Source organism: Anas platyrhynchos, chromosome 3, assembly GCF_047663525.1.
Source record: "Anas platyrhynchos isolate ZD024472 breed Pekin duck chromosome 3, IASCAAS_PekinDuck_T2T, whole genome shotgun sequence".
NCBI lineage: Eukaryota > Metazoa > Chordata > Aves > Anseriformes > Anatidae > Anas > Anas platyrhynchos.
Window position 1 is genome coordinate 87,078 of NC_092589.1, and position 144,179 is coordinate 231,256.

A 144,179-nucleotide genomic window follows, 5' to 3' on the forward strand; every position below is an offset into this window, starting at 1 on the left:
TGGATACATTGCTGGACATTGCAGGACAGGTGTTTAAGTACAGGTGAACTAAAGCGTCTTAACTATCAGCAGTGAATAGTTAGAATATTTGAAAGATTCAAAAAAGGGAGAATTGGGCATATTTGTGGTTAAAATGGATGCTAAAAAAAAAAAAGAGCTAAGTGTAAACAAAAGCTTTGACATTTGTTTTCATTCACAATTCTTTCCCACACCTGACTTAACTGAGGAATGTACAAGAGGATCAATGAGAAGATCTAGGTATTTTCTGGAAAAAAAAAAAAAAAGATCCATAGGCTGTACACCATGGCTCCCATTTTCTTTATATTTCTTCTTAATATGTGGTGTGGATGTTGCTTTCTTCACTACTGGTAGTATGTGCAGATTGGACCATGAAGAATTACAAATTTGATCTTTGAAAGTTTGTCCTGTTTTTTAACACTGAAATGGAACTTAGTTGGGAATTATTTCTAAAAAGACTCTTGTTAATCACGTTTTAAAATTTGATATTTCTCTAGCAGCATGAGACAAAAATGAGCCAACTGAGAGAAACCTTGAGAAAAATGACTGATGAAAATAACGAACTGAGGTCATCGCTTAACTCTCTGAGGGAAAATAACGAATTGCTAAAAACCCAGGCAAGATTAATTATTTCCTGTTACTAGCTTTACGAGTTACAGTCAAGTAGTCAAGCAGTACAGTCAAGTTTATAAGTAGCTTTGCAAGTTACAGTCAACAATTTTAAATGTTTGAACAAGTTGTTTGCAAAATTGCTGATTTTGTTTCTTTAAGACAAGAATTGTGTGAATGGTTGTAAATACTTTCTGCTTCGTTTTCTAGTACATGAAATTTAGTCTCTCAGAGCTTTTGCAGTATTAAAGACTTTAGAGTTAGTTATTTTTGAAAGTGTTAATTAAAGGAGTATTTTCTCTGTTCTTAAAGGCACGCTGAGACAGTGGTTCACAAGAATACAACGTTAAAGTTTTCTTCTCACTTGACTTAAATCTGACCTAAATGCTGACAAGCAAATTGCTGCCTAAACTGTTTTGACCGTTGCTCCTTCAGTGAATTGCAGTTCTGATGGTCTTGAGTATGATTAAAATCATCTGCTTCCTAGTCTCAGTAAAATCTTTCTTTCTCTTTCTCTTTTGTGCAAACTGAAGTATTCATAGAGGACTTACATGATGATCAGGATGCTTGTTGTATCCATAGAGTATGCTACTTATATTTAAATGGCGGTTATAGTTTGCCCCATATTGTTTTCTCACAGGTCATGCTCAGTAACAGTGTTATTTTCTGAAAACATTTGTTTTATACTCAGCTTCAAAGCCTCAGTGTTGTTTTTTTTTTCAGAATCTGCTGGAAAATATTTAATTATATTTCAAATTTCCAGTGAAGGGGAAAAAAGACACATTCCTTGGTTTCTTTTTCAAGGCACGCAGGTTTTTGACTGTTACAAGTAATTGTCGCTTCAATTTTCCTTTGTTGCAGTTTCTTTTGTCTGTTTTTGCTTATATTTTAATGGTATGTACTGGTATTAAATTATACTGTGGACTAATAATAACAACAAATATTAAAAGATTACTATCTTGAGTTTCACAATTATTTTTTTCCAATTCGATGAAATGTAGCACGTATTGGATACATTGCTGGACATTGCAGGACAGGTGTTTAAGTACAGGTGAACTAAAGCGTCTTAACTATCAGCAGTGAATAGTTAGAATATTTGAAAGATTCAAAAAAGGGAGAATTGGGCATATTTGTGGTTAAAATGGATGCTAAAAAAAAAAAAGAGCTAAGTGTAAACAAAAGCTTTGACATTTGTTTTCATTCACAATTCTTTCCCACACCTGACTTAACTGAGGAATGTACAAGAGGATCAATGAGAAGATCTAGGTATTTTCTGGAAAAAAAAAAAAAAAGATCCATAGGCTGTACACCATGGCTCCCATTTTCTTTATATTTCTTCTTAATATGTGGTGTGGATGTTGCTTTCTTCACTACTGGTAGTATGTGCAGATTGGACCATGAAGAATTACAAATTTGATCTTTGAAAGTTTGTCCTGTTTTTTAACACTGAAATGGAACTTAGTTGGGAATTATTTCTAAAAAGACTCTCTTGTTAATCACGTTTTAAAATTTGATATTTCTCTAGCAGCATGAGACAAAAATGAGCCAACTGAGAGAAACCTTGAGAAAAATGACTGATGAAAATAAGCAGCATGAGACAAAAATGAGCCAACTGAGAGAAACCTTGAGAAAAATGACTGATGAAAATAACGAACTGAGGTCATCGCTTAACTCTCTGAGGGAAAATAACGAATTGCTAAAAACCCAGGCAAGATTAATTATTTCCTGTTACTAGCTTTACGAGTTACAGTCAAGTAGTCAAGCAGTACAGTCAAGTTTATAAGTAGCTTTGCAAGTTACAGTCAACAATTTTAAATGTTTGAACAAGTTGTTTGCAAAATTGCTGATTTTGTTTCTTTAAGACAAGAATTGTGTGAATGGTTGTAAATACTTTCTGCTTCGTTTTCTAGTACATGAAATTTAGTCTCTCAGAGCTTTTGCAGTATTAAAGACTTTAGAGTTAGTTATTTTTGAAAGTGTTAATTAAAGGAGTATTTTCTCTGTTCTTAAAGGCACGCTGAGACAGTGGTTCACAAGAATACAACGTTAAAGTTTTCTTCTCACTTGACTTAAATCTGACCTAAATGCTGACAAGCAAATTGCTGCCTAAACTGTTTTGACCGTTGCTCCTTCAGTGAATTGCAGTTCTGATGGTCTTGAGTATGATTAAAATCATCTGCTTCCTAGTCTCAGTAAAATCTTTCTTTCTCTTTCTCTTTTGTGCAAACTGAAGTATTCATAGAGGACTTACATGATGATCAGGATGCTTGTTGTATCCATAGAGTATGCTACTTATATCTAAATGGCGGTTATAGTTTGCCCCATATTGTTTTCTCACAGGTCATGCTCAGTAACAGTGTTATTTTCTGAAAACATTTGTTTTATACTCAGCTTCAAAGCCTCAGTGTTGTTTTTTTTTTCAGAATCTGCTGGAAAATATTTAATTATATTTCAAATTTCCAGTGAAGGGGAAAAAAGACACATTCCTTGGTTTCTTTTTCAAGGCACGCAGGTTTTTGACTGTTACAAGTAATTGTCGCTTCAATTTTCCTTTGTTGCAGTTTCTTTTGTCTGTTTTTGCTTATATTTTAATGGTATGTACTGGTATTAAATTATACTGTGGACTAATAATAACAACAAATATTAAAAGATTACTATCTTGAGTTTCACAATTATTTTTTTCCAATTCGATGAAATGTAGCACGTATTGGATACATTGCTGGACATTGCAGGACAGGTGTTTAAGTACAGGTGAACTAAAGCGTCTTAACTATCAGCAGTGAATAGTTAGAATATTTGAAAGATTCAAAAAAGGGAGAATTGGGCATATTTGTGGTTAAAATGGATGCTAAAAAAAAAAAAGAGCTAAGTGTAAACAAAAGCTTTGACATTTGTTTTCATTCACAATTCTTTCCCACACCTGACTTAACTGAGGAATGTACAAGAGGATCAATGAGAAGATCTAGGTATTTTCTGGAAAAAAAAAAAAAAAGATCCATAGGCTGTACACCATGGCTCCCATTTTCTTTATATTTCTTCTTAATATGTGGTGTGGATGTTGCTTTCTTCACTACTGGTAGTATGTGCAGATTGGACCATGAAGAATTACAAATTTGATCTTTGAAAGTTTGTCCTGTTTTTTAACACTGAAATGGAACTTAGTTGGGAATTATTTCTAAAAAGACTCTCTTGTTAATCACGTTTTAAAATTTGATATTTCTCTAGCAGCATGAGACAAAAATGAGCCAACTGAGAGAAACCTTGAGAAAAATGACTGATGAAAATAAGCAGCATGAGACAAAAATGAGCCAACTGAGAGAAACCTTGAGAAAAATGACTGATGAAAATAACGAACTGAGGTCATCGCTTAACTCTCTGAGGGAAAATAACGAATTGCTAAAAACCCAGGCAAGATTAATTATTTCCTGTTACTAGCTTTACGAGTTACAGTCAAGTAGTCAAGCAGTACAGTCAAGTTTATAAGTAGCTTTGCAAGTTACAGTCAACAATTTTAAATGTTTGAACAAGTTGTTTGCAAAATTGCTGATTTTGTTTCTTTAAGACAAGAATTGTGTGAATGGTTGTAAATACTTTCTGCTTCGTTTTCTAGTACATGAAATTTAGTCTCTCAGAGCTTTTGCAGTATTAAAGACTTTAGAGTTAGTTATTTTTGAAAGTGTTAATTAAAGGAGTATTTTCTCTGTTCTTAAAGGCACGCTGAGACAGTGGTTCACAAGAATACAACGTTAAAGTTTTCTTCTCACTTGACTTAAATCTGACCTAAATGCTGACAAGCAAATTGCTGCCTAAACTGTTTTGACCGTTGCTCCTTCAGTGAATTGCAGTTCTGATGGTCTTGAGTATGATTAAAATCATCTGCTTCCTAGTCTCAGTAAAATCTTTCTTTCTCTTTCTCTTTTGTGCAAACTGAAGTATTCATAGAGGACTTACATGATGATCAGGATGCTTGTTGTATCCATAGAGTATGCTACTTATATTTAAATGGCGGTTATAGTTTGCCCCATATTGTTTTCTCACAGGTCATGCTCAGTAACAGTGTTATTTTCTGAAAACATTTGTTTTATACTCAGCTTCAAAGCCTCAGTGTTGTTTTTTTTTTCAGAATCTGCTGGAAAATATTTAATTATATTTCAAATTTCCAGTGAAGGGGAAAAAAGACACATTCCTTGGTTTCTTTTTCAAGGCACGCAGGTTTTTGACTGTTACAAGTAATTGTCGCTTCAATTTTCCTTTGTTGCAGTTTCTTTTGTCTGTTTTTGCTTATATTTTAATGGTATGTACTGGTATTAAATTATATTGTGGACTAATAATAACAACAAATATTAAAAGATTACTATCTTGAGTTTCACAATTATTTTTTTCCAATTCGATGAAATGTAGCACGTATTGGATACATTGCTGGACATTGCAGGACAGGTGTTTAAGTACAGGTGAACTAAAGCGTCTTAACTATCAGCAGTGAATAGTTAGAATATTTGAAAGATTCAAAAAAGGGAGAATTGGGCATATTTGTGGTTAAAATGGATGCTAAAAAAAAAAAAGAGCTAAGTGTAAACAAAAGCTTTGACATTTGTTTTCATTCACAATTCTTTCCCACACCTGACTTAACTGAGGAATGTACAAGAGGATCAATGAGAAGATCTAGGTATTTTCTGGAAAAAAAAAAAAAAAGATCCATAGGCTGTACACCATGGCTCCCATTTTCTTTATATTTCTTCTTAATATGTGGTGTGGATGTTGCTTTCTTCACTACTGGTAGTATGTGCAGATTGGACCATGAAGAATTACAAATTTGATCTTTGAAAGTTTGTCCTGTTTTTTAACACTGAAATGGAACTTAGTTGGGAATTATTTCTAAAAAGACTCTCTTGTTAATCACGTTTTAAAATTTGATATTTCTCTAGCAGCATGAGACAAAAATGAGCCAACTGAGAGAAACCTTGAGAAAAATGACCGATGAAAATAAGCAGCATGAGACAAAAATGAGCCAACTGAGAGAAACCTTGAGAAAAATGACTGATGAAAATAACGAACTGAGGTCATCGCTTAACTCTCTGAGGGAAAATAACGAATTGCTAAAAACCCAGGCAAGATTAATTATTTCCTGTTACTAGCTTTACGAGTTACAGTCAAGTAGTCAAGCAGTACAGTCAAGTTTATAAGTAGCTTTGCAAGTTACAGTCAACAATTTTAAATGTTTGAACAAGTTGTTTGCAAAATTGCTGATTTTGTTTCTTTAAGACAAGAATTGTGTGAATGGTTGTAAATACTTTCTGCTTCGTTTTCTAGTACATGAAATTTAGTCTCTCAGAGCTTTTGCAGTATTAAAGACTTTAGAGTTAGTTATTTTTGAAAGTGTTAATTAAAGGAGTATTTTCTCTGTTCTTAAAGGCACGCTGAGACAGTGGTTCACAAGAATACAACGTTAAAGTTTTCTTCTCACTTGACTTAAATCTGACCTAAATGCTGACAAGCAAATTGCTGCCTAAACTGTTTTGACCGTTGCTCCTTCAGTGAATTGCAGTTCTGATGGTCTTGAGTATGATTAAAATCATCTGCTTCCTAGTCTCAGTAAAATCTTTCTTTCTCTTTCTCTTTTGTGCAAACTGAAGTATTCATAGAGGACTTACATGATGATCAGGATGCTTGTTGTATCCATAGAGTATGCTACTTATATTTAAATGGCGGTTATAGTTTGCCCCATATTGTTTTCTCACAGGTCATGCTCAGTAACAGTGTTATTTTCTGAAAACATTTGTTTTATACTCAGCTTCAAAGCCTCAGTGTTGTTTTTTTTTTCAGAATCTGCTGGAAAATATTTAATTATATTTCAAATTTCCAGTGAAGGGGAAAAAAGACACATTCCTTGGTTTCTTTTTCAAGGCACGCAGGTTTTTGACTGTTACAAGTAATTGTCGCTTCAATTTTCCTTTGTTGCAGTTTCTTTTGTCTGTTTTTGCTTATATTTTAATGGTATGTACTGGTATTAAATTATACTGTGGACTAATAATAACAACAAATATTAAAAGATTACTATCTTGAGTTTCACAATTATTTTTTTCCAATTCGATGAAATGTAGCACGTATTGGATACATTGCTGGACATTGCAGGACAGGTGTTTAAGTACAGGTGAACTAAAGCGTCTTAACTATCAGCAGTGAATAGTTAGAATATTTGAAAGATTCAAAAAAGGGAGAATTGGGCATATTTGTGGTTAAAATGGATGCTAAAAAAAAAAAAGAGCTAAGTGTAAACAAAAGCTTTGACATTTGTTTTCATTCACAATTCTTTCCCACACCTGACTTAACTGAGGAATGTACAAGAGGATCAATGAGAAGATCTAGGTATTTTCTGGAAAAAAAAAAAAAAAGATCCATAGGCTGTACACCATGGCTCCCATTTTCTTTATATTTCTTCTTAATATGTGGTGTGGATGTTGCTTTCTTCACTACTGGTAGTATGTGCAGATTGGACCATGAAGAATTACAAATTTGATCTTTGAAAGTTTGTCCTGTTTTTTAACACTGAAATGGAACTTAGTTGGGAATTATTTCTAAAAAGACTCTCTTGTTAATCACGTTTTAAAATTTGATATTTCTCTAGCAGCATGAGACAAAAATGAGCCAACTGAGAGAAACCTTGAGAAAAATGACCGATGAAAATAAGCAGCATGAGACAAAAATGAGCCAACTGAGAGAAACCTTGAGAAAAATGACTGATGAAAATAACGAACTGAGGTCATCGCTTAACTCTCTGAGGGAAAATAACGAATTGCTAAAAACCCAGGCAAGATTAATTATTTCCTGTTACTAGCTTTACGAGTTACAGTCAAGTAGTCAAGCAGTACAGTCAAGTTTATAAGTAGCTTTGCAAGTTACAGTCAACAATTTTAAATGTTTGAACAAGTTGTTTGCAAAATTGCTGATTTTGTTTCTTTAAGACAAGAATTGTGTGAATGGTTGTAAATACTTTCTGCTTCGTTTTCTAGTACATGAAATTTAGTCTCTCAGAGCTTTTGCAGTATTAAAGACTTTAGAGTTAGTTATTTTTGAAAGTGTTAATTAAAGGAGTATTTTCTCTGTTCTTAAAGGCACGCTGAGACAGTGGTTCACAAGAATACAACGTTAAAGTTTTCTTCTCACTTGACTTAAATCTGACCTAAATGCTGACAAGCAAATTGCTGCCTAAACTGTTTTGACCGTTGCTCCTTCAGTGAATTGCAGTTCTGATGGTCTTGAGTATGATTAAAATCATCTGCTTCCTAGTCTCAGTAAAATCTTTCTTTCTCTTTCTCTTTTGTGCAAACTGAAGTATTCATAGAGGACTTACATGATGATCAGGATGCTTGTTGTATCCATAGAGTATGCTACTTATATTTAAATGGCGGTTATAGTTTGCCCCATATTGTTTTCTCACAGGTCATGCTCAGTAACAGTGTTATTTTCTGAAAACATTTGTTTTATACTCAGCTTCAAAGCCTCAGTGTTGTTTTTTTTTTCAGAATCTGCTGGAAAATATTTAATTATATTTCAAATTTCCAGTGAAGGGGAAAAAAGACACATTCCTTGGTTTCTTTTTCAAGGCACGCAGGTTTTTGACTGTTACAAGTAATTGTCGCTTCAATTTTCCTTTGTTGCAGTTTCTTTTGTCTGTTTTTGCTTATATTTTAATGGTATGTACTGGTATTAAATTATACTGTGGACTAATAATAACAACAAATATTAAAAGATTACTATCTTGAGTTTCACAATTATTTTTTTCCAATTCGATGAAATGTAGCACGTATTGGATACATTGCTGGACATTGCAGGACAGGTGTTTAAGTACAGGTGAACTAAAGCGTCTTAACTATCAGCAGTGAATAGTTAGAATATTTGAAAGATTCAAAAAAGGGAGAATTGGGCATATTTGTGGTTAAAATGGATGCTAAAAAAAAAAAAGAGCTAAGTGTAAACAAAAGCTTTGACATTTGTTTTCATTCACAATTCTTTCCCACACCTGACTTAACTGAGGAATGTACAAGAGGATCAATGAGAAGATCTAGGTATTTTCTGGAAAAAAAAAAAAAAAGATCCATAGGCTGTACACCATGGCTCCCATTTTCTTTATATTTCTTCTTAATATGTGGTGTGGATGTTGCTTTCTTCACTACTGGTAGTATGTGCAGATTGGACCATGAAGAATTACAAATTTGATCTTTGAAAGTTTGTCCTGTTTTTTAACACTGAAATGGAACTTAGTTGGGAATTATTTCTAAAAAGACTCTCTTGTTAATCACGTTTTAAAATTTGATATTTCTCTAGCAGCATGAGACAAAAATGAGCCAACTGAGAGAAACCTTGAGAAAAATGACCGATGAAAATAAGCAGCATGAGACAAAAATGAGCCAACTGAGAGAAACCTTGAGAAAAATGACTGATGAAAATAACGAACTGAGGTCATCGCTTAACTCTCTGAGGGAAAATAACGAATTGCTAAAAACCCAGGCAAGATTAATTATTTCCTGTTACTAGCTTTACGAGTTACAGTCAAGTAGTCAAGCAGTACAGTCAAGTTTATAAGTAGCTTTGCAAGTTACAGTCAACAATTTTAAATGTTTGAACAAGTTGTTTGCAAAATTGCTGATTTTGTTTCTTTAAGACAAGAATTGTGTGAATGGTTGTAAATACTTTCTGCTTCGTTTTCTAGTACATGAAATTTAGTCTCTCAGAGCTTTTGCAGTATTAAAGACTTTAGAGTTAGTTATTTTTGAAAGTGTTAATTAAAGGAGTATTTTCTCTGTTCTTAAAGGCACGCTGAGACAGTGGTTCACAAGAATACAACGTTAAAGTTTTCTTCTCACTTGACTTAAATCTGACCTAAATGCTGACAAGCAAATTGCTGCCTAAACTGTTTTGACCGTTGCTCCTTCAGTGAATTGCAGTTCTGATGGTCTTGAGTATGATTAAAATCATCTGCTTCCTAGTCTCAGTAAAATCTTTCTTTCTCTTTCTCTTTTGTGCAAACTGAAGTATTCATAGAGGACTTACATGATGATCAGGATGCTTGTTGTATCCATAGAGTATGCTACTTATATTTAAATGGCGGTTATAGTTTGCCCCATATTGTTTTCTCACAGGTCATGCTCAGTAACAGTGTTATTTTCTGAAAACATTTGTTTTATACTCAGCTTCAAAGCCTCAGTGTTGTTTTTTTTTTCAGAATCTGCTGGAAAATATTTAATTATATTTCAAATTTCCAGTGAAGGGGAAAAAAGACACATTCCTTGGTTTCTTTTTCAAGGCACGCAGGTTTTTGACTGTTACAAGTAATTGTCGCTTCAATTTTCCTTTGTTGCAGTTTCTTTTGTCTGTTTTTGCTTATATTTTAATGGTATGTACTGGTATTAAATTATACTGTGGACTAATAATAACAACAAATATTAAAAGATTACTATCTTGAGTTTCACAATTATTTTTTTCCAATTCGATGAAATGTAGCACGTATTGGATACATTGCTGGACATTGCAGGACAGGTGTTTAAGTACAGGTGAACTAAAGCGTCTTAACTATCAGCAGTGAATAGTTAGAATATTTGAAAGATTCAAAAAAGGGAGAATTGGGCATATTTGTGGTTAAAATGGATGCTAAAAAAAAAAAAGAGCTAAGTGTAAACAAAAGCTTTGACATTTGTTTTCATTCACAATTCTTTCCCACACCTGACTTAACTGAGGAATGTACAAGAGGATCAATGAGAAGATCTAGGTATTTTCTGGAAAAAAAAAAAAAAAGATCCATAGGCTGTACACCATGGCTCCCATTTTCTTTATATTTCTTCTTAATATGTGGTGTGGATGTTGCTTTCTTCACTACTGGTAGTATGTGCAGATTGGACCATGAAGAATTACAAATTTGATCTTTGAAAGTTTGTCCTGTTTTTTAACACTGAAATGGAACTTAGTTGGGAATTATTTCTAAAAAGACTCTCTTGTTAATCACGTTTTAAAATTTGATATTTCTCTAGCAGCATGAGACAAAAATGAGCCAACTGAGAGAAACCTTGAGAAAAATGACCGATGAAAATAAGCAGCATGAGACAAAAATGAGCCAACTGAGAGAAACCTTGAGAAAAATGACTGATGAAAATAACGAACTGAGGTCATCGCTTAACTCTCTGAGGGAAAATAACGAATTGCTAAAAACCCAGGCAAGATTAATTATTTCCTGTTACTAGCTTTACGAGTTACAGTCAAGTAGTCAAGCAGTACAGTCAAGTTTATAAGTAGCTTTGCAAGTTACAGTCAACAATTTTAAATGTTTGAACAAGTTGTTTGCAAAATTGCTGATTTTGTTTCTTTAAGACAAGAATTGTGTGAATGGTTGTAAATACTTTCTGCTTCGTTTTCTAGTACATGAAATTTAGTCTCTCAGAGCTTTTGCAGTATTAAAGACTTTAGAGTTAGTTATTTTTGAAAGTGTTAATTAAAGGAGTATTTTCTCTGTTCTTAAAGGCACGCTGAGACAGTGGTTCACAAGAATACAACGTTAAAGTTTTCTTCTCACTTGACTTAAATCTGACCTAAATGCTGACAAGCAAATTGCTGCCTAAACTGTTTTGACCGTTGCTCCTTCAGTGAATTGCAGTTCTGATGGTCTTGAGTATGATTAAAATCATCTGCTTCCTAGTCTCAGTAAAATCTTTCTTTCTCTTTCTCTTTTGTGCAAACTGAAGTATTCATAGAGGACTTACATGATGATCAGGATGCTTGTTGTATCCATAGAGTATGCTACTTATATTTAAATGGCGGTTATAGTTTGCCCCATATTGTTTTCTCACAGGTCATGCTCAGTAACAGTGTTATTTTCTGAAAACATTTGTTTTATACTCAGCTTCAAAGCCTCAGTGTTGTTTTTTTTTTCAGAATCTGCTGGAAAATATTTAATTATATTTCAAATTTCCAGTGAAGGGGAAAAAAGACACATTCCTTGGTTTCTTTTTCAAGGCACGCAGGTTTTTGACTGTTACAAGTAATTGTCGCTTCAATTTTCCTTTGTTGCAGTTTCTTTTGTCTGTTTTTGCTTATATTTTAATGGTATGTACTGGTATTAAATTATACTGTGGACTAATAATAACAACAAATATTAAAAGATTACTATCTTGAGTTTCACAATTATTTTTTTCCAATTCGATGAAATGTAGCACGTATTGGATACATTGCTGGACATTGCAGGACAGGTGTTTAAGTACAGGTGAACTAAAGCGTCTTAACTATCAGCAGTGAATAGTTAGAATATTTGAAAGATTCAAAAAAGGGAGAATTGGGCATATTTGTGGTTAAAATGGATGCTAAAAAAAAAAAAGAGCTAAGTGTAAACAAAAGCTTTGACATTTGTTTTCATTCACAATTCTTTCCCACACCTGACTTAACTGAGGAATGTACAAGAGGATCAATGAGAAGATCTAGGTATTTTCTGGAAAAAAAAAAAAAAAGATCCATAGGCTGTACACCATGGCTCCCATTTTCTTTATATTTCTTCTTAATATGTGGTGTGGATGTTGCTTTCTTCACTACTGGTAGTATGTGCAGATTGGACCATGAAGAATTACAAATTTGATCTTTGAAAGTTTGTCCTGTTTTTTAACACTGAAATGGAACTTAGTTGGGAATTATTTCTAAAAAGACTCTCTTGTTAATCACGTTTTAAAATTTGATATTTCTCTAGCAGCATGAGACAAAAATGAGCCAACTGAGAGAAACCTTGAGAAAAATGACTGATTAAAATAAGCAGCATGAGACAAAAATGAGCCAACTGAGAGAAACCTTGAGAAAAATGACTGATGAAAATAACGAACTGAGGTCATCGCTTAACTCTCTGAGGGAAAATAACGAATTGCTAAAAACCCAGGCAAGATTAATTATTTCCTGTTACTAGCTTTACGAGTTACAGTCAAGTAGTCAAGCAGTACAGTCAAGTTTATAAGTAGCTTTGCAAGTTACAGTCAACAATTTTAAATGTTTGAACAAGTTGTTTGCAAAATTGCTGATTTTGTTTCTTTAAGACAAGAATTGTGTGAATGGTTATAAATACTTTCTGCTTCGTTTTCTAGTACATGAAATTTAGTCTCTCAGAGCTTTTGCAGTATTAAAGACTTTAGAGTTAGTTATTTTTGAAAGTGTTAATTAAAGGAGTATTTTCTCTGTTCTTAAAGGCACGCTGAGACAGTGGTTCACAAGAATACAAAGTTAAAGTTTTCTTCTCACTTGACTTAAATCTGACCTAAATGCTGACAAGCAAATTGCTGCCTAAACTCTTTTGACCGTTGCTCCTTCGGTGAATTGCAGTTCTGATGCTCTTGAGTATGATTAAAATCATCTGCTTCCTAGTCTCAGTAAAATCTTTCTTTCTCTTTCTCTTTTGTGCAAACTGAAGTATTCATAGAGGACTTACATGATGATCAGGATGCTTGTTGTATCCATAGAGTATGCTACTTATATCTAAATGGCGGTTATAGTTTGCCCCATATTGTTTTCTCACAGGTCATGCTCAGTAACAGTGTTATTTTCTGAAAACATTTGTTTTATACTCAGCTTCAAAGCCTCAGTGTTGTTTTTTTTTTCAGAATCTGCTGGAAAATATTTAATTATATTTCAAATTTCCAGTGAAGGGGAAAAAAGACACATTCCTTGGTTTCTTTTTCAAGGCACGCAGGTTTTTGACTGTTACAAGTAATTGTCGCTTCAATTTTCCTTTGTTGCAGTTTCTTTTGTCTGTTTTTGCTTATATTTTAATGGTATGTACTGGTATTAAATTATATTGTGGACTAATAATAACAACAAATATTAAAAGATTACTATCTTGAGTTTCACAATTATTTTTTTCCAATTCAATGAAATGTAGCACGTATTGGATACATTGCTGGACATTGCAGGACAGGTGTTTAAGTACAGGTGAACTAAAGCGTCTTAACTATCAGCAGTGAATAGTTAGAATATTTGAAAGATTCAAAAAAGGGAGAATTGGGCATATTTGTGGTTAAAATGGATGCTAAAAAAAAAAAAGAGCTAAGTGTAAACAAAAGCTTTGACATTTGTTTTCATTCACAATTCTTTCCCACACCTGACTTAACTGAGGAATGTACAAGAGGATCAATGAGAAGATCTAGGTATTTTCTGGAAAAAAAAAAAAAAAGATCCATAGGCTGTACACCATGGCTCCCATTTTCTTTATATTTCTTCTTAATATGTGGTGTGGATGTTGCTTTCTTCACTACTGGTGGTATGTGCAGATTGGACCATGAAGAATTACAAATTTGATCTTTGAAAGTTTGTCCTGTTTTTTAACACTGAAATGGAACTTAGTTGAGAATTATTTCTAAAAAGACTCTCTTGTTAATCACGTTTTAAAATTTGATATTTCTCTAGCAGCATGAGACAAAAATGAGCCAACTGAGAGAAACCTTGAGAAAAATGACTGATGAAAATAACGAACTGAGGTCATCGCTTAACTCTCTGAGGGAAAATAACGAATTGCTAAAAACCCAGGCAAGATTAATTATTTCCTGTTACTAGCTTTACGAGTTACAGTCAAGTAGTCAAGCAGTACAGTCAAGTTTATAAGTAGCTTTGCAAGTTACAGTCAACAATTTTAAATGTTTGAACAAGTTGTTTGCAAAATTGCTGATTTTGTTTCTTTAAGACAAGAATTGTGTGAATGGTTGTAAATACTTTCTGCTTCGTTTTCTAGTACATGAAATTTAGTCTCTCAGAGCTTTTGCAGTATTAAAGACTTTAGAGTTAGTTATTTTTGAAAGTGTTAATTAAAGGAGTATTTTCTCTGTTCTTAAAGGCACGCTGAGACAGTGGTTCACAAGAATACAAAGTTAAAGTTTTCTTCTCACTTGACTTAAATCTGACCTAAATGCTGACAAGCAAATTGCTGCCTAAACTCTTTTGACCATTGCTCCTTCAGTGAATTGCAGTTCTGATGCTCTTGAGTATGATTAAAATCATCTGCTTCCTAGTCTCAGTAAAATCTTTCTTTCTCTTTCTCTTTTGTGCAAACTGAAGTATTCATAGAGGACTTACATGATGATCAGGATGCTTGTTGTATCCATAGAGTATGCTACTTATATCTAAATGGCGGTTATAGTTTGCCCCATATTGTTTTCTCACAGGTCATGCTCAGTAACAGTGTTATTTTCTGAAAACATTTGTTTTATACTCAGCTTCAAAGCCTCAGTGTTGTTTTTTTTTTCAGAATCTGCTGGAAAATATTTAATTATATTTCAAATTTCCAGTGAAGGGGAAAAAAGACACATTCCTTGGTTTCTTTTTCAAGGCACGCAGGTTTTTGACTGTTACAAGTAATTGTCGCTTCAATTTTCCTTTGTTGCAGTTTCTTTTGTCTGTTTTTGCTTATATTTTAATGGTATGTACTGGTATTAAATTATATTGTGGACTAATAATAACAACAAATATTAAAAGATTACTATCTTGAGTTTCACAATTATTTTTTTCCAATTCGATGAAATGTAGCACGTATTGGATACATTGCTGGACATTGCAGGACAGGTGTTTAAGTACAGGTGAACTAAAGCGTCTTAACTATCAGCAGTGAATAGTTAGAATATTTGAAAGATTCAAAAAAGGGAGAATTGGGCATATTTGTGGTTAAAATGGATGCTAAAAAAAAAAAAGAGCTAAGTGTAAACAAAAGCTTTGACATTTGTTTTCATTCACAATTCTTTCCCACACCTGACTTAACTGAGGAATGTACAAGAGGATCAATGAGAAGATCTAGGTATTTTCTGGAAAAAAAAAAAAAAAGATCCATAGGCTGTACACCATGGCTCCCATTTTCTTTATATTTCTTCTTAATATGTGGTGTGGATGTTGCTTTCTTCACTACTGGTGGTATGTGCAGATTGGACCATGAAGAATTACAAATTTGATCTTTGAAAGTTTGTCCTGTTTTTTAACACTGAAATGGAACTTAGTTGGGAATTATTTCTAAAAAGACTCTCTTGTTAATCACGTTTTAAAATTTGATATTTCTCTAGCAGCATGGGACAAAAAGGAGCCAACTGAGACAACCCTTTAGAAAAATGACTGATGAAAATAATGAACTGAGGTCATCGCTTAACTCTCTGAGGGAAAATAACGAATTGCTAAAAACCCAGGCAAGATTAATTATTTCCTGTTACTAGCTTTACGAGTTACAGTCAAGTAGTCAAGCAGTACAGTCAAGTTTATAAGTAGCTTTGCAAGTTACAGTCAACAATTTTAAATGTTTGAACAAGTTGTTTGCAAAATTGCTGATTTTGTTTCTTTAAGACAAGAATTGTGTGAATGGTTGTAAATACTTTCTGCTTCGTTTTCTAGTACATGAAATTTAGTCTCTCAGAGCTTTTGCAGTATTAAAGACTTTAGAGTTAGTTATTTTTGAAAGTGTTAATTAAAGGAGTATTTTCTCTGTTCTTAAAGGCACGCTGAGACAGTGGTTCACAAGAATACAACGTTAAAGTTTTCTTCTCACTTGACTTAAATCTGACCTAAATGCTGACAAGCAAATTGCTGCCTAAACTCTTTTGACCGTTGCTCCTTCAGTGAATTGCAGTTCTGATGGTCTTGAGTATGATTAAAATCATCTGCTTCCTAGTCTCAGTAAAATCTTTCTTTCTCTTTCTCTTTTGTGCAAACTGAAGTATTCATAGAGGACTTACATGATGATCAGGATGCTTGTTGTATCCATAGAGTATGCTACTTATATCTAAATGGCGGTTATAGTTTGCCCCATATTGTTTTCTCACAGGTTATGCTCAGTAACAGTGTTATTTTCTGAAAACATTTGTTTTATACTCAGCTTCAAAGCCTCAGTGTTGGTTTTTTTTTCAGAATCTGCTGGAAAATATTTAATTATATTTCAAATTTCCAGTGAAGGGGAAAAAAGACACATTCCTTGGTTTCTTTTTCAAGGCACGCAGGTTTTTGACTGTTACAAGTAATTGTCGCTTCAATTTTCCTTTGTTGCAGTTTCTTTTGTCTGTTTTTGCTTATATTTTAATGGTATGTACTGGTATTAAATTATATTGTGGACTAATAATAACAACAAATATTAAAAGATTACTATCTTGAGTTTCACAATTTTTTTCCAATTCGATGAAATGTAGCACGTATTGGATACATTGCTGGACATTGCAGGACAGGTGTTTAAGTACAGGTGAACTAAAGCGTCTTAACTATCAGCAGTGAATAGTTAGAATATTTGAAAGATTCAAAAAAGGGAGAATTGGGCATATTTGTGGTTAAAATGGATGCTAAAAGAAAAAAGAGCTAAGTGTAAACAAAAGCTTTGACATTTGTTTTCATTCACAATTCTTTCACACACCTGACTTAACTGAGGAATGTACAAGAGGATCAATGAGAAGATCTAGGTATTTTCTGGAAAAAAAAAAAAAGATCCATAGGCTGTACACCATGGCTCCCATTTTCTTTATATTTCTTCTTAATATGTGGTGTGGATGTTGCTTTCTTCACTACTGGTGGTATGTGCAGATTGGACCATGAAGAATTACAAATTTGATCTTTGAAAGTTTGTCCTGTTTTTTAACACTGAAATGGAACTTAGTTGAGAATTATTTCTAAAAAGACTCTCTTGTTAATCACGTTTTAAAATTTGATATTTCTCTAGCAGCATGAGACAAAAATGAGCCAACTGAGAGAAACCTTGAGAAAAATGACTGATGAAAATAAGCAGCATGAGACAAAAATGAGCCAACTGAGAGAAACCTTGAGAAAAATGACTGATGAAAATAACGAACTGAGGTCATCGCTTAACTCTCTGAGGGAAAATAACGAATTGCTAAAAACCCAGGCAAGATTAATTATTTCCTGTTACTAGCTTTACGAGTTACAGTCAAGTAGTCAAGCAGTACAGTCAAGTTTATAAGTAGCTTTGCAAGTTGATTCAAAGATCGAAGCTGAAATTCCTTTAAGTGGTATATTCTTTATTGCAGCGCTGGATGCACGGGGGATCTCTCCACCTATCGTGCATACCCAAAGCGGAAAGCAGTCTTGAATTTATACAATCAATCTATCAATATTCTACAAGCGCCTATACATATGCATTACCTATCCCCGCCTTCCCTCGCTTCTCATGCTAATTAGCCTTTTGGCACCTTGCGCCTGCGTAGAGCCTCCCAAGAATTGTGGGCAGGGGTCTTTGGGAGGAAGACCCCGAGTCTTCCTCACAGTGTACTTTTCACCTTTGGTCAGGAATCTGCTGAATTGGCACGTTTCTTAATTGCGAGAGCTGGTTGTTGCCAATTCTTCCGTTTGTTGTATCTTTATAATGAATTCCAATGTCCAATTTTGAGATTTATAGTCCTTACATTTGTTTCTCTGTCCGTCTGCCGCTTCCTTATCATGAGTTCCAGTGTCTTGTTTTGAGATATACTGTCCATGTCTGGGGATTGTCCTTGCCTCCCCAATGCCTCCCCAATACCTCCTTAATCAATCCCCCCTTTTCTTTTCCCATGCAAATTCTTTTGCATCAGATACTTTCATTATTTACAGTAACACAATAAAGCAGGCATCTAAACAACATGCACACAAATATTCCTAACACTACTAATGTGATAAGAGCAATGAACACTTGTTCCAACCATTGGAAGTTGGGCAACCAGGAGGTTAACTTATTCCATATTTCACTAAAACTCCATGAAAGATCATCTTTACTGATCTCATGTAGGACCCTTGTCTGCTTCCATATTTCTTCCAGGTCGGTAGAGATCCTTCCACTCTGATCTACATACATACAACAACTTGTATTTATTACTGTACAGACTCCCCCTTGAGCGGCCAGTAACAAGTCTAGGGCCATCCGATTTTGTAATACTACCTGTGATAAACTAGATATCTCTTCTTGTTGAGCCTTTATAGCATCCAGAGTTTTGTTTTCTAACTTCTCTATAATTGCAGAAATATTAACTATCGCCTTTTCCAATTCATTCACTCCTAACCATGGGATAAACCATCGAACAAAACTATGAAAAGCGGTGTGTCTCTCTATCAATGGATTGTTAATTTTTCGTCTAATTCTCCAGATATGATTTCTCAAGTAACCTCGAGGCACTACATCATGTACTGTCATACTGGGGACTACTGCTCCAAGAGTGCAAGTTCCCTTCCAGTTCTCGGGCAAGACCTTACGAGCTGTATCATTGCATAGCCAATACCACCCTTTTCCTTCTGGAACTGGCCAGCTGGTTGAATTTGCCCAACTGCTAGTTGTACTAATATCAATTGTTTGATTACAAGATGTCTGATTTCCCACATAAGTAGTACCCGTATTTATACAATCCTGTTTTCCCATACCCTTAGGCGGGTTACACCTTTGTACACATACATAGTAAGATTCCAATGGCACGAAGCTACTAACTTCTAGTTCCAAAACTTCTTCATATTTTTGACCCCAAGATGTGTTTTCCCACAAATTAGTCCAAGGTAAGTTTGCAGGCAAGGGAATCCTGATTAACGATACACCCTTATTCCCATGCTGTGGCAGATGGGTGCATACCCAACAGTTCGTCTTATTAATTACTTGAGAAATTGTTTGTATCAGGGACAGGTGTAAGTTCTCATCCCAAACTGCCCACCCCGAATCTGAGAACCACACCCCTGCAATCATTAGGATCTGGAAAACCATAATTTTGTTGGTCCAATTGGGGTCATGGTCCATATCCTTGCCAGGGCCTTCTTCACCCTTGAATCGTGGATCCAAGCTGCTTGCTCCTTAATCTTAATGGCGGTGCGTGTTGTCAGTAATACCTGGTATGGTCCCGTCCACTTTCCTTCCGTTTTTCCTCTAGGGGTTGTCCTGAAAAAGTCTTTATATATATAATCCCTGAGCTTAAAAGGGTGGATTGGTTGATCCAACCATCTAGCCCAGGTCCTGAGAACAAATTTATGTACTTTATTTAATTATTTCTGAAGTTCAGTTATATATGCATATAAATATTCTAATCCTAGCTGCATTAGATCCTCTCCACTAAATATAAATTGATATGGCCTTCCATATAAAATTTCAAAGGGACTCAAATTCCCTTATATTCTAGGTTTAACTCAAATTCTAAGTAATGCTAAAGGGAGGGATTGAGGTCATGACAAATTAGATTCTTGTCCAATTTTAGCTATTTGTTGTTTAATTAAATGTTTCATTTTTTCTACCTGTCCACTTGCCTGCGGTCTATAAAGAGTATGCAGTTGTCTTTAGAATATCTTTAGAATCTTATTTATCTGTTGTACCACTTGCACACAAAAATGTGAAACTCTATCAGAAGACATTGCTACTAGAATCCCAAAGCATGGTATTATTTCATTTAACAAGACTTTAACCACTTCTTCTTGCTTTGTTTGTTTGACAGGGAAAGGCTTCAGGCCTTCCTGAAATCATGTCAGTCAGAACCAGTAAATAACAATACCCCCCTTTTCTAGGGAGTTCTGAAAAATCAATTTGCCACAGTTGCCCCGAATAATTCCCTTTATCAATGACACCAAATGTCACCCTATTTCCTGTATTGGGATTATGACGCATACAGGTGTCACATTGTTGGGTTACCTGCCTTATTGTGGTATACAGATTTCTTGCTACCAAGACTCGATTTAATAGTTTATACAGGGCATCGGCTCCCCAGTGGGTTTTGTTGTGTTCCCCCAAAACCATAGGCCACACCAAATTAGAGGGCATAACAACCCTGTTGTCCTTCAAATGAGCCCACCCATCAACATTCAGCTTCCCTTTTAGATCCTCGATCAACTTTAAATCTTCTTTTGAATATTTAGGAGCCTGTCCTTTCTCTAATGTCTGAATTTTACCGTCTGGTATTAAAGCAAGCACTTCCACTTGACCTCTTTCCGGCTCCCTTCTTGCCTCTTTATCAGCCAATCTGTTCCCAATCTCGAAGTCAGTGGATCCTCTTTGATGCCCTCGGCAATGCATAATAGCCACTTTTTCTGGTTGTTTTACAGCCTCTAACAATTTTAAAATTTCTTCAGCATGTTTTATCTGTTTTCCCTGAGCAGTCAGTAATCCACGTTCTTTCCAAATCGCTCCATGAGCATGTACCATGCCGAATGCATATTTAGAATCTGTCCAAATATTTACCCTTCTTTTTCCAGCTGCCAGTTCCAATGCTCTCGTGAGAGCAACTATCTCCGCCTTTTGAGCTGATGTTCCAGGGGGTAAAGGCTTAGACTCAATTACCTGCTGAGTAGTTGTTATAGCATATCCAGCTTTACGTTGTCCTTGTGTAACAAAACTGCTCCCATCCGTGAACCAAGTTTCTTCTGCATCTTCCATGGGCTCCTCCTTAAGGTCTGGTTGGCTGGAATACACAGTCTCCATAGTTTCTAAACAATCGTGAATCACAGGTTCCGCCGGAGCATCACTAAGAAAAGAGGCTGGATTCACAATATTAGTTATCACAATTTCCACATCGTCCTGTTCTACCAATATTGCTTGATATTTCAAAAATCTCTGAGGAGATAACCAATGAGCCCCCTTTTGTTCTAAAACTGCTGACACAGTGTGTGAGACAAACACTGTTATCTTCTGCCCCATTGTAAATTTCCGGGCTTCTTGTATATTCATAATTACGGCTGCCACTGCTCGCAGGCAGCCTGGCCATCCTTTACTTACTTCATCCAATTGTTTAGAGAAATAAGCCACTGCCCTTTCGTAAGGTCCCAACTTTTGTGCTAGTACCCCTAAGGCCATACCCTGTCTTTCATAGGAGTATAACCAAAAGGGTTTAGACAAATCTGGTAAACCAAGAGCTGGGGCTCGCATCAACTCCATCTTAAACTTCTTAAAGGCTGCTCGGGCTTCTCCTGTCCATATTAGTCTTATGCAGTTATCTTTAATTAAATCATACAAAGGCCTTACAATTAATCCATAATTGTTGATCCATAATCTGCACCAACCTGTCATTCCTAGGAAAGTTCGTAATTCTTTAACAGTCTGTGGTTCTGGGGTACGACAGATTGCTTCCTTGCGTTCCGTCCCCAGTTCACGTTGTCCTCCTGAGATCTCAAATCCTAGGTATGTCACGTGGGTTTGAACCAATTGTGCCTTCTGTTGTGAAACCCGGTATCCATTCATTCCTAGGAAATTAAGGAGGCTCACCGTCCACTGTATGCAGCTTCCCCTGTCTTCGGTAGCAATCAAGAGATCATCAACATATTGCAGCAGGACCCCTGCAGAATTGGGGGCTTCCCAGGATTCAAGTTCCTTTGCAAGTTGATTACCAAAAATCGTAGGGCTATTTTTAAACCCCTGAGGAAGCACTGTCCATGTCAACTGGACTTTTCGTCCTGAGTCAGGATTTTCCCATTCAAAGGCAAAGAGGTTTCGGCTTTCTGGGGCCAAGGTTAAACAAAAGAAGGCATCCTTTAAATCCAGTACGGTAAACCAGACCAACTTGTCCCTTAACTTGGTCAATAGCGTATAAGGGTTTGCTACCACAGGGTGTATGTCTTCAGTGATCCTGTTTATTGCTCTCAAGTCCTGTACTAACCTATAACTCTTCCCATCCGGTTTCTTAATTGGTAAGATGGGAGTATTATATTCTGATTCACACTCGACCAGTAACCCATATTTCAAAAACTTATCTATTGTATCTTTTATTCCTCTTCTATCTTCTATTCTAAGGGGGTACTGCTTAACCTTTACTGGCTTCTCTCCTGGTTTTAATTTTACCATTATTGGTGCAGCATTCTTTGCTTTCCCAGGGACATCAGATTCCCACACCCCTGGATAAACCTGATCCTGGATTTCCGGAAGGGTTTCATTAAAAGAATCAGTTTGGATCAATACCAAACTTAGTGCACTTATAAGTCGGTCTTCTTTTACTCTTAACTCTACCCTTCCCTTTTCAAAAACAATTTCAGCTTCTAATTGCTCTAATAAATCCCGTCCCAATAAAGATCTAGGAGATCCCGGCAAATACAAAAACCTATGTATTCCCATTTGCTTCCCCAATTCATATTCTAATGGCTTTAAAAAGAAAGCTTTTTCGTGTCTACCCATTGCCCCCACCACTGTCACAAAATCTTTATCTTCTGGCATCAACTTCTGATTTAACACTGAATATGTAGCTCCTGTATCTACTAAAAATTCTACTTCCCGACCCAATTTCCCTGGCTTAATTTTAACCAGTGGATCTGCTAGGGTAGAGTCCCCCGGTCTCCTTCATTGTTTTGTAGCCATTAATAGCTTATTTTCCTCTTGCCGCTTCGGGCATTCCCTTTTCCAGTGTCCTATCTCTTTACAATAGGCACACTGTTCAGCCCGCAAGGGGAGTCGAATTACCTTCCCCCCCCCTTCTCCTGCCTCGAAAAGATTCTTCCTGCTTTCGCAGGGCTGCCACAGTGGCTGCTGCAATCGTCTCACCTAACTTTTGCCTTTCATTCCCCTCACGATTTCTAAACACTCTCCAGGCTTCTTCTACTAATCTTTCCAAATCCCTTACGTCTGGTTCTTTCATTTTCTGAAGTTTTCGTCTAATATCTTCCGCCGATTGACCCAAAAATAGAGATACTAATTGAAGTCTACCCCCCCTCAGAGGAAGGGTCTATAGTGGTAAACTTCTGCATTGCTGCCCTCAGCCTTTCAAGAAATTCGGATGGGGTTTCTTTTAGACCTTGTTGGAAGCATATTCTCAATTCCCAATTCATCCAGATTTTAGTATTTACTTAGCCGTTCATAATTTTAGGGATGATTAGGGTCTCAGTGGGGTCGGTCAGGGGAATGCAGTTGTCCACAGTTCCCTGAGCGGTCCCATCGGTAATCTGAGCTCGCACATGAACTCAGGTTGTTTTAAGAGTTAACTGTTTTTCTGTTTCCATAACAACTCTCTCTCGGACCCATCATGATCCATTTGCCCCAAAGGGCTAACACCCATGATTTTAAGATCTCTGCCTAGAGCAGAGACAGAACTATTAACATTCCTACATCCTCTTTCCCTGCTCATTCAACTTCAAACACCTTTAACACTTTCAACAACCCTTTTAACACTTCCTTTATCTTTCTCCAGCCTGTACTTCTCTAATGCCAACATCAAAGGCTCAGTCAGGGGCCAACTTAATTCCGTACCTTTTCCCACCAAGATGCTGAAACAACATCAGTATACAACATTTCATCCTATTCTCCTTCTCAAAACCAACATTAACTGTAGCAAAACATTAGAGTTTAAAGTTCCATTTAGGGGCCACTTTTCTCCACATTCCAGCTTACAAAGCGGCCACCATTGATTACAATATTTTATCAATGTTTTCCTGTTCACACTTCCACCGGCAGATCCTCCAATATCCTTCCAGTGACTCAAAACACATCCTAACGCACTTTTCTTAGGAATTTCACTGCTTACTCGCCCCCCCATTTTCCAGTTTACACTTTCAGAATACACGTGTTACTTACAAAAGCGTATCACAAAAACGTATCACTCACAAAATTACAGGCACGCAATATCTTTCAGTAGCGATGTCACAAAGCTACTATTACCAGCAATATTGCTAAAATCACAATAACAATAGTCAGAGTCAAATTCTACATGCGATAAGTCAGAAAACCGAACTGTGTAACACCATAACGATATCTTTCTTATAACAATGCCACGAACCTACTATTACCACCAGAAAAATAGCCAAAATCACAGTAACAATAACCAGAGTTAAATACCGTACTCCATGAGTCAGAAAACCGAAATAAACAACACAATTCCAGATGGACCTTAAAGCGAGCTCTTTCCTTAAGGTCCCCAAATATACTTATGGTGCTTACCACAAAGTATGTACCAAACACTGCCTCGCAGAAGATCACCTTCTGACTTACAGACAGTTCCAGATACAGATGGACCTCAAGGTCCCCAGATATACTTGTGGTACTAACCACAAAGTATATACCAAATACTGTCCTGCAGAAGTCACCTTCCGACTTACTGGACAGTCCCAGATGACCGGTCTACCAGAAAACCAAACCAGAATAAAGAATATACTCACTCACAATGATGGGGTCCTTGTCTGCCTCCGCAGTGATCCGGTGAGTCGAGGAGTCCCTCCGGGAAATCCCGGGGGTACCCTAGGGAGTCCTGTCCCCAGCGGGTCCTGCGGACCGGCAGAGAGGTAGTCCCATCTGGGGTGCCAGATTGATTCAAAGATCGAAGCCGAAATTCCTTTAAGTGGTATATTCTTTATTGCAGCGCTGGATGCACGGGGGATCTCTCCACCTATCGTGCATACCCAAAGCGGAAAGCAGTCTTGAATTTATACAATCAATCTATCAATATTCTACAAGCGCCTATACATATGCATTACCTATCCCCGCCTTCCCTCGCTTCTCATGCTAATTAGCCTTTTGGCACCTTGCGCCTGCGTAGAGCCTCCCAAGAATTGTGGGCAGGGGTCTTTGGGACGTGGGCAGGGGTCTTTGGGAGGAAGACCCCGAGTCTTCCTCACAGTGTACTTTTCACCTTTGGTCAGGAATCTGCTGAATTGGCACGTTTCTTAATTGCGAGAGCTGGTTGTTGCCAATTCTTCCGTTTGTTGTATCTTTATAATGAATTCCAATGTCCAATTTTGAGATTTATAGTCCTTACATTTGTTTCTCTGTCCATCTGCCGCTTCCTTATCATGAGTTCCAGTGTCTTGTTTTGAGATATACTGTCCATGTCTGGGGATTGTCCTTGCCTCCCCAATACCTCCCCAATACCTCCTTAATCAAAGTTACAGTCAACAATTTTAAATGTTTGAACAAATTGTTTGCAAAATTGCTGATTTTGTTTCTTTAAGACAAGAATTGTGTGAATGGTTGTAAATACTTTCTGCTTCGTTTTCTAGTACATGAAATTTAGTCTCTCAGAGCTTTTGCAGTATTAAAGACTTTAGAGTTAGTTATTTTTGAAAGTGTTAATTAAAGGAGTTTTTTCTCTGTTCTTAAAGGCACGCTGAGACAGTGGTTCACAAGAATACAAAGTTAAAGTTTTCTTCTCACTTGACTTAAATCTGACCTAAATGCTGACAAGCAAATTGCTGCCTAAACTCTTTTGACCGTTGCTCCTTCAGTGAATTGCAGTTCTGATGCTCTTGAGTATGATTAAAATCATCTGCTTCCTAGTCTCAGTAAAATCTTTCTTTCTCTTTCTCTTTTGTGCAAACTGAAGTATTCATAGAGGACTTACATGATGATCAGGATGCTTGTTGTATCCATAGAGTATGCTACTTATATTTAAATGGCGGTTATAGTTTGCCCCATATTGTTTTCTCACAGGTCATGCTCAGTAACAGTGTTATTTTCTGAAAACATTTGTTTTATGCTCAGCTTCAAAGCCTCAGTGTTGGTTTTTTTTTCAGAATCTGCTGGAAAATATTTAATTATATTACAAATTTCCAGTGAAGGGGAAAAAAGACACATTCCTTTGGTTCTTTTTCAAGGCAGAGAGGTTTTTGACTGTTACAAGTAATTGTCGCTTCAATTTTCCTTTGTTGCAGTTTCTTTTGTCTGTTTTTGCTTATATTTTAATGGTATGTACTGGTATTAAATTATATTATGGACTAATAATAACAACAAATATTAAAAGATTACTATCTTGAGTTTCACAATTATTTTTTTCCAATTCAATGAAATGTAGCACGTATTGGATACATTGCTGGACATTGCAGGACAGGTGTTTAAGTACAGGTGAACTAAAGCGTCTTAACTATCAGCAGTGAATAGTTAGAATATTTGAAAGATTCAAAAAAGGGAGAATTGGGCATATTTGTGGTTAAAATGGATGCTAAAAAAAAAAAGAGCTAAGTGTAAACAAAAGCTTTGACATTTGTTTTCATTCACAATTCTTTCCCACACCTGACTTAACTGAGGAATGTACAAGAGGATCAATGAGAAGATCTAGGTATTTTCTGGAAAAAAAAAAAAGATCCATAGGCTGTACACCATGGCTCCCATTTTCTTTATATTTCTTCTTAATATGTGGTGTGGATGTTGCTTTCTTCACTACTGGTGGTATGTGCAGATTGGACCATGAAGAATTACAAATTTGATCTTTGAAAGTTTGTCCTATTTTTTAACACTGAAATGGAACTTAGTTGAGAATTATTTCTAAAAAGACTCTCTTGTTAATCACGTTTTAAAATTTGATATTTCTCTAGCAGCATGAGACAAAAATGAGCCAACTGAGAGAAACCTTGAGAAAAATGACTGATGAAACTAACGAACTGAGGTCATCGCTTAACTCTCTGAGGGAAAATATCGAATTGCTAAAAACCCAGGCAAGATTAATTATTTCCTGTTACTAGCTTTACGAGTTACAGTCAAGTAGTCAAGCAGTACAGTCAAGTTTATAAGTAGCTTTGCAAGTTACAGTCAACAATTTTAAATGTTTGAACAAGTTGTTTGCAAAATTGCTGATTTTGTTTCCTTAAGACAAGAATTGTGTGAATGGTTGTAAATACTTTCTGCTTCGTTTTCTAGTACATGAAATTTAGTCTCTCAGAGCTTTTGCAGTATTAAAGACTTTAGAGTTAGTTATTTTTGAAAGTGTTAATTAAAGGAGTATTTTCTCTGTTCTTAAAGGCACGCTGAGACAGTGGTTCACAAGAATACAAAGTTAAAGTTTTCTTCTCACTTGACTTAAATCTGACCTAAATGCTGACAAGCAAATTGCTGCCTAAACTCTTTTGACCATTGCTCCTTCAGTGAATTGCAGTTCTGATGCTCTTGAGTATGATTAAAATCATCTGCTTCCTAGTCTCAGTAAAATCCTTCTTTCTCTTTTGTGCAAACTGAAGTATTCATAGAGGACTTACATGATGATCAGGATGCTTGTTGTATCCATAGAGTATGCTACTTATATTTAAATGGCGGTTATAGTTTGCCCCATATTGTTTTCTCACAGATCATGCTCAGTAACAGTGTTATTTTCTGAAAACATTTGTTTTATGCTCAGCTTCAAAGCCTCAGTGTTGGCTTTTTTTTTCAGAATCTGCTGGAAAATATTTAATTATATTACAAATTTCCAGTGAAGGGGAAAAAAGACACATTCCTTTGGTTCTTTTTCAAGGCACGCAGGTTTTTGACTGTTACAAGTAATTGTCGCTTCAATTTTCCTTTGTTGCAGTTTCTTTTGTCCGTTTTTGCTTATATTTCAATGGTATGTACTGGTATTAAATTATATTGTGGACTAATAATAATAACAAATATTAAAAGATTACTATCTTGAGTTTCACAATTATTTTTTTCCAATTCAATGAAATGTAGCACGTATTGGATACATTGCTGGACATTGCAGGACAGGTGTTTAAGTACAGGTGAACTAAAGCGTCTTAACTATCAGCAGTGAATAGTTAGAATATTTGAAAGATTCAAAAAAGGGAGAATTGGGCATATTTGTGGTTAAAATGGATGCTAAAAAAAAAAAAAGAGCTAAGTGTAAACAAAAGCTTTGACATTTGTTTTCATTCACAATTCTTTCCCACACCTGACTTAACTGAGGAATGTACAAGAGGATCAATGAGAAGATCTAGGTATTTTCTGGAAAAAAAAAAAAAGATCCATAGGCTGTACACCATGGCTCCCATTTTCTTTATATTTCTTCTTAATATGTGGTGTGGATGTTGCTTTCTTCACTACTGGTGGTATGTGCAGATTGGACCATGAAGAATTACAAATTTGATCTTTGAAAGTTTGTCCTGTTTTTTAACACTGAAATGGAACTTAGTTGAGAATTATTTCTAAAAAGACTCTCTTGTTAATCACGTTTTAAAATTTGATATTTCTCTAGCAGCATGAGACAAAAATGAGCCAACTGAGAGAAACCTTGAGAAAAATGACTGATGAAACTAACGAACTGAGGTCATCGCTTAACTCTCTGAGGGAAAATATCGAATTGCTAAAAACCCAGGCAAGATTAATTATTTCCTGTTACTAGCTTTACGAGTTACAGTCAAGTAGTCAAGCAGTACAGTCAAGTTTATAAGTAGCTTTGCAAGTTACAGTCAACAATTTTAAATGTTTGAACAAGTTGTTTGCAAAATTGCTGATTTTGTTTCCTTAAGACAAGAATTGTGTGAATGGTTGTAAATACTTTCTGCTTCGTTTTCTAGTACATGAAATTTAGTCTCTCAGAGCTTTTGCAGTATTAAAGACTTTAGAGTTAGTTATTTTTGAAAGTGTTAATTAAAGGAGTATTTTCTCTGTTCTTAAAGGCACGCTGAGACAGTGGTTCACAAGAATACAAAGTTAAAGTTTTCTTCTCACTTGACTTAAATCTGACCTAAATGCTGACAAGCAAATTGCTGCCTAAACTCTTTTGACCATTGCTCCTTCAGTGAATTGCAGTTCTGATGCTCTTGAGTATGATTAAAATCATCTGCTTCCTAGTCTCAGTAAAATCCTTCTTTCTCTTTTGTGCAAACTGAAGTATTCATAGAGGACTTACATGATGATCAGGATGCTTGTTGTATCCATAGAGTATGCTACTTATATTTAAATGGCGGTTATAGTTTGCCCCATATTGTTTTCTCACAGATCATGCTCAGTAACAGTGTTATTTTCTGAAAACATTTGTTTTATGCTCAGCTTCAAAGCCTCAGTGTTGGCTTTTTTTTTCAGAATCTGCTGGAAAATATTTAATTATATTACAAATTTCCAGTGAAGGGGAAAAAAGACACATTCCTTTGGTTCTTTTTCAAGGCACGCAGGTTTTTGACTGTTACAAGTAATTGTCGCTTCAATTTTCCTTTGTTGCAGTTTCTTTTGTCCGTTTTTGCTTATATTTCAATGGTATGTACTGGTATTAAATTATATTGTGGACTAATAATAATAACAAATATTAAAAGATTACTATCTTGAGTTTCACAATTATTTTTTTCCAATTCAATGAAATGTAGCACGTATTGGATACATTGCTGGACATTGCAGGACAGGTGTTTAAGTACAGGTGAACTAAAGCGTCTTAACTATCAGCAGTGAATAGTTAGAATATTTGAAAGATTCAAAAAAGGGAGAATTGGGCATATTTGTGGTTAAAATGGATGCTAAAAAAAAAAAAAGAGCTAAGTGTAAACAAAAGCTTTGACATTTGTTTTCATTCACAATTCTTTCCCACACCTGACTTAACTGAGGAATGTACAAGAGGATCAATGAGAAGATCTAGGTATTTTCTGGAAAAAAAAAAAAAGATCCATAGGCTGTACACCATGGCTCCCATTTTCTTTATATTTCTTCTTAATATGTGGTGTGGATGTTGCTTTCTTCACTACTGGTGGTATGTGCAGATTGGACCATGAAGAATTACAAATTTGATCTTTGAAAGTTTGTCCTGTTTTTTAACACTGAAATGGAACTTAGTTGAGAATTATTTCTAAAAAGACTCTCTTGTTAATCACGTTTTAAAATTTGATATTTCTCTAGCAGCATGAGACAAAAATGAGCCAACTGAGAGAAACCTTGAGAAAAATGACTGATGAAAATAAGCAGCATGAGACAAAAATGAGCCAACTGAGAGAAACCTTGAGAAAAATGACTGATGAAAATAACGAACTGAGGTCATCGCTTAACTCTCTGAGGGAAAATAACGAATTGCTAAAAACCCAGGCAAGATTAATTATTTCCTGTTACTAGCTTTACGAGTTACAGTCAAGTAGTCAAGCAGTACAGTCAAGTTTATAAGTAGCTTTGCAAGTTACAGTCAACAATTTTAAATGTTTGAACAAGTTGTTTTTAAAATTGCTGATTTTGTTTCTTTAAGACAAGAATTGTGTGAATGGTTGTAAATACTTTCTGCTTCGTTTTCTAGTACATGAAATTTAGTCTCTCAGAGCTTTTGCAGTATTAAAGACTTTAGAGTTAGTTATTTTTGAAAGTGTTAATTAAAGGAGTATTTTCTCTGTTCTTAAAGGCACGCTGAGACAGTGGTTCACACGAATACAAAGTTAAAGTTTTCTTCTCACTTGACTTAAATCTGACCTAAATGCTGACAAGCAAATTGCTGCCTAAACTCTTTTGACCGTTGCTCCTTCAGTGAATTGCAGTTCTGATGCTCTTGAGTATGATTAAAATCATCTGCTTCCTAGTCTCAGTAAAATCTTTCTTTCTCTTTCTCTTTTGTGCAAACTGAAGTATTCATAGAGGACTTACATGATGATCAGGATGCTTGTTGTATCCATAGAGTATGCTACTTATATTTAAATGGCGGTTATAGTTTGCCCCATATTCTTTTCTCACAGTCGCAAGTGATATATGAGCAGTATCAGTAGTTAGAATTCTGAGTGAAGAGAAGAACAGTTGTCTGAAGGTAGATACAAGAAAACTTGTGAAGGTTTTAGAGAGATGTTCGTGTAGTTTGTCTTCAGGAACGTCTGGATACCTTTCACAGAGCTTTTCTGTACAGTTGTAGCAGAGGGACAGAATGACAATTTCACAAAATCTTTATTCTTCCAACAATGCTAGTTACACAGTTAAAATTTAGCCTAAGTAGATTGTATGAAATAAAGCAAAGGAGTGTATTAAATGTATTAAAATGAGGATCATGCACAGATCATTAAATATTTTCTTTCTCCTATGATCCATTTAGTTAGAATTATAAAATAGAGTGATTTTGTATGTGAAAATCTCTTCCCAAGGCTTTCATAAACATTTGTTTAAGCACAAAATAAAGCATGTGCGTATTACTAATGTACTCGTATATTTTAGTCTATTGGTATTGTGGTTTAGAAAATCATAGACTTGAAAACTGAAATAACTGATGTTGTGGATGTGTTACAGTTACTACGGATTTCAAAAGTTTACGACCCCTTAACTATTCTTATGGACTGGATCTCAGACCAACACCTTAGCAAAATAGAAATACAAGAAGAGAGAGAGGGCAGTGAGAAAGCTCAGTGTGCTAAAGAAAACTACACTCTAGAAAATTGTATGAAGGTAAAGGCATTTGAATTTGTTTAGGTTGAAATGTTAAGATTCTTTGTATTATTTCTGAGTGTAACAGGTCTGCCTGTTTTACACACGCTTTGAATACATGAATTAAAAGAAAACAGCAGTTAATCCTTCAGTATTAATTCCAACAGTGAGATGTAATAGATAATTTTTCATACAGATATTTATACAGATCATTTTTAAGGAAATGTGTAGTGTGCAGTCTGACCTTGAGATTCCACCTGTCTTTCTATTTTAAGTCACTTTTCTCAGCTGATAATTTATCTCGTGTTTTATCTGTAATACTGTATGTAATTCCTTTTTCCTAAGGAGATACACACGTCTAATTTAAAGTATTTTAGTGCTGATACTAGGTATTAAAAGTTCAAGTTATGTCTTATAAAAGATGATACCGTGCTATACTTGTAACGCTTTTTTGGGATACCGAGGCTTGGAAATCAGTGAAGCGTTCAGGAAATCTGCTTTTTCTGTTTGTTTGTTTGTTTGTTTAATTATTATTCTATCTAAAATTTGTAGCCCTTGGTATTAGACTTCAGAGCTTGAGCTCACACAATGTCTTTCCACTTTTTGTGTAAACCTGTGTAAAATGTAAATTCAGTATATAATTCTGTTACCTGTACCAGATCTGCCCAGTGAGTATTTGTACATGTAGTCTGTTAAACTCCGGGAATACGTTGATTTTAGTTTGGTTTAGTTTTGCTTAGTTTGCTTTTTACTTGTGGTTAGCTTGTACTGTAAGTTCGTATACTGCACGTAACTTTGCCATTCTGTATTTTTACAGCTTTTGCCTATGGTCACTGGACAGCTCCAGTGGATGCCATTTGTGGATCCTAAACTACATATGTCTGTGATTCAATTTATCTACTGGTCTCTAAGGCAGATAGACACTGGTAGTCAGGTAAATTCCCAAGAGATATTTTGTATTATAAATGAGTATGAAAAGTAGATATTTTCAGGGAGTATATATAAAAGAAACTTTGCTGTCTTTGCAAAGCATACATGCCTACCACAGATACATAGCAAATGAAAAACTAATTCTCACCAAATTAACTTTCTCACATTCGTTGTAATATTTTGCACCGTGTCTGTAAACATATTTTTGCACACATATGTGATCTTTGTTGCAGTAGTGTGTAGCATCTCAGAAATGGTATTTTCCATATGTGCTTACAAAACGTGTGAACTAGGAAAAGAAATATATTTTTGTTCGCTTTATGCATGAGATTTGTTGAAATTGATGGCAACGTGTGGCAAAGTAGCAAAGGTATTTTGATTTCTTTGTTCTCTACTCAGTGTCTAACTGAATAGAACTAAGCTGGTGGTTCCAGTGCTAATGAGAAGGTATTTTAAATGAGCTTGTTATTAAGTTTGATTCTGAAGTAATATTTCTGCACCGGTTTTTGAAAAGTCCAATACATCTTACCTGTACAGTATTCTTAAGGGTCATGTTTAGACCTTAGTTCTGTAAACGCTTTTGTAGGACCTAGCTTCAGGCATCTTCACAAAAGAGGGTAGTGTAGTAGGCAGCACTGATTAAAGCTGAGTTTGAACTGACTTTATTCTGGAACCAGAGGCAAATTAAATAACGTCAGCATATCAGGGGCCCTGACTACCTTGTTTCTTTGTGAAGTGTGTGTTGACTAGGCCCTGTGCTAATGTTGTTCAACTGCTTGTGGAACGCAAAGTAGTATCCCATGTACAGACTATATTGCAATACACGGTCACGACATCTGCTATTTAATATTTAATCCTTAGGGGAACATACGTACTTAGCAGACAGGATTTTCATGTATTTTAATGTTTACGCTAAATGTGCACGTTGTTTGAAACAGGATGCAAGCATGACAGCAACAATGGAGAGACTTGCAGAAGTTATTCTCAAAGGCGCAGTACAAAAGGGAAGCATGCAAAAATGGACTAAAAAGTCTACACGGAGTAAACCAAAAGCTGCACATTTCTTTAAAAGCTCCTCTATGCCTTTGAGGTTTCTGTCAACTTTAGTTGTGCTTAGAACAGCAAAACGAAGTAAGTTCTGGTTTTTATTATGTCTTTTTTAAATTATCTTTTTCTTTTTCTTTTTTTTTTTTTTTTTAAATCTTATTTTCAGGTATGTGCCCAGACAAAAAAACAAATGTACAAAATGCAGCAGTTCAATGATACTGTAGCATCTGTAATGCTTTTGTAGTAAAGGATGTTTTATTTGAATTTTACCACCTGATGAAGCATAATATAGGGAAGCAAGTATGAACCTTGCTATTATTCATGTCATAATTTGTGTGGTCATTTTAATATGCTTTATTTATGTCAGTGAGATCAACATATTTTGTGACAAAGGGGAAAAGAGATGTTGGTAATTCTCTCAAGCAATCACCGTAGCAGTGATTTGTTTGTCAAGATCTGCACTGCATATAATGGTACAGCTAATTGCTCCTCAGTAAACTGAAATCAGTAGCAAATTCAGAACAGTTCTAGAATTTCATTGCTTTGTCAAAGTTTAATGTAAAGCTCATACTCTATCTAGCTCTTACCTCTCTGCTGTCTCCCCTTTTCTCCTACCAAGTCTGTCACTGCAAGTGGCTACCCATAAACATTATCAGCATTGAAGAATGCTACCATATGCTGATGCAGTATAGTAATGTATTTTGTTAACAGGCAAAAGCAAATGAGGTCGTACTTGTCTGGAGATATCGCAGTTCTTAGTGACTTTTGCTTCAGTTCATGAGAGTTACTCCGCTTGTGCAATTTCCAGGATGCCGTAGTATCTCTTCTCAGCAGCAGTTTCTTTAAAAACAAACAGGGCCTGAAAAGACAAAAAACGTTTTCTTTGAAGTGATGACAAAAATACTGACCTGTGCAGTATTTATACTGGTAGTACTTAGAATAAGTAGGATTTAAACATTCTGGAAGACCACCCTGTCACCATTAATAAACAAATACAGTATTTCAGCTGTTGGAGGGAAGAATCAGTGTATTTTCAATTTCAGTATCATATAGTTTCAGTCAGAATATTTTGGTGAAGCATGATTACCCTGAAATTGAAACTCACATTTCTAGAAATGTTTGATGAAAATGATGCAAATGAATTACAATACAAAAAAAGTACTTATTGCAGAGATTAACTATAAGCAGATGAAAGCTGTTGATCAGAATGAATCAGTTTAGCTTCTCATGGTCGGTTTTTACTGCGAGCCTATAGAACATGGAAAAAAATTACCTGTTAAATTTATGTTGAAACTTACCGTGTATGAATTTTCATCACTGACCACATGTCTAATGATCTAGCGATGACAAAGCAGCACATTCAGTTTAAACATATATATCCTGTTCCCTTCAAGATGCTAATATCCAGCAGATGGCACTGTAATTAAACTTTTGCTATGTGATAAATTTTTCCCTTACTCTTAATTTTCTGTGCTCCAGATGATCAATGCTATTCCAAGATATTGAGGAAGATTTGACATCATGAAATTAAGAAAACTGAATTGATTCACTTAATCTAAATTCTCTGAATAATTTAGTGTTCTCCAAAATGGATGCATATATAACGTGGATGCATATATAACTTAAACTACAGCTTTTTATGGAAAGGAATGTGAATAGTTGCTGTCATGGCAGTAATTGCAGTTATTCAGATGAATGAGCCTTTTACTCCTTTATTAGAGGCTTCCCAGATGTTGAAACCAATATAGTCCCAAACTATGCAGCTTGTGATTTCTTTTCTCTCTTAAGGAAGAGATTAGAAAGGTGTTATATTTGCAAATATATTTTGCTCAATTTGTGAGTTGTAACTTGTCTTTTTTTCCACTCACAACAATTTTTGTAAGGAATAAAAATAGGCAGAAGATGCATTTAAACAAATAAGTAAATTAATATTTTCAGCCATTTAATTTTTTTTTTTAATTAGTATATATCTGCAACAGTAACTCTTAGGATAAATATTCATGTATTTGTGATCATCTAATGGAACTGTGATTACATAATTTTTATTCCCTGTTTTCTGTTATCTTTCAGTGGATTACCTGACTCAGGCATTTCATTCCCTTTGCGTGGACTTGAAGACAGATGAAGGAAAGATCTTATTTTTGCAATACCGATGTGTGCCTATCATACTAAGCCACTTAACTATATCCAAAAAATGTCTCCTTTTTATTGCACTTAATACATTAGTTGAGATGGCCATGAACAACGATAAAAGTGAGTAATTGAAAAAAATACATACAAAGTTATGATGAAAGTAGGTGAGGTAAGCATAAATACCAAATCAAAAATAACGTGCTGCTTCTCTATAAATAACCTGATCTAGCATTAGCATTCATTTGTGTCATTTAAATTCATTAGAGATATAAAGTATGTTTCTGAATTGTCCGTCTCTTCTCACTGTCAGCATCCAAGCTTTACATCTTGTCCTGGTTGCTTTCTTAGTGGTGTGATTTTTTTTGATGTTTAGTTTAGCTTTTCTGTTTATTCCACTGGTTTACCTTGCTGATGTTTTGCCAATGAGTAATTTTCTTTTGAAGTAAGGCTGTGCCAGGGCAGCCATTTCATGAAATCCTGTTAGCAGGTGGAGATAAAATAAATAAATAAATAAATAAATAAACTTTTATCTTTTTTTACCCCCCTAATGTGAACAGCTCACCCCTAGCCATTTTTCACTTTAAAGTAATTGGAAATGGCACATCTGTAAGGGATGGTTATGTTTCAATGAGTTGTACTGTGGTGTGGTCCTATAAAAGGGTTAATAGTCTCCTTCACAGTGGTTTTCCAGGTGACACAGGCAAAGAATCAGTTGATAACAATCTGGATGAACACACAAGTAGTGAGCCATTCCAGTGTCATGTGGAACAATCCTTGTTAATTTTCTTAAAATAAAAAGTATTCATTGTTTTTTGGAACAGAAAAGGGAAGGAGAAGGGACTGCTGCTATTTGTGAAATGTATATTGTTGGCTTGGGGTATTTTGTTACCATGTACTATAGGGGCAAAAACAGAAAGCGTGTTTGACTTGGGATGGAACAACGTTGAGTTAGAAGGCATTTTGTAGTGAGATAAGTGGCAGAAAGATTTACCTGATGTTGTTTTCATCCTTTTTAAGACCGTGTGGTTAGTTTATCTATTTATTTTTTTTACACTAAAGTATTTCTAATCATCATAATTTTGATCGGTATAGTAACTGGGAAAGAAAAACCTAAGCAGGGTTGATGGTATCTGACATTACTTTGAAGAAAAATTCCACTAACAGTACATGTTCTGTTATCTAGTAGTAGTCATTTCGATCTGCTGGATGCCTAGATTTGGAAGAATAATGGAGATAAATTGTGACAAGTTCACATTTTGCCATGTTGCTTGTAACCTTGTTGCATGTCAAATGTAACCGTTCAGGTATTGGTACCATCTGTTTCCTATCTATACGTAGTATCTTAATGACAAATTAGAATTAATAGTCTTATTGCTGTTCATCTTTACTGGCACGCAGCTTTTCATGTACCACATCCCTGTTTGGTTCAGGTGTTTCACATCCAGAATCCTGTCAATCTGTCTTGTTATAAAGGTAGTTCCTGGCTTCCAAGGTGTAGGTTTTTGTTCTGGTCTTTTCTGATCTTTGTAAACTTCTGTTCAGTCCAACTTACTTCTGTGACATAAGGAATCCTGTTCTGTTTTTAACCTTTTTTATTGCTTTTTTTTGTGTGTGTATGTTTGTGATGGTCATTTAAGAATGATGGTGGCCTCCCGTACATCCTGTGTCATAGCTGCGTGAAGGTCTTGCACATCTAGGAAGCTGAAGAACAATTGATACCATCCTGAGGTCAACATGTACTGGGTGATGGGCTGGACCTGTCCTTGGGCTCTCTTAACTCGGGGTCACCCACGAAGGCATCCACACTCGAGGGGCCTTGCACTGACTGTTACCTCGCCTGCCCTCCGTTGTGCTATAACCACTGGCTCTTAGCAGGCCCAGCTGTTGACGACGAGAATCAGTTAAACTCAGCAAATGGTTCCAATCTTGCCAGTGACTGTGTAAGAGACAGCAGCTCATCAGCAAGCTGTTCAGTGTAGTTACTGGTTCTTTTTCTGTGGTCCTTATGTAACTTTTCCACGAGCTAACTCTCTATCACTCTGTTGGGTTGGTCCGGTCTCCTGGCAGATCCACATGCAATTAGAAACGAGGCAAAACCGTAATGGTTAATTTGTTAAAACATGAACTTCAAGCTGGTGTTCCTGACAGTCTTCATTTTCTGAGGTGACAGAGCTTTAGCTATAAAACAGAAATTTCTGAATGACAATAGCTGGTGAGACTTGATGCTGTGAGTGACTGATCACTTTGAGGGTAAATTTCAGATGAGTTCTGTCAACAGTGATAAATTGCTCATTGTTCATTACAGTCTACCAATGAAGTTAAGTTAATGTAACTACCAAATGCTGCAATTTTTTATGGCTCCTATGGGAGGCTTTTGCAGATTATTTAAAATTGTGTCAAATCCTAACCGGATAGATTCCAAGTTAGTTTTTCTACAGTAGTTAATAAAAACAAAATCTGTGCAGAGATGATGCAGAAAAATATGTAAAAATACACAGTTTTTATTCTTCTAGTTCATCAGATAGACAGGCATTTAAATTATATGCTTATTTTGTACATTTGTGATGATTTAAAATCTATTCTGCAAAAGCTTATTTGAAATGAATATATAAAATGAATAGATAAACAATGTAGGAAAAATCTCTTTAAATGCATGTCTTTATCAGTTTGCTTTCATGTGATTGAACTTTGTGAAACTTGAGGTATTATTTCCACTTTGGCTCTTCTGCTTTATGGTAAAATTCCCTCAGCGTATTTTTTATATTGTTTTATAAACCTCACAGTTAAAACATTTTACAGTGTATCTGTATGTATATGTGTGTGTATATATATTAATAAAGTTTTCTTCAGATACCTTAAGACCGGTATTTTTAATAATAAAATAATACAGTATTATTGAGACCAGTAAGAACAAGCCAGCAAAGAAATGCCCAAGTAAGCAGAATATGGTATTTGTTTACACCTACAAAAAGGAATTTAAGGCATTTTTAGATATTTATAGGAATAAATTGTAGGACCTCCTTCTTCTACAGTAAAAGTAGAATAATATTACAATAACTATTAATTTAATGGCATATTCTAAGTAACTATATCCTGGGGCATACCAAGTGTGTTTATACGCTAAGGGCAGAGTGCAGTGAATAGTGACTTGTTTTGTTGGATTCCTAACAAATGTGTTCAGTTCTGTGACCTATTAAATCGGTACTTATGTTCTTTATGGTGTTGCTCTAAATCAGTCTGTACTATTAGAATCAAGAGTGAAATAACACAAGGGAACAGATTTTACTTTATTCTGAATTGACTAAGTTTTGGGGAGCAGGATAAATAGAAAAGATTATACTATATGGCCATGTTTAAAAATTATCCAGCATTTTACAGGAATTGTTTTGATATTCAGGTGTTCTTATCCAACTCTGACCTCTCAATTACGATTCTGCCTGTCTTGAAACGGTACGGTGACAGTTTTGATAATGAAAAGCTGTCTAGTCATCAGTGTCTACATGTACTATTTCCGTACGTCATTTTGCAGCAGCTTAAAATATTTCCTTGTCAGTTTTTTTAGCATAGCTTAGTGTTCTCCTCATGTCATCATAAGAAAAGGAGCATTGAATAAACATGTTGAAGATGAGATTTTTTTATCTGAGTTTAAAATTGCTCAGTGTCCTGTTTTCCTTTGTTCTCAAGGGAATAGGCCTTGTTTTAATACCACAAGTGCTGGTAATATCAGAATTCTTAGGAACTTGGGTGAGTTTTGTTCGCGGTTTTACCTGATTTTTGCATCACATGCCTAGAATATACCCAGTTAGTACATTGTTCTCATGGTTGCACAGCATGAGGCGCATATAAAACCCTCAAAAGCTATAAATCAATGATTTAGTTTTCCATGAGCCAAGTGCTGTGATTAAACTTTTTAACTATTTTCTTTTACAGTTTACTTAAAGATTTTCCTGGAAGACTGCAGTAATGAACGCTTTTTCCATACTTTGGCTGCATTGCTTCAGAATCGCGACCTAGACATTTCGATTTTGGAAAGGATTTGTTTTATATTACAGAAAGTCTCTGAAATAAAGTAATCCTTTACTACCGTTTTTCTGTTAATTGCCATTAGATCACTGAACTTGGGGACCTTTCTCTTTTTTTAAAAGCGCATCTCTGTTTTGACGTTCATTTGCTCCAATACAAATAATGCTGGACTTTCATTGTTAGCAATTATGTTTAAAATGTTTGTCACAGATATGTAAGATGAATCTCTCAATTTGCCTATATATCTGTGTAGTTCAGAATATGAACTAAAAAATAACTAGCCTAAAGAACATATATTCCTCATTTATTTAGATGACGAGAATGCTTAGAAGAAAACCCTTCTTTTCTTCCCCCGACCTTCGGTTTTACTGAGTTACTTGGTAAAAATGTCCTCTGAAAATTGTTTTGTATGTGACTTAAATTTCAGTTTTGTCAATTTTCATCTCTATCAAAACAAACAAACAAAACAAACAAAAAAACAACACACGGTTTAAAGTCTTGAGCCATTTAAGACTTTGGGGGAATGTTAACCTTTACAGAATAGGTTTCTGTTGCTTACTGGTTACTAATTTATTATAACAAAGACCTTCAGCATGTCAGTGGTAGAATGCTGCTGAGTTCCGTTGATGTGCATTATTTAATGGGATTGTTTCATTTATAAAAGCAGGTATTTACACTAAACTGTTGCTTACATTAGAGTTAGTTATTTACAAAACTGAGGGTTTTGTTTGATTTTTCTTAGGAACAAAATTGAACTCTGGGGGAAAAAAAAAAAAAACTTCCTGTAAAATACTCTAATTTAAATCATATTTTTCATCGGAAATAAACTAAAAGTGTACTCAGAAATCCAGATTTTTTAATTTGTTTAATTAAAAGACAACCTCACAGGTGGTGCCATAAATCTTAAGAAATGAACCTTGAAATATTCTTTAATTTTTTTATCCTTGGTTTTGTAGTAGTTCATTACTGTATTTGCCTCGATGTTATTGTGGATTTTCTGTACACATCCTGTTTCTGAAATCTTGCTTCTCACTGGGGAAATCCTTTTACAGGTTTTCCTTGATCTTCCACTGTACTACATGTAAATACCATTTAGTCAAGAGAAAGCATAGTTCTTGATGTGAGGAATGTTTTAAGAACTCCAATTCGTGTCCATAAATTCGTGTCCATAAAGAATAATTCTGTTTGAATCCTGTCTGCCTCTGGGCCCTGCACTGGCAATTTAGTTCTTGAACCACAGATGCAGTGTGTCCCAGTCTCCCCCTCATTCCAGTCAATTTATCACGTCTTCAGAAAACACTCCTTAAATTTATGAACCTGTTTGCTTTTGTTATTCCTGACTTCTAGTTCTAACAGTTACAGTTTTTTTTTTCTGTCTTCTTCGAGATTGATTTAACACTGCTATAGATGTTATGTAGATGACTGTAAATAGCTGGGAAAGAATGTTTTAATTGCTCGTGAGTCGTCAACCTGTTTGGGAGTTTCAGAACAACTGATAATAACTGGTGACTGCTGGTGACTGTTATGAGATCCTTGGTATCTGGCCAGGGGGGCCAAGAGATTAAGAGGAAGAGAAAAGAAGCTGAAGGACGGTTGGGAGACAAGACCTGTGGAGAGTGTACAGAGAGTGTTCCATAAACTTGGAATAGTGCCGAGTAAGTACAAAGGGTGAGAGGAAGACTACAAGCCTTCAGCATGAAAGACCCCTAGAGACCCCCAGAGGAGACTGATGCGCATGCTCCAGTAGGAGGAACTGGACCCCGGAAGCTAATTATAATAATCTATTTTTTTTTAGAAGTAGTAATGAATATGTATTAGTCTAGGCGCATGAAAATCAGCTGCTTGATGTAACTGGTGTGCGTCCTGGTGGAGCAGAGACTCCCGGTGCACCCAGCGCTGTTTGCTTACCTCTATTCCTTTATATTCTTTTAATAAATCCTATTTTTTTATTTAATCCTAATTTGAATCCTGAGCCATTTATAACAATTTGGGGGCTCGTCCGGGATGGTTATAGTTCCTGAATTCTGATTTAATCTAGGAGAGGTGCCCCACCATTTGGTGGCTCCTGTTTGAGTCAGATCGGGACTAATGCCATCCTGAACCTGAATAAAGGTAAGCAAAGAATTTGATTTTTTTTGAGCTCCCTTGTTGCCGGCTGTTTTTTGCCCGTAATTCTGCGCGCGAAGATTCGGACGAAGACGACAGAGTCGTTTGGATACCGTTCGGTTGGATTCCGGTGCCCGGAATCGAACCGGATGAAGACGACAGTCGTTTGGATACCGTCTGGTTCGATCCCAGACGAAGACAGCAGAGACGCTGGTGGATACCGTCTGATTGGAGTCTGGACGAAGACGACTGATTCGTAAGATACCGTCCGGTTGGGTAAGGGTACGGTTGCCAGTTTTTGTGTGTGAGAGTGTAACTGAGACTTCTAAAGTCAGCGTGGAGGTCTTTTTGTTTTCTCACTGGTTCTAATCTCCTGTCGGGGGGGCTGGGCTGGTGAGAAGAGGGATACGTGGGTGGGTGATAGGTCCTAAACCCCCTGCAAGACACTCTCACTGGGCAACCAAGGGCTGTGCCACTAGTAAAATTCCCGGATGGGTCAGATAAAATCGAAGACCAAGGACCAGAAAGGGAGCAAATTACCAGATATATGACCAAAAAGTCCAATATGAATAATGATTAGAAATTGGAACAATAGGGGCCCCAGAAAATTAAAGAGTAAATTAAAAATGATCCAGTATTTTATGACAGAATGACCAAAAGAACCCTTAAGACCCCCTGTATTTTGATCCATGGAGGACGGGGTCTGTCAGGCTTTGAACATTAATAGTAGAATACCCGTGGATCCAGAAAAGAGCAAGCTGAAACATTGGAATTAGAAATTAGAGAGCAATTGATTAAGGATGAATAAGTGCTCCATTTGTGCCTGTGCTGCGCTTATACCACCAGATAACAGGAGCCTCTCGGACCCCGAGAACCAGATCAAAAACAACCTCATGGTTCAGACTTTAACCAAGGGGCCTAAGATAAGGAGGACTGTTCACAAAGGGACAGGTTATGTATATGTATAGGAATGTTTATGTATATGTAACTTTTTACTAAAGCAACGTTAGGCCTGCACGACTTTGGGGGGGACTACCCGCCCCGTGCTGCACGGCACTGAGTAAACATACCTACTTTACAATCCTACTGATTGTGGAGTCAGCTTTCTGAGAGTCATTTTGGTGAGCCAGGCAGGAGACACTCTGCTCGGCTGCGGGATCGGCTGCAGCATGGACGCCCCTAGGTGCACCCTGAGTGTTTTTGCTCGGAGGGGACTCCACTCTCAGCTGCTCACCGCAGGAGCAGAGATCTCCTGAAACTGCAGACAAACGGTATGTTTTCGGCTGCTGGAGGGATACTAACTGGAGTGTTAATAATTGTATGTGTTTTTATGTATGTATTTTGTGTTGAAAGTATTTGTGTAAATGTAAGGGTTTGAAACTGATTCAAAGATCGAAGCCGAAATTCCTTTAAGTGGTATATTCTTTATTGCAGCGCTGGATGCACGGGGGATCTCTCCACCTATCGTGCATACCCAAAGCGGAAAGCAGTCTTGAATTTATACAATCAATCTATCAATATTCTACAAGCGCCTATACATATGCATTACCTATCCCCGCCTTCCCTCGCTTCTCATGCTAATTAGCCTTTTGGCACCTTGCGCCTGCGTAGAGCCTCCCAAGAATTGTGGGCAGGGGTCTTTGGGACGTGGGCAGGGGTCTTTGGGAGGAAGACCCCGAGTCTTCCTCACAGTGTACTTTTCACCTTTGGTCAGGAATCTGCTGAATTGGCACGTTTCTTAATTGCGAGAGCTGGTTGTTGCCAATTCTTCCGTTTGTTGTATCTTTATAATGAATTCCAATGTCCAATTTTGAGATTTATAGTCCTTACATTTGTTTCTCTGTCCGTCTGCCGCTTCCTTATCATGAGTTCCAGTGTCTTGTTTTGAGATATATAGTCCATGTCTGGGGATTGTCCTTGCCTCCCCAATGCCTCCCCAATACCTCCTTAATCAATCCCCCCTTTTCTTTTCCCATGCAAATTCTTTTGCATCAGATACTTTCATTATTTACAGTAACAAAACAAAGCAGGCATCTAAACAACATGCACACAAATATTCCTAACACTACTAATGTTATAGACCAATGAACACTTGTTTCAAACATTGGAAATTGGGCAACCAGGAGGTTAACTTATTCCATATTTCACTAAAACTCCATGAAAGATCATCTTTACTGATCTCATGTAGGAACCTTGTCTGCTTCCATATTTCTTCCAGGTCGGTAGAGATCCTTCCACTCTGATCTACATACATACAACAACTTGTATTTATTACTGTACAGACTCCCCCTTGAGCGGCCAGTAACAAGTCTAGGGCCATCGGATTTTGTAATACTACCTGTGATAAACTAGGAATCTCTTCTTGTTGAGCCTTTATAGCATCCAGAGTTTTGTTTTCTAACTTCTCTATAATTGCAGAAATATTAACTATCGCCTTTTCCAATTCACTCACTCCTAACCATGTGATAAACCATCGAACAAAACTATGAAAAGCGGTGTGTCTCTCTATCAATGGATTGTTAATTTTTCGTCTAATTCTCCGGATATGATTTCTCAAATAACCTCGAGGCGCTACATCATGTATGGTCAAATTGGGGACTACTGCTCCAAGAGTGCAAGTTCCCTAGTTCCCTTCCAATTCTCGGGCAAGACCTTACGGGCTGTATCATTGCATAGCCAATACCACCCTTTTCCTTCTGGAACCAGCCAGCTGGTTGAATTTTCCCAACTGCTAGTTGTACTAATATCAATTGTTTGATTACAAGATGTCTGATTTCCCACATAAGTAGTACCCGTATTTATACAATCCTGTTTTCCCATACCCTTAGGCGGGTTACACCTTTGTACACATACATAGTAAGATTCCAATGGCACAAAGCTACTAACTTCTAGTTCCAAAACTTCTTCATATTTTTTTGACCCAAGATGTGTTTTCCCACAAATTAGTCCAAGATAAGTTTGCAGGCAAGGGAATCCCAATTATCGATATACCCTTATTCCCATGCTGTGGCAGATGGGTGCATACCCAACAGTTCGTCTTATTAATCACTTGAGATGCAGTTTGTATTAAGGTCAGGTGTAAGTTCTTGTCCCAAGTTGCCCATCCCAAATCTGACAACCATATCCCCACAATCATTAGGATCTGGAAAAACACAATTTTGCTGGTCCAACTGGGGTCATGGTCCATATCCTCGCCGGGGCCTTTTTCACCTTTGAATCGTGGATCCAAGCTGCTTGCTCCTTAATCTTAATGGCGGTGTGTGTTGTCAGTAATACCTGGTATGGTCCCGTCCACTTTCCTTCCATTTTTCCTCTAGGGGTTGTCCTGAAAAAGTCTTTATATATATAATCCCTGAGCTTAAAAGGGTGGATTGGTTGATCCAACCATCTAGCCCAGGTCCTGAGAACAAATTTATGTACTTTATTTAATTATTTCTGAAGTTCAGTTATATATGCATATAAATATTCTAATCCTAACTGCGTTCGATCCTCTCCACTAAATAGAAATGGATATGGCCTTCCATATAAGATTTCAAAGGGACTCAAATTCCCTTTTTATTCTAGGTTTAACTCAAATTCTAAGTAATGCTAAAGGGAGGGATTGAGGTCATGACAAATTAGATTCTTGTCCGATTTTAGCTATTTGTTGTTTAATTGTTTCATTTTTTCTACCTGTCCACTTGCCTGCGGTCTATAAAGAGTATGCAGTTGTCTTTAGAATATCTTTAGAATCCTACTTATCTGTTGTACCACTTGCACACAAAAATGTGAAACTCTATCAGAAGACATTGCTACTAGAATCCCAAAGCATGGTATTATTTCATTTAACAAGACTTTAACCACTTCTTCTTGCTTTGTTTGTTCGACAGGGAAAGGCTTCAGGCCTTCCTGAAATCATGTCAGTCAGAACCAGTAAATAACAATACCCCCCTTTTCTAGGGAGTTCTGAAAAATCAATTTGCCACAGTTGCCCCGAATAATTCCCTTTACTGATTATTCCAAATTTTATTCTATTCTTGGTATTGGGGTTATTGTGTAAGCAAATGCTACATTGTTGAGTTACTTGTTTTATTGTTGTATATAAATTTTGTTCCACTAATGTCTGACTCAGGCTCTTATGCAATGTGTCAGCTCCCCGATGTGTTTTATTGTGTTCTGTAAGAACTATGGGCCATATCAAATTAGAGGGTATTATTACACAGTTATCTTTTAAATATACTCATCTATCTGGTTTCATTTTACCTTTCAAATCTTCAATTAATTTTAAGTCTTCTTTTGTATAATTTGGCTTTTTGGTTCATATATATAGTTTGGATTTTACCGTCTGGTATTAAAGACAATGCCTTCACCTCAGTTATTTCAGCTGCCTGTTTAGCCTCCTGATCTGCCAATCGATTTCCAATTTCAAAATCAGAGTTTCCCTTTTGGTGTCCTTGACAATGCATCATAGCTACCTTTTCTGATTGTTTTACAGCCTGTAATAATTTTAAAATTTCTTCAGCATGTTTTATCTGTTTTCCCTGAGCAGTCAGTAATCCACGTTCTTTCCAAATCGCTCCATGAGCATGTACCACGCCGAATGCATATTTAGAATCTGTCCAAATATTTACCCTTTTTCCAGCTGCCAGTTCCAATGCTCTCGTGAGAGCAACTATCTCCGCCTTTTGAGCTGATGTTCCAGGGGGTAAAGGCTTAGACTCAATTACCTGCTGAGTAGTTGTTATAGCATATCCAGCTTTACGTTGTCCTTGTGTAACAAAACTGCTCCCATCCGTGAACCAAGTTTCTTCTGCATCTTCCATGGGCTCCTCCTTAAGGTCTGGTCAGCTGGAATACACAGTCTCCATAGTTTCTAAACAATCATGAATCACAGGTTCCGCCGGAGCATCACTAAGAAAAGAGGCTGGATTCACAATATTAGTTATCACAATTTCCACATCGTCCTGTTCTACCAATATTGCTTGATATTTCAAAAATCTCTGAGGAGATAACCAATGAGCCCCCTTTTGTTCTAAAACTGCTGACACAGTGTGTGAGACAAACACTGTTATCTTCTGCCCCATTGTAAATTTCCGGGCTTCTTGTATATTCATAATTACGGCTGCCACTGCTCGCAGGCAGCCTGGCCATCCTTTACTTACTTCATCCAATTGTTTAGAGAAATAAGCCACTGCCCTTTCGTAAGGTCCCAACTTTTGTGCTAGTACCCCTAAGGTCATACCCTGTCTTTCATAGGAGTATAACCAAAAGGGTTTAGACAAATCTGGTAAACCAAGAGCTGGGGCTCGCATCAACTCCATCTTAAACTTCTTAAAGGCTGCTCGGGCTTCTCCTGTCCATATTAGTCTTATGCAGTTATCTTTAATTAAATCATACAAAGGCCTTACAATTAATCCATAATTGTTGATCCATAATCTGCACCAACCTGTCATTCCTAGGAAAGTTCGTAATTCTTTAACAGTCTGTGGTTCTGGGGTACGACAGATTGCTTCCTTGCGTTCCGTCCCCAGTTCACGTTGTCCTCCTGAGATCTCAAATCCTAGGTATGTCACGTGGGTTTGAACCAATTGTGCCTTCTGTTGTGAAACCCGGTATCCATTCATTCCTAGGAAATTAAGGAGGCTCACCGTCCACTGTATGCAGCTTCCCCTGTCTTCGGTAGCAATCAAGAGATCATCAACATATTGCAGCAGGACCCCTGCAGAATTGGGGGCTTCCCAGGATTCAAGTTCCTTTGCAAGTTGATTACCAAAAATCGTAGGGCTATTTTTAAACCCCTGAGGAAGCACTGTCCATGTCAACTGGACTTTTCGTCCTGAGTCAGGATTTTCCCATTCAAAGGCAAAGAGGTTTCGGCTTTCTGGGGCCAAGGTTAAACAAAAGAAGGCATCCTTTAAATCCAGTACGGTAAACCAGACCAACTTGTCCCTTAACTTGGTCAATAGCGTATAAGGGCTTGCTACCACAGGGTGTATGTCTTCAGTGATTTTACTTATGTCCCTCAAATCCTGAACTAACCTATAGCTTTTTTTCATCTGCCTTTTTAATTGGCAATATGGGTGTATTGTATTCTGATTCACATTCAATCAATAATCCATACTGTAAAAATTTATCAATTATCTCTTTAATTCCTTTCCTATCTTCTATCCTCAAAGGATATTACTTAACCTTAACGGGTTTCTCTCCTGGCTTTAATTTAATAATTATTAAGGTCACATTTTTGCTCTTCCAGGGACTTCGGTAGCCCAAACTCCTGGACATATTGATCTGTGATCTCTAAAGGTATTTCACTTTTAGGGTCAGTTTGTATTAGTGCCAAGCTTAACACATTTATTAGTTGTTCTTCTCCTATTCTTAATTTCATTTTCCCTTTTTCAACGACAATTTCTGCTCCTAATTGCTCTAATAAATCTCTACCTAAGAGTGCCCATGAGGAGTTAGGCATATATAAAAATCTGTGTATGCCCCATTGTTTCCCTAACTTGTACTTCAAAGGTTCACAAAAATAAGCCTTTTCGGTTACACCTTGTCCTGGTTTCAGTTAGAACAGAATTAATTTTCTTCCTAGTAGCTGGTGGAATGCTGTGTTTTGGCTTAGGATGAGAAGAGTGCTGATAACACCCCAATGCTTTAATTGTTGCAGAGCAGTGCTTATACCAAGCCAAGGACATCTCAGCTTCTTGCTCTGTCCTGCCAACGGGCAGGCTGGGGGTGCAGTAAGAGCTGGGAAGGGACAGACCCAGGACAGGTGACCCAAACTAGCCAAAGGGGTATTCCATACCATCTGACGTCATGCTAAACAATGTATAGGGGTGGCTAGCCAGGGGGAGGGGGCCGGACTGCTCGGGGTTAGGCTGGGCATTGGTCAGCGGGTGGTGAGCAATTGCATTGTGCATCACTTGTTTGTACACATTATTAGTATTGGTACTATTATCATCATTGTATTATTACTATTATTATTATTATTATTATTATTTTGTCTTATTAAACTGTCTTTATCTCAACTCACGGGCTTCACTTTCCATTTCTCTCCCCCGTCTCAGAGAGGGAGGGGGAGGGGGAGCGAACGGCTGCGTGGTGTTTAGCTGCCAGCCGGGTTAAACCACAACACACCTTTTACCCTAATATAATAATTCTGTGAAGGCATTAATGCTTGATTTAGAACTGAATACGTTGCCCCATATCAATAAGAAATTTCACTTCCATTCCTCCCCTAGCTTCATTATAATCAGTGGAGGATCCGCTAGGGTAGATTCCCCAGGTCCCCGTTATTCCTGTTGAAATCAGGGACCAATGATTACCCTAGAAAAAGGCTAGTCAATTTGTCCTCCGAAGCCAGGTCCAAACCATTTTGTTTTATTTATTTATTTATTTATTTTCATTACATTTCAGAGTTGGTCCAAAAATTCCGTAGGGGTTTCTTTTAGACCTTGTTGGAAGCATATTCTCAATTCCCAATTCATCCAGATTTTAGTATTTACTTAGCCATTCATAATTTTAGGGATGATTCGGGTCTCAGTGGGGTCGGTCAGGGGAATGCAGTTGTCCACAGTTCCCTGAGCGGTCCCATCGGTAATCTGAGCTCGCACATGAACTCAGGTTGTTTTAAGAGTTAACTGTTTTTCTGTTTCCATAACAACTCTCTCTCGGACCCATCATGATCCCTTTGCCCCAAAGGGCTAACACCCATGATTTTAAGATCTCTGCCTAGAGCAGAGACAGAACTATTAACATTCCTACATCCTCTTTCCCTGCTCATTCAACTTCAAACACCTTTAACACTTTCAACAACCCTTTTAACACTTCCTTTATCTTTCTCCAGCCTCTACTTCTCTAATGCCAACATCAAAGGCTCAGTCAGGGGCCAACTTAATTCCGTACCTTTTCCCACCAAGATGCTGAAACAACATCAGTATACAACATTTCATCCTATTCTCCTTCTCAAAACCAACATTAACTGTAGCAAAACATTAGAGTTTAAAGTTCCATTTAGGGGCCACTTTTCTCCACATTCCAGCTTATAAAGCGGCCACCATTGATTACAATATTTTATCAATGTTTTCCTGTTCACACTTCCACCGGCAGATCCTCCAATATCCTTCCAGTGACTCAAAACACATCCTAACGCACTTTTCTTAGGAATTTCACTGCTTACTCGCCCCCCCATTTTCCAGTTTACACTTTCAGAATACACGTGTTACTTACAAAAGCGTATCACAAAAACGTATCACTCACAAAATTACAGGCACGCAATATCTTTCAGTAGCGATGTCACAAAGCTACTATTACCAGCAATATTGCTAAAATCACAATAACAATAGTCAGAGTCAAATTCCACATGCGATAAGTCAGAAAACCGAACTGTGTAACACCATAACGATATCTTTCTTATAACAATGCCACGAACCTACTATTACCACCAGAAAAATAGCCAAAATCACAGTAACAATAACCAGAGTTAAATACCATACTCCATGAGTCAGAAAACCGAAATAAACAACACAATTCCAGATGGACCTTAAAGCGAGCTCTTTCCTTAAGGTCCCCAAACATACTTACGGTGCTTACCACAAAGTATATACCAAACACTGCCTCGCAGAAGATCATCTTCCGACTTACAGACAGTTCCAGATACAGATGGACCTCAAGGTCCCCAGATATACTTGTGGTACTAACCACAAAGTATATACCAAATACTGTCCTGCAGAAGTCACCTTCCGACTTACTGGACAGTCCCAGATGACCGGCCTACCAGAAAACCAAACCAGAATAAAGAATATACTCACTTACAATGATGGGGTCCTTGTCTGCCTCCGCAGTGATCCGGTGAGTCGAGGAGTCCCTCCGGGAAATCCCGGGGGTACCCTAGGGAGTCCTGTCCCCAGCGGGTCCTGCGGACCGGCAGAGAGGTAGTCCCATCTGGGGTGCCAGATTGATTCAAAGATCGAAGCCGAAATTCCTTTAAGTGGTATATTCTTTATTGCAGCGCTGGATGCACGGGGGATCTCTCCACCTATCGTGCATACCCAAAGCGGAAAGCAGTCTTGAATTTATACAATCAATCTATCAATATTCTACAAGCGCCTATACATATGCATTACCTATCCCCGCCTTCCCTCGCTTCTCATGCTAATTAGCCTTTTGGCACCTTGCGCCTGCGTAGAGCCTCCCAAGAATTGTGGGCAGGGGTCTTTGGGAGGAAGACCCCGAGTCTTCCTCACAGTGTACTTTTCACCTTTGGTCAGGAATCTGCTGAATTGGCACGTTTCTTAATTGCGAGAGCTGGTTGTTGCCAATTCTTCCGTTTGTTGTATCTTTATAATGAATTCCAATGTCCAATTTTGAGATTTATAGTCCTTACATTTGTTTCTCTGTCCGTCTGCCGCTTCCTTATCATGAGTTCCAGTGTCTTGTTTTGAGATATACAGTCCATGTCTGGGGATTGTCCTTGCCTCCCCAATGCCTCCCCAATACCTCCTTAATCAAAACAAAGTGTTACAAGTCACTTCACGAAGAACACAGTCAGAGACAATACTTGTTTGGTTAGTTATCATTCTAAATTATATTCCTGTGGTATGAATGAGATGTGCTGGAGGCCTCCATGTGCGATTGTGCTGTGTGAGTGAGACGCAGCGTTGCTGCAAAGCGAGTGCAGAGTTCCGATCTGTTGTTCCGTACTCTCCGCAAGGGGAGTGGGCAGAGACGAACAAAGTGCTTGACAGACTGAAAAGAAGTGCTGTTTTATCCAAGTTTTGAGTGGTGGTGCCTAATATATGGGCCTGGTGTATCTTGTGTATCCTATTTTTGCTCTTAAATGTTTTGACTGTGACAAGAAAAAGGCAGGAGCATGATATGACATGCTTCCTGCAACATATGAGGCCCGCACAGGGCGAGACCTGGACTCGCTGAGACCTGAACAGGCCGAGACCAGAGCAGTGCTGGGAGACCCGAGACACTACGGAGGGACTACCGCTGGACGGAGAGAGCCCTGAGAGACGCTGCGGAGCCACAGATGGCTCTGAGAGACACAGAATAGACCTGACAGAAGCTGCAAAACGCGGGGAAATTGAAGTAATTGCGGAACATCCGAGATCGAGTTGCTACGGGAGACCAGAGGCGTCAGTGGACACCGGTAGCTGACCCTCACCGTGTGGCGAGTCGGCACAGAGCAGAGGGGCGGACATCAGGACCCTGCAGCCTGTCTGACATAACCATGGAGGCAGCGGCAGCAGCGGCTGTGCTGCTTCACTCTGGCATTCTTTTTATAAAAGGTTTATCTTGCAATGCAAAAAAAGACTATTCGTCCCCAGATCGGTGTTATAACTATTACTAATGACGACTTAGCTCTATTGCAGGGCAGGAGTGCAGAGACGCAGATTACACTGCCAAATGACCACCGGCAGGCTCTTTCACAAACCTAAGGTTGCAGCTGGCACTGCCTGCAGCCGTATAGCAGACGTTCCACTCTCTTTCCTAACTAGTAATCATGTGTCTCATCCATTTGTGGTGAATGGTCAGTGGCAAAAAGAAAAGGAGGATGCCACTGACACTAACAGCATGGGTAATAGGAGTAGTATAAGTGACACAGGTGATGGTGCGGGGTGCTGGGTGCTCTGCCTGCTGCTCACCTTCGCCTGACTGTGCACTGCTGCCGACGGTGCTAGAGTAAAATGTGAAGACTGCTCAGATGGCAGTGATGAGAGTGCTTGTGTGAAGAAGATGTGTACTGAATCTGACTTTGTGTGCATAGATATCAATAAAGCGTGTAACCAACAGAGAGACTGCAAGGACTGGGGTGATGAGCCCCTGAAGGAATGCAACAAAAATGAATGTGACTGTCCAGCTGGGAAACTGTGGAGATAGTGATGAATGCCAAAACCCTGGTATCTGTAGTCAAATCTGTATCAACCTGAACGGCTATCAGATGAATCCTGCTACAGGAACCTGGAAAGGGCCATACGGCAAAGCAAATTAGATAACTGTTATTTAACTTGTCAGAAGATAAAAAAGAAAGTGTTTCAACAAGCAGCCACGGGAGGGAAGAATCACTGAACCCTCGGTGTGAGGGACTGTACCTTGTTTTACTGACTACTGAAACAGCTGTGAGAACCGCAGAAAGGGACCCATGCATCCAGAATAAAAGGACCAGTAACTACTGAAACTCGGAGGGTTGAGTCCGCTCCTGGGAAACTGAAACTCAAGCTAAGGAAGAACTAATATTCTGGCAACGAGGCTCTGCAGGCTCTGCATGAATTAAGGATGCCAAATAAAGGGGACAAGCCTGAAGGGAGGAAAGGGAGAAGGCAAGACCAGGGCAGGACCCTCCACTGTGGTGTGTATGGTCTACCGAGGGAGGCAACCCCTATGGGTATTGACTGCCGAGTGAGAGGGCCTCGACTGGACTTCTCCCACACTAAGGTCAGGTTGTCCTGAGAAAATAACATAAGAACCTTTTTTTTAACCTATATAAAATTGTGATTCATTTTCCAGGAGCTGGATCACCCTGACAGGCCGAACGGTAACACAAGCCTGAATCAACCCTGAAGGTGTTTGCCTATTATGATCCAGATACGTGGGCAGAAGACAGATCGTGGGACTATAGGACCCCAGTATATATACTTAATAGAATAATTAGGTTATTAGCTGTAATAGAAATAGTTATAAATGATGAGAACTGCTTTGTATCAAAATTGCCTAGCTTTGGATTATTTACTAGCACAAGAAGGAGAAGTCTGTGGAAAATTTAGCTTTAGTAATTGCTGTTTAAAGATTGATAAAAAGGGTGTTTCTTCCTAGTAGCTGATAGAATGTTATGTTCTGGTTTAGGATGAGAAGAATGTTAATAATATGCTGATGTTTTAATTGTTTTTAATTGTTACAGAGCAGTGCTTACACCAAGCCAAGGACCAAGCCAAATTCAGCTTCTCACTGTCCTGCCAGCAGGCAGGCTGGGAGGAGGGCCGGACTGCTCGGGGTTGGGTTGGGCATCGGACAGCAGGTGGTGAGCAATTGCATTGTGCAACACTTGTTTCGTATACATTATTACTAGTAGTAATATTATCATCATTATTATTGTTATTATTATTATTATTTTCTTGTTATCTCAACTCACAGGCTTCACTTTCCCATTTCTCTCTCCCATCCCAGAGAAGGAGAGGGGGGGAGGTGAGCGAGCAAACACAAACCTGGAAGGATATGGAATGGGATTTATTTTCATGGCTGCCTGGTGGACCATGGGTTAAAAGAGTGTTATTTTTATTGTTATGTGGTGTAATGACGTTATTATTTGTACCTTGTATGATACCTTGTTTTACATTATCAATACGCCGGGTGATAAATAGTACATTGGTAATAACTTCATTAAAAAAGGAAGGGAATATGTCAATTATGATGCTTAAGGATTGGACCCTCCAAGAACAAACTGATGAAATCCAATTATTAATAACAGAAGAGACACGAATTGGGGATAGTAAAAAGAAGATAAGGGATTGTGAGGAATGTTTTAACAATTCCAATTCGTGTCCATAAATTCGTGTCCATAAAGAATAATTCTGTTTGAATCCTGTCTGCCTCTGGGCCCTGCACTGGCAATTTAGTTCTTGAATCCCAGATGCAGTGTGTCCCAGTCTCCCCCTCATTCTAGTCAATTTATCACGTCTTCAGAAAACACTCCTTAAATTTGTGAACCTGTTTGCTTTTGTTATTCCGGACTTCTATTTCTAACAGTTACAGCCTTTTTTCCTGTCTTCTTCGAGATTAACTTAACACTGCTATAGATGTGTCTGTGAATGGCTGGGGAAGAATGTTTTAATTACTCGTGAAGCGTCAAATAAGAAAGCTGTTTGTGTTTGATGTCTGGGAGTTTCAGAACAACTGATAACAACTAGTGACTGTTATGAGATCCTTGGTATCTGGCCAGGGGGTCCAAGAGATTAAGAGGAAGAAAAAAGAAGCTGAAGGACGGTTGGGAGACAAGACCTGTGGAGAGTGTACAGAGAGTGTTCCATAAACTTGGAATAGTGCCGAGTAAGTACAAAGGGTGAGAGGAAGACTACGAGCCTTCAGCATGAAAGACCCCTAGAGACCCCCAGAGGAGACTGGTGCGCATGCTCCAGTAGGAGGAACTGGACCCCGGAAGCTAATTATAATAATCTATTTTTTTTAGAAGTAGTAATGAATATGTATTAGTCTAGGTGCATAAAAATCAGCTGCTTGATGGAACTGGTGTGCGTCCTGGTGGAGCAGAGACTCCCGGTGCACCCAGCGCTGTTTGCTTACCTCTATTCCTTTATATTCTTTTAATAAATCCTATTTTTTTATTTAATCCTAATTTGAATCCTGAGCCATTTATAACAATATTTTCTGCTTTTTAAAAGAAAGTTGCTTGCATAGAACTCTCCTCAAGTTTTCTGTTGATCAATAGCACAAAAGACAGATCTATCAGCTCCTCCAAAGGGGAAAAAAAAAAAAAAAAACGCATCAGATTTTGAAGGACAGGTTTTGGTCAGGAAAAAAGGTGTTCCTGAAGCCAAACGCTATTCCTCTTCAAAGAGAAGTTACCTTCTGTCCTGTATTTCAGTTATTTACAAACTGATTTTTTTTTTTTTTAAATAAATGCCTTTAGAGGTTGATGGTACTTTACATTCAGACGTCTGGTGCTTAGCTTAACAGCTGCATGCAGAAACATCCTCAAGTCTGTTTCCTGTGGCAGCCAGCACCTTCTGTTCTCCCTAGATCAGCAGGAGCTAGAGGCCTGCAGCACTTACAGAATCAGATCTTTAAGATAGCAGGGACTAACAGTCATAATTAGAACACGCAATCTATTATGTCAAACAATAAAAAAGGATCAGGAAGCAAATCATTGATACATCACTACAATATGGCAGTTAAACCTTAGTCATTTAGTGAGAATTAGAAGTTAAAAGCAAGTGTCACCCAGTAACACCTTCAAGTGTGGATGTTTACACCCATTTTCCAACTGGCAGGGTTTGTGGCTGGTAAAGTGCTGAACAATTTCCAATTAGCAATTCAGTAGTATTGCCTTACCCTGATGCTTTAATGCATTCTTCTCCATGGCTCATACAATTTGTATACAAGGGAAAATGCAAAGGAAAATTTTACAAAAAACAAACAATAAAAACCAGACTTTATAAAGAACAAATCGAGATGCTAAGTTCCCACTCTTACCTTTTGTACAAGACTACACCGGTTATCAAAATCACATTCTTCTTTGCAAAAGAAGCCCTTAGGGGAAAAAACAAACACACAGAGTTTTACCTTTGCTGATGGTAGGTATGTGGTACCAGCAGGTAAGGCGGTTTGACCTCTGATACAGTAATGCCCTGTACGATCAGTAGATATAAGACTCCAAATATGTGGCAGCTCTAGGGAGAGAACCCACGGGGAGAACAAGGCCCTGCAAACCCCTAACGAAATAGTCAAGCAAAAAATAGCAGCAGCTCCTGTGTGCTCCTCCATGGAGCGCCACCCAGTTCCTACAGTCCAGGTATCAGCAGAAGCTGAAAACTTGTAGATGATGGACCACCTAAGGAACATTTCCATTCTGGTATCTATACTGAAAATATTTGCTCTTCCTTATGATTTTGTCTGTCTCGTTGCATCATGCCACATTTTGCACAGTTACGTAGTTAAGTATTAAAACAAAACAAAACAAAACAAAACAAAACAAAACAAAAAAACTTTCTAAAAAGCAGCAGTATTAAAAAACAGGTATGTGAATGAATGACAGATACCGGTATCTTTACAGATTAAAGCTTTAGAAACACATCCCACTGGTGACAACTGCCAATCACCCAATCACAGGATACTGGCATGGGATCAGATCCAATTTTTTCAAATACCACACTACCCCCATGACATTTTGGGTGAATTACAAATAATACATTTGTATTTGTAATTTGGGGTGAAATACAATAATTCCACTTAAACATTTTTAACTTATGATATAACGTAAGTTTAAGTAACTTGTCTTTAAGTAACTTTATGTTTGTGACCAAACCTAAAGTAGTGATAGAATAAAACACGTAAACCTGTTTCAGTTCCTTGCTCTGACCATTATAATGCCTCTTGAAAGAAGTAAAAGCTGCTCAGTAAAGAAAACAAAGCGAGCTCCCTACAGTACAGACAGCTCCCCACTTGCCCTAAGATTCTCCATGTAGTTATGTACAAACTACTATGTGTTGATCACAGAAGACAGCTTTGTGATCTTGGTTCTGTTCAAGGAGATGCATTGCTGCCCTTACCAATGTAGAGAGACATTACTTTGAGATAAAGTACATGCATTCCAGATTTCCTGACACTTACTAAAGCTACTGAAGGGTCCAAATTCATGATCTTCATTCTATGTGGGGCTTCCTGGCAGTGGAAACTCTCATCGTCAACCGTGCCATTTTCTTCTGAATCTACAAAGCTTTGAGTGGTGTGAGGGTCCAGATAGATCAGCTCATTGCCTGGATGGGTAAAAGCCGTATGTTAAAAATAAGCAAGTGACATTAATAAGCACTTGGTCCAGAACTGTAAAATAGAAATTAGATTGCCATCGCAGTCAGTATAATCTAGACTTTCCAGCTAGGGATTCTTTAAGAGAATCGGAAGGTTTAGACACAACGTTTCCCACAGGGTATTTAGTATAACTTCCTATTGTGACCTATTACTGTAATTTTTTGGTTGGTTATGTTCTATCTTTGTCACATACTTTTATTTTTCCATGTGAGATCCAGTACTTTTTTTTTTTTTTTTTTTTTTAAATCTCAAGTGTTGTAAACACTAACATTTGACAGATTAAAAGGTACAGGATGTTCACAGATGCAATCTGTAATCCCATTAGGCATTTATTCAGAAATTGGAACAAAAAAGCCTAACTAAAACAGGTTAGGTTTTACAAAAGGACAAAATAGGGTTGCAAAATTTTGGCCCAAAGTGGGGTGAAATCTGAAGGAATGCATTTTAAATTAATTAGAGCAATACTTAATAACAGAAGGTATGCAAAAGGTGAAAAAGATACTGCTATCAGAAACAGTTTTGAAATACAAGAAAATAAAAGTGACATTTGACCAATACACTTGTCAAATGCTATCAGCTATTCTTAGTATGCTGCTCTTGTTGATGTCATCACTTATTTTTACACCTAGCTTTGCTGTTAACTTTCTGCTCCTGTTAAGGATCATCTCATACTGTTTCTAAACTCTTTTAGATATGCTTCTTCATTTATTTTATTCTATTCTCATCTTTCTTTACTTCTAGAGGTTCACGCTTAGACTCCTTACTATTTCCCCTTCAAAAAATGTTCTCTTTTGATCATCTGCACATTTGGAATAAGTTTCTTTTTTCCTTACCTAAAAATCCTATGGAATAATAGGCATTATTTGGTTTCCCTCCTAATGCTCCCAAAGACTGTGGCATCTTAAAGCATTCCTAGGAGTTCAAAAGGAATAAAGGAAATTGTAATTCATTTCTTTACTGACATCACAGATACCCAAACTTATTTGACAGTAACGAGCAATGAATCGAAAGAAAACCTTACTTTAAATGCATCAATATATACGGGATTTATGTGATTTATCCCTAGTCGTAGAGGTATAATAAGCAAGAGGGGTTTCCAGCCTGTGCAGAGTCCTCCTGCGTTCTTGCTTCGGCCAAGAGCACTTCTGTGCAAATGTGCACTGCTGTGGGACGCGCTGCTGCTCTGAGGAGGGGACCAGCACATTTTTTCTGCGGGAATAAAACTAGAAATCAGTCAACGCACAGAGGAACACAAAGCAGATCTTCCTCTCAGTAGTGAATTAAGCTAGTTTGCCTGGGATCTTTATAGGGCACCCAAGACAAAACGAGCCGGGCATGGCAATTACAGCTATTTAGTAGAAGTGATTCTAGCAGACAGTATGTGCTGGCACGTCCAAGTGAGACGTTAGATAAATGATTGGGGGATGACAATTTAAGACTGCAGTGACATGTACTATTAATGTTATTAATAGTGTCAAGCTTTGCCTATAAAACGGCAGAGAAATGAAATGGCAGCAATGATGACAGTAGAAATTCTTCAAGGAGCTCTTCACATCCAGTGATGTGAGCACGAAGTTGGCATCAGGGATCAAAAAAACACAACTGAGTTTGTATGTCCTTCTTCCCTCTTCTTACCCTTGCAAGACAGAGCCATGGCCCCCCAAGTATTTGTTCATGTTTAGATACATGCTGGCAAATGGAGTCAAATCAGAAACTGTTACCAGAAAACTGATGAGGTGTCACTTCCTGATGTCTTCAATGACCACCGTATTGCCCATAGATACATAAACTGCTAATGAATTCCATTCATCAAATAAAGCAAGCTTCCTAGAAAACATTAAGGTACTAATTAATATAAACTAGTTGGATCAAAAGGGTAGCTTTACACTCAGAACCATTTGATTTATTTATTTTTTTTTCTTAAAAAAAAATTTCTTTCTGCATTTTTTAAAGTCTCCATGTAAGAAAAAGAAAACTTTAAACATTAAATGTTTAATATCTTTAGAAAAATAGGTACTGAGTGGTACCAGGAAAAACATATGCGCTGCACCATGTGCAAACTGTTTTGTCTTACTGCTAAGTGCAGTGACAGTAACAGTCCAACTACATCAAGTTTATTACTTTTTATTGCACTCGACAGTCTCTGCAATGGGTTCTTGCCCAGTTGTGTCTTTTCTCATCTGGAAAAGAAAAAAATTCCTATGCCAGTTTTGCAGATTACTTTTTGCTTAAGAAATTCCACTGAATTCAGTGGAATTACTTCTGCCTGAGCCTGCGTGCACAGCAGAAATGGGGCATTAAAAGCTAAATCAGCTAAGGGTTTGGGGCACCAAAACTTCAGTGGGAGACAGCAGCACACAGTTTTATGTCCACTTCTGCAAAATCCAAACCTTTGGGGAAGGGAGCTACACTCTTAAGCTGCACTGGCAGAATTAGCTGTTTCAAATAAGCCAGAAAGAAATGGGGGTGAGCGTTTCACCATGAAAAACTTGGCCATGAAAGATCTGGAGTCCAGGGCATGCTTCAGCTCCCCTCCCTCTTCAGATCATGTGCCTGTTCCAGGGTGTCAAAGACTTGCTGCTGAGCTCGCAGGACCTGTAGCCTAGCCCCTGCCTGAGGTAAGACACCTCCACGTACCCCTGGAGAACTGAGCAGCCTCAGTTCCTTTAAGTGTGGCTCCCAGACTATGAGGAGCTGCCCATCTTTATCCAGTAGCCTTGCTGGCAGAACTGCTGCTCAGAAAGGGAGGAATTGCAGCTCAGTTCCCTCCTCAGCCGAGATGGCTTCTCTCTGATGTTTCACACCACCACTCCGACCTACACGGTGGCACTCTCGACCTGCCAGAGCTGTGCCACTGTGCAGAAAGGAATATACATCTGTGGTGTGACTGGTGAGGGCATGCAGACGGCATAGCAGGAGACTTTCCTGCAGTTTCTTCTCCTCAGGCTCTTCCTTTATTAAAATTTAGAGGTCACCCATTCCCAACTCAGTACCTGCACACCGAGCTGTGGCATGACATTCCATGCTGCACTTGTAAATAGATGGCAAGTACATTCCTGACTGTGGGACAGGGGGAGATGCAGCCTTCAAAACTCTGCCTGGGCCTTCTCTTGGCTGCCCCAGGGGAGTACGTTCTGAATGAGACTGGTATGATCTCACTTACTTTAGTACTTGAGCAACTGTATTTGGTCCAAACCATTCTCCAATTGACTTCCCCTCTCCAACACACACCTGTGCTGTTTTCACAGTGAAAAAAAGACACACGTACACAAAATCAAAGAAAAATGAGACCATAAAGAATGTGGGAACAATATACAGTAAATACCGTGACTGTCAAACATTCTAGAGTAACTGCAATCTGTATTTAGCAATAACAATTATTTTCTCAATCTATGCTCTTTTCAAAACTTAGGGAGTGCCAGTTTCTTTAATAAACAAAAGGCTTCTAAACTATAATGAGAATTACAAGTTAACAAATGTTAGTGCCCCTTATTACAAATTACAGCAATAAGCTACAAGACTGTCTATTCTAGCATTACTGACTCTGGTACCCAAGGCTTACAGAGTTTATCAAGAGCTAGATTCTAGTACATGGCTTTATTTAGGTCTCAGGGAATGTTTCTGTACTACTAGTCTTTGCGCCCATCTGCATACCTTTTTATTTTTGTATAAGCATACACATTGTCTTCACATCCACTTCTTAAAATTATGAATTAACATACTGCAAATTAGTGATTCAACACAGTAGAAATTTCAGTGGAAAAAACCTGAAAGTTTATGTTTGTTCTTACCCATCTGGTGGATTGAATAACAGCAAGCCTTCCTGTCGAGAAAGCATCGTAGGATTCTGTGATATTCTTCTGGTTGTTTTTTGTGTTTTTCCCATTGCCAATCTGAAAGGAAAAATTGATATAGAATAAAAAATGGTGACGTTTTCATTACACTGATCAAATGTCTAGACAGCAGAAAGCTTTATAATGAGATGTTAAAAGACATTTCAATTCATCTCGAATATTTACATTTTGTGTAGAGCTCCTAGAATTCCAAGCTTGTTATTTATCATCAAGCTGCACTTTATCATCATAGGCTAGATTGTAAAAACAGGGAAAATAAAACAAAACAAAAACATCAACTGCAAACATATTCTGACGGATCATGCTGCGTGTTGATAGCCATTCCAGTATCTCTGAGCTTCCAAGATTATTTAAAAGTACAGGCTGTGTTTAGACCTTGTTGGATTTCTAAGCACCCATTAAATAACAACATAAGATCCATACAGAAAGTCCAAACACTCCACTGGCAGCATCCTGGGATGTGACATGCATGCTTAAGAGCTTGCACCAGGGGGGTTTGGACCTCGTGCTGCTGACAAGTGAGTAGTGAAGAGAAGGGTAAGAGCACTGTCCCACGGTGGCAGGTTTTCCCTTGGCCTCAACTTGGGTGTTACACTAAAAGGTTTATAAAATAATGGCGACAGGATTCCCCATTTGTTCTCCTTCTATGCCTATTTCTCTGCTTCAGGCTGGGATGATTACACCCAGCTGAATATGAATCGATTCATTAGGAACTGTTACCAGGGCATCAAAGAAAGTCTCACTAATAAATTCAGGGTTTGTGCTTTTAATGGAGTACTTACGAAGAAGCGTCTGCAGACAATACCGAAGTTCCCTCAGGACCAGCACTCACCTCTCCCTAAGTGTCTGCAGATCAGTGCTTGGGCCAGCATCATCTGCCCGCATCGCAGCATACATCCCCAGCCAGCGTCTGACGAAGGACCCGTGCCTCCTGTTAGGAAAGTTCAGCACAATCAGTGCAGGCTTTCAACTGGGTGCAGCACCACAGAGGACATTTCAGAGTGCTAGAAAACAGATAGGGCTGCTGAAGCCTCCATGAACTGTCCTACAGATAAAAGGCACAGAGCAAGACTTTGGTTCCATGCTGTTGGTCTAATTCTAATCTCTGCATTGCACAAATGAACAAAATTCATTTATTCCTTGTGGAGCTGACTTACTCTTCATTCTTCAAGCAGCATTCACAAACCATTTACTGCATGCTATACAACATGATCACCTGTTTACATACAGACCTAAATAAACACTGATTTTAATAATCTTCATGTTTGCATAAACAGTTAAAATGATGCTCAAAATGCGCTAATACTCTAGAAATATTTTCCCAGCCTACGATGCCATCACTTATCTTGCTATTTAATTTAGAACAATGCAGCAAATCTGCAGTATACTCACCAATAGGCGAAAACTTTCTTCTATACGTAAACCACACGTAAACCACAGTAAACCACACGTGAACACACCTTGGCTTATTGTCTGACTTTGGCTTATGGTGCGTCTGTTGCTGTGTCCAGCACAGTGCAGCCCCTAAATTGCTACCAAAACCTTGCCACAAACCTCAATCCCCCTGTTAAAAGAGACCCTCTTGTTTGTTGCCCTTCTTTCGACACTCTCTAACAGTTTTATGTCTTCATACATAAATATACAACAAAACATCAAAGAGCTCAGCAAGGTCCACCAAGGAGAGGAAGCAATGCAGGAGAAAGAAGACAGGACAACAGGGAGAATGGGCAGCATAAGGGAGGAGGCAGCCAGTGGCCTTAAAAACAAAGCCTAAAAAATAACTTCCACTAGTGGGACATAGTGAATTGGAGCTCTGGGGTCTGCATCTAGAGATGTCTTTTCTATTTATCGTGTTGTTGCGGAGATGGGTCCTCTGGCTTTGGTTGTGTTTTTTCATGTTGGGCAATTATCTCCCAAGAAGAACCCCCTGTTGGACAGAAAGGTAGAGGTGTGCTCCAGAAACACAGTGATGGCAAGGAGTCCTCCACTTCATTCTGGCATTTTTTTCCAGCTGGAAGCATTCCCAGTTGTCAACGGAATTGGTTTTGAGGAGTAGGAAAGACAGCATTGCTGGATTTCTGCTTTCTCCTCCATCCTATCAGACCACATCATGAGAGTTGTCTTTGTTTGATGTTCTTATGTCGCGTTCTGTTATTCTATATTTTTTTCTCTCTTATGTGATTTTATGTTCTTCTGTTATGTTATGTTCTTATGTTCACAACAGGACTCCTTGCCAACACCGCCTCACAGACACCTGGGCCAAAGAGCAGGGCCTTGAGCGGCTAGCTCACCATGACAGAGCTCATTTCCTTCCCAGTAGCTGCCAGGTGCCCTCTGGGGGCATTTCGGGGCTACAGCATGGGAAGACTTCCTTGGGGTGGGAAGCCATTGGGCTAGGAAATGGGCAATGTTCCCTAGGAAGGAAATCCCTGGGAAGCAAAAGCCTTGGGATGGGAAGTCTTGAATGGGGTGGGTACCATTCCCTGGGGAAGGAAGTGCTTGGAGAAGTCCTCCAAGAGAGAGGACTCTCTTTGGGACGAGGTCTCTTTGGCTGAAGAAACGCTTCGTGTTGATGGGGCAGATTTCGTCTGGGTTGCTGGGAATGTGCCATGCGGTGAAATGGCAAGGATGGGCACTGCCGCTGAGGCCGAGAAGCTGGTCCTGGGCTGGGCAAGCCTTGGGCCGGGCAAGTGGTGGTGTGGAAGCGTCCTGGGCATGGCAAGTGCTGCGTGGGAGGGAAAGCCTGCTGGGGATGGCCAAGTCTTGCGCTGGGCAGCCTGCTTGGCTCCAAAGCCTGCAGTCCTCCCCAAGATGTCGGCGAGGGGCTGGTCAGCCGTTGGGACGGAACCCCCGTTGCCCGCGTTCCCCAAGCAACCGCCCCACTCTCCAGCCACCATGGCAGGTCCAGCAGCCGGCTCCCGCTCCTCCCGGGGCTGCGGCCCTGCTGGCGAGCCCAGCGCCCCAGAGCTCAGCCCAGCGCCCTTTTTCCCACAGAGGGTTTCCCCAGACGGCTTCTGCGGGTTGCGCAGACGCAAAACTCCCCCTTCGTCGTCCCAGCCGTGCCGCCAACGGTGGCTGCCTGGCTGCTTCCCTCCCTCCCCGGAGCGATGGCGCTGCCCTTGCAGCCCCCCCAGGTACCCACCCTCCCCTCCGCACTGCCCCAGGCCACCGTCTGGCACGTGGTGCCGGGGGTCCAGGGGCAGGTGCTGCAGCTCCCCGCCAGGGTGCAGCTGCCACCTGGGGGGCACCTCCCAGCCCAGGGGCACCACCTGCAGCTTGGGCAGCTCCCCGCCGCCGCCGTGGGGCAGCTCCCTGCTGTGGGGCAGCTCCCCCACAGCGCTCCTGTGGGTGCCCCCAGTGTCTCCCAGCCCCTGCTGATGTGGACGGGGACGCTGGTGCCCCAGGATGGTGCTCCCCTCTGCTTGGGGCCCAGGGCCGTGCTCCATGGGGAGCTCCTGCACCCCGCAGGCACCTGCCTGCTGCAGGCCCCTGCCTACCCCGGCCCCCCACCACTCCTCATGACAGGGCCTCCGCTGCGGGGGCAGGCGCTCCCCGCGCCCCGCACCCTCAGCAGCAGCCGGGGGCAGCTGCCGGAGCCCTGCTTGCATGCCGTGGGGCTCAGCGAGGACCAGGGGCCCCCGCTGCCCGGCCCCACTCCCCCCGAGCCTGCCCAGGCTCCAGCGACTGCCAGCACCCAGACGGCGACGCCCGACGGTGAGTTTGGGGCTGGCCCAGCCGGCCGCTGGGCGCCCCACACCCAGGAGCCATGGCAAAGCTGGCAGCGGGGGATGCTTGGGGGATTGCATTGGCTTGCTTTTTCCTCAGCGGCGACACTTGCAGAGGTACCTGAGGAGCCCCTGGAGCTGCTGGAGCTGGGCCCCGATGCCTTCGCCGAGGCCTTTCCCCAGCTGGCAGGGGACAGCCAGCAGCTGCAGCACCTGCAGGACCAGCTCCCGGCCGACCTGGACAGCTCCGGCTTGGAGGAGCTGCTCAGCTGCCTCGATGCCGTGGATGCCTTCGCCGCTGTCCCCAGCAGTCCTGTCCTCAAGCGCTTCCTCTCGCAGCTGCCCGACCTCTGCGAGGACATCGAGGAGCCCAGCACACAGGGACTGGCAGCCACCAGAGCGCTGGGTGAGGTCCCCTCAAGCCCTGGGCTGCACCCCGACAAGGTGCAGGCTGGGCGGGCGCTGCAGCCCCCTGCAGCTGCTGTGCCGCCACTCAGCTCCCCCCTCAAGCCTGCAGCCCGGCCCCAGCTCAGGAGAGCCCTGCCCAAAAGGCCCCCCTGCAGGAATTCATCCCTGCCCGCAGGAGAACCCTGCCCCAGCCTCCCTTGGCTCCCCTCAAGAGGCGCCCCGACCCTGACTGCCTCCCTGCCCGCAAGAGACCCCTGCCCCAGCCTCCCCAGGCTCCCGTCCAGAGCCCCCCCGACCCTGACTTCCTCACTGCCCTCAGGAGAGCCCTGCCCAAGCCTCGCCTGAGTCCCCTCCAGAGCCCCCCCGACCCTGCCCGCAGGAGACCCATGCCCAAGCCTCTCCCCAAAAGGCCCCCCCAGCAGGAATTCATCCCTGCCCACAAGAGAACCCTGCCCCAGCCTCCCTTGGCTCCCCTCAAGAGGCCTCAACTTCTCCCAGCCCTCAGGAGAGCCCTGCCCAGTCCCCCTCGCAGTCCCCTCCAGAGCCCCCCGCTCTGGAGGGGACTGCCCACGGCTCTGCCCACGCAGCCGCGCACGCTGCAGCGTCCGGCGCAGCCCCGCGGGGACTACGTGCCCTGCGTGGGGCCCTGGGCGGGCGGCGACGCAGCGCCCACACCGCTGGAGGAGCAGGAGTCGTCGGTGCCCATCACGCCGCAGCAGCGTCCCGAGCGGGAGCGCCTCAAGAAGCTGGCCCAGGAGGAGCGGCAGCGGGCGGCCCACCACATGAGGATCGGCCCCGGGCAATTCTTCGAGCAGCGGCAGAAGGACCATGCCAGAGCCTACTCTTACGGCTACCCGTGACCGACCTCAGGCTTCTCCTCGACGGCCCCCGCAGCACCCAGGCCCGCTCAGCACGCAGGCAGGCACAGAGACCTCTGCAGGCACCTGCTCCAGCTTCAGCCACGCTCCTCAGCCCTTGCCCCTCTCGCTTGCCCTCTCCCCTCTCTCGTGCTGGACCTACGCACTGCTTGCCACTCTCAGGGATGGGCAACGGCAAATGCCAATGGCAAATGCGCGCGCGCCTCACCCAGGAAGGTGGCAATGGCAAGCTGGGGGGATGCTGGCAGCAGCTGGGCTGGGAAAGCTTGCCCATGGCAACTGCTGCTTGGGACACCAAAGGGCTGAGAGACAAGACTTAGCTCTTCTTTCGGGGCATTGCTCTTCTTTGCTGCCTTCTGGATTACATTCCTCTCCTTAGGTGCTCACTCAGCAAGGCCTCTGCCTGCAGCTCTTCTTGCACTGGGACACCGAGGGGATCAGAACTGGGACGTTGTTGGGATAGGAAATGATCAGTGGGATGGGAAGTGATGATGGGGATAGGAACTCATTGGCACGGGAAAAATGGGTTTTATTTGTATTAAATTTACATTTTTAAATTTTATTTAATTTACTGGGTTTTATTTGTATTAAATTTACATTTTTAAATTTTATTTAAATTACTGAGTTTTATTTTTATTAAATTTACATTTTTAAATTTTATTTAATTTACTGGTTGTATTATTTATTTCATTAAATCCACTTTATTGACTGTGTTGTACAGTATGGCATTGTTTCATTATTAGAAAATGATAAGTATTTACTATTATTAATTAAACAATATTTACATATTTTATACATTATAAATTATCAATATTCTCATTTCTAATTTTGTTTGTTTTTATTCCTTTTCTACCCTATTAAACTCTCTTTATCCCAGTGCACTGCTTTGGACTTTAGTTTTCCTTCCGAGTCGTTGTGGATTCACTCCGGATGGGGGGACATTAGCGAACGCCTGTGTGCTTCAGATCCAAGGTCACCTTTGCCCTCAACTCAAGATCCATGTTTGCATCTGTTGTCATGAAGCAATGTTAACAACAGCAACAATTAAGTTACCTTATTTATTATTTCATGTTATTTCATAATTTCATGTTCAGTTATTTCATGCAGCCCGCTTCCGCTGCCCATGCTCAGGCCGGGCATGGATGTGGGCATGGCCAGCACGGACGGCAGAAAATGGGTGCATGGCTGGATGGATGGCTGGGTGGGAGTTGGGAATTCAGCCTTGGGATCAGAACTGGGAGGTTATTGGGATAGGAAATGATCAGTGGGATGGGAAGTGATGATGGGGATAGGAACTCATTGGGATGGGAAAAATGGGTTTTATTTGTATTAAATTTACATTTTTAAATTTTATTTAATTTCCTGGGTTTTATTATTTATTTAATTAAATCCACTTTATTGACTGTGTTGTACAGTATGGCATTGTTTCATTATTATAAAATGATAAGTATTTAATATTATTAATTAAACAATATTTATATATTTTATACTCGTAAGGGGGTGTCGAGAGGCAGGAGACCTTTTCTCCATTAACACCAGCGACAGGACCCACGGGAACGGGGTTAAGCTGAGGCAGGGGAAATTTAGGCTTGACATAAGGAGGGGGTTCTTCACAGAGAGGGTGGTTGCACACTGGAACGGGCTCCCCAGGGAAGTGGTCACTGCACCGAGCCTGTCTGAATTTAAGAAGAGATTGGACTGTGCACTTAGTCACATGGGCTGAACTTTTGGGTAGACCTGTGCGGTGTCAAGAGTTGGACTTGATGATCCTTAAGGGTCCCTTCCAACTCAGGATATTCTATGCTTCTATGATTCTATGATACATTATAAATTATCAATATTCTCATTTCTTATTTTGTTTGTTTTTATTCCTTTTGTACCCTATTAAACTCTCTTTATCACAGTGCACTGGTTTGTTCTTATACTTTTTCTTATACTGTGGAGCCCAAAACTGCACTCAGTACTCAGTACATGGAATAACAAGACAGACTGCCTGTCATTTTCTCTTCTCTGCAGAAGCCCTGTTGCTAACACTGTCCAGAAATCACCACTGTCACAGACAGTAGTAGCATTCCCTCCTCCCACAGTTGGTTCTTCCCCCCCAAGACTTAGACACCATCCAGAAAAATAAGAAGAATAATAGTAATAAAGTAAATAAAATAAAATAAAATAAAATAAAATAAAATAAAATAAAATAAAATAAAATAAAATAAAATAAAATAAAATAAAATAAAATAAAATAAAATAAAATAAAATAAAATAATAAAATTAATTAAAATAGTCAAAAGCCGTCAGGAAGGCAGTGGTGCAGACTGTGGAGAGCCTGGCTTCAAATCCTTCTTCTGTGAGGCTCTGAACCTATGTCTCTGCTAATTTATGGCAGGGAAAGGAGGAAGAAAGAACATATCTCCTGCACTTTCCATTTATTGTTGACTGACAATTCTGTAGAGTTATAAAGCCTCAATCAGTGAGATACAGGGTTCTTCTCACATTGTCTCACTGTGCCCTAAGCGGAACAGCTCTCATTTAATAGATGCTTCACCACAAAATCATGAGTCATCTGCAGTTTTGAACTTTTCTGGGATCAAGTCCCTTCAGATGGTTGAGGAATCTGCTCCAGCACCTATGTAAACTGGTGCTCTACTAAGCTAGTGAGTGAACAAGAGAGAAATCCTCTGCTAGATGGCTTTACAAATTGGGTCTGAAAATAGTGTTGAGGCAGAATAGTCCACGATTTTTGCCTTGGGTGCACAGAGGGATTGGGTGTTGTAGACTTCTTTTATTCTTCATTAAGATAAACATTTTCAAAAATGTGCTTGTTCAACCTTGCTCCCACTGTGTGCATGGGAGGGAGATAACTGAAGGTGGGGAGCGTTGCTTGGATCCTGCAAGTGGCTGAGGTCCAGTGGGGTTGGAGGCTTTCTTCCTCCTTTTGGAAATGCAAAGCAACCCTGCACCTCCCCTGCACTTGCAGGAGGATCATGACAGCCCAAAGCACAGCGGCTTTGTAATTGCTGCATACACTTCGATCGGATTTACGTGGCAAGGGTTTGGTAGCAGGGGCCTGCAGGGATGGCGTCTGTGAGAACAGTCCAGACAACAGCCAGCTCCAGATAGCTCCAAAAGGGCCCCGGCGCCCTTTTGTTCTGTCTGTCTGTCTGTCTGTCTCTCTTTCTCTGGGAGAAAAGCTCTTTTTTCTTTAGGAAGGCTGGGTTTCACTAGAACATTACTAGCCTGTAAGCCTCATGGCATCACCTTCCATCTTGACTGCTAAACCTCCTTGCTCCCTACTATCTTCTTTGCCAAGATACAGCTGTCCACGTTTACTTTTCCTACTTGGCTGGACTGAATATAAGAAGCGATCTTGCAACTCTTCCTCTTGTTGGACACTTAATCATCACACCAAATGAAAACTATTTGCCTTTCACCTCTTTATTTCAGGCCTTCTTTCCTAGTGGTCATGCAAAACTGGGAAAAAAATAGTCTACCAAGTCGGGTTTTTTTTGGATTTGATAATAAACCTGCAGACTGTTAAGTCATCAAGCACTTCAAGACTGTTTGAAATAATCTCTACATTAATAGAAAAGGAGTACTCCAAACTTCTGCTCAGGAAGAAAATCACGGAAAATGTAAACTTTGATTTTAGATGTTGAATTTGTTGCAGATACATCTTCCTCATCGCATGATTCTATTTGGATTTAAACCATAGTATCTATGGACAGACCAAGAGTAGGACAAGAACAGCACAGAGTTCAGCATGAAGCCCATCAGGAGCTCAAGTTTGTATTCTTTGTATTCAAGTTGATCCTTCTCTTGCTGGAAGGACCTGCTTTTTGACTCTCCTTCTCTTCACTAGGAGCATGTTCCCTCTTGCTTTGGTAATGCTCTTTCTCAGTGTTTTTAGTCTTGTCCTTTCTACCTTGGCATCTCTCTGCAATAGATGAGGAGGAAAGCTTTTTAGAGCTACATTCAGTGTCACACTTGAGAGAGGAAGTTTGCCGCAATTTCTCACCAGGCTCAGAAGACTCTTTGCCGTACAAAACGTTTTCTTTTGAAATGAGGTCACTTTCTTTTGATCTTCTTGGTTTCTCCTTGTCTCCACCGTCATCAAATCGGTACTCTGCGAGGTATTCATCATTCCCAGTAGATTTCAGAGGGTCCGTGACACTGCACAAAATAAAATCACATTTCTCACTTCTGCTGAAGGACGTGAAGATTAACAGTAAAACCTTCCAAAGGCAAACAAACAAACAAAAACCTCCGGACTACAGGAACACTCGCAAAGAAAGATATGCCATGTAGAAACCTCTCCTGCGATTAGGACACCTTCTCCAGCTCCCAGAGAAAGTGTTTTTTCCCCTCTTGCTTCTGAAGCCATTGCACTAAAAAAGCAAATACATCTGTCTCCCTCCACATGCTGCTGCTCTGAATAAGAGCCAGAAGATTCAAAACCACCCTATTTGGTCTCCCAACATAGCCGAAAAAGACACCAGTTGAAACAGAGTTTTCTACCTCTCTCCCAAGAATTTACATTCACATATCCTGTGACTGCAAAAATAGAAGGCGGGGCTCAGGAAGAACAGCCAGTGTTGGAAATGAAAAAAAGCAGCCTCTTTCTTCAGAGTCTTAAGCCTATGCTACTAGGAAAACAGAACAAAACAAAACAAGAGGAGAGGAGAACAACAGCGGGAAATTTACCTATTCTCCAGGTGTTCAATTGCAAAGCCTCCTCTGGAGGATCAACAGCTGTGAATTCAGCGTGCTTAGGAGAAATCAGATCTACGTCTGAACCACAACTATTTCAGTAGCATCACTAACTTATGTTACTCTGAAGAAGCAGTCAGCACCCTTTCTATGTTAGGAAATAGCTGAACACAGTCTGTTATTCACAGGAATTATTCAGGCAGGCTTCTTTAGGAAGGCTGGGTTTCACTAGAACATTACTAGCCTGTAAGCCTCATGGCATCACCTTCCATCTTGACTGCTAAACCTCCTTGCTCCCTACTATCTTCTTTGCCAAGATACAGCTGTCCACGTTTACTTTTCCTACTTGGCTGGACTGAATTTAAGAAGGGATCCTGCAACTCTTCCTCTTGTTTGCCACTTAATCATCACACCAAATGAAAACTATTTGCCTTTCACCTCTTTATTTCAGGCCTTCTTTCCTAGTGGTCATTTAAAAACGGAAAGAAAAAGTCCATCAACTTTTTTTTTTTTTTAATATTCAGCAGACTCTTAAGTCATCAAGCACTTCAAGACTGTTTGAAATAATCTCTACATTAATAGAAAAGGAATTCCTCAGACACACTGCGGCCGCTTACCTTTAATACACTCGTTGGATGAGACGGAGCTGTATTTTTTGCTTTCGCCTGCACTGGAAGGCTTCCCTTCCTTGTAAGGTTGTTTACTGCTCTCACTTGTGCATTGCTCACATGAAGAGCCATCTGGAGGATGGGATTCTTCCTTCTTCTCCCGCGTTATCTTCTGGAAACGAGGATCTAAGTGTTCCAAGGAGCCCTTCACTTTCCTGGTGTTTCTCTTTTTTCTTCTTTTTCTTCTCCTTTTTCTTCTTTTTTTACGCTTGCGTTTGGCACTGTCAAAGTGGAGCGCACAGAAACACAAATCGTGAAGTCTGAAAGAAACATGCAAGTTTAAAAGAGAAAAAAAGATGTGGCACTTGTTGCCTATATGAAACTTTATTTATTTTACCACAGGTGATGATTTGCAGCATGTCAGCTATTTTGTGGTGCTTTGTGCACACGCAACTTACTTTAGATGTAGCAAACTTAAGCCCTCAGATTGAAGGACCATAGGTCCTGGTTTGTACACAGATCATTAACAATGGCTAGCTCTGGAATACGTGCAAGCAGAAAAAAACTTTTAACCTAATCCAGAATGGTGTACGGATGTGTTTCCAACTATGTGGTCCAAAGCTAGTGCTCTGACACAATTCAGCAATAGCTTTCCTATCTTCACCGATCAACCTAACAACATGATCCCCAGCCAGCTGATGCTATCTAAGTAACTTAGAAACTACCAGAACAAAAAAAAAAAAAAAAAAAAAAAGAAGAAGAAAATAGAGAAGAAAAAAAAAGGAGAAAAAAAAAAGGAGAAAAAAAAAAAGGAATACATGAGAAGCACCCAGAAAAGAATTAGGATAAAAAATGCGGAGTATGCTGGAATCCTTGCTTACTTGGAATCCTTCTCTCCATGTTTATCCTTAGACTTCTTTTTCTTCTAGAACCTGTGATATTTTTGCATTTTTTTCACCACCTAAAAGCTCCTTTTCTATCTTTCTGTCTTTCCTTTCTATTTCACTTTCACTACCTTCTGCACGGGTACATTTTCTTTTTCTGTTTCCTTCTGTTTCATTTTTCTGGCGACAGTTCTCCAAATGAGCTGACACAGGTGGAAGCGCATGTCTTTCACGAGAATGTCTTCCAGAATGTTGCTGAGATACCGAGCAACGATGCAAGTCTGCTCGGGGTGTGCTAAAGCGACGTACATCTTCATCTCTCAAGAGGGAACCGTGAGGCCATCCACTTTTGTAATGATAATGCTTATGTGACCTGCCGTAGTAAGTTGCAGTCCATTTGTCAAAGGCTGCATCGCCGTGAGAGAACTTTCTCTCTCTACTGTCTCCTGTCGCATGAGGTGAATAGTAATCATTGGAATAGCTACATCTTTCCCATCTCCGTGCTTCATCTCGATAGTATCTTTCTCTGCTCCAACTTCTTTCCCCTTTGGATCGGTAATATCTATTGCTACCTTGTTCTGATCTTCCTCCGCTGCCAGATCTGGACTTTGAATATTTGACTGCTCTTCTGCCATTCTCAGGGCTGTTTCTTTCACCAGGGAAAGATCTGCACCTGCTTCCCTCCCAGTGCTCCTGCTTGTGACGCTTTTGCTCAACAACTTCCACGCTCTGAGAACACCTCCTCTTGCTGGAAGGACCTGCTTTTTGACTCTCCTTCTCTTCACTAGGAGCATGTTCCCTCTTGCTTTGGTAATGCTCTTTCTCAGTGTTTTTAGTCTTGTCCTTTCTACCTTGGCATCTCTCTGCAATAGATGAGGAGGAAAGCTTTTTAGAGCTACATTCAGTGTCACACTTGAGAGAGGAAGTTTGCCGCAATTTCTCACCACGCTCTTTGGCGTACAAAACGTTTTCTTTTGAAATGAGGTCACTTTCTTTTGATCTTCTTGGTTTCTCCTTGTCTCCACCGTCATCAAATCGGTACTCTGCGAGGTATTCATCATTCCCAGTAGATTTCGGAGGGTCCGCGACACTGCACAAAATAAAATCACATTTCTCACTTCTGCTGAAGGATGTGAAGATTAACAGTAAAACCTTCCAAAGGCAAACAAACAAACAAAAACCTCCGGACTACAGGAACACTTGCAAAGATATGCCATTTAGAAACCTCTCCTGTGATTAGGACACCTTCTCCAGCTCCCAGAGAAAGTGTTTTTTCCCCTCGTGCTTCTGAAGCCATTGCACTAAAAAAGCAAATACATCTGTCTCCCTCCACATGCTGCTGCTCTGAATAAGAGCCAGAAGGTTCAAAACCACTCGATTTGGTCTCCCCACATAGCCGAAAAAACCACCAGTTGAAACAGAGTTTTCTACCTCTCTCCCACAAATTTACATTCACATATCCTATGACTGCAAAAATAGAAGGCGGGGCTCAGGAAGAACAGCCAGTGTTGGAAATGAAAAAAAGCAGCCTCTTTCTTCAGAGTCTTAAGCCCTCGCAAAGATATGCCATTTAGAAACCTCTCCTGCGATTAGGACACCTTCTCCAGCTCCCAGAGAAAGTGCTTTTTCCCCTCTTGCTTCTGAAGCCATTGCACTAAAAAAGCAAACACATCCGTCTCCTTATACCTGCTGCTCTGAGAAAAAAGGCATAGGGGCAAGCGGGGAACAGCCAATGTTTCTCTAGACAGTGGAGAAAAATGGAAAAACATTCTATGAAGGAACACGAGTTCTCCTTGAGGCACCAACCTGCATCAGAGTGATATGCTCAGTGCTGATCATTAGTTCTGTTCGTAACGCTGGACATACAGTATGGAATTGTACTAATTTCAATCCTTCCATTAAATACTATTAGTAGACAGATAAAACCGTAACGAACTTCCAAAAGGTCTTGTCTTAATCAGACTGTGCTCATTTTACCTCGTTTCCTCTGACAAGCTGTTCAGCTGGCTGGCTGTGAGGGACTCCGTGATGACTTCTCGATTGACTGAAGGCATAGCTCCAGGCATCTGCAATCAAAACGCACAAGTCAGCAGACAAAAAAATACTATTTGTAGTAGTACTGAGGACCAGTCTTGTCAGAATTTCTCCATTAAATGGTAAGCAAGACCGTTTTGAGTTGTATGCATTATCTACACTTCAAAGATAACCCCAACTCACCTCCCAAAATCTACTTTATGAAACTTAGGAATTTTTATCTCAGCTGAGCTTAAGTTGGCAAGTTCTAATGTAAGCTCAGGTCTGCAAATTCTAATGGAATAATACCACAAAGTCTTACAATCACATTTGTGCTGTGTTTTCTCAGTATTTCACCTGAATTAGGAACACACTAAACACTCCCGAATACATCATAGGTGAGAAATTCTCGATGGAGCGAATCTATGTTTCAAGCAATCCGTTTGTTTTGGAAAAGAACATCTCAGAAGGTTTAACAGGTTCAACTCGGCAAGTGGAATCATCAAGTTTCAGTGCGTTTTCTTTAGATTCATTAACTAACCTAATAGCACCATTTAGTGAATTGGTTTTTGGCAGCTCATGCTGGGATCTTCCTTCGTCAGCATTCTGACAGGAAGAACTGGAATGCTGCAATGTACGGACTACCTTTCCAACCAAAATTCCATTAGAGGACATTGCATTGCAATTCCTTTTAAATAAGCCCTTTGACTCCTCCTCAGATTTTCCTGAAGATTCTGCACCGTAAGGGACTGTGTTATCAGAGCTGAGTTTAGGATTTTCATTCACTGTTGGCTCCACAAAAATCTCATCAGAAACTTTTTTGCTTGTTTGCATTTGCTTCATTTGCATTACCGAATTTGTAATTGTGGATGAAGGAACAGCCTGGTAGAGATCTTCGTCCTCCGCAGCACTGCTAAGACAGTCAGGCTGTGACACAGTCCGACGAGCAGGCAATTTATTGTGAATACTGGTGGTGATCTTCTGTTTTCTTGACGGATCAGTAATTGAAGGCCTGGTAATTGTCTGGTTTTGAACACAGGCCATTGGTGGTGCTGAAGATGGCCTTTTTAGGGTGACACCAGTGGTCTTTGCGTCCTCTTTTATGGATCCATTTCCATTTAAACGGCTTGAATTCTGTATTTAAAAAGAAGAAATGGCAAGATGGATTAACGCAAACACTGCATTTAACATTTTGAAACACACAACTCTCCTACTGAGTATTTCTACAAATGGTCTTAACACCTACAAAGAAAAACACACTGCCCTTTAAAGATAAATGCAAGTCCAATAAGCGTATTCAATTCCTGCTTTTGGTTTACAGCCGATTGGAATCAAATTAACATCATCTTTGAAAACCAGCCAAACAACTTAACATTACCTGCTGCTATTCCCAAATATATTTATTTTCCCCTTTAAACATACCCTGAAAAGCCTGAAGTAATTGTTCTGGTGCTCAGGAATAAGACAATTAGTTTTCCCTGTCTTAGCTAAAGTGACAACGATAGGAAAAACAAGTCCTCTTTTAAATGATTCGAGGATTAGTACACTCTGCTTAAATTGTCAAAGAGCGTAGCTCTCTGTGCTTTAGAAAGCTGTCTTGGAGGTATTAAGTAATGGAGTCGCATGGCTGCACAATTTAGCAGTAACCACTGTTTGAATGACTCTGGCTGTAGCATGAGGGCTGTGGAGAAAGCTGCAGCATGGGAAGGAAAACAAAACTAAGATGCCGAAAACCAAACTAAAAACCCCACACCAAACCCCAAACCCACTAGCAGTTTGGTGCCGTTACCTGCCCTCCCACTTCCCTGAATTACCTTAATCATATGAGAAAGAAGTCGTGGTCCCATAAATCCAGCCTGCTTACTATTAGCCCCCTGCTGACCAGGAGGGAATGAACAGGGATAAGATGGTGCTGGCAAGTAAAACGCACGTTCTCCAAGTGTCAAATCATAGCGCCTTCAGAAAAGAGCAGTGATCGGAGTTTAGTTTTTCTTTCAGCCTACTCTTGGATTAAATCCCATCCTATAATTTTAGAGGAACAGTTCATACGATATGGAAGCCTTCTCTACAGAAGGCTTCGCCAAGACTACAAACTGAAAAGGAGAGAACAGTCTTCCTACTAAGACTATCACTTTCAGAGCAATAATTCATTCTTACACCACAGATGACCTTCATTTCTCTCCTTCTCTAAATTAGCCAGCTACAGGTAACACATAGATAGCAATTTACACAAGTGCTGCAGTTTCAGGCCAAGCAACAAAAGATAATAAATGACACAGAGAATTTCAGGTTAGACAGAACTGAATTAGACAAATAATAATCTTTCCCTGGGATAGCAAGAAAAACACTTGCAAAACAGAAAAATATCAATAACAAGAAAGTAAATCTCTTCTGAACACATGTTAAGATTTGTTATTACCTGATATAAAAAAGTATGTAAGCTTGCTGACCAAGAACTCTCTTAATGTCAGTACGGACTACTTTAGCATCATTCATCTGATACCAAAGTCCATTACCAGCCTGCAAATAAAGACAACCATTTCTTTAGGTGAATTGCACGTGTTCCAAATGAAATCACGGATAGGAACAAAATACACACGTGTCAAATAAAAATATAATGAAATCTTTTTCCCTAGAAACAGTAGCTGCTAGTCACGCTTTCATTGGTTTGCCAGCACAACCTTTACCCTGTTAGAAATGCTGTTGACTTCTACCTTTACATAGCATATATAGTGTCCTGAGTGACAGCTGACACCGTGATGTACCAGCACCGCGTATAAGGCATAGAGCACTGGTTCTCCCATTGACTGTAACATGTAGGCTCTCAGGTCCAAATACTCCGGGTATTTCACCTCCTAAAGAGAGACCAAGAAGATAGAAAAATTATCCCAGAGTACTTCGTGGACTAGCCAGAGAAAAACACTTCCAAAAAACACAGACTAGAATTTATTTCTAGAATATATTTCTAGAAGATATTTCTTGATTCACTACAAATAAGTCTTCCCATAAACAATGTTGAAGACTAGAAGTTGCAGAGAACTGTTTCCTGATGAATCAGCCTTCTCAGAGGAAAGCATATGCTTCTTGTCAAGCGGGAACTTTATTGATAGTAAGAGAAAGAATAAGCCATAGTCGTTAGTCTACAATTATTGTCTGAAAATATTAACAACTTTCAGCTTTGGGGGATGTCCCATTACACGATGATATAGTTGCATTACAGTGGTAAATATACCTTGTTGATCTTTCCACCTGTGAAATCTGCAAATCTTTTCAGTGATATTGTGAGAACCTTGGAAGAACGGTGTATGGTCAATCTCTTGGATGCAGGAACCATCTTTTTACACCTTAAAAACAAGCAGAGATAAGTGTTTGAAGGCATCTTCTTTTTTCGCCCCCAAAACAAACTCGTTTTAATGTCTCACGCATGCCTATGCTATTTGAATGACATTTACTTGCATAATAGGTTGGTCTTTTTTCTTTTCATAAACCCATGCACTGCGTGTCAGGTTTGTTAATACAGTGAAGAAGGTAAATTCTCCCAAAACCCCGGGCATAGCGGGAACAGGAATCTCTCACGAAAGGGTATTACCAGGTTGGATGGCAAGGTACCATTTCTTGGTCTACAAAAGTGGCTATTTGAACTCCAATCCTGAATACATTCTTTCAGCTTTCAAGGGAAATACAAATAATGAAAGTGGAACAAGAAGGCCTTGGTCCCCAGGACTAGAAATTGCAAATAATCTCCAACATGGGTCGTCTATCAACATCAAAAATACAACAGAAGCACGTGGTCATTCTACAGGAGGGAGACATTTAACAGTAGGAAGTCTTCATGTACTGAGCTTGTCTGGAAAGACACTGAAACTGTCTGCCATCCTTTGAAACACAATAGTTCAGTTTGATACATTGCCCGCTCCAAGGTAGGACCTACAGCGTAAGCAGTGAAAATTAGCCGCTAGCCCAGAGAACAACGGAAACTGGGCAGTTTACATCAAGAAAAGTACTGTCGAGAGCTAATAAATAGAAAGAACAAAAGTATCTCTTTTTGAATTCTGATGGCAAAATACGAGCCAGAGAATTGCAAACCCATAGGGAATGCCTCTGAACAAGACTTCCCCCCTCCAAAGAAACAAAAATCCAAGTGTTTTATAAACTTCCACAAAACTCGTAAGTAGATCCAAAGTTTAGAGGTAGTCCAACAGAGTCATGCAACATATAAAACTGACATCTAGGATTAAGACCTAATTCGTCAAAATCTTACTCGCTACATTTATAGCAATTCTCTCCACCCAGCTCTTCAGGTTTCACAAAGAGTTCCAGAGCTCTGGTAACAGATGAAACCGCCTAGAGGAGCGAGAAAGAAGAGCGTAAAGTCACCGTAAATTCAAAATTCCAGAGACGTACTAGTGGTTTATAAGAGAATCTTACTAACATACTCAAGCGATCTACTATGAGCACTGTGAAGAAGGAGGCAGAAAGAGCATGCTCAGCATTGACCTCACCTGGAAGTCATTTGACTTCGGAACAAATACTTTTCCAGTAGCCTAGACAGCATCTATAGTGTGCTTTGTCATCAATACTGGGGACAAATTCATCAGTCTAACAATTAGATGTACATTGGGGTAGAACAACAGAGAAGTATGACAGCATTATAATTTTTGCAGAAAGAGAATTCTTTGCCCTTAAACCCAATGCAAATGTGGAGACTATTTACATGGGTTCCACAGACGGACAAAGTCCAATCCACTTCCTTAGCACCACCAAGCTCTTACGTTTTAACATTATATGTGGTTTGGTTTTTTAAGGTAAACAAGTTTAATTTAGAAAGTTATGCATGTACTTAAACATCATGAATTATATTTAGAAAACATCTTACCTTTATATCCAAAGCGATATCAAGAAATGCCTCATACGTATCCGAAACTGCTTTGCAATTCAAGCACTTCACTGGAAGCAAAATATAAATGCTTAACCTTATGTGAAGGAGACTAACTGTCCAAATTCAAGTTGTTGACAGATACTACTTTAGACAAACTACAGACTGCTTTACTACCGACAAAAGACACAGATCAGTTCTAAGGACAGGAATATTTTTTAAAGTACCTCTCGATCTTAGAAATCCTCCAAATATTTGATGAATGATGGTGGTAGCTTGAGAAGATCTGTCCAATCTGGAAATAAATTAGAATCAGACCTCAGAAGATTTAAGGCGCACAGTTAACTCTTCAAAGAGTTTTATGAAAACTAAGGATGATGTAGACTTTCGTTGCTGATTGTAAATAAGGCACTAAAAGGTGCTAGAGATCATTTTTGATAGTAAATAAAGGACTAGAAGGTGCTAGAGAATGTATGAAAGTGAACTTGTTTATGCTTACTCGGTGCTTCCATTCAAGCACGCTTCCTGCATAGCATCAACAGTATAGCGCAAGAACTCGTGTGCGTCTTCTTGACTGCCAAAACGGAAATGTTGTCCTATTCCTAAAGAAGAAGATGATAGTATTCACCTCATTTAAAAATGAAATCATTCTTCTATTTCTAAAATCTCTCTTCTTTCTAGTGTTAAAACCACTTATACACATCAAATAAGTATTTGAAGATTACAAGCTATCGAAAAGAAACACATCTGAAGCCACTTACGACTGAGATTACTGATAACATGCGTAGGCTCGATGGCATCAACAGTGCAACGCAGGGCCTGGTTAATCTGAGTCTCCATTGTGCACATCATGCAAAAATCTTGTTCACGACCTGAAGAGTGAAAGAAGAAAGCATCCCAGTCCAGCAAAATATCCATAACTACAAACAAACATCTAAGTAAAATTTAAACTATAGATACGATATCCACTCTCCTTGCTACATTCTATTCTCCCAAGATGCCAATGTCCCAACAGTCTTGTAACATTTCATTTCACACAACTTTACAGAATAAAAATATCCACTAAGCCTGTATTCAAATGCATTTTGTGATGAGAAATCTAAAAGACTACTGCAAAGTCACATTTGTAAAGGCTGACAGGAATGTGAACTCCACAGGCTGAAAAATGTATTACTCTCTAAAATTACTACTAAATGCATTACTGTCCAATGCACTTCATTATTCCCACGAAGCAATAAATGATCCTTTAATAAATACATAAATAAATAAATACATAAATAAATTCATTAAACAAACATAGTGCATTAATTGCACTCCATATGCTATTCGGAGCCCACTGCTAATACAGTGCTCAAAGCCAGCTTCTACAGGTAAAATCAGGCAAACAAGTTTGTCTCAGAATCACTGCTGTTCTTTCACCTTCACAGCTGTCCAACAGATTCGAAATACTGTTAGAAAGTACTCACATGACTGGCCGTGCTCGAGAGAAAGCATGTAATTGGCAAGTGGGGGTGTGTAGGTCAAACACTGTAGAGTAGCATTAAGAAAACATGTGTTGCCAAGATTGTACAGGCCAACTCCAACACTTTGTGTTTCTCGCCAATCCATACAAATCTTCTCAGGTGGAAAAAGAATGCTCTGTGGTGGAGCAATTCCATCATTAACGACTGCAAGAAAGTTAAATTTAAAAAGAGATTTTGTTTGTTTGTTTCTAAGAAAGGTATTTAAAAAAATACTATTCTGCAGGAGCACCTAGAGGAGCTAGCTACAATCGCAGCCAGAAAAACTTATTGCAGACAGCTTTAATACCGCCAAATTCAAATTGGCTGGTCAACACAATGTTTTGGGGAAAAAAAAACAAAACAAACAACTTTCGTCAACCATTTTAATTTTTCTAAGGCAAGGCTAACTGCCATTCTGTTTGTAGTACCTAATGCCAAGTTCCTCTCCATCTATAATCTTTAACCTGATTAACTCAACTACTGTTTTTTTCCTTATTATAACTTAAACCACAAGCTTAGACTTGAAATTATACGGAAAAAAGGTAAAAAGTAGTAACTAGGAATGACGGTACCCCTACAGATACCAGATCTTTTCCTGAGCAATGTTATCATTCAAAAAACGTGTGAAAAATGGAAGCTGTGAATAGCAACAATCAAACACTTTTCTTTGCAAAACGGAAAAGACATGGATGAATCTGTGCATTACACAAAGCTCCCCAGATTTCTCTGTTGACTGTAAATATATCAAAATTAATTTCTGTAACATCAGTCACTTCAGCTGCCTCAGGGGATTTGCTTTTGAAGTCTTTGTTCACACTAGTCCCCTTCTCTATCAGTGCAACAAGTAAGAACTGCATTTTCTACTTTTGCTTTGAAGAAAATGGAGTCAGGATAAAGCTCACACTTACTTAGATCTCTTGGGGCAAAAGCCTTAGATTTTTCAGATGATCTACAGTAAAAAGCACCTCCACGTCCTTGGGCCACAGAGACTTGGCTTGAATCTTCTGCAGGCGGTATCTGGCCCCAGTTTGCGGTGCGTGACATCAGTATTTTAGTACTTGGTTTCTTGGATTTGCCAGACCGCCTTGAAGAGGGCTTTTTAGACTTTGAAGATTTGGGCTTCTTAACTACGGTCATTGTTGACATCTGCGACAGAGACAGAAGTTCTGGTTGACGTAAGAATATCAAGAAGCATTCCAAGAAGAAAAGAGTAGCAGAAGTCCTGTCACTTAATCTCAAAGAAACAGCCTTAAGAACTAAATCGCTGGTATGAATGATTTAAAAAGAATCCCCAAACTAAACACACAAAGTGAAAATTTCCATCTAAACTCTATCGGTATTACTTTTAGCTTCTGCAGAACTAGTGGCTGATGCCATTTCTTTCACTTCCGTAGGATTTTAATCCATTACAACTCTGGAGTCTTTTTAATATAAAAATGTAGAAGACATTCTCTGAGGGGAATCAGTTATTTATTGATTTCCAGAGTTGCACAATTATCTGTTAATTATTACCTATGATCTAATAGATAATTGTTGCAATTATCTATTGCTGGCGTTAGTAACGGAACACTATTACTTCACTGCCTGCGTTTTTCTGTTTCGTGTGCACAAAGGTACCCAGAACTCACTGCTCCTTTTCTTCTGTCTTTCCAGGGATCGCCCTCTACCTCACTGTCTACTGCACCAATCATGAGGGGGTTGTTGTTATTCTATAATGAGCCTAGCTTTTAAATACACCTTTTCTGGGCGTCACTTTGTGATAGCAAGTTAATTTGTGAGAGCTCCTCAGTCTACATCATGTGGTCGCTTTTTCCAGGTGAAAAAGCGGAGCCGTAAGTGGCAGTACACTAAAGCCCTGGCATGTTGAGATCCAAGAAGAGAGATGTTTGGCCTTCCTTCTCACTCCTGGGAACCATATACCTCAAAACCCACAGAGGATGGGCTATATCTCAGAGAAATCTTGGGAAAGGAGAGCATGAAGAGCACGTTTGCAAATTTATTTCTCCCTGGGCTTCTTCTGCTTCTCCAAGAAATACAAGTTTGAATAGAACTTTGGCAGCAGTACTTCTGGTGTTTTACTCCTACCACATTTAAAACTCCTACAAAAAACTGAAACGTTAGACTAAAAAGCAGCTCTTTCCGTTCTGCTTTCTAAAGTTGCACGTTTTCCTCATGCAAAACAACAGGGGAATGTAAGCTAGAAACGGAAATGCTGAATGTAAAACAAAACAAAACAAACCTCAGCCCTCCAGGACAAAAGCCAATAACTGCTACAAAGTCCTTTTTAAAATGCTGATTAGGTTTCAAGGTGATACCGCTTTAAATAAGCATAATTGTGTGTCCGTAGGCAGAAGCTGAATAATGACAGGATGAACTTCTATACTTCATGTTTTGTTACTGTCTTACTGTAGCACACAGGGACTTGTTACCTGTAGGGAAACCACTAACCTAATGGAGGGTTTAAAACATAAGCTAGTTTGTTATACCAAAATGACTGAGAGAACAAAGCATAAAGTGCTTTCAGATTTCTAGCACGCCTTGATTGCTATCCATTAAACTTCACACACGTTAAACAAAACACAGTAAATAAGAAAACTCCTAGTCCCACAGCTGGCAAATTGTGTGCAGAGGTTGTAACTAGAACTTTTTTCCCTTGACATTTTACATTTAAGATTGATTTTAAATCCATTCTATACACACTTCCCGTTCCTGAAAAAACAATACGCAAACCTGAAAAATGCATTTACACGAGAAATGAAGTCGTCCTTGTCCGATTGGAAGACTAAGGTGACAGCTCCTGGGCTCAGGGATTTTCAGATAAGCTCCGATCTTCACCAGTGACAGCTCCTTTTTTCGGATTGAAAGAGAAAATGTTTCAGCAACACACTGAAAACACATTTAAGGGACAAGAAACAAAATCAAGACTGCAGTGAGAAGGAGAAAAGAAAAACAATACTGGGGAAGAAGAAAGGAAAAGGAAAAGGAAAAGGAAAAGGAAAAGGAAAAGGAAAAGGAAAAGGAAAAGGAAAAGGAAAAGGAAAAGGAAAAGGAAAAGGAAAAGGAAAAGGAAAAGGAAAAGGAAGAGGAAAAGGAAGAGGAAAAGGAAGAGGAAAAGGAAGAGGAAAAGGAAGAGGAAAAGGAAAAGGAAAAGGAAAAGGAAAAGGAAAAGGAAAAGGAAAAGGAAAAGGAAAAGGAAAAGGAAAAAAGGAAAGGCCTTGATCTTTATACTGACCAATGAGATAAGCCTTACACATTTTTAAGTTTATTTTTGACAACTGATTGAGGCATTACCAGGTATTAAGTACGATTCAAGAGCAAATATTAACACTAGAAAGAAGAAATCCGATCCACCACCACTTTTTCAAAATACATCCATTTCTAATGTGGAGATAACGTCTCTCTGACAAGGTAGTAGAAAAACTGTAAATACCGACAGAGCTTCCTCTCCCGATGTTCCATATACATACCGATGCTGTTCCTACACCTACGCTCTGAGCATAAATTTATGTTGACATGAGTATCGGGTGTTACTCCTCTCTTTGTTTGTCTTGAGAGACACACCTCTTGTCCACTGAAAAGTAAACTCAAGATTCCAGATCAGTTAAGACAGTTGCTATCCCCCCATTCAGAGTTCTGCAGCAGCACTGTTCAGATGTGTTTAGCAGTCTCTTTAGAAAACGTTATCACTTAGGACCTGCTTCTCAGTAGGTACGCGTTTGGCCTCCGCTTAGCGGAGAGTCAATCCCAGCTTAAGCTTTCGTACAAGAGCCCCTTCACGAAACGGACTTGGGCCCTGACATAACTGAGCTTAACCTTTAACCTTGAAGCTTCCTTAAAGAAGGAAGCAGCACCCAGGCCAGGAAATAGAAATTAATCGTCACTTTACCCTGAAACGCAGTGAGCTATTCTGTGCTGGCAGGATTGCTGCCGGGCTGGCCGACGAGGCGGCGGGCAGCTCCCCGGGGCCACAGGGCCTGTCACAGGGAGCCACCGGGGGTCTCCAAGGTCCGGGAACAGTGGCAACAGCGGGGACAGAGGGGACAGCAGCGACAGCAGCAGCCACCTCAGCCAGGGCCGTCTCCACAACCGCCACAACGGCCTCGGAACGCCGCCGAACTCGGAGCTCCAGCGTGACGCCTTTTGAACCTGGCCGCTGGAAGGACCTGCTTTTTGACTCTCCTTCTCTTCACTAGGAGCATGTTCCCTCTTGCTTTGGTAATGCTCTTTCTCAGTGTTTTTAGTCTTGTCCTTTCTACCTTGGCATCTCTCTGCAATAGATGAGGAGGAAAGCTTTTTAGAGCTACATTCAGTGTCACACTTGAGAGAGGAAGTTTGCCGCAATTTCTCACCAGGCTCAGAAGACTCTTTGCCGTACAAAACGTTTTCTTTTGAAATGAGGTCACGTTCTTTTGATCTTCTTGGTTTCTCCTTGTCTCCACCGTCATCACATTGGTACTGTGCGAGGTATTCATCCTTCCCAGTAGATTTCAGAGGGTCCGTGACACTGCACAAAATAAAATCACATTTCTCACTTCTGCTGAAGGATGTGAAGATTAACAGTAAAACCTTCCAAAGGCAAACAAACAAACAAAAACCTCCGGACTACAGGAACACTCGCAAAGATATGCCATTTAGAAACCTCTCCTGTGATTAGGACACCTTCTCCAGCTCCCAGAGAAAGTGTTTTTTCCCCTCGTGCTTCTGAACCCATTGCACTAAAAATGCAAACGCATCTGTCTCCCTCCACATGCTGCTGCTCTGAATAAGAGCCAGAAGATTCAAAACCACCCTATTTGGTCTCCCCACATAGCCGAAAAAAACACCAGTTGAAACAGAGTTTTCTACCTCTCTCCCAAGAATTTACATTCACATATCCTGTGACTGCAAAAATAGAAGGCGGGGCTCAGGAAGAACAGCCAGTGTTGGAAATGAAAAAAAGCAGCCTCTTTCTTCAGAGTCTTAAGCCTATGCTACTAAGAAAAACAAAACAAAACAAAACAAAACAAAACAAAACAAAACAAGAGGAGAGGAGAACAGCAGTGGGAAATTTACCTGTTCTCCAGGTGTTCAATTGCAAAGCCTCCTCTGGAGGATCAACAGCTGTGAATTCAGCGTGCTTAGGAGAAATTAGATCTACGTCTGAACCACAACTATTTCAGTAGCATCACTAACTTATGTTACTCTGAAGAAGCAGTCAGCACCCTTTCTATGTTAGGAAATAGCTGAACACAGTCTGTTATTCACAGGAATTATTCAGGCAGGCTTCTTTAGGAAGGCTGGGTTTCACTAGAACATTACTCCGCAAGTCCCTTCTATTCCTTTTCCCCTTAGAATCTGGGGATGTTTCAGCTAAAAAGGAGGGCAGAAACACTCTCCGTAGGTCTCCACCATGTAGTAAAACAGCGCTGCGTACCTGGTTAACTTCTGCAGCCAGCAAAGCATTGCTATTTGCAGCAGTGCCCTGACCCCAGCCTCTTGCTGAGCTCCGTCCTGTGCTGCTCGGATGCTCCCGCTGCTCAGACACGGGGGCTTAGAGAGCCACCGGGCCAGCACAAGCCCCCGAGCTCACTGTCAAACTTCACTTTTGGCATCTTTCACTTCACCAGCGCCGCCGGACGAGGAGCCCAGCAATGCCTGACGCCGCTCCGGGCTCACCTAAACGCGGGGCAGGAAATTCGGATTCAAAGCTGCGAAGGTTTTTCTTAGTGAAAGCATGGAATGAGTGGCCATCGGTGACTAACCTTACAGGAAGGCATTCACTTTGTGAATGCTGCAGTGAGTGAAGACTGAAGGCGTTTTCTGAGTGACCTAAGGAGAGCCCTCCCCGAAAAGCAGGACGTTTTATTGTCTATGTAACATCTCCTTTGAAGGCTCGAGCACGAGATCCACCAGGTTTAAAGTCTCAAGACACGGATCTGCCACCACAGAAGCAATACATTTCATCTATGTGAGGAATGTTTTAACAATTCCAATTCGTGTCCATAAATTTGTGTCCATAAAGAATAATTCTGTTTGAATCCTGTCTGCCTCTGGGCCCTGCACTGGCAATTTAATTCTTGAACCACAGATGCAGTGTGCCCCAGCCTCCCCCTCATTCCAGTCAATTTATCACGTCTTCAGAAAACACTCCTTAAATTTATGAATCTGTTTGCTTTTGTTATTCCTGACTTCTAGTTCTAACAGTTACAGGGTTTTTTTTCTGTCTTCTTCGAGATTGATTTAACACTGCTATAGATGTTATGTAGATGACTGTAAATAGCTGGGAAAGAATGTTTTAATTGCTCGTGGTCGTCAACCTGTTTGGGAGTTTCAGAACAACTGATAATAACTGGTGACTGCTGGTGACTGTTATGAGATACTATGTGGATCCTTGGTATCTGGCCAGGGGGGGCCAAGAGATTAAGAGGAAGGAAAAAGAAGCTGAAGGACGGTTGGGAGACAAGACCTGTGGAGAGTGTACAGAGAGTGTTCCATAAACTTGGAATAGTGCCGAGTAAGTACAAAGGGTGAGAGGAAGACTACGAGCCTTCAGCATGAAAGACCCCTAGAGACCCCCAGAGGAGACTGATGCGCATGCTCCAGTAGGAGGAACTGGACCCCGGAAGCTAATTATAATAATCTACTTTTTTAGAAGTAGTAATGAATATGTATTAGTCTAGGCGCATAAAAATAAGCTGCTTGATGGAACTGGTGTGCGTCCTGGTGGAGCAGAGACTCCCGGTGCACCCAGCGCTGTTTGCTTACCTCTATTCCTTTATATTCTTTTAATAAATCCTATTTTTTTATTTAATCCTAATTTGAATCCTGAGCCATTTATAACATCTACTAAGCCTAAATACCGTATTTTGCCGCCTCTGTAGGTTTAAAAAAACACGGCCACGCTTGAAGGAATGCATTCTCAGATATTCTACGTATTTACAGTGCTTTAATTAATACCACAGACATGTTGTGCTGTTTAGGGGAATTTGCAATTACATTTGCATTTCCAACCAAACGCAGCCTGACACAAATTGGGAGCAACAGGAACTAATCATCTGGAAGCCGGGATATGCATCATTCGCCATTTTCTAAGAAAATGACAAAAATATAAAACCCCAGCAGTCTGAGAACGTGAGCACTGAGGTAAAGGCCTGATCAAACAAACGCGCACAACTATGATTTGTCCTTTTAACTCAGCAAAAGTCTGCAAACTGCCATGGTAGCAAATGAGGAGAAGGAGCTGGTATTTACAGAAGTTGCAGCTGAAGATTCAGATAAACCATTCGGGTCGATGCTCCCTTCCTGCAGGTTTAAGCTGCGGTCACATCACCTATTTCAAACCCTTTTGATTTCTACCAGTCACCCCACCTATTTTGCACGTTTTCCAATCAATGAATTCGCTACATGATTTATGGGGCACAAGAGCAGGCCTGGTGAAGAGGAGCATGCCTGGGGCCATCATTCAATCAAATCAAAAGCGTCCAGGAGAAGCCCGGGGTGTGGTACTCACAGGGAATGTTTGCGAGCGGCCAAGTTCAGCAGAAGAGAAAAGGCAGGACTGGAAGCCCAGGGGAACGAGATGCATCTGTTGCTGCAGGCAGCCCCAGCAAAATGTTACAGCTTCACTAGCCTGGGGCATGATTCCCCCCTTCCCTTTTCGCAGCCAAGTACAATATTAGCTTGCCTTTTCTTTTTTTTTTTTTTTATTATTATTATTTTTATTTCTTTTTGCCATCGTCAGGCTGAGGCCGGCTGAGAATATTCTGTGTCTAGACTAATAAATGTTTGTGCGGATTTTGCAAGAGCGGCTTATGGGAACAGAATCCACTTTTTGTTTTCTGCTGGAGGAAAAAAAATAAAATAAAAATAAAGGAGGAGCATTAAAAGCAACCAAGCACCCCCGTGCATTTGTTTGAAATTGCATATTACGGTGCTTCTATTTTATGTGCAATCAATACATAATTTGGAAGAAAAAAATGCTTTTAAAATTCAGAGCTATCCCTGAGCAGCTAAGGTTCTCTTGGAAACTGAAGGAGGAGTCTGAAATGATTGTTCTTGTGTTTGCATCCCCCAGTGGGAAAGGCAGCACACAAGTAGAAGCCACTGTGCTTTGAGGCGGCATGAATCATTAAGAATAAAGATCCCCCCCCATTTAAACATGAGATATTAAAACTGAATCTAGGACAAAGGTAAACTAAACAGACTCCTTCCTTCCCGGGCAGTCAGTGGGTTAAATCAAATATCAAAGGGGCAACATCAACCTTATAACTTCCTCTGCCGAAATTAAAAAAAAAAATAAAGGTAACTTCTATTTTGCCTGCCCCGACCCCAATCGCATCGCCCAAATGGGTGCAAACTGCTGGGATATGTGAGGGCCCAAGCCTACATTTTCCCTTTTTCGTATTTGTTGGAGGAGGGCGGGGTATCTCCAGATGAAATGGCTGACCGAGTTTTTTATTTCCTCGCTTTGGGTGGAAATGACTGAATCTTTCCAGGCAGCGGAGCAGTGCTCGACCGACTCCCTCGGCCTCCCCGCGTGGGAAGAGCCCTGCCGGGAGCAGCCCGCGTAACCCTCAGATGCCAGCCCCATCAGGATTAGGTCCGGCAATGGGATGTTGGCTCCTCTAAGTGAGGACGCATCCTCTCGAAACACATACACAGAGATTTAAATGAGATATTCCCAAGAACACCTGCCTATTCTTTCAGCACATGTGCAAAGAGTAAATTCATTTTACTTCATTCCTCTTTTTCTCAACTCTCCCCTCCTTCCTCCGGAAGGAAACAGCCAAGCAATATTAGCAGGGCCTTCCTTTTCCCCTGGTGGAGTCCAAGAACGCGAGAATTGAGAAAAGCGACTTGTCAGGAATCAAGTTTAAGAAGAGTGTTTGTGGACTGCGAGGTAAAATACCGGAAGCTGTAATCAGAAACACAACTTTTAACTAAAAAAAGCTTCTTTCCATTGTAAATTATTCCAGTTATTGAAATAACAAATTAGTTCTCTGCTCAGCCACAGCCTCCTCCACCAAATTTAAGTAGAACCTGCAAAGAAGTTGAAGTTGTAAAACATTTGTCAGATGCAAGGGGCAGCGCTGCGTGGGTTAGCATCACGCTCAGATGCCCACAGTACCAACAGGTGCTTTCTTTCCAGAGGCACCAGCTCCTCCAAGAGTTCCCCGCACGAAGAACTGAAGAAGCTGCAGGCAGGGTGAGCCTTCCTCAGTCCTCATCCTCACAGCGAGGAGTACTGGGGACGGGGAGCTGTGTTTCGGCTTGCTAATGTGAGGAATGTTTTAACAATTCCAATTCGTGTCCATAAATTCGTGTCCATAAAGAATAATTCTGTTTGAATCCTGTCTGCCTGGGCCCTGCACTGGCAATTTAGTTCTTGAACCACAGATGCAGTGTGTCCCAGTCTCCCCCTCATTCCAGTCAATTTATCACGTCTTCAGAAAACACTCCTTAAATTTATGAACCTGTTTGCTTTTGTTATTCCTGACTTCTAGTTCTAACAGTTACAATTTTTCTTTTCTGTCTTCTTCGAGATTGATTTAACACTGCTATAGATGTTATGTAGATGACTGTGAATAGCTGGGAAAGAATGTTTTAATTGCTCGTGAGTCGCCAACCTGTTTGGGAGTTTCAGAAGAACTGATAATAACCGGTGACTGCTGGTGACTGTTATGGGATCCTTGGTATCTGGCCAGGGGGGCCAAGAGATTAAGAGGAAGAGAAAAGAAGCTGAAGGACGGTTGGGAGACAAGACCTGTGGAGAGTGTACAGAGAGTGTTCCATAAACTTGGAATAGTGCCGAGTAAGTACAAAGGGTGAGAGGAAGACTACGAGCCTTCAGCATGAAAGACCCCTAGAGACCCCCAGAGGAGACTGATGCGCATGCTCCAGTAGGAGGAACTGGACCCCGGAAGCTAATTATAATAATCTACTTTTTTAGAAGTAGTAATGAATATGTATTAGTCTAGGTGCATAAAAATCAGCTGCTTGATGTAACTGGTGTGCGTCCTGGTGGAGCGGAGACTCCCAGTGCAACCAGCGCTGTTTGCTTACCTCTATTCCTTTATATTCTTCTAATAAATCCTATTTTTTTTATTTAATCCTAATTTGAATCCTGAGCCATTTATAACACTAAGAAGCAGTAACCCCCCGAGTTTTCAGGCGGGCTCCGCTCAGCTCCCCTTGTGACTGCTGCTCGGGACACGACCCTGCCTTGCTCAGCACCCTCGACTCCAGCAGGTGCTGCTGCTGGCAGCTGCCCTATGTATACAAAAAAAAAAGAAACCAACACAGTATTTTCCTGCTTTTAAAGTATATCCCGAAGATTTACTAGGCATTGTGACGTTCTGCAGAAGCCCACAGCTGTAACTAAGGTTTGTGGGGTGTAGAGGGGCTGGGGGCTAAACAAGGCCAACAAGAGCCACATCTCCTCCCCGGTTGTCTCCCCTGTACTCTTTTTAGGACATCCAACATTCCCAGATCTCGTTTTGTCCCAGTGACCAAACAGGAGCCTGGCACTCATGCACTACGCCTTAAAACCTCTACAAACCGTGCGCCTAAGTCACAGCACTCATTATAAGCCTGTTGAGGGATTTCTTGAAACAGCAAAAATCCCATGGCTTGCTGTAGCTGAGCAAACCAAGCTACCAGGGCAACTATGAGAAGTTCCCATGACAGTGTTCCCACATCGCCCAATTGAGGAATTCAGAAAAATATTGTTACCAGTAGCTGGCTTCAAGGACAAGGTCTATGTGACTGCTAATCACAAGGGGGTTGTTTTCTTGCAGGTGGGGTTGTTTTCTTGCAGTTGTTTGTCTGAGTGCTTTTGACCAATAATCTTGTGTGAAACACTGTCCACCCCTGTTAAGTTCTCTATAAAAGTTAGGCTATTCGGGCAATAAAATGGAGCATGATCTGACTCTACTGTGTGTCTGTCGTGCTTTCGGCCGTGCTTCCTGCAACATAAGCCGGCAGCTCTTTCTGGTCTCACAAACTATATGTGGCTTGAGAGATGCTCTCCAGATTCAGGGCGCTGAACACCTGCAGCCTTTGCCATAACCATGACAAAGTTCAGGAGCTCCCTGCTGGCTCCAAGGCTGGCTCCAGCAGCGGCTTCAAGCTGTGGGTCAAGAAGGCCAAGACACCCAACGAGAACCTGCAACACCAAGTGGCTTTCTGGAACGGCTCCAAACACAACTGGAAGCCTGTTGGTTTTTTTGGAAGTGAGCTCTTCTGGACCTGTTAGGTGCAAGCAGAAGTCAAACTTTCAAAGCATGTTTGCATCATTAAGCTCTCCATGATCCATCTCCAAGGTCTTCTAAGAGCTAGTAGCAACGTGGTCAGAGTTCTTGCCTGTTTTTCCCTTCACGTTCTCCCACGTCAGCAGCCGTGTGCTCCCTTTGGGCTGACTTCCAGAGCTGGGTAGAAAGGATCCCCTGGAAGCAGAGATGCTGCTTTATGCAACACCTTGCAGCTCACTGCACTCTGAAGGGTACACGAAAAGAGGTGAGTGGTCCTGGTGTGGTTCCTTCCAGCTCTCAGAAAGGCAAGAGAACTGGAAATGAACCATCAGCCAAAGGGAGGCACGGCGCAGCGTTACGAAATGCCATCTGGCTGCTACAGGATAAGGAAAGGAGGCATTTTTGGTGGCTCCCATCTCCACAGAAAAAGAAACAACTATTTATGCAGCAGAGTGGTTGGAGTATTTCAGGAGGCCCTGAGCTACCCCAAAAACCAACAACGAAACCACAAACCAAACCGAAACCAAACCAAACTAACATGATGGACTGCAATAAAAGATGAACATCAGAATTAATACTACCAATGACAATAAAGATGTTGAAAACTTGAGTCATCACATCCCTTGTGTAGACTGCAGGAGGAAGCACCTTTAGTGCCTGATGTGACAGTGTCAGAAAGTTAATTAACAACACCACAAAACTGGATTCCTGTGAGCACACACTCGGCAAAGGTGATACAACCGACAGCCGGACTTGAACACTGATACTGGTACCTGACTGGGAAATAGCGAGGAAACAAAGGGAGGAGGGGAAACCGTGCTATCCTGAAAATTGCATCACTTGTTTACAAGTCACCGGCAACTCCGAGGCAAACCATCTCGGGCATTTATGGATCAGTGACCTCACGTCTCTGGCACAGGACGGAGAGGGAATACCGACCGTGAGTTCACAGAAGGGAACAGCGCGTCCAGGCCCTCCTGCACTGCGCCAAATGTGGTCAGAATGTCCCCTCCCCTCATCACCCCAAAACTTATCACGTAGGACTTCTATTAAACAGACCCCAAAGAGCTCGTTCTGTCAATTTTGCAACAGGCTCAGGATTTCTCAGAATTAGAGAGGCTAATTTCATAATATACAAAAAGACTGCATCTGGCACAGGGGAATTCTCAGCTAGACTTCAGCCTTGAGACACAAAGCGAAACTGACCATAGAAATAGAGATTGGCCAGAGCTCAGCCACAAGAGAGTATGCCTCGGTTATATTTATTACCTGCAAGCAGAACTAGAAAAACAGTTTACACTGACTTGCTGCTTTAGAAGTTAGTTCCATAAAGACGGAAGAAATTCTCAACTCAAACTTGAAGAAAGCATCAGACTTCAAAACCAGTCGTAGATCTTTGAAGTAAGACTGTTATGAATTCAGAAGTCACATCCAAACAAAAAGATCATTTATATTAATGGTAACTAGATTAAAAAAAAATTAATCCTGTCCCTCAGGCTTTGTAAGTGACTGGGGAGAAAACAGCGCAAGGATAGTAATAAGCCTAAGTGAAACACCACAAACTGCTAAGGGAAGCAAAAGACCCAAGGAAACAGCCTTTTTGGTACATTAGGAACAAAAGGAATCCTAACAACAGCACAAAGTCCATCACTTGACAGAAATTCTTCAGCGTAGAGAAATTTACAAAAGGCAGAACCGTTCAAAAGCCAGCTCTAACAGGCTCCAGGGACGCGTGGACACGCAGCGATAAACATCGGTTTTCCCAGTAATAACCAGCAGAGATAAATGACGACAATTACGGCTAGCAAACGGAGCGCTGGATGCAGCTGAAGCAGGCACAGGTCATCGAGGGCTTGGCAAGAGAAGAGAGAGCCCAGGAGAGCCACAAGAAGCATTCAAGGAGTAGGAAAGCCTCACAAAGAGAATGCGTGCCCTACCTCCAAGTGTTATGTCTCAAACTTGTCTTTGTTAAACAAGCACAGTGCACAGGTGCTTTACGGAAATGCAGAGGGCTTTTTGGCTGAGGAAAGCTAGTAGGACTGCCAGCCTGAAGTTAGCAGTCACCTCGTTTAGAAAAAATGGCACCTCCTTCTAACGAGCTCCGGGGAACCCAATTAACAGCGTAACTGGAAGAGGCTGCCTTGCTGGCAATGTTTCAAGACGGTAACAAATGGGTTTTCTACTTAATGTCTGCTTGTTCGGGGAGGTTTGGACTTACAGCCTATGGCATTTGGGTCCTGGGGTTTGCCTCATACAGGTTGTTCTCCACAGCTGGACCAGGTTCCTCAGAGCACCCACCAGCTCCTCGTGCGTGAAACCCCTCTGAGCAAACACCAACGCAGCACAGGCTGCTGCTTAACACCAGCAGCGCAGCTTTCCAAACTCCCCTCTCCTTTCCCCCTCCAGCGGGCTGCTCGTGTTCACCTCAGGCCTTCCACAACAAAGCCCCCTTTGCACGGATCGCCGTGCACTTTGACAGCCCCAAGGCGCTCTCTGGGGCGCCTGTCCCGGCTGGGACCGCCACCTCAGCCTTGACTCACCCTTCAACGAAGCCAAACTCCTCCGTCAAGCCTGACGGGGAGCCCCAGCACCTACCGGGCAGCGCTGACAGCCGCAGCCTCTCCGCTCCCTCAGCGCCCCGCCGCCGCCTCCATTAGGCGCCTCGCCCCGCCGGCTGCCGATCTCCAGCGCCGCGCAGCACCTGGGGGACAGCCGGGCGTCAGGGCGGCCCCCGGCACCGCAAAAACCCCCGGCAGGGCTGGGGACATGGCCCCGCTCCCCTCCCACCGCCACACCGAGCGCGTGTGTGTATATAGAGAGGGGGGGGAGCCCGGTCTCGGCTGGCTCCGTCCCGGTTCAAGGCACGGAAAGCGAAGTTGCTCGCCCTGCCCGAGTGCCCCCCATACCCCCGGCTCTGTCACAGCCCAACCGCGCCCCGTTCCCCCCTCACAGAGCCGGGGAAGGGGTGCTCGCAGCCGCCCCTCTCCTCAGGGCCGGCCGGGGGAGCGCCTCGCCTTCTCCCCGGGGGTCTCCCGTGGCCGCTTGGGGTCGCCTCCCGCAGCCGCCTCGCCCCCCTCTCCTCTCAGCCCCGCCACCTGCCTCCTCCTCCGCCGCCGCCGTTTTGTGTCTCTGGGAGTCGTCCGCTGCCGGCGGGGCGGGCGCTGAGCCGTCGCCGAGTCCCAGCTCCGCCGGCCGCCCGGGCCCTCGCCTCGCAGCCCGCGGCGCCCACTCGCATCCTCCCGGCGCCTCGCAGCCTCCCCGCCCCGTCCCCGGGAGGGTTTGAGAGCCGGGCAGGGCCGGGCAGGGCCGGGCAGCGGCGGGCAGCGGCGGGCCGCGGTGCCTCAGCCTCCCCCGGCAGGGAGCGGGGCGGAGCCGCTCCGCCCGGCAGGCGGCGGCCGGCCCGGCCCGGCTCGGCTCGCCTCGGCTCAGGGCATAAAGGCGCTGAGGGCGCCCGGCTCCCCGACCTCGGCTTCTTCTCCAGCCCCGAGTTCCCCTCAGGTGCCCGGTGCTGAGGGAGGAATGCCCTCCGGGGCTGGCTGGGACACCCCCAAAACCTTTGGAGAAAAAACAAACAAACAGCGAACAAACAAAAAACCCACCCCCAACCCCCTTTTTTTCCACCTCCAAGTTGAATAAAGAGGAGCTCTTCCTTCAGTACGTGTCCAGATATCTTAGTCTACGTTTTAACTCCCACTACGTACTTCTCTTCAATACGCTGTGTTTCCACATACCGCTGCTTTTAGCAATGTTTTTACCTCAGACGCTAAAAGTTGATCTTTTCCCCAAGTCAGAAAAAACAGAATGGGGCTTCTGGGAACCCTTAGTTGTGACAGCTGTTCATGTACAACCGAGATTTACGCCTTTATATATATTTAACTGTGAAGGTCTTCTTCTCTCCCGACTAATAACGGGGAGAAGTTTGCCCAAAACTTCGAAGAGCAAAAGTTTTGATGCCAGGAACGCTCCTGCTTCCTCGTTGCCTGTCATTCCCTTTTAAGTATGAAATTTTCCAGTTGCAATGCAATGAGCTGACTGTGGTTCCATAGGTAAAGATGCATTTAGGATACCAGGTTTTCAACATCGTCTTGAAGTGGATAAGAAGAAACACATTTTTGCCTCAGTGATATGTTTTTTTCCTCTCCTTTGCCTGGAGATGCAATGAAAGCTTCCTGTTGTCCGCTCAACACAGGCATCTTCTTCACGGTAGCTTTTTAAATACAGTGCTAACAACACAGCTCTTTGTTCCCTTCTGTACGTCTACTGAAACGCAGATTAGGTGCCAGGCGTAGGTCAGTCTTGGAAAAAGCTGCCACCCCTAATGTTATAAGTTAGACCACACAATTTTCTGGTCTATTGAAATTATTTTATTAATCAAGTAAGCAGACACAAGCAAAACAGTGCTGGGTGGCTGGGGAGTCTCCGCTCCACCACAGCACGCAACTTCCCCTTTCCAGTGTCGCTGTTTTAGAGCATTCAAGTTCTGGCTTGTCGAGACTTGACCTGTCGACTTGTCGACTTGTCGAGACTTGTTCTGAGGCTGCGCAGTCTGTTGTTGGGGGTCGTTATTCTTCCTCCGGTGATCATGCGTTGTGCTTGTGTTCAGGTGGGGGCAAAATAGGATGTCTTGAGGTGGGTGGGTGGTATCTTACAAAATCCTTGTTTTAACAAGGATGTTTACCCAACCCCCCTTCCCCATTTGTCCCCATGTTACAATGCTGTGAGTTGTGAAACCTTATCTCCTCAGTAGATTCTTTAAATTCTCAAGGACAATGAACAAGCCCCTACTAATTTATCACAATCCCTCCTTTTTCTTTTTCTAACATATTTTGTTCATTGAATTTTTGCAATATTTTCTTGCTGAGCATCAAAGTTTCTGCGTCGTCCTCCTCCTGCTCAAGAGATTCATACTTAGCATACACAAGCATAAGATGAGCAGCTTCCAATTGTCTTTTCACAATTGCAATTACTCGATTGAATATACATGGTCCAAAAGTCAGTGTTAATATAAGTAACAACAAGGGCCCCGCTATGGTTGTTAGCAGTGTAGTAAGCTAAGGTGAGTAATTAAACCAGGATTCATACCAATTCTGAGGAGCCTCATTTTCCCTTTTGCGTTTTTCTGATCCTTCCCGCAATTTAGTCATTGTATCTCTTACCACCCCAGTATGATGTTTACCAGATGGTATTCAGCCACTGTGTGATGGGTATACATATACTCTTCAGTGTGGTATAGAATCCTTGGTATAATGACCACCTGTACACAAAAATTGTGAGATGTGTTAAACAATTTTAAAGATAGGCAAGGAGTGACTCTCAACAATGAACATACCCACCTAGTGTTATTTGCAGGAATTAATCATTTGTGTGTTTGGTACTTTTTTTTTTTTTTTCAGTGGCATGGCACAGATCATTTTTATCTCTTGGAACTGTGCCGATACATCTACCTTTTCCCATAACTTGAGTCAAAGTTATCCCAATTTCCTGACCCCAACTGCACTTGGAAGGATTTGACTCGTTTGAATATTCAGACCTCCCCATATCTCCTATAGCTTCATAATATGGGGGCTTAACACTTACACATAGCCAGCACCCTTCAGTTATCTCAAGATTAGTTCGATTTAGTACCTGGAAACTAGCATTTATAACTTTCCACATACTACTCTCGGGTACAACCCCTTTCTTTTTTTTTTTTTTTTTTTTTTTCACAATGCTTGGAAGCAGTGTGGGTAAGGATAACTCTGTTGACTTATTAGAAAACACTGTAGTAGGTTGGGCAGTCCCAGGTATCTTTACAGTCTGGACAACCAAACCTTCCCCTAATAACTCTTTATTAGGCCCGACTACCTTGGAAGTCTCGGGTTTTTCCTTCTTTATTGGTATGAGTCCTCCCCTATCTGTTCCATGTTAGTAAAATCTGACATTTTTCCCTAGTACCCAGCTAGTATCGTCTGAGTTTGTTATATTTATATACAGAACCTTGCAAATTTCTTTATTTCCGTGGAAGGTTCCTGTATACCCTATACCATGCCCTCGCCACCTGTAACAAGGATCCAATTGTCGGTTACAACCTTGCAGCCCATATCCCACTTGTAAGAATTTATCCTGACCAGCCCCGAGTGTCCAGTCTGTAGCAATGGTTTCACACCCCCGGTATGCACAATAATACACATTCAGGCATTTACAGTACCCCTTTCCCAGGTTAGAACTTGGGCAGAAATAAAATCCCATATATTCCCAGCATCAGGGCCTCGAGATCAGCTGACATAGTGTAGAAGTAAAGCTTGGCCCCCCCCCGATGTTATCTGGGTTGCAATAACCTGTTGATCTTCGAATCGACTTAAAGTCCATTAAAAGGTTGGTGGGGGTGGTGTTGAGTCACTATGCAGGATGAAATCACTGCGAGAACCCCCAAATACCGATAGGAATGGCTGAGGCCCATTTCTTTCCCCACTTATTCACTCCTCTGCCTCACTCGTCAGTTGGGTTGCAGCCAACTACGAGGTTTTAGTTCTTCTCGGCAGCAGTAGTGTTCTTCAGGGGAGAGCCTCTACCTTAACCCACGGTACCTATCGAGTTCGTCACAATGTGAGCTTCAGGTCTTTGTTTCCTGGAGCGATCTCCCACTTCTTGTCACAGATGGGTCCTTTAACACGGATGGCATGTGTCCATCCTTTCTCTGCAGTCCGGACGACTGTTTCTGTAGTAAGCAAAACAACATAGGGGCCTTCCCCATCGTGGTGTTAAAAAAAGTCTCTTTCCAAGTCTTAATTAGAATTGAGGGTGATCAAGTGGCAATTCCAAGTCATAGGGCATACCATACAGCATTTCAAAAGGAGAAATTCCTACATCAGTTCTGGGCTGTGTCCATATGTTTAACAGTGCAAGGGGTAAACATTTTACCCAAGAAGACTTAGTTTCCAGCATAAGTTTTGTTAGTTGTTTCTTAATTTCACCATTCATTCGCTCTACATTTCCAGAAGAGAAGGGGTGCCAGGGGCTGTGAAAATCCCACTCAATCTCTAAGGCCTGCTTTAATCCTTGCAGTAAAGCTTTACACCCATTCAGTCACGTGGTCAATTAGGACAAACAAGTAACTCAGTAAAGTCTACCTGTATACTTAGGAAAGGTCAAAGCCCTGGCTCCCGTCCCCCTCTAGATGGGTTACAGAAGACCTTTTTATTTACCTTTTGACATATAGTACATCCTCTGCATGTGTGTTTCCCTAAAGTATATATTCCTACACAGACATGCTTTCTTAGAACAACATCACACATTGCTTGCACCTCCCAATGACTCTTCTGATGTAAAACAGTTAATATTTGCCTCATTATCACTTTATTCAGCATTTCTCTCCCATCAGGGAGTATCGATTTTCCTTAAAATGATCCACATATTTGTAACATTAATACCTCCTTGGGAGGTTGTAATTGCTCCAAAATCTTTTTTTAGAATTTACCCAAATAGATAGGTGGCCCTGTATAGCCCTGAGGTAAAATTGTCCACCTATATTGTTGCTTCTGCCCCCATTTCAGGGTCTTTCCAGTCAGAGGTGAATATACATGTATGTTTGCTCTCAGGGCCAGAGAGCACTCCATTAATAACACTGTTATTCCAGTCTAACAATTTACTATTTGAATGCCCAATTTAATCATCAAATCCCTTCCCATCAAGTTAGTCCCTGCCTTGGATACATACAATAATTGTCCAGTGATCATTTTATCCCCTGGTCTCAGCTTAGTATTCCCCAAAAGTGGCACTGTTATCCCAGTCCCTTCTACCCCCATCACATTTAGGGTTTCATTAGTTAATTTAATCCCTGATACTTTACAAGTCAGTAATCACTTAGCTGCTCCAGTGTATTGGGTTTGATGGCAAGGTTCTGGGGGGGGGGGGGGGGTGATGGGTGTGGGGGTGGGAAACTGCAGTGGCAGCCCCCGTGAGAAAAACCCAGAAACCTCCCCGTGATAGATAAGGGACAATTTCATCTGGCCCCAAAGGGGCCCACTGCTGCCCAGAGCCAAGCCATAAGCAACACAGTCCGTGCCTCTGTGAGAGCACATCCACGAAAACAAACAAAGAAACAAACAAAAGCCTGCTGCTCAACAGCAGTTGGGAGAGCGAGAAACCCTCCCGCAGACACCAAAGTCAGTGCAGAAGGAGGGGGAGGAGGCGCTCCAGGCGCTGGAGCCGAAGCCCCCCTGCGGCCGCTGGAGAGGCCCCTGGTGGAGCAGGCTGTTCCCCCCTCCCCAATGCTTGGGAAACTGAACAAACACCACAGCAAATATACCAAAACTTCTAGACTGTTACTTTTTATAATGCCTACATCACCTTTCCCTGCTCATTCAATTTCAAATAGCTCTGTTAAATACTGCATGCCACACCTTTAACACCTTCAGCAACCCTTTTAACACTTCCTTTATCTTTCTCCAGCCTGTACTTTTCTAATACCAGCACCAAAGGCTCAGTCAGAGTCCAACTTAATTCCATACCTTTTCCCTCCAAGATACTGAAACAACATATCAATCAATATACCATATTTCATCCCATTTTTCTTCTTTCCACAAAAACAACATTGACTGTAATATGGTGTTATAATTAATAGTTCCATTTAGGGGCCACTCTGCTCCATCCTCTAGTTTATAAAGTGGCCACCACTGATTACAATATTTGATAAGAGTTCTTTTACTTTCTGTACCCTTTCACCCCACTATATCCCTCCAATGTGTTAGTATACATCCTAGAGGGCTTTTCCTCGGGATTTCTTTGCTTTGAACTTTTCCTATTGTAATCTACAGTGGTCAATATTCCACTGTTTTCCTAGAAGCTCTTTAGTAGTCAATCCCAATCCCTCCAAAATCCACAATATATAGATACACAAGTAAAATCAGACCACTGTAAATTAACTGCCTCTTGACAATTACACTGAGGACATTTAAACCTGATGAGCCGATAATATGCCTGGGCAAATTTTGTTCCCTTAGACATACACCTCAATGGCAGTCCTTATATTTACATATTTACATATTAACATATGTATAAAAGTGTACTTTAACAAAAATGCCCGGGCTTTTATATATATACAATATACAATGTACAGTTATTATTCCAGTTAGAATTATTCCTCAGCAGCTGCAAACATGCCAGTTGCCATTAAAGCTCGCTTACCCTCCTCCTGTCCTTTTCTTAAAATCTCAGACATCCCCAGAGTTAATGGGGATGGCCACATATTCCATTCCTGGCTGGGATCCCCCCATCACTATTTCTCGTAGGGGATATAATCCCTCCCTTAAAGCAGATTTCTGATTTCTTGCCCTGCTTCTGGTTACCGGCCCCTGTGTTTCATGATCCGATTCCGATTCTCCTGGATTAGCTAATTCGGGGAGTCCATTAAGGACAGGAGCTGTTAGTGCGGGCGGTGGAATGTAGAGTGGGGGCGGTGTTAGGACTTCTAAGTCCTTTCTCTTTTTATCCTGCCCTCCTTTTTCTTTTAGAGATGTAGATGCGTCCTCATATCTGAATTTATCCAGAGGTGCGCATACTCACTTTCGGACAATCTTTTCTACAAATTTCGGACAATCTTTTACTACTAACCAATCTATCACATCAATGGTTGTAATTGCAAGTCGACTGCTCCCAAAGCAGCAGGGAATGACACGATCCTCTTTGTAGGACAGCTGCTGCCACAGCAAAGCCACTGTTGCATTTCATTAGAGAAGCATTGCAGCAGCGCGGGGCACTGTAAAAAGGCTGCAGATCTTGTAGATACAGCTGTGCCAGCTGGAAAAGGAAGCACCCTTAGGTGATTACCTTTACCCACGTGTGCCATGCCTACAACTCTGCTGGCAGAACAGATTGCTCAAACGCCCAGAGCAAAGGTGGATTAGTTTGCTCAATCCTACCTTTAAATTCAGGGGTGGGTAAATAGCAAAGCGACTGCTTGTAGCAATCACCTCTCTCTCACACAGTCATTTCTATTACCAAAGATGCAGAGATGATAATCTCTGGCACAGCAACAGTGACAAGCTAGTGGCAGCACCTTCTTCCACTGCCACAGCTGTCCATTACCTGTGTGAGCCTGCAAGCATGTAGCTTTAGGGAGCAGCCATACCAAATGGAAATACTGCTGCCCCCTGGAAATAATGCTGCTTATCATCTTATCAGCAAACTCTGCCTCCCTCATGTATATATATATATATATACACACACACACACAATATAAGAAATTCTAATACTGCACTTTCAAGGAATTTCAGAAAAGTAGTCACTTCTCCATGGCTAGCTAGTTTACGTCAACCTGCTAACTTCAGGTTTAATATCATCACTGCAAGAAATAAAGATCCTTTTCAGGTTCTTAATACATCAAAGCATGAAAAAAAATCCCCAAATAAAAGCCCTCAAACCCATCATAAGAATTATGAATCATTAAAATGATATCCATAATAGTACTAGCAGGTTGTCAGTGTGGTATTTTAAAATTCAGCAAGGCCTTTTGTCTTAAACATTAGGCAAAGAATCTGTCTCCTAAACTACAGATGACCAGAAGCAAATGGTAGCCTACAGAAATCTCCATGAGGTGTGGAAACTAAACAGTCACAGTGCATTACAGGCTGAATTATTTCACTATCTGTATGTCCTTCCAATTAATTGTTTTAATTGGCATTGGTGAACAATGGGCTTAATTTGCAATTTTACATGACGCAGGAATATGTCCTATTTGAGCATTAAAAAAAAGCTGAAATTAGACATACTTTGAGCTCATAGCGATCCACAATAACTATGTAGTCTGTCTCTGTAGGGACTTGTACAGTGTTCTCATCACTTACCTGTTGTTGGTCTTCTTCCCAAGAACGTTCAGGAGTCACCGCTTGAAATGCCCAGGAATCTGGAAGGACACAGATTTCTTCAGTCAGGTTTTCTGTTTATCTAGAATACAGTCTCAGTGAAGTATCCTGTACCTGCCAAACAGTCTCTTTCTACAAATACAGAGACAGAATTGTTATCGTCTTCACTGAGAAATACTTGGCTTCTCCCTTCTTTCCAGCTAAAGTCACTGCTCCATAAAAATCAGAAACTAAGACAAAAAAAGCAAACAAAAATACCCACAAACAAACCAAAAGCACTAATGAAAAGCTTAATATTGGAAAAAAATAGTCATGTTGCCAATTCAGGGCTCAGAGTCTCAGAGCGCGTGGTGAAAGGTGACCCCCAGCTGGCTGCTGGAGGAAGCTGAGGCAGCGTTCAGCTCTAACCTTTGCCTTCTTGGCTGGCATCTTTGCACTCCTGCTGTCAGTGGGTGTTGAGTGTCCTTCCCCCCAGCCTCAGCACGTGCCCTCAGATGTAGGCAGCGTTTAGCAGCTAGAATTCACTCCAATATAAAGAGTACAAATCATGCGTTTTCTGCTTTTGCTTTGGAACTCTTAGCTTGAGGTTTTCCTGCAGGCCATGAGGTTTCTTGCAGCAGCAGGGATGAGTTCTGTTAGCAAGAGGCTGTTCTGTGCTTCGACTGTGGGAAGACAAATGGTTACCTGTGCACCGTGAAATAGAACTTGACACCTAGCACACCGCACTTGCAGCCTGTGGGGTGCTTTAACAAGCAGGTAAATCAGCAGAGGCTGTTTTGCAGCCGGGGTGATGCTGGGTGATTAAAAAGCAGGGGCAGAACAAGGAGTTTCTAGTGTTTGTTCTTGCTTGTCATCCGACTCTCCACTTCCACTGTTCGTTAGAAAAAAAAACAAAAAACAAACAACAAAAAACAAGGGGTAAGCATCTTAATATCTTTATTGTAAATGGAAGGCACAAAACAGACCAGCAACAGAGACTGTCCAAGAGAAATACTTGGTGCTTTATAAACAAACAAGGAAGTACCCTTAGGTAGGTGTGATAATCCTCCTCTAACGCGTTTTTGGAGTGCAAAAATAGATTTGTTCCTTTCTTGCTCTTCTCTCCAGGACAAAGGCAGAATAGCCAACTGCAAAGTTAGACCAGGGAGGTCAGTTTGTTCCATACTGAGAAAGACAAGCCTGTAAAACAAACTAGACAGATTTTCTTTGTGTTATTTGTCTTCCTTCAGCAAAGGCAAAGCTTATGCCACTTCTTGGTGTGTATTTCCAGAATTTGGGAAAAAGGCTTTGCTCTCTTTGAGAGACTGATAACTTGATTTGATTAACTGAAGAAAGCTGGAAAACTGTTCGTTCCTCATTATTTTTCACTTGTTACTTTCTTTAGGGTTACTTTTAAAAAGAAGATTTCACTGATCACAAGCCAGTAGAAGACTTTCAGCCCAAGCAAGGGTGAAGACAGCTCTCTCCAAGAGCAGAGGAAGTCCCTGTGGAGAGAAGCCGAGCTTGTTAGCAGAACTCGTCGGCATGTCTAAACAAGGAGACGATTGCTACTTCTATTTCTATTCTACCTGTACCAAGGTATGGCTGGCTTTCCTTTGCTTTGCTTTTTTTTCCCATTTTTTTCAGGAAGGAGTAGATTAGGAGGAGGAAGCATGCTGGTCTTTGGTTAACTTGAGAACCAGATAGATTCTGAATTCAGTTGTAGCAACATTAGGCAGCAGCATGGCCATTTTTGAGGCTGTACTCTGTTTTCCTTGTTGGTTTCCTTTTGGTTCCAGGGAGACAAATGTGCCTACCGCCACTGCGAAGCTGCTCTGGGCAATGAGACGGTCTGCAAGCTGTGGCAGGAGGGTCGTTGTTTCAGGAACGTCTGCCGATTCAGACACATGGAAATTGACGTGAGTGCCTAACGATGTGTTCTCAAAATCAATCAACAAAAGCATTTTTCAGTGCCGTAGGTGTACTGATTGTGCTTTTGCAGGATAGATTCGTTTGCTTCAAAATCATACTGGTTTCTGTTACCAAGAGAGGGGGTGGGAGGAAGCAGAGGGAAATAAAATCAATGCCTTAGGTGTGTCTTAGCAAGATATATATATATATATATTTTTATTAGATGCTGACAGTTTTCTCAACAGATGCAGAATAGCTGTTAAATAGACTGCTAAAACCTGCTGGAGCAGGGGGGTAATAAACAGGCTGTTCTATCGTCATGGGAGCAGGCTTGATAATGAACTCTCAGGTCTCTTCTGACCCACAGTCCTTCCGATAACGCTGTTCTAGCTGCCTGGGGTAGGAAGTGGGGAAAGTTAAAGGTGCAGAAGAACTAAGTCTCCAAGAAGTAGTTCTAGACAGGGTTAACCTAGGCAATTTCAGATGTTCTTTTTCCCTCTGAATAATGCTAGTATAATCCTAGGTGTATTAGTTTAACCCACCCTCAACTGGTGTCTGAGAGTGCCTGTCTTCTCTAACTGAATGATGACAAATCTAAATGTGCATAGTGGTTGCAGCTTATGCAAACTTTGTGAATATGCCCAGAAATACTCCACTGAACTGAGAACCTGATCTTTGGAATGATGTTTCAGCACTGTGTTGTGACAGCTGTCATGATCTGGAGCTGCGCATCTCTTTGCAAGCCTCACGTGCATGTTATCACGAGCTTTTCTTTCTTTCTGTCTTCAGAAAAAGCGCAGTGAGATTCCTTGCTACTGGGAGAAGCAGCCGGGAGGCTGTCAGAAAGCCAACTGTGCTTTTCATCATGCAAAGGGATGTTACATCGATGGACAATTCTTCCCACCAAGCAAGAGTGAGTTTAGGTCCTTTTTCTTGAAGCGCTGAAGACTTAATTTGGAGTATTACTTAGTGGGTGCCAATCCTGTAGGGGCCATCAGGTAACTGTTCATTTGTGAGTGCAGGAAAAGGTCTGCAGTCATAGGTGTACTGCACCGAGTGTACTGCTGGTGTTTGTTTTCTGCTTTCGTGCTCAGCTTCTCTTGGCTTTGTGTGATGTTTGCCTTGCAGTTTGCTTCCTGTTGTTTCATCTTTTGCTGGGTGGTAGGGAGATGTGTTGCTGTTCGAAGGGAAGTCATTGTTGACGGTGTAAACAGTGATGGGATGGGCAAAAGGAGATGATGAATTCATTGTCTATGCGGGTTATCTGCCTTTCCTACCACCTCTTTGCTAAATTGTGGTCAAAGTTTTAAACTGCCATATTACCGATGATCCTCCTCTTCCTCTAGCTACACTGCCAAGTCCGCCTGAGTCCGCGGACGATGATTTGAAAGTGGCTCAGATGTCACTGCAGCAAAAGAAACTTTCTGTCCAGTCAAATCCCTCTCCACAGCTAAGGGGGTGATGAAAGTGGAAAACTCTGAAAATGTCCCAAGCCCTACACACCCTTCAGTTGTAATCAATGCTGCAGATGATGATGAAGATGATGATGGTGAGCATGTTTTGGTTCTTGGAAGGAATTTGTGCTGTAAATGATTGTGTAGATCTTTGGTTCTTGAAGGAATCTGTGCTGTAAAGGAATGTAGAAATCACAGATGACCCGAGGTCTGACTAGCGATAGGGCAGGCAGTGTGGCCAGGTCACTGGTGGCTTTGTCCGGCAGTCAGTGGACAGAACCTGAAACGTTGGAGGAAAGCTTAGAACCACTCCTGGCTTTAGCTGGTCTGTTGTGTAAAGTTCTATGTGAAACTAGGAAGGAAATTTCTTTTTTCTGTCTGAAGAGCAATGTGTTGTGTAATAGTTAAAGCTGCAGAGAGAATCTAGAGAGTCCTAGATGTTTTGTCCTAGTGTATTCTACTTAGGAGTCCATCAGGTCAATGTAGCTCTTTAAAAAACAAAACAAAACAAAAGAGCAACAAAGTTTTTTATATGAAGCATGGGCTGAAGTGTCACTGCATGAGCTACGTAATCATGAACAATCTTGTCTATGCATAACTGAATAGATTTTTCCCCTTCAGACCAACTTTCTGAGGAAAAAGAAACTAAAACTCCTGTCCAGCAACCAGCTGCGGAAGGCAAAAATGGATTACGGGTGATTTCCACTCGCAAAGGCAGTTCTACTGCTACTAAACAAGGTATTCCAGCACCTTAGTAGGATAAATCAGAAGAACTTGACAGTTAACTCAAAAGCAGTGTGGTGTAAAAACACAACAAAATGTAGGGGTGCTGAATGGACTCGGTTATTTCCATGATCTCATTTCTGCCATGAATACCATCATGTGCCCATTGGGTCAGAAAGGTGAACTCCTTTTCTTTACTTTTGGAGAACAAAACAGGGCCACAGCATGGAGTTGAAATGGCTGCACGTGCAGCCTTGCAACCACTGTTGATAAGCCATATCTAACGATAGAGGGATCTAATATCGTGTAAATGGATTAAAATTAAAACTACATTTTTAAGCCTGAAGGATGAAAGGAGGGGCAAAATGCCCTTGGTTCTCTGGCTCTTTCACTTGTGAGGAGTGTTGACACGCTTTATTCTAAATACTTCAGAAAGTTGCTGAGCGCTAAGAAGCCTGAGGAGCTGTGGTCCTCAGTGAGTGCCTCTAAGCCAGTCTCATGAACTGTTTCCTATTTTCAGAGGGCAATCTGAATTTTGGAATAAAAACACTTGAGGAAATCAAATCTCAGAAGATGAAGGAAAAAAATAAGAGACACAGTGGTGAGTTAGTACAGTCAGTACTTTAGGTGTTAGCTGAGCATGTGTTTCGATGATAGATGGTGGCAAATAAGCATGTTAGTAATAGACACAAGGAGACAGCGTGTGGGAAGATGCTCTTTTCAAAGTTCTTGGAAATCTGTGGCTTTATTAGTTTAGTTGAAGATGGAAGTGGTTCAAGAGGAACTGAGTTGTGTTTTTGGGCTATTCAGCGTATTTTCCTTGAAACAGTAGATCACCGTATTTAAAGCTATGTGGTTATTCCACAAATGCTTGAAAGTCTGCTCCTAATGTCAGCCTAGAGTCCTAAATTGTGATGTGCTGCTCATTTCTTTGTGGTGTTTGAACATTTGCCAGTTAACTGTAAATTCATGCATGTATACAAAGCTGTACGCAGACCAGGAAGCTGCTGATGCTCCAACTGAGTTTCTGGGTGTGCATTACGCTCCTCTTAACATGTGTGTTGGGGGCTTACAGCAGTGCTTACAGTAGAGCTATTTGACCTGCAGTGTGGGTTAAGGTGGGTAACATAGAAAAGGGATTCGGTGTTACTGAAACACTGGATATGTTACTTTTATCATAGTTAGCTTTGTTACATCATGTCTAAAACTAGACTGAAGCTCTTCAGGGCATTGTCCTGTCTTCTGTTTCTGAGAAGTACTTAAATGCTTTAGGGAACTGAAGCTAGAAATACACCCTTTTGTTTCAGTCATTTCACAGTTTAGCTTTCTAAATGTCTCTTTGTTTATCAAGTCTTTAGGGTGGAGTAAGCTCTGTATACTTACAAATTGCTGCATCAGACATGCTAAAGCAGTGTTCCATGTCATTAGTGGGACCGACTTGTCTTATCTGTTGTTTTAATATAAAAATCTGAAATAATCCATTCACGTATGCTGACATGGTTTGTAGAAAAGCATGACCTACAAATGAGTAAAGCACTAAATAAATAAATAAATAAATTACTACTTGCTAGAAATAACCATTGCTATAATGTTTCCTTAAAATTATATGGTACATGTATATAATGCTCATCTTCTGTTGGTGATGCATGAATCTGAGTAACAGGTACTTTTGGCTGCAGGAGCTGTGTTCACAACTCTTACTGCTTGGAGCAGACTGCACAGAGAGTTGCACTAACAGCCTGCTAGTGATATGCAGATCAGAACGTTTGGGAACTGGGTCATTTATGGGAGCTGTCAATCCATGCCATGATGGTGTTGCAAGTTGGATTATTGAGGGATCTTTTTGTAACGGGGTTACTTACTTCCTTGACACATTAGTGAAAGCCTTCTCTCAAGACTATGGCTCTTGCTAATACATGACACAAATGGAAACAATTTCAAATACTTGCCAGCAGGCTTTGCTTCCTTTTACCTTCATGCGGATTTTTCCTGTAGCCTATGTAGTAGGGAATATTGTGTTCAGATAAATAGGGTTTGGGCAACAGGCTGTTATTTACTTCCAATATTTTACCGCACTTCAAAACTCTTCCTTGAAAACTACTGTAGAAGTTGAAATGATGCTTCAGGTCATAGTTTGATCTGTGGAATTATGAAACTCCTTGTGGTATTTGATTAAGGAGGCATTGGGGAGGCATTGGGGAGGCAAGGACAATCCCCAGACAAGGACTGTATATCTCGAAACAAGACGCTGCAACTCAGGATAAGGAAGCGGTAGACAGACAGAGAAACAAATGGAAGGACTATGAATCTCAAAACTGGACATTGGAATTCATTATAAAGATACAACAACTGGAAGAATTAGCAACAACCAGCGCTTGCAATTAAGAAACATGCCAGCTCAGCAGATTCCTGACCAAAGGTGAAAAGTACACTGTGAGGAAGACTCGGGGTCTTCCTCCCAAAGACCCCTGCCCACATCCCAAAGACCCCTGCCCACAATTCTTGCGAGGCTCTACGCAGGTGCAAGGTGCCAAAAGGCTAATTAGCATGAGAAGCGAGGGAAGGCGGGGATAGGTAATGCATATGTATAGGCGCTTGTAGAATATTGAGAGATTGATTGTATAAATTCAAGACTGCTTTCCGCCTTGGGTATGCACGATAGGTGGAGAGATCCCCTGTGCATCATCCAGCGCTGCAATAAAGACTATACCACTTAAAGGAATTCCGGCTTTGATCTTTGAATCATATTTGAACACTTTCTTTCTGTGATCAAAAAGCTTCCTTAAACACAGCCTCAAGCTCAATTACACCAGTGTGTTTTTAATTTTCTACGGCTGGTTATTTCTATAGCAATACAGAATAACACTGCTCATAATTCCTGAGGTGGGGGGAACTATACCAGCCTCTGAAAGGGTGCTAGCAAGCACCTCTAATTAGCTGAAAGCTTTTGAGGTATCAGCCCATTGTTTTTTCAGGGAGGGGGGAATGGGAGCCATACTTTGAAACTGAAGTGCTAGGTGCTTAATAAAATGGGTCTGCCAGAATTGTAGGTGTGGTGCTAAAATATGAAGCCTGGCATGGTGGTAGGCCTTGGTGAATCACTGGATCCATCTTTAGGTGTTGCAGAAGTGGGATAATTTGATCCTGCTGTAATATGAATAATATTGAAATGTCCTACCAACTGAATTAGCAATGTTAACAACTATCTGCGACTCAACTAGAAAATAACCTGCAATCTCATGTATTTGCAATTCACTTTATAAACTCATTGCCATCCATGATGATGATGATGATGTAGAAACACCGAATTCAGGAATAAGGTTTTGTAAATTGATATCATGTTGTCACTGTAGTATTTCAGTGAATTGGAACAGCAGAATTCCATGGGTAGTACTTGTTAAATGTACTTGTCAGCTGGGCTCTTAATTGCATGCCAACTACGATAAGACAGCAAAGGTATACTTACTGGTGTATTTATATTGGTGTATTTATAGACGAAAGAAGGGAGTTTGCAGCCACTTTATGTACCTGTGTAGAGGTTCAGCTACGTGTAATTGTTTTCAGATTGTATGTGCAAAAAGAAGGATTTGGCAGCATTAGCCACTGCTGCCACTGTACAAATAAAGACTGTTGTGCCGTTGTACTGTTTACATTAACTATAAATACACCACAGTAGAGAGAGACTAGAAATTCCAAGCTTTTACTGAAGAGTCATACTATAGTTCTTTTTTTTTTTTTCTTAAGCCAAGCACAGCAGGGAGTCTGCAGACAAAACTTTGAGTGTTGTCTGCTTTAGAGCAACATCCAGCATCATAAGTTCTTGTGGAACATGACTGAGCACTTTTATCTGGTGCTTTTTCTTGCTGTAAAGATGCACCTGTAATCTTTTCTCTGAGCTTCAAGTTTCAACATATTTTGTGTCCAGCTAGTAAGAGCATGAAGTCTCTCAACTTTAACTGATTTCCTCAGCTGGTTAACTATATAGTTATTTAGCATTAAAATATTTGTCAATGTATGCACACGTGTGCATATGTGCACAGTCTTGTCTGCACAAAGATCCAAATGTATCTGTTGCCGACGGAAGGAAGACCCAGCACATCAATATGAGTGAACAGTGAACTTCAACCTTAATGGATAGCTCAGTCGTCTTTTATCTAGTTCGAACATAATCAACTCATACATATTGCAGAAACTAAGCTCAGGATTGGTTAACACTTCCCGGGCTTTTCAGTCTGGTCCTCCTTCTTTTGGCTACTTGTCCCACCTTAGGGACTTTCCCGATGGCCCAAGGGCATCGTGTCCTTGAGCCTGATTGGCTCTCAGCCAGCGGTGTACGTGCCAAGGCTCATGTGAGTTGAGTACGGTGCTTCACCAGCCCATTGTCTCCCAACTGCTCAACATTCACATGTCCTGCCTCACTTAACGATTCCTCCACAATTCCCCCGTTTTTATTTTGCAGCAACTATAATCAATATAACTATAAGTAGAAAACGAAGTTCCTCTTTGACGAAGAAAAAACCATCCACCCATGTTCCCAAAAACAGATTTAAACCAACCTTCAAACCAACTATCTTGTACTACAATTTTTTGCGTATGATCCCTTAACCATTTCAAACATAATCAACTCATCAACAAAAGGATCAGACGCAGAAGCGAGGAATAGGCAAAATGAACTTTGTCTGGTTTAATTTGCCCAAGTGACCCACATATTGGTTTGAGGATCAATTTTGCTTAGGATGGCACTATTACGTCCAACCGTCATTGTCAAAGGTAATGCAACCAGAATCCGTTGTGCCGTTAGATCAGCCATGGTTGCTGTTATTCGTACTTGATGACTTTTCTTCAATGGCTGGTTTAACACACCGACTAGGCACCCAGGTTGGCCCTGTAGGGGAAGAGATACACACATAACCTCGCCCCATATAAATCACGTCAGCAGGCCCCAGCCATTGTCCCGTTTTCATATCTCGGTATAGTACTCTCATAATACATTTATTATCATTTTCAGACTTAATGTAATGACGTGTTGCGGGTGGTTCCTCATCATCTCCATGCTATGAACCCCTAAACCCTGCTTAGCAGCGTCATTGTAATCACAGGTGTTCTTTGTACTTTTGTACAGGTATGGCCTTTTCCAGGTTCCTGTAGCAGGAATCATCTGATATCCAGGGCTACGTTCACATTTGTAGCCACCTTTCAGGTTGATACATATTTGACTACAGATACCAGGGTTTTGACATTTATCAAAATCTCCACAGTTTCTCTTGTCTACAAACTCAAACCCAGCTGGACAGTCACATTCATTTATGTTGCATTCCCTCAGGGGCTCATCACCCCAGTCCTTGCAGTCTCTCTGCTGGTTACACACTTTATTGATATCTATGCATTCTCCACTTCTGCACTTGAATTTGCCAGGTCCAGAGCACTGAATAACATTGTTACAGTTTGCTTCATCAGTGCCATCCAGACAGTCTCTCACACCACTGCACTGCCTACTCCTATAAACACAGTTCCCATCTTCACATCTGAACTGGTCTGGCCTGCAAGTCTGAGAAGGGCAGTTAATTTCATCACTTCCATCCTTGCAATCAGGATCTCTGTCATAGTCTTTTTCACCTGAGCCGCACTGCACCTCACTCACGTAACACTTCACCAGAGGTGCAGGCTGGCGGCCACACTGCTCCAAAGATACATCCGAGTGGTCGGAGCAGTCACCTTGACCATTGCAGACAAAGCTTTTGGAAATACATTGCCCACTACTGCATGTAAATTCTGCTGCACTACAAGTCACAATGCCGCAATTCTCTTCATCTTCTGCACTGTCACAGTCCTTTTCACCATCACATTTCCAGGACACTGGTGCCTGCCGCCCCGCACCTGTGTCACTTATACTACTGCTATTACCCGTGCCGTCAGTGTCAGTGGCATCCTCCTGGTACCGTTTCTGTCTTTGCCGCCCCTTACTCTCCCCCTTTTCTTTTTGCCACTGACCATTCACCACAAATGGATGAGACACATGATTACTAGTTAGGAAAGAGCATGTAACATCTGCTATACAGCTGCAGGCGATCTGCTGGTTTTGGTAATACTCTAGCTGCCTCTCTGCCAGGTCCATGCGCTGCAGCAGGTTCTCAATGAAGTGCTGGAGCCTGGCTTTTCCCTGCAATTCTTTTTCTGTCTCCTCCTCGAACTTGCTGAGGCGCTGCTTTAAGGCCGCGATCATCTCCACTGCCATGTCCACCTGCCTGCTGAGCACCTGCTCCCTCCGCTGCACCTCCTGCTGCTTCTGCGAGAGCTGCACAAAGGCCTCCCGCACCTCCAGCAGCTCCGCCGTCTTCTGGGCCAGCTCCCCGGTCAGCCTGTCAAGCCGCTTCTCCTTCGTCTTGTCCATGGCCTCCACCATCCTGCTGAACTTCACCCTGACACGTGCACCGCAGTCGAACCGTCCGCGCTCCCCGTGGCGCGGGCGGCAGAACGGCAGCACCGGGCCGCCCACGGGCAGCGGCTCCGGCCACGGGAAGCCGCCCCGCTCCGCGCCGTCCTGCTGCATCCTCCGCCTCCGCCTCGGCAGGGCGGGCTTGGGAAACTTCGGGCACAGGGACCGAGACCGGCCCTGTGGCCGCCCACGGCCGTGCTGCCCCAGCCGGTGCCGGGGTCGGGGCCGGGAGTGGAGCGGCCACGGGAGGCGTTTGCGACTCTTGCCGCTGTTCCGGCCGTTTCCCAGCATGTTGCGTCGACATGCCGCTTCCTTGTGATTGTTCGACTGACAATTTGAGCACCATACTGCCCCAGCTTTGCAGTGTCGTCTCACGTGTCCAAAAGCACCACAACGATAACATCGGCAGCGGTGTGGTAATTGGTTACTAGGGGGTGGTACTGGACCACCGGCGGTTTGCAAAGGAGCAAGAGCTGCAAGGACCTGACTCTGTGTAGACTGAACATGCTCTTTCACAGCCTGTGCCTGTTCTCGCATGCTGTCACCTAATTGTTTTACTGCCTCTACTAACATAGCCTGTGGGCCTACTGGTACCTGAGCCATTCTTTCCAACCCTTCCTCGATTGTCCAAGTTCCCGGTAACGTAGCTAATATACTACGAGTTGAAGGGTTGCAGTTTTGAATTGCACACTGCTTTAGAATAGTGCCCTTTAGATAATCAGGTACCCCAGCCGCTTGTATTGCGTTTGCTACTCGATCAATAAACAACCCAAATGGTTCCTCCCTTCCTTGCTTGATGCCCATATAGGATGGTATCCCCCCTGGCTCTCTAATTTGGTCCAAGGCTCTTCGAGCCAATCTCATTGATTCTTTAGCTTTGTCTGGACCCAGCAACGCTTGTGTCTCTAATCTATAATATGGTCCAAGTCCCATCAATTCCTCCAACGTGACACCATACAACGGATCTCCAGGTGCCCTTATCACAGCTACTGCCTCTTGACAAACACTTTGCCAATGCGCATTAAAAAGAAGCTGTTGATGTTGTGTTAGGATCAGCTTCATTATACCACGTATGTCCCCGGGGAGCAATATATTTGTTCCCCAAATATAATCTAACATTTGCCGAGTAGGTTCCCCCTTTAAACCAGAATCATTTACGGTAGATCGCAATTGAGTTAATAGTTTCCAATCTAAATTTGTCATATTAACGGTCACATTACCCTGTGCATCTGTTGGCGAGTATACTACCGGAAAAGCTTGTGTTAACTGTGCTGCCGTTTCATAATTCCCTTCACGCAGTGCCTCATTTGCTATTTGCCTCCATCGCTCAACAGGGGGCGTAACAGCAAAGGCCTTCGATGGCTGCAGACCTTCTCTTCCCTGCGCCCCCGTTGTGAAGGGATTTATATTTGATAGAAATGAGTTAGCACTGGTCCTTTCACTTGCTCCTTTCTCACTTTCTATTGGAGCAGTTGGAGCTGTTGGTAGTGAAAGCTCCTCCTCTGCTACAGAGGACATTGTCACAGGCATCCCCGAAATTCCCGAGGCCCCCTGTGTAATAGTAGAAGTTCTAACGGAAGGTGGCAACGGGCAATCTGTTCCTTCCATATTTATTTGCTGTGGATTAACATTATTAACCCTGCTTGGTGGTCCTAACCACTCTGTTGCAGCAGCGGCAACTCTTTGTTCATCTTTATGTGTGGCTAATGCATTAGCCACTACTCTCCATGGCCTCATCAAATCTCCCAGTAAACTTAACATCGTTCCTAACATCATCAAACAATTTATTTCCAAATTTACGTCACTCTGTTTGTTCAAAAACTGTATCAGGACTTGTAAAACAACCCTTAGCTATCCCATATACTAATAACCCTGGCAAATCTTTTTCTACAATCTGTATCTAAAATGCTCCGCTTTTCTAAAAAGCATTTGAGCAAATAATACGCCGCTTATCTTTTCATACCTTTATATACGTCGGTTGCAGCCTTTGCAAAGACCTCGGCGGCGCTTTTCCGGCGGGACCCTAAATAGGCTCATCCCGGGTGCGGGGACTCCCTTTCACCTTCGCGCGCACCTTCCCGGCGCGGGTGCGGGGATTCTTGTCCCTTCCACCTCCTGGGCTGCGTTGCAGGACCGGCTTCTCCTTTATTCCGTCCAACCGTGGCCGTGGATCACTGCCAGCAGTGTCCAAATCCTGTTCAGACTGGTCCCTGTTCGGGCGCCAATTTGTTGCCGACGGAAGGAAGACCCAGCACATCAATATGAGTGAACAGTGAACTTCAACCTTAATGGATAGCTCAGTCGTCTTTTATCTAGTTCGAACATAATCAACTCATACATATTGCAGAAACTAAGCTCAGGATTGGTTAACACATCCCGGGCTTTTCAGTCTGGTCCTCCTTCTTTTGGCTACTTGTCCCACCTTAGGGACTTTCCCGATGGCCCAAGGGCATCGTGTCCTTGAGCCTGATTGGCTCTCAGCCAGCGGTGTACGTGCCAAGGCTCATGTGAGTTGAGTACGGTGCTTCACCAGCCCATTGTCTCCCAACTGCTCAACATTCACATGTCCTGCCTCACTTAACGATTCCTCCACATGTATCCTGTTCTGTCATTTAAAGAGTGACAAATATGAATTACTTATGATGTAGATATGATTGACCTGTATTTTCTAGATACATAGTTGTGGTCTGATCAGCTAATCTGAATATCAGCATCAAGTAGATTCACAGCTCAATGGCCGTTTTCTCCTAAGATGACCAGCTTCATTTTCTCTTCTTTTGAGAGAAATGGAGTTGAGTAACTTTGTGTGACGAGAATGCTCTTTTCTGTAACCTTTTTGTCTCCTGTAAACTTAAGAGTAGAGCATGGTTCTTTCATCTCTGAAAAGTGAAATGACATATTCCTTTTAAATCATTATTTTGGGGAATGGTCTCTGCCATGCTATTGTTGCATGTTGACATACCTGAGTATATATGGAGCACCTATACAATTTTGGACTGGAGAAATTCTGGAGTTAAGTGGTAAAGAGAGCCTGTGGAAACTTCTGCAGAGTCTCATGTTCTTTTGTAATAGTACTTAATAAGGAACAGATTTGTAGGTTATCTAAGCAGATAACTCAAGAACTTGTTTCAAACTCTAAAGATTCCTTTTGAACAGTAATTTCAAGAAGTATGTATTATCTCACTACACCTCTGTCATAATATGTCAGCATATCTAGATGTCTGTTTTCTATGAAATTTGTAATCAGAGATGGATATCATCACTTTCAATACTCTGCTAACTGACCAAACTCTGCATGGAAAAACTGCAGTTGGACAAACATAGATATACCCAGGATCTAGCTTTAATGTTAGGTAAATGATTTGATCTTTAGAATGGTGTCCCAGGGATGTACATGTTGCTTTTAGCTACAGGCAACAACAGAAGGCATAAGTGTTGCTTAGTTCCGTCTCCCCCCAGCGTATCCTCTGTGTCTTGCTGTAAGAACAGGTGAACTTGATGTTTGTGGACGGTACCAGCTGAAATGCTGGGTTCACCTCCCTGTGGAGAAAACTGCTTGCTGAATCTCCAGTGCATTGCAAACAAAATTAAACTCCTTGTAAAAGAAGAGATAAGGCTGCTTACCCCAAACTGGAGCTTGCGTATGTGTATTATCTACTTCATTTTTAAATTGTGTTTGTCAGGCTCTGGGGATGGCATCTGAAATAGTTTTTAAGCACTAAATTATTCTATTCTATTCTATTGTGTCTTTTTCCGCCCAGAACATGAAGACCAGCTTCTTTTAGAGCCACCTTTTTTTTCCACAAAATCTCTCAAGAGCGAATGTATTAGCCTAAAATGTGTTTGGTAGATTGTTGTTGTTGTTTTTTTTTTTTTTTTTTTTATGTAATTCTTCTTTATTTACCTAAGGTAATACAGTGTAGTCAGTTACAATATAAATAAATTATACTGTATCTTTTTGATTTCTCCCTCATTCCCCCAATTCCAGCCCTGTCTTATGCTTTTTGAGCCAAAAAAAAAAAAACACTTCTGTGGTTTAATGATATGAATTATTGTTTGTTTGATCAAACAATGTTTTCATTCTACCTTCTGTGCTACTTTCCCAGGAAACTGATAATTAAAAGAAGCCAGCTCAGTAGAATTTCAGACATGGCAACGGAATCTGCTCTAATCAGTTCAGTCCCTACCACTGCATCTCGTTTTGCCTTACTACAACTGGAAAGTGATACTGATTCAGAGCCTGGAAAAGGCAGAAGTGGCCGACGTGCTGGTAAATCTCTAGCTTCAGAGTGTAGATCTACAAATGTGAAGAAAAGAGAGAAAAGAAGAAAAAGGAGAGAACAGCAGCAGAGTGAGGCCAATGATGTAAAGGGATTATATTTTCAACAGTGAGTAAGGTTGTTGTCTCATCAAGAGTTTTTGCTGTCCCTGAAAAGTCATTGGTTTTGGTTTTCCCTGTGAAAGAAGAACTACTTAATCACAGATTACATCTTTACATTGTCCTGTCTTCTGTTTCTGAAAAGTACTTACACGCTTTAGGGAACTGAAGCTGGAAATACACCCTTTTGTTTCAGTCATTTCACAGCTTAGCTTTCTAAATGTCTCTTTGTTTATCAAGTCTTTAGGGTGGAGTAAGCTCTGTGCACTTACAAATTGCTAAAGCAGTGTTCCATGTCATGAATGGGACCGACTCGGTCTTCTCTGTTGTTTTTCATATACAAATCGGACAGAATCCGTTCGCGTTTTGCTCCTTGAGCTCTGTCGGCATTGTGTCTACAGATGTGTCTGTGTGTGGACGTGTGCCTGGGCACTCCCGGCGGCTGCTGGGCCAGCAGCTGCGAGCAGTTGTGAGCGTGGCTCGCCTACTTGGAGACCGCTTGTGTTTGAGGGAAAACTCAGCCTTTACCGCTGAGCTCCACCGGAGCCGTGAGGAGACGCTCTCCTCCATGACGAGCGCGGCGATGGAAGCCGCATTTCGCACCCCTGCTTTGACCACAAGCAGACGGCCCCCTCCACCCTCCCCAGGACTCGAGGGCGAGCTGTGCGCGTCCCTGGGGGCCGGGGGCTGCCCCCCGGTGTCCCCTCACACCCACCCCTCAACCCCCGCTCCGCCCGCGCCCTCCTGCCGCGGGGGGCCGCTGTGCGCGGCGGGGCGGCGCCGCCGAAGGTTGCGGCCGTTGCCTAGCGAGGCGCTGTCACCAGCAGCGCGGGCGGCCCAGGCGCGGCCCGCCGGCCCCTCAGCCCGCCCGGAGGCTGCCTCCCGCCGCCCGGAGCAGGTTTGGAGCGGGGAGCGACGGGGCCGGGGTCGGGGCCGGGGCTGGGGCTGGGGGGAGCCGCCCCACAGCGCCGCTGAGCCGGCATTTTGCTTGGTGTTTGTTTGAGGAAGTAGGAAATGGGATCTCTCCCCTCCTCCGCCCCTCCCCTCCCGCGACTGGTTTGGGTGTCATTTTGGGAGGGGGGGGGAGTCAGTAAGTTTTCAGTATGTGCTCGTGATTGCCGTGCCCTTTCTGAAATGAGCAGGATTTCAGGCTCTTGCAAAGCCTCCTTGACTGAGAATCAGCAAGAGAAGAGCAGAAGATGTGTTTGGGATCCGGCAGCATTTGATACCCATCGAGGCTTTGGAGTGTTTCTGGTAGACATTTGTAAAGAAATCCTATTCGATGCTTCTTCTTGTGCTTCAGAATTAATCCGTGGGGGGCAGTATAAGGAGCCATGGTTGCTGAAATATATAACTAATAAAAAATAGTTCCATATGGGCATAAAGAGACGGATTAAAATCAGAGGAATGCTTGGTGTGTAGTAATCACAACTATTTAAAATCATACCCCCCATGTAAGCAACACGACAGCTTTCTGTGCTTCTGAAATTCTAAATACTTGGCCCTTGTAAGCAGAAGATGGCTTTCAAGCACGTGTGTGTCTATAGGTATTAATTCCGGATAAAAAGGTTTTTTTGAATAATTTCTGTTGCCTATGCATCGGTACTGTAGCAGTGAGAAAATAAGGTTCATTGTAAGTCTATGCTTTATCAAGAGTTCATTAACAAGATCTTACAATATTGTTGCTTCATCCGGCAGTATAACGTCCAAACAGAAAGTCTGACCACTTTCAGACCAAAGGTTAAGTCTGCTAGCTTAGAAGGTAATAGAAGCAAAATTAGTTTCTGCACTGGTTTAACAGTTGTTAACATATCTGCTTTTTTATCACAGTTCCTTTCCAGGGTGTAATGTTGCTTATGTGCATCACTCTTCATGCTGATAAATATTTTAAATTACAAACAAACTTTGATTATCATACTTATCCACTTATCCAAAGCATAGAGAAGCATAACTAGAAACATGGGAAAATGATATGCATAAAAGCAACAGACAAATGCAGCAAGCATAATTTAGGTGATTTAAAATGTAAGGATTTGGACCTAAGAAATATTCTGCCAAAAGTCTGTAAAAGTTGGTTTTATTATTTACTGAACTATAAAATACAAAGTTTAGAAATGTAAATTTTGCACAGTGCAGATGACACACGATGTGAAAGTAAGCAAGTCACTATCACATTCCTTCAGAGACTGATGACGTCTAGTTGCATGATAAATGTGCCTTAGGGAGGCTGTGGTAAGCTCTCATAGGACTAACATGAAGATCAGTGTTTGCCTTGTGGCAAGCAGGTGTTGGAATAATTCGTTAAGTTTTCCTTTAAGAGCACTGTGTAAAAACAATAAGGCTATGCAAAGGAATAGTAAATGTTGTGAAATAAAAGGAAGCTGATTATGCTAGGTGAAAGGCCACAATCTCCTTTAAGCACCTGCAAGAACAACTGCAAAAATGCTGATGTTTATAAAGTAGCCTGCTGGGACTATAATGAAGATGTCAAAACCTCAGGCGGGCAGCCTTTCTTTAGTCCCCTTAAACCATCTGTGGATAATGTGTGGAGGGGGGGATGATCTCACAAACCATGTAATCACAAATTTCGTGTCTTTTAGTCTCTTAAAACAAATATAAAAACAAAGATCAAAGCCACCATCTAGACTGTGCTGATTGACTTTTTGAAGAACAGCCCAAAGCTAGCATAAGCAAGCATTCAGAGTTCTAAACAATCAGTATCAAAAAAGACTAAACAAGAACATGTTTATCTACCAAATATCTTCTTGTATCCTTTTTCTGTTTAAATCTTCAGCCAGCTGGACATTCAATTTATTGAAAGCATGCCTTCATTTACTAAGAACATGAGTATATTCTTATGGATATGAAAATATATATTTATAGACAAAGTAGAGAGAAAATACATATTAAGCTGTACATAAAATGAGGCAAATGGCTGAGAAAATATGTACTCAGGCAATGCATCAGCTGGTTATCTTTATTTTTTCTTTTTTTTCTTTCTTTTTTTTTTTTTTAAATGGGAAGTTTTTATTACAACTTATTACATAGCTTGTAAAGTAATGTAAAATCTCTGATGTAAAGTCTTATATTTCATATTGAAATGCAAAGAACCTGGAATTAAAACTACCACTTAAAGATGATATTTTTATGGAAACTTGAATCCTATCACTGTTTTTGATTCGAAGTGTTCTGAATCATTATTTCTCATAATTACATGCAAATTAACATCTCATATGAACACATGGATTTCTATTTTATTTCATTAAGAGACAGAAAATAGCAATCACAAACAAAAAGTAACTGAACTCTTTCCAAAGTCTGAAAGTCTACAGACAAAATTTGCTTTGGTCTTTCAATAACCCAAGCACTTGCCCAAATTTTTAATCTTTCTGGATCCTGCTTCTCTGCAAGTCTTCCAATGTTTTTGCTAGACATAGCCTGATTTCATATGGCAATAAATATTTAAAACAAGAACAGACCCAAAAGCACAGATTTCCTGCAACAGACACCGAGATTTAACTCTGAGTTTTTCACTAATCCAGGAGCTCCAATCGTCAAAAATAATTTACAGCCTTTTTTGTCTTGGTCCCTCATTAGCTATGCTAAATGTCCTTGGCATCAAGAAATGAAGTAGCCATTTGCTCACTGTAGTATCCTTTGAATGGCTGTAAACCAGTAACATCAGGAAAGGTACTGCTTTGCCTCATTAGATTTATTGAACTAGCAGGGAACCATTCTGTTGCATGACTGAAGTCACTATTTGACTAAGTAAACATTTAATGTATTTTAACTAATGTTTCATGCCTACTCACAGCTTACAACTATTGCAACTATATATTTCAGCCATTTTCCTTTTTTTTCCATAACTGCCTCTGATTTTCTTCAGTCTAAACAAGACAAACTATAAAAAGGTCTTGCTCTGCCAAACTGCCAACCTGCATTGGTAATTTACATATTAATAATTACATACATAAAAGAGTAAAGCATTACTTAGCACAATTCATTAACAAAAAGCAGTTTGCATGTTGCCAGAGTTGAACATCACACAAGAATTGCAAGACCTGTCGCCTTTACATTAATATGCAATGCAGGACTTCAGCAGGTGCTCTACCTCCTGAAATCATTTTCATGAACAATTCGTCATGAAAAGTATTCTGATGGAAATATAATTTGCAATAGAGACCAGTGAAAAAATCAGATGTTGTCTCTGGCAACTGTACCAAAATTTCCAGTCACTTGTATGGGTCAAAAAAAAAATTAAATCCAGTTCCATACCCTCACGTCAAATAAAAAGATAAACTTATTAAGTACTGTCCATAAGGATATGAGTGTTTTTATCTGCTTTTCATGAAAAACAAAGAAAGAAAAACACACGCACCCTATCCCAAAGTATCACCTCTCCTAAGGCTTGAAATTTGCTTTTAATTGAAGTTTTAACACATCTGTGCTCCATTCCTACCTCATCTCTGTGTGCCAATGGTGTCCATACAGAAATACATACTTCATAAGAGAAAAAGAAAGATGATGACAGTTCCCTTGATCAATTTTTAGCAGGCTCCTCTAGGCAGCTGTAGCTTTAATCCCAGAGTCAGAAATTAAGACTAAATCTGTGAAGAAGTGCATTAAACAAATTTCACCCACTATGAGGGTGGTGAGGCAGTGGTACAGGCTGCCCAGAGGAGCTGTGGGTGCCCCATCCCTGGAAGTGCCCAAGGCCAGGCTGGATGGGACTTTGAGCAACCTGGTCTGGTGGGAGGTATCCCTGCCCATGGCAGAAGGGGTGGAACCAGGTGGTTTTAAGGGCCCTTCCAATGCAAACCATTCTGTGATTCTATGAATTGTTGGAACTGTACTGTAGCATTCCAGCCAAGCTTTGTGTACTGGGTACACATGGTAAGGGTTTGGCTGCAGGGGTGAGCAGAGCCCAGCAGCTGCCTCATGTCAGAGCAGAGCTAGCTCCGGCCGGCTCCAAAAGGTTCTGGCTGCTGGCCAGAGCTGAGCCAGAAAGTTTAAATCACGAATTTAAACTTTCCACTTACCACAGCAAACTTCTATGTATGTCACCTCTTGGTTGCTTAGATCTCTTCCTGATGCACAGTAGCGCAAGGCTCAATTTTAAAAAGTCCCTTATTAGGAAACCAGGATGAATGTGACAAGGAGGGAACAGTTTATCACTTCATTCTTTCTCTAACTATCTCCCATTCTTCACTTCTAGGGCAGGACGCTCAATTCACTATAAGCAGTAAAAAAAAAAAAAAAAAAAAAAGGCAACAGGCTGTAGCCACCAGGAAAAAAACAGCTATGATGGAAAGCCTTCAAGGTAAATCATTAGCTCCTAGACCTTTTTAAGTCCAGTCAACTGATCTCGTCATAAAATGAAGATGAAAGACATGGTCAATACAAATTCAGAAAATGGTAGAACAATCTGTTTCTTCAGACACAGAACATCTGCATCCAGCTAGTTTGCAAGTAATCCGATGTGCACAGGAGGATCAGGTGGAGCAGTCAGTTTACTGCAATACCACTTTTCTCAACTTATAACTTTGTAAGTGCCTTGTTTTATCTCTGCTTGTCAAGCCTTTTGTACCAGGTATGTTTTTGTACCGTGCCTTCTGCCTATTCAGGAGAAAGCAGAATGATAAGGACAATATGCTTGCTTGCCTACTGCATGCTACAGTAGACAAATCATGGAAACCTTAAACATGGAAGTTAAAATTTTCATGAACGTCTTAAAAACAATAATAGGAAACTTCTTTAATAGTTGCTATGATCAATCTAAGCACAACTTTTAATTTCCAGACCACTTGTTTTCAATTTTTCATTTCTAGACTATGTCTTTCTAACTGTGGGATGGGAAGTGGACAATAAAATTAAAAAGAATCATGGATGGATTGAAGATAAATTAATACTGATGAAGATATATTTGTATTAACAGGCTATGAGCTGTGTCTATTTTCAGATTAAAGTTTGCTATAAAAATACGAAGCCAGCATAAGTTTAAAGCCTTCAAATATATTTTGGGTATTTGCATAATTACACTTGCAAATTAAAATTCCACTATTAAATACATATATATACAAGCACACCTTTTTATTACTTTTTTTTTTTTTTAATGGATTGGCACTGGACATTTTCTGTAACAAATCTTTAAATGACGTTTAGATGTAGAGCTTAGTGATATGGTTTAGTGGAGGACTTGTTAGTGTTAGGTCAGAGGTTGGAATAGGTGATACTGGAGTCCTCTTCCAACCTAGATGATTCTGTGATTTTGTAAAATATGAATGACCGTGATTTTACCACACTTATTACAAACAATTAAATATCATGCCAAGTTTATTACATCAAGGCACATATCTTTGTTGAAGAAGATAACCACAATGCAATTTTAACATTTAAATGATAGTACCCAGCACCTCAATTAACCTAGTGCTCATGGCACTGAAAGGAAAAAAAAAAGACAAAGAACTCCATATGCATCTGCACATTTCTTAGCAAACAGCAAATTAATTCTGAGTGAGCAGTTTTGAAGTTAGATACATCATGCATTTGTGTCTCTTGGTAAGAAGTCAGTTTCTCTCGTATGCACGGTTGAGCTACAAAATAAGGAATTACCAAGCACCTGACCTGTTGTATGTCCACACAGATATGGAAATCAAGCTGAATTGTTTGCAGTTTCTATCTTTTCTAGAAACCCTAACAGAACGCAATGAGGATAACACAGGTTTAATTCCTATTTTCCAGACAAATGGCAGTCCTCCCTCTAACATAGTCTATACTTACGGGTTTAGCTTTAGACAAGTGTACTTCAGAGAACTGAAAGGATTGGCCATCTTAATGGTAACAAAGGAATTTCTCAGAATTACTGACCACAGAGATTCATAGGAGCAAAGAGTAAGAAAAGATTTTGTAAAGGTTTGTGTACTCTAGGAGACCACAATCTCTTTGTCCCCTCCCCCCCCCACCGCTATAGCCAGAATTGCAAATGGCTCTGTAAATGTTATGGAGAGCTTTTCTGAAATCAATTCTAATAGCTTTGAATATAACTATAATCAGATTTTGTTTAAAGCTCTTGATATGTTCTTTGCACAGGATGGCTATCGGGCACATATAATTGAACATTATATAATAAAGAAAAAATACATTGGCTTTTTGTTCTAGGCACTAGTTTCCATGGACTACTTCTCATTGTATATTACCATTTTCATAAAAGCAGCTCCAAACAGTTGCAAAGACTTATATATGTAGTCATTTTTTTGCAACGCCCACAAGCTTTAACATTTCAGTTGTTCAGAATCTTACTGGCCTATGCCCCTTTCCCCAACAAAGGAAATAAGGGCACAAAAATAATTTCTCTTCTTGTTTTCTAATGTCTTAGAACAACACATATTCTACCTACACCTGAAGAGGCAACAAGTCACCAAATTTCAGGAAGCATAAAGCATTTAAGCAGGGAAGTCATGCATACACTATTTGGCATGTGTGAAAACCATTCAATTTCAAACATTCTTATCTGTATGGAGAATTTAGGCACTTCAGCAATTCCATGCAAATGGTCCAATACTGCTTTCACCATGTTCTCTCTTAAATAATGTTAACCTCATTCATCTCCAGAATCACAAAATTGGTGCAGTTTACTAAAATTTTGAATGAATTCTCCACCTATTTCCAACACTTGCTTGGAAACAGAGCTGAGAGTGACACCTTACCAAATATGTTTCATTTAGAAAAGATTAGAAGACAAAACGTAAGTTTACTGCAAGGAAGTACATAAATTTTAAATTAGTTAGAAATATTAGTACACACAAAAAGCAATATACTATTTTGAATAAATTCCTGGTGCATTACTAAGTAACTTTAGGTAAAATAATGTTTATCTAAGAGAAACACGGAATTGCTTTACAGGCAAGGAGTAACCTAAAGAGGGGAGGCTTAGTTTAGATATAAAGAAGAAATTATTTGCTCTGAGGGTGGAGAGGTACAGCAACAGGTTGCCCAGAGAAGCTGTGGATGCACTTACCCACAGAGAAGATGTGGAACACTTCCCCACCCCTGGAAGTATTCAAGGCCAGGCTGGATGGGTCCTTGGGCAACCTGGTCCTTGGGCACCAGGGAGGTGTCCCTGCCCTTGTCAGGGGGCTTGGAACTCAATTATCTTTAAGGTACCTTCCAAACCAAACCATTCTATGATTCTGGGATTCTCACATCCTCTTTCCTTACTACCCTTTTGGAAGTCAGTACTCTTCAGACAGCTGCAGGCCCTCTTTCAACTTACATTTCTGGGAACAAAAACAAATTTTCATGTTGAATTTATGTCTCACTTTTGAGTATTTGGGCTCCTCAGTGTTGTATTTGTAAATATTTCATTTCTCTGAGTTTGCCCTTTAAAAACCAAGGGCATTAAAGATCTCTTCCTGTTTACCCATTTAAGTTAAAGCAAATCAATGAAGAATCATAGGATCTAAAGTTCTTTTGTTTTTTCCTAAATTTTTTCTTAATCCTCAATATCAGATTTGTCATGGCAAAGAAATCAATGAAGATACTGGTTGAATGTCAGTACCTAGGCTCTTGGATTATTACTACCATTTTTTTCCCCATAATCCATATTTAGAAAGCTAAAATGTCATATATGACTAGAGTGAACACTCCTATCTACTTTTTTCCCTTTAATACTGTTAGAGAGATCTACAGTTTCCAAAAACTACCTCATCAGAAATTCCTTAGTATCTCTTCCAGACTTCACTGACTCAAGAAACAATGTTATTGACCACACATCTTAGCTTCCTTTCTATTTTCTCTGAACATCATCTTAATTTTTGTAATTACTTTCGTTAGTTAACCTATAGAGCTGGGGTTCAAGCAGATCAAGTTCCTATGTCTAGACATATGTTCCTATGTCTATGAGACTTCCCCCATTCCACACGAACACCTCTATAGTGGCATGCTGACCACAACTAATTAATAATCAAATCCATTCTTCAATGGAGTTACATATCTGGTTATCCCTATTATCAGTATTTATATCTTCCTTTTTCCCTTGCCACTTCTCCTATTACTCTTTTGCTATTTTTACTACATTTGCCATTTTCTTTTTTTAATTCTTCTTAAGTACTAAGTTAGTTTAAAAGAATTCATTACTTCTTCCGAAGTCTCATTTTTGACACTTTCTTTTACTATTTTTCCACTCTCAATTTGAAGATTACACTATTGCAGTGGAATCTATCCATCATGAAGAGCTTGATTTCGTTGAATGTTACCTTGTAGTCAGGTATTCTAAATGAATCTTGAAGTGATTTTTGTTTCTTTTTTAACTTTTATTTATTTATTTATTTATTAAGGGGATTAAAATAATTTCACCCATATAGCCCCAGCACCTTTCCTAATCTTGGGCAATTACTCGTTAGAGCAAATAATTGTCATTTGTTCCAAGTACCAGTCTTTGCTAGTAGTGACATTGTTACCAGCTTACCATCCCCCTCCATACTAGACACCCAAAATTTTCTTTTTAAGTGAAAGAATGTCCTTCTAGAGAATGGAAGTTTTTACCCTGACATCTTTTAAGGCACTGATCCTTTATTTCCGTCTTACTATTCTAATCTTACTAATTACTATTTAACCCCCAAACTACTCTTTCCCATTATGTTTTTGTTTGTTTGTTTGTTTTTAACATAATTTGCAAATTGCTTTCAGCAAGACATTAAAGATAATGTTATTTCATTAATTTAAAATTAGTCAAGGTGATTCTCATGATATTTTCTGTTGTTCTTATGCACAAATTGCAAAACACAACTTTTGTTAGCCTCACACTGAATTACTTAATTACAGGATGAAATCATATTCAGTAATAACAACTAAAGCACTTAGCCGTGTTCAAGAATGAAGTGAAAATCATTTAGATTCTTGCAAGTGGGTTCTCAGAGTTCCAATACATTTTTAAAGATACTTTTATATCACATAAAATGCATTCTTTTATATGATAGGACAATCCATAACAGAAGAAAATGAAGATCTTCATCCACTACAGCACTCTTTACTCTGAAAGAGAATGTCATGCTATAACCATTACAAAGAATTTCATTATTCTCTCAACCACAGCAGCCACCCAGTGGCTACTCTTTTTAATACTCAGACACGCATAAAACCAGGAATTTAGGAGATGGTCAGAACTTGCAATTTTCAGTGATAGCCTCTTGCATTAAATATTCCTTTTATGTGAAAGAGGAAATAAAGCCATCAACATTTTTTCTTTGGAAGCAGACTCTACACAAACATTCAGAAGAAGAGGAAGAAGAAAAAAACAAAGATATGGATGTAAATGTTGTGAGGCTCTTTTGTCATTACTGTTTATATATATATATATATAAACATATATATAAACATATATAGTGTCTGTTTGCTTTTCTTTAAATAAGAGACTGTTAATAAGAAGATATATTGTTAATAAAGTTTTAATAGGAAAATATTTCTGTGTGATAGGCTATTTTTTTTCTTTAAACTATAAATCTAGAGAGAAAAAAAAAGTTATTAAATGGAAAAAAAGTTATTAATGGATGTTAAAAGTATCAAGAAATTTAGACCAACAGCACTGACAGATGTTTCTGAACTACATTATAACTCGTTATGAAAGTTTTGCAACAGTTCTCAATCTTGCAGGAACATAAGAGAATTTATTTCATGCCTTATTTAAGTGTCTTTTTGCGTAGGTGCCAGAAAATGGCTTCATATCCAAAAGCTTGCCTGTTTTTTTTTTAACTGTATTGGTCTAGCTAAAAATGTTACTCTCCCTGCCATTTTTGCCTTGAAGATATCCGTAAACCTTCACAGTTTCAATATTAGTGATTATTAGACACTTTAATATTTATAAAGCAATTATATACAGCCAAAGAGGAACTTAAATAATAAAATTCATTTAAGATGACAAGAAGCATGAAGTTCTTCATCCACATTCTTATGATCTTCCAAATACTCTACTTGAAACCACTTCTTTCCATTTTCTAAGTTCCAAGTTTAACAAAATCTGTGTACATAATGTTTCAATAATGAGGAAAACCTCTATAAAATTCAAAAACTATAACAAATATAAATTATTATCAATGAATAATGCATGTTACTACCAGACAAGAAGTGACAGACGATTACAAAGAAAAGAACCAATACACTTTGTTGTAAATGGCATCGGTTTCTGCTGTGCATACCTAAGTATGTTGGAAGATATATACTTATTGTTACAGGAGTTCCCTCCAGCAATCTTAATATTTGGAAACTGCTATAGTGCACTCTCATTTCAATTGAATGAATGCCATTCTTTGATATTCCTGTATAAGAAACAGAATCAGGAATGATTCTTTGAAATATAAACTTGTGTAATAATTTTGCGTTCTTTCACGTTATTACTAGCCTCTACAACTGTATTACTTGTGCTTTCAGTAAACTGATAAAATTTTTTGCCATTTCATCTATAATGATAATGATCTCTAGGAAACAAAATACATAATTAAAAAATCATAAGCTGACCTTCAATGTATGTTTGACCAAAGTCTGGAATTTCTCTTTGAACTGAATCTGATAATTGTGTTCTGTGCTAGGGACGATCACGTACAGTCAGGACTATGCTGCAGCTTCCTTGACACAAAGCTACACAGTCAGTGTCACCAGTCTTCCATACATGTGTAGGACAAGCCCACTTTCTGCATCAAGCTGAGTGAAGGTCTACATGAAGTCTTTTAGCAGCACCTACAGATTCCTGTTTTTTTTTTTTTGTTTGTTTGTTTTGTTTTGTTTTTCTCTCAGAGATAGCCACTTCTTTTTGTCACATTTTCTGCTTACTTAAATTTCTTTTTCTTCTCCATCATTATTAGCCCCCAACTTCAAGATGACCCATTTATTTCTGCCCATTTTTCTTTGTAGAGGGTTCAGAACCTCTAACTGAGAACCCAGGAATCAAACATTTTGACACATCTACTTGTTGGTTTGACACCTGGAATTTGATATATAAGTTCAGGTTGAGGAACTGGTATGTTCTCCAAAGCAGACTGCAGGCAACACACAAAAAGTTAATGGAAATATGTAATTTCTTCATACATCATCCCTTCTCATGGAGGAAAGTAGTTACTAACTTATCTTTGTTCAACTCCTTAACCTGAAACTACTTGCTCTCAATAATTTATATTTGACTTTAATTATGTTTCAGTTCTAAGTTCCAATGAATTCTGATAGACCATATTACTGAAAACATTTGCTTAGTGTTTGCATCATTTAACCAAGGCTAGGGTCGATAAATATTAGCTAGCAGTAGGCCTACAGTCCTAATTTTTATTTTTTTTTAAATTCCTTCTGCTGGACTACAGTACTACCTGAAGCTATGACTTCAGTTTTTCCACTGCAACATGCTTAGCCACTGACAGACTAGGCTGTTGTATGGATAATACCCTTGCCAGAATTTTAAACCCTGCCCAGTGAGATTCAATTTTTATTGGACATTGGAATTAATAATGAAATCAGTTCTTAACTGAATTTAGCAAATCCCAAAGACCTTAAATTCTCTAATACTTGATTTTTTATTTTCCACTTGGAGTTTCTGAAACAAAATGAGAATAATATTAAAAAAGTAGTGGAAGTAAACAAAACCAAGCATTAATATTGGATTAATATTAATGATCCAATTAATGGAGCAGTTTGTCATTCACTGATGGATCATCAGATTAGCCATAAAACATGCAACATGTTACAAAGAAGGGTTCAACATATCCACTATATAGAATAAACAACTGATGTAGTGTATGCCTCTGTACCTGATGTACGTAGTGTATAAGTGAATGAGAAATTTGGAAGAAGCACTAAAGTAGAGTGAGCCAGAGCACAAGACGGTATGAGAGATGAAGAGGGACAATGTGACTGTGTAAGAAAAAGACTTGGGCAACACACAAGACTAAGCATGAAGAAGCACGTGTGAGAAAGACAGAGCAAGAGAGCACGTGCCCATGACTGAACACAAAGGAGCATACAGAAGACTGACGAACAGCAAGTGAAAGGGCAAGAGCCAAGACAATGAGAGACAGCAAGTGAGCCAGAGGTAAAATGAAGAGAGTGCGTAACAGAGGGCACACGGGGGAAGGGGTGCACACCCAATGATGGCATGAGAGCACAACAGAGATACAGAGCACAAGGTCTCTTCTCTGGTATCTCTTTCAAAAATCAGCACATTATAGCATCCAGATATTTTCTCATATTAGGAAAAATCAGGCAATGTTACCCACATGAGTGATCACCACTCAAACACTGTAACTTCACATAGCATTTGGCATGAAAGGCAAATTACTGGTTTGGAAGGTGGGGGGGTTAAATCTGACAGGGAGCTAACACACACACAAGTGAAAGAGGAACTCTTCACACGCTACTTTCGTGTACAAACAAGAATTTCATCACAGTGGAGCAAAAACATATAGTAGCAATAGCACAGGTGTCCTATGATCAGCAATATCAACAATAAAACCACAATCTTACCAAAGACAGGAGAGAATATTTAAGGTTTTAAAAACAGAGTCAAAAGTTAGTAATTATTTTTAAAAAAATGACTCACCCACTCACCTAGTGCATTTTAAATTGGAGAGCAAAGTTAGGAGAAAGACAGCAGCTGTCTCTTTCACCAATTACCTGCCAGTGCTAAAGTACTACATTTGCATCCACAAAATGCAATGCAAAACTAAATTTTACTGCATTAAGAGAACTGCTTAGTCTATCGCTTCACAGTTCAGAGAAAACATAGAAGACCCAGAACAGAATCTTGATGCACTTCTGTTTTAAAATGCAAGTCCTGACAACCTGACAATGTTTCATGTAGCCCCTTTATCTCAAAAAATATATAATAATAATAAAAATTAAAATTAAAAACCTCTCTCTCATATGAAACTTGAGCTATCCCAGAATGTATTGTTTCATTTGCAGCACACATGAAATGTAACAAGATATTGCACTTTGGTTGCCTTTTAAAAACAGAAGCACAGCAGAACTCAACATTATCCATAATCCTTTCATTCACATATTTCCTCTCACCTCTTTCATTTTTTAATCAGAGAATTGAATTATTATTGGCCTTAAAAGGCTGATACTTTACCACATCTTGCAAAGTACAAAAGCAACTTTACCTTTTCCCTGCTGCAGCCTGCCTTTTGTTCTTCTTAGATTAGTCATTTTTAAAATCTTCTCCACTGTGAAATCAAACAGGTCGCGCAGGCAGGGCGAGCAGGAAGGGAGGAGAGCAACCCCCGCCCACACGAACGCCTCTTAACGACGGTCTTTAGCTAGGCGATAATGGTCTCCACAAGGCACGGAGCGCTCTGCAGGAGGTCGGTACACACCCAGACCGACTGCCCGTTAAAGAATGCAGCGGTTCAGGTCACCGGATGCAGGGAGTGTCAGAGCCTGCTGCTGCCGTCGGCGGGAGGCAGAGACACTGCGTGCGTGAGATGTGAGCAAGTGGATGACCTGATCCGCATGGTGGCGGAGCTCAAGGAGGAGGTGGAGAGGCTGAGGGCCATCAGGGAATGTGAGCGGGAGATAGACTTCTGGAGCAACTCCCTGCAGGGCCTCAAGGAGAGGTACCGGGGTGAGACACCCCAAATGGGGGTGGGCCCCCTGCCCTGTCGCCGTCGGGCTGAGGGAGGGGATCTGGGAGTTGAGGAGGAGTGGAGACAGGTCCCTGCGCGACATGGCAGGCGATGCCCTCCCCTTCCGGCCCCACCTTCCCAGGTGCCCTTACAAAACAGGTTTGAGGCCCTGGAGACTGAGAGACCAGCAACTGAGGAAGAGATAGAAAGTGTTCCCAGGAGGATGCCTAGGGTGAGGAGGTCGACTCCACGCATCAGGACTGCCTCCACCAAGAAAGAAAGAAGGGTGATTGTCGTGGGAGACTCTATCCTTAGGGGGACAGAGGGCCCTATTTGTCGGCCTGACCCTACCCGTAGGGAAGTCTGCTGCCTCCCTGGGGCCAGGGTCAGGGACGTTGCCAGGAAGCTCCCCAACCTGGTACGCCCCTCAGACTATTATCCTCTCCTGATAGTCCAGGCGGGCAGTGATGACATTGATGACAGAAGCCTGAAGGCTATCAAAAGAGACTTTAGGGGGCTGGGACGGTTAGTGGACGGAGCAGGAGTGCAGGTAGTATTTTCGTCCATCCCTACGTTGATAGGGAGGGGTACGGAGAGGACAAGGAAAGCCCACTTGTTAAACACGTGGCTCCGGGGCTGGTGCCTACGCAGAAATCTTGGGTTTTTCGACCATGGGGCAGTTTACTCAGCACCTGGCCTGATGGCTGTAGACGGGTCCCTATCCTTTAGGGGAAAAAGGATCCTGGGCCAGGAGCTGGCGGGGCTCATTGATAGGGCTTTAAACTAGGTAAGAAGGGGGATGGGGTTGAAGCAAGGACTGTTGGGGCTGTGCCAGGGGGAGCAATGGCAAGGCCGGAGGATAAGGCAATGGCCCAGCTGAAGTGCATCTACACCAATGCACGCAGCATGGGTAACAAACAGGAGGAGCTGGAAGCCATCGTGCAGCGGGCAGGCTACGACTTGGTTGCCATCACGGAAACGTGGTGGGACCAGTCTCATGACTGGAGTGCTGCGATGCCTGGCTATAGGCTCTTCAGAAGGGACAGGCAGCACAGAGGGTGTGGCTCTCTATATTAGAGAGTCTTTCGATGTTGTAGAACTCGAGGCTAGGAATGACAAGATCGAGTCCCTTTGGGTTAGGATCGGCAGGGACAACAAGGCTAGTGTCCTGGTCGGGGTCTGCTATAGACCGCCGAACCAGGATGAGGAGACGGATGAGGAGTTCTACAGGCAGCTGACAGAAGTTGCGAAATCGTCGGCGCTTGTACTCGTGGGGGACTTCAACTTCCCTGACATATCCTGGAAGCACAACACAGCCCAGAGGAAGCAGTCTAGGAGGTTTCTGGAGAGCGTGGAAGATAGCTTCCTGACGCAGCTGATTAGTGAGCCTACCAGGGGTGGTGCCCTGCTAGACCTTCTCTTCACAAACAGAGAAGGACTGGTGGAGGATGTGATTGTCGGGAACAGTCTTGGGCAGAGTGACCACGAAATGGTGGAGTTCACTATTCTTGGCGGGGCCAGGAAGGGAACCAGTAAAACCACTGTATTGGACTTTCGGAGGGCTGACTTTGGGCTGCTCAGGACACTGGTTGGTGGAGTCCCATGGGAGGCGGTTCTGAAGGGCAGAGGGGTCCAGAAAGGCTGGGCGCTCTTTAAGAGGCAAATCCTAATGGCGCAGGAGCGGTCTATTCCCATGCGCCCAAAGATGAGCCAGCGGGGAAGAAGACCAGCCTGGCTCAACAGAGAATTGTGGCTTGAGCTAAGGAGAAAAAAGAGGGTTTATAATCTTTGGAAAATTGGGCAGGCCACTAAGGAGGACTATAAGGATGTAGCGAGGCTGTGCAGGGACAAGATTAGGAAGGCCAAAGCTCATCTGGAGCTCAATCTGGCTACTGCCGTTAAAGATAACAAAAAACGCTTTTATAAATACATCAACACCAAAAGGAGGACTAGGGAGAATCTCCATCCTTTACTGGATGCGGGGGGAAACTTAGTTACAAGAGATGAGGAAAAGGCGGAGGTGCTTAATGCCTTCTTTGCCTCAGTCTTTAGCGGCAAAACCGGTTGCTCTCTGGATACCCAGTACCCAGAACTGGTGGAAGGGGACGGGGAGCAGGATGTGGCCCTCACCATCCACGAAGAACTAGTTGGTGACCTGCTACGGCACTTGGATGTGCACAAATCGATGGGGCCGGATGGGATCCACCCGAGGGTACTGAGAGAACTGGCAGAGGAGCTGGCCAAGCCCCTATCCATCATTTATCAGCAGTCCTGGCTATCGGGGGAGGTCCCAGCTGACTGGCGACTAGCAAATGTGACGCCCATCTACAAGAAGGGCCGGAGGGCAGACCCGGGGAACTACAGGCCGGTCAGTTTGACCTCAGTACCAGGGAAGCTCATGGAGCAGATCCTCTTGGGAGTCATCATGCAGCACTTGAAGGGCAAGCAGGCGATCAGGCCCAGCCAGCATGGGTTTATGGAAGGCAGGTCCTGCTTGACGAACCTGATCTCCTTCTACGACAAAGTGACGCGCTGGGTGGACGAGGGAAAGGCTGTGGATGTGGTCTACCTTGACTTCAGCAAGGCTTTTGACACCGTCTCCCACAGCATTCTCCTCAAGAAACTGGCTGCTCTTGGCTTGGACTGGCGCACGCTTCGTTGGGTTAGAAACTGGCTGGATAGCCGGGCCCAGAGAGTTGTGGTGAATGGAGCCAAGTCCAGTTGGAGGCCAGTCACTAGTGGCGTCCCCCAGGGCTCGGTGCTGGGGCCGGTCCTCTTTAACATCTTCATCAATGATCTGGATGATGGCATTGAGTGCACCCTCAGTAAGTTCGCAGATGACACCAAGCTAGCTGCGTGTGTCGATCTGCTCGAGGGTAGGAAGGCTCTGCAGGAGGATCTGGATAGGCTGCACCGATGGGCTGAGGTCAACTGTATGAAGTTCAACAAGGCCAAGTGCCGGGTCCTGCACCTGGGGCGCAATAACCCCAAGCAGAGCTACAGGCTGGGAGAGGAATGGTTGGAGAGCTGCCAGGCAGAGAAGGACCTGGGAGTGATGGTGGACAGTCGGCTGAATATGAGCCAGCAGTGTGCTCAGGTGGCCAAGAAGGCCAACGGCATCCTGGCTTGTATCAGAAACACTGTGACCAGCAGGGCTAGGGAGGTGATCGTCCCCCTGTACTCGGCTCTGGTGAGGCCGCACCTCGAGTACTGTGTTCAGTTTTGGGCCCCTCGCTACAAGAAGGACATCGAGGTGCTTGAGCGGGTCCAAAGAAGGGCGACGAAGCTGGTGAGGGGCCTGGAGAGCAAGTCCTATGAGGAGCGGCTGAAGGAGCTGGGCTTGTTCAGCCTAGAGAAGAGGAGGCTCAGGGGTGACCTTATTGCTATGTATAAGTACATTAAAGGAGGCTGTAGAGAGGTGGGGGTTGGCCTGTTCTCTCATGTGCCTGGTGACAGGACGAGGGGGAATGGGCTAAAGTTGCGCCAGGGGAGTTTTAGGTTAGATGTTAGGAAGAATTTCTTTACTGAAAGGGTTGTGAGGCACTGGAACGGGCTGCCCAGGGAGGTGGTGGAGTCACCATCCCTGGAAGTCTTCAAAAGACGTTTAGATGTAGAGCTTAAGGATATGGTTTAGTGGGGACTGTTAGTGTTAGGTTAGAGGTTGGACTCGATGATCTTGAGGTCTCTTCCAACCTAGAAATTCTGTGAAATTCTGTGAAATAGGACCTCAGCAATAGGACCTCAGCAATAGGACCTCAGTATTGTGACCTCAGCAATAGGACCTCAGCATTGTGACCTCAGCTATAGGACCTCAGCAATAAGGCCTCAGCATTTTGACCTCAGCAATAGTACCTCAGCAATAGGACCTCAGCATCGTGATCTCAGCATTGTGACCTCAGCAATAGTACCTCAACAACAGGACATCAACAATAGGACCTCAGCATTGTGACCTCAGCATTGTGACCTCAGCAATAGGACCTCAGCATTGTGACCTCAGCAATAGGACCTCAGAACTGTGACCTCTGCATTGTGACCTCAGCAATAGGACCTCAGTCTTGCGACCTCAGCAATAGGACCTCAGCATAGTGATCTCAGCATTGTGACCTCAGTAATTGGACCTCAGCATTGTGACCTCAGCAACAGGACCTCAGCAACAGGACCTCAGCAACAGGACCTCAGCAACAGGACCTCAGCAACAGGACCTCAGCAACAGGACCTCAGCAATAGGACCTCAGCAATAGGACCTCAGCATTGTCACCTCAGCAATAGGACCTCAGCAATAGGACCTCAGCATTGTGACCTCAGCAATAGGACCTCAGAACTGTGACCTCTGCATTGTGACCTCAGCAATAGGACCTCAGCAATAGGACCTCAGCAATAGGACCTCAGCAATAGGACCTCAGCATTGAGACCTCAGCATTGTGACCTCAGCATTGTGACCTCAGCATTGTGACCTCAGCATTGTGACCTCAGCATTGTGACCTCAGCAATAGGACCTCAGCAATAAGACCTCAGCAATAAGACCTCAGCATTGTGACCTCAGCAATAGGACCTCAGCAATAGGACCGCAGCAATCGTACCTCAGCAATAGGACCTCAGCATTGTGACCTCAGCAATAGGACCTCAGCATTGTGACCTCAGCATTGTGACCTCAGCATTGTGACCTCAGCATTGTGACCTCAGCTATAGGACCTCAGCTATAGGACCTCAGCTATAGGACCTCAGCTATAGGACCTCAGCTATAGGACCTCAGCATTGTGACCTCAGCAATAAGGCCTCAGCATTTTGACCTCAGCAATAGTACCTCAGCAATAGGACCTCAGCAATAGGACCTCAGCATTGTGACCTCAGCAATAGGACCTCAGCAATAGGACTTCAGCAATAGGACCTCAGCGACAGGACCTCAGCATTGTGACCTCAGCATTGTGACCTCAGCATTGTGACCTCAGCATTGTGACCTCAGCATTGTGACCTCAGCATTGTGACCTCAGCAATAGGACCTCAGCAATAGGACCTCAGCATTGTGACCTCAGCACTGTGACCTCAGCACTGTGACCTCAGCACTGTGACCTCAGCACTGTGACCTCAGCAATAGGACCTCAGCATTGTGACCTCAGCATTGTGACCTCAGCATTGTGACCTCAGCATTGTGACCTCAGCATTGTGACCTCAGCAATAGGACCTCAGCATTGTGACCTCAGCATTGTGACCTCAGCAATAGGACCTCAGCAATAGGACCTCAGCAATAAGACCTCCGCATTGTGACCTCAGCAATAGGACCTCAGCATTGTGACCTCAGCAATAGGACCTCAGCAATAGGACCTCAGCAATAGGACCTCAGCATTGTGACCTCAGCATTGTGACCTCAGCATTGTGACCTCAGCATTGTGACCTCAGCAATAGGACCTCAGCAATAGGACCTCAGCAATAAGACCTCAGCAATAGGACCTCAGCAATAGGACCTCAGCATTGTGACCTCAGCAATAGGACCTCAGAATAGTGACCTCTGCATTGTGACCTCTGCATTGTGACCTCTGCATTGTGACCTCTGCATTGTGACCTCTGCATTGTGACCTCTGCAATACGACCTCAGAATTGTGACCTCTGCATTGTGACATCTTCATTGTGACCTCAGCAATAGGACCTCAGCAATAGGACCTCAGCATTGTGACCTCAGCATTGTGACCTCAGCATTGTGACCTCAGCATTGTGACCTCAGCATTGTGACCTCAGCAATAGGACCTCAGCAATAGGACCTCAGCATTGTGACCTCAGAAATAGGACCTCATCAATAGGACCAAAGCAATAAGACCTCAGCATTGTGACCTCAGCAATAGGACCTCAGAATTGTGACCTTAGCAATAGGACCTCAGCATTGTGACCTCAGCATTGTGACCTCAGCATTGTGACCTCAGCATTGTGACCTCAGCATTGTGACCTCAGAATAGTGACATCTGCATTGTGACCTCAGCAATAGGACCTCAGCATTGTGACCTCAGCATTGTGACCTCAGCAATAGGACCTCAGCATTGTTACCTCAGCATAGGAGCTCAGCCATAGGACCTCAGCATTGTGACCTCAGCAATAGGACCTCAGCAATAGGACCTAAGCAATAGGACTCAGCATTGTGACCTCAGCAATAGGACCTCAGCAATAGGACCTCAGCAATAGGACCTCAGCATTGTGACCTCAGCATTGTGACCTCAGCAATAAGGCCTCAGCATTTTGACCTCAGCATTTTGACCTCAGCAATAGGACCTCAGCAATAGGACCTCAGCAATAGGACCTCAGCAATAGGACCTCAGCAATAGGACCTCAGCAATAGGACCTCAGCAATAGGACCTCAGCAATAGGACCTCAGCAACAGGACATCAACAATAGGACCTCAGCATTGTGACCTCAGCAATAGGACCTCAGCATTGTGACCTCAGCATTGTGACCTCAGCAATAGGACCTCAGCAATAGGACTTCAGCAATAGGACCTCAGCATTGTGACCTCAGCATTGTGACCTCAGCATTGTGACCTCAGCATTGTGACCTCAGCATTGTGACCTCAGCAGTAGGACCTCAGCAATAGGACCTCAGCATTGTGACCTCAGCATTGTGACCTCAGCAGTAGGACCTCAGTGTTTTAAATATCTCAGGATTCAAATTAGGATTAAATAAAAAAATAGGATTTATTAAAATAATATAAAGAAATAGAGGTAAGCAAACAGCGCTGCGTGCACCGGGAGTCTGCTCCACCAGGACGCACACCAGTTACATCAAGCAGCTGATTTTTATGCGCCTAGACTAATACATATTCATTACTACTTCTAAAAAAAAATAGATTATTATAATTAGGTTCCAGGGTCCAGTCCCTCCTACTGGAGCATGCGCATCAGTCTCCTCTGGGGGTCTCTAGGGGTCTTTCATGCTGAAGGCTTGTAGTCTTCCTCTCACCCTTTGTACTTACTCGGCACTATTCCAAGTTTATGGAACACTCTCTGTACACTCTCCACAGGTCTTGTCTCCCAACCGTCCTTCAGCTTCTTTTTTCTTCCTCTTAATCTCTTGGCCCCCCTGGCCAGATACCAAGGATCCTCATAGTATCCCATAACAGTCACTAGTTGTTATCAGTTGTTCTGAAACTCCCAGACATCAAACACAAACAGCTTTCTTATTTGACGCTTCACGAGTAATTAAAACTTTCTTCCCCAGCCATTCACAGACACATCTATAGCAGTGTTAAGTTAATCTCGAAGAAGACAGGAAAAAAAGGCTGTAACTGTTAGAAATAGAAGTCCAGAATAACAAAAGCAAACAGGTTCATAAATTTAGGGAGTGTTTTCTGAAGACGTGATAAATTGACTAGAATGAGGGGGAGACTGGGGCACACTGCATCTGTGGTTCAAGAATTAAACTGCCAGTGCAGGGCCCAGAGGCAGACAGGATTCAAACAGAATTATTCTTTATGCACATGAATTTATGGACACGAATTTATGGACACGAATTGGAATTGTTAAAACATTCCTCACAATCCCTTATCTTCTTTTTAATATCCCCAATTCGTGTCTCTTCTGTTATTAATAATTGGATTTCATCAGTTTGTTCTTGGAGGGTCCAGTTCTTAAGCATCATAATTGACATATTCCCTTCCTTTTTTAATGAAGTTATTACCAATGTACTATTTATCACCCGGTGTATTGATAATGTAAGACAAGGTATCATACAAGGTATAGACAATAACATCTTTACACCACATAACAATAAAAATAACACTCTTTTAACCCATGGTCCACCAGGCAGCCATGAAAATAAATCCCATTCCATATCCTTCCAGGTTTGTGTTTGCTCGCTCACCTCCCCCCTCTCCTTCTCTGGGATGGGAGAGAGAAAGGGGAAAGTGAAGCCTGTGAGTTGAGATAACAAGAAAATAATAATAATAATAACAATAATAATGATGATAATATTACTACTAGTAATAATGTATACGAAACAAGTGATGCACAATGCAATTGCTCACCACCTGCTGTCCGATGCCCAACCCAACCCCGAGCAGTCCGGCCCTCCTCCCAGCCTGCCTGCTGGCAGGACAGTGAGAAGCTGAATTTGGCTTGGTCCTTGGCTTGGTGTAAGCACTGCTCTGTAACAATTAAAAACAATTAAAACATCAGCATATTATTAACATTCTTCTCATCCTAAACCAGAACATAACATTCTATCAGCTACTAGGAAGAAACACCCTTTTTATCAATCTTTAAACAGCAATTACTAAAGCTAAATTTTCCACAGACTTCTCCTTCTTGTGCTAGTAAATAATCCAAAGCTAGGCAATTTTGATACAAAGCAGTTCTCATCATTTATAACTATTTCTATTACAGCTAATAACCTAATTATTCTATTAAATATATATACTGGGGTCCTATAGTCCCACGATCTGTCTTCTGCCCACGTATCTGGATCATAATAGGCAAACACCTTCAGGGTTGATTCAGGCTTGTGTTACCGTTCGGCCTGTCAGGGTGATCCAGCTCCTGGAAAACGAATCACAAATTTATATAGGTTAAAATAAAGGTTCTTATGTTATTTTCTCAGGACAACCTGACCTTAGTGTGGGAGAAGTCCAGTCGAGGCCCTCTCACTCGGCAGTCAATACCCATAGGGGTTGCCTCCCTCGGTAGACCATACACACCACAGTGGAGGGTCCTGCCCTGGTCTTGCCTTCTCCCTTCCCTCACTTCAAGCTTGTCCCCTTTATTTGGCATCCTTAATTCATGCAGAGCCTCGTTGCCAGAATATTAGTTCTTCCTTAGCTTGAGTTTCAGTTTCCCAGGAGCGGACTCAACCCTCCGAGTTTCAGTAGTTACTGGTCCTTTTATTCTGGATGCATGGGTCCCTTTCTGCGGTTCTCACAGCTGTTTCAGTAGTCAGTAAAACAAGGTACAGTCCCTCACACCGAGGGTTCAGTGATTCTTCCCTCCCGTGGCTGCTTGTTGAAACACTTTCTTTTTTATCTTCTGACAAGTTAAATAACAGTTATCTAATTTGCTTTGCCGTATGGCCCTTTCCAGGTTCCTGTAGCAGGATTCATCTGATAGCCTTTCAGGTTGATACAGATTTGACTACAGATACCAGGGTTTTGGCATTCATCACTAACTCCACAGTTTCCCAGCTGGACAGTCACATTCATTTATGTTGCATTCCTTCAGGGGCTCATCACTCCAGTCCTTGCAGTCTCTCTGCTGGTTACACACTTTATTGATATCTATGCATTCTCCACTTCTGCACTTGAATTTGCCAGGTCCAGAGCATTGAATAACATTGTTACAGTTTGCTTCATCAGTGCCATCCAGACAGTCTCTCACACCATTGCACTGCCTACTCCCATGGACACAGTTCCCATCTTCACATCTGAACTGGTCTGGTCCACAGGTCCAAGAAGGGCAGTTAATTTCATCACTTCCATCCTTGCAATCAGGATCTCTGTCACATCACCACTTCTTGTGGATACATTCACCTGAGCCGCACTGCACCTCACTCACAGAACACTTCACCGGAGGTGCAGGCTGGCGGCCACACTGCTCCAAAGATTCATCCGAGGGGTCGGAGCAGTCACCTTGACCATTGCAGACAAAATTTTTTTGTCTGCATTGCTTTTGGAAATACATTGTCCACTACTGCATGTGAACTCTGCTGCACTACAAGTCACATTGCCACAATTCTCTTCATCCTCTCCACTGTCACAGTCTCTTTCACCATCACATTTCCATGACACTGTTCTCATATGACACAGCTCAGCACTTTTGTCAGACCCATCTTCACAATCCGGATCCCCATCACACTGCCATCTGTTTAGCACACACTGACCAAAAAAAGCAAACAAAAACAAAAGCAAACAGGTTCATAAATTTAAGGAGTGTTTTCTGAAGACGTGATAAATTGACTGGAATGAGGGGGAGACTGGGACACACTGCATCTGTGGTTCAAGAACTAAATTGCCAGTGCAGGGCCCAGAGGCAGACAGGATTCAAACAGAATTATTCTTTATGGACACGAATTTATGGACACGAATTGGAATTGTTAAAACATTCCTCACATCAAGAACTATGCTTTCTCTTGACTAAATGGTATTTACATGTAGTACAGTGGAAGATCAAGGAAAACCTGTAAAAAGATTTCCCCAGTGAGAAGCAAGATTTCAGAAACAGGATGTGTACAGAAAATCCACAATAACATCGAGGCAAATACAGTAATGAACTACTACAAAACCAAGGATAAAAAAATTAAAGAATATTTCAAGGTTCATTTCTTAAGATTTATGGCACCACCTGTGAGGTTGTCTTTTAATTAAACAAATTAAAAAATCTGGATTTCTGAGTACACCTTTAGTTAATTTAAATCATATTATTCATCGGAAATAAGAGTATTTTACAGGAAGTTTTTTGTTGTTTTTTTTTTTTTTTTTTTTTCCCCCAGAGTTCAATTTTGTTCCTAAGAAAAATCAAACAAAACCCTCAGTTTTGTAAATAACTAACTCTAATGTAAGCAACAGTTTAGTGTAAATACCTGCTTTTATAAATGAAACAATCCCATTAAATAATGCACATCAACGGAACTCAGCAGCATTCTACCACTGACATGCTGAAGGTCTTTGTTATAATAAATTAGTAACCAGTAAGCAACAGAAACCTATTCTGTAAAGGTTAACATTCCCCCAAAGTCTTAAATGGCTCAAGACTTTAAACCGTGTGTTGTTTTTTTGTTTGTTTTGTTTGTTTGTTTTGATAGAGATGAAAATTGACAAAACTGAAATTTAAGTCACATACTAAACAATTTTCAGAGGACATTTTTACCAAGTAACTCAGTAAAACCGAAGGTCGGGGGAAGAAAAGAAGGGTTTTCTTCTAAGCATTCTCGTCATCTAAATAAATGAGGAATATATGTTCTTTAGGCTAGTTATTTTTTAGTTCATATTCTGAACTACACAGATATATAGGCAAATTGAGAGATTCATCTTACATATCTGTGACAAACATTTTAAACATAATTGCTAACAATGAAAGTCCAGCATTATTTGTATTGGAGCAAATGAACGTCAAAACAGAGATGCGCTTTTAAAAAAAGAGAAAGGTCCCCAAGTTCAGTGATCTAATGGCAATTAACAGAAAAACGGTAGTAAAGGATTACTTTATTTCAGAGACTTTCTGTAATATAAAACAAATCCTTTCCAAAATCGAAATGTCTAGGTCGCGATTCTGAAGCAATGCAGCCAAAGTATGGAAAAAGCGTTCATTACTGCAGTCTTCCAGGAAAATCTTTAAGTAAACTGTAAAAGAAAATAGTTAAAAAGTTTAATCACAGCACTTGGCTCATGGAAAACTAAATCATTGATTTATAGCTTTTGAGGGTTTTATATGCGCCTCATGCTGTGCAACCATGAGAACAATGTACTAACTGGGTATATTCTAGGCATGTGATGCAAAAATCAGGTAAAACCGCGAACAAAACTCACCCAAGTTCCTAAGAATTCTGATATTACCAGCACTTGTGGTATTAAAACAAGGCCTATTCCCTTGAGAACAAAGGAAAACAGGACACTGAGCAATTTTAAACTCAGATAAAAAAATCTCATCTTCAACATGTTTATTCAATGCTCCTTTTCTTATGATGACATGAGGAGAACACTAAGCTATGCTAAAAAAACTGACAAGGAAATATTTTAAGCTGCTGCAAAATGACGTACGGAAATAGTACATGTAGACACTGATGACTAGACAGCTTTTCATTATCAAAACTGTCACCGTACCGTTTCAAGACAGGCAGAATCGTAATTGAGAGGTCAGAGT

General features: G+C 41.1%; 3 protein-coding genes and 3 long non-coding RNA genes across 21 annotated transcripts; 3 read left to right on the forward strand and 3 right to left on the reverse strand.

Annotated features, from left to right (window-relative positions):
• The first annotated feature begins 3,855 nt into the window (after nt 1-3,855).
• Nucleotides 3,856-12,932, forward strand: LOC140002056 (uncharacterized). Of its 6 annotated transcripts, none has more exons than XM_072035149.1 (6): nt 3,856-4,035; nt 5,553-5,735; nt 7,253-7,435; nt 8,953-9,135; nt 10,653-10,835; nt 12,353-12,932. In XM_072035149.1, exons 1-6 carry the CDS (start codon nt 3,868-3,870, stop codon nt 12,407-12,409), a joined length of 957 nt encoding a protein of 318 aa, XP_071891250.1. In that variant the 5' UTR covers nt 3,856-3,867; the 3' UTR covers nt 12,410-12,932. The 6 variants fall into 6 exon arrangements, with proteins under 6 accessions (XP_071891250.1, XP_071891255.1, XP_071891253.1 ...); XM_072035154.1 differs by having other exon boundaries at nt 12,356-12,932; XM_072035152.1 differs by having other exon boundaries at nt 10,656-10,835; nt 12,353-12,931.
• Nucleotides 12,933-28,470: 15,538 nt separating this feature from the next.
• LOC140002057 (coiled-coil domain-containing protein 138-like) lies at nt 28,471-39,783 on the forward strand. Of its 2 annotated transcripts, none has more exons than XM_072035155.1 (7): nt 28,471-28,586; nt 30,098-30,280; nt 31,451-31,606; nt 32,403-32,519; nt 33,454-33,646; nt 35,633-35,815; nt 39,626-39,783. In XM_072035155.1, the coding sequence occupies exons 1-7, from the start codon at nt 28,482-28,484 to the stop codon at nt 39,766-39,768; spliced, it is 1,080 nt and encodes a 359-aa protein (XP_071891256.1). In that variant the 5' UTR covers nt 28,471-28,481; the 3' UTR covers nt 39,769-39,783. The 2 variants fall into 2 exon arrangements, with proteins under 2 accessions (XP_071891256.1, XP_071891257.1); XM_072035156.1 differs by having other exon boundaries at nt 30,101-30,280.
• Nucleotides 39,784-55,970: 16,187 nt separating this feature from the next.
• LOC140001983 (uncharacterized) lies at nt 55,971-58,549 on the reverse strand. Its single transcript, XR_011807818.1, has 4 exons — nt 58,368-58,549; nt 58,180-58,258; nt 57,149-57,294; nt 55,971-56,068 (listed from the first exon to the last, which is right to left on the reverse strand). It is a non-coding gene; the product is annotated as an uncharacterized lncRNA (long non-coding RNA).
• A 518-nt stretch (nt 58,550-59,067) lies between these two features.
• Nucleotides 59,068-62,179, reverse strand: LOC140001984 (uncharacterized). Its single transcript, XR_011807819.1, has 4 exons — nt 62,033-62,179; nt 61,138-61,239; nt 60,510-60,582; nt 59,068-59,173 (listed from the first exon to the last, which is right to left on the reverse strand). It is a non-coding gene; the product is annotated as an uncharacterized lncRNA (long non-coding RNA).
• A 6,438-nt stretch (nt 62,180-68,617) lies between these two features.
• Nucleotides 68,618-95,479, reverse strand: LOC140002058 (ubiquitin carboxyl-terminal hydrolase 42-like). Of its 10 annotated transcripts, none has more exons than XM_072035158.1 (21): nt 95,126-95,479; nt 94,622-94,727; nt 85,148-85,302; nt 83,529-85,066; nt 81,707-81,944; nt 80,763-80,963; nt 80,058-80,168; nt 79,796-79,898; nt 79,524-79,591; nt 79,297-79,367; nt 78,682-78,764; nt 77,653-77,764; nt 77,135-77,275; nt 76,840-76,940; nt 76,235-76,376; nt 75,273-75,554; nt 74,385-74,473; nt 72,539-73,497; nt 71,533-71,843; nt 70,224-70,378; nt 68,618-70,142 (listed from the first exon to the last, which is right to left on the reverse strand). In XM_072035158.1, the coding sequence occupies exons 4-19, from the start codon at nt 83,694-83,696 to the stop codon at nt 71,731-71,733; spliced, it is 2,982 nt and encodes a 993-aa protein (XP_071891259.1). In that variant the 5' UTR covers nt 83,697-85,066; nt 85,148-85,302; nt 94,622-94,727; nt 95,126-95,479; the 3' UTR covers nt 68,618-70,142; nt 70,224-70,378; nt 71,533-71,730. The 10 variants fall into 10 exon arrangements, with proteins under 10 accessions (XP_071891259.1, XP_071891263.1, XP_071891267.1 ...); XM_072035162.1 differs by having other exon boundaries at nt 72,539-73,270; nt 73,352-73,497; nt 83,529-85,302; nt 95,126-95,466; XM_072035166.1 differs by having other exon boundaries at nt 83,529-83,645; nt 84,266-85,302; nt 95,126-95,465.
• A 20,335-nt stretch (nt 95,480-115,814) lies between these two features.
• On the forward strand, nt 115,815-124,279 carry LOC113840805 (uncharacterized). The gene is made up of 2 exons (XR_005264733.2): nt 115,815-118,646; nt 118,891-124,279. It is a non-coding gene; the product is annotated as an uncharacterized lncRNA (long non-coding RNA).
• Nucleotides 124,280-144,179: the final 19,900 nt, after the last annotated feature.

Bases quoted from the DNA above. Each gene is read 5' to 3' on its own strand.
- LOC140002056 (XM_072035149.1), top strand. From the start codon at position 3,868: ATGAGCCAACTGAGAGAAACCTTGAGAAAAATGACTGATGAAAATAAG. The intron at 4,036-5,552 runs GCAAGATTAATT...ATATTTCTCTAG, and splicing joins ACGAATTGCTAAAAACCCAG to CAGCATGAGACAAAAATGAG. The intron at 5,736-7,252 runs GCAAGATTAATT...ATATTTCTCTAG, and splicing joins ACGAATTGCTAAAAACCCAG to CAGCATGAGACAAAAATGAG.
- LOC140002057 (XM_072035155.1), top strand. From the start codon at position 28,482: ATGAGCCAACTGAGAGAAACCTTGAGAAAAATGACTGATGAAACTAAC. The intron at 28,587-30,097 runs GCAAGATTAATT...ATATTTCTCTAG, and splicing joins TCGAATTGCTAAAAACCCAG to CAGCATGAGACAAAAATGAG. The intron at 35,816-39,625 runs GTGAGTAATTGA...TTTCTTTTACAG, and splicing joins GGCCATGAACAACGATAAAA to TTTACTTAAAGATTTTCCTG.
- LOC140002058 (XM_072035158.1), bottom strand. From the start codon at position 83,696: ATGTGTTTTCAGTGTGTTGCTGAAACATTTTCTCTTTCAATCCGAAAA. The intron at 79,368-79,523 runs GTACTTTAAAAA...TTTTGCTTCCAG, and splicing joins AGGATTTCTAAGATCGAGAG to TGAAGTGCTTGAATTGCAAA. The intron at 76,377-76,839 runs GTAATAACAAAT...TCTTTTCTGAAG, and splicing joins TACATACTTTTTTATATCAG to GCGCTATGATTTGACACTTG.